Source organism: Staurois parvus, unplaced genomic scaffold, assembly GCF_062004578.1.
Source record: "Staurois parvus isolate SC_StPar_1 unplaced genomic scaffold, SC_StPar_1.0 ptg001495l, whole genome shotgun sequence".
NCBI classification, from domain to species: domain Eukaryota; kingdom Metazoa; phylum Chordata; class Amphibia; order Anura; family Ranidae; genus Staurois; species Staurois parvus.
This window is the reverse complement of record NW_028319291.1, coordinates 631,381-743,372: the sequence shown is the minus strand read 5'-3', so window position 1 is coordinate 743,372 and position 111,992 is coordinate 631,381. Positions and strand designations below refer to the sequence as shown.

At 45.3% G+C, this 111,992-nt stretch overlaps 2 protein-coding genes, 1 long non-coding RNA gene, 3 other non-coding genes and 1 pseudogene across 11 annotated transcripts; 2 read left to right on the top strand and 5 right to left on the bottom strand.

Moving 5' to 3' along the window:
- Positions 1-56: 56 nt before the first annotated feature.
- Positions 57-12,474, top strand: PNKD (PNKD metallo-beta-lactamase domain containing). Its single transcript, XM_089662600.1, has 3 exons — positions 57-212; positions 9,922-10,037; positions 10,954-12,474. Exons 1-3 carry the CDS (start codon positions 74-76, stop codon positions 11,125-11,127), a joined length of 429 nt encoding a protein of 142 aa, XP_089518726.1. The 5' UTR covers positions 57-73; the 3' UTR covers positions 11,128-12,474.
- A 12,518-nt stretch (positions 12,475-24,992) lies between these two features.
- Positions 24,993-68,633, top strand: CATIP (ciliogenesis associated TTC17 interacting protein). Of its 3 annotated transcripts, none has more exons than XM_089662597.1 (10): positions 24,993-25,149; positions 28,678-28,784; positions 30,688-30,888; positions 37,798-37,853; positions 40,743-40,829; positions 47,989-48,153; positions 54,436-54,557; positions 57,079-57,155; positions 63,000-63,088; positions 68,323-68,633. In XM_089662597.1, the coding sequence occupies exons 2-10, from the start codon at positions 28,691-28,693 to the stop codon at positions 68,551-68,553; spliced, it is 1,122 nt and encodes a 373-aa protein (XP_089518723.1). In that variant the 5' UTR covers positions 24,993-25,149; positions 28,678-28,690; the 3' UTR covers positions 68,554-68,633. The 3 variants fall into 3 exon arrangements, with proteins under 3 accessions (XP_089518723.1, XP_089518725.1, XP_089518724.1); XM_089662598.1 differs by lacking the exon at positions 24,993-25,149 and adding an exon at positions 26,022-26,323; XM_089662599.1 differs by lacking the exon at positions 47,989-48,153.
- A 7,539-nt stretch (positions 68,634-76,172) lies between these two features.
- Positions 76,173-94,066, bottom strand: LOC149435508 (uncharacterized). 3 transcript variants are annotated; one of them, XR_016308468.1, is made up of 8 exons: positions 93,946-94,066; positions 92,337-92,479; positions 91,413-91,506; positions 88,781-88,883; positions 87,620-87,773; positions 87,248-87,374; positions 77,765-77,832; positions 76,173-76,373 (listed from the first exon to the last, which is right to left on the bottom strand). It is a non-coding gene; the product is annotated as an uncharacterized LOC149435508 (long non-coding RNA). The 3 variants fall into 3 exon arrangements; XR_016308469.1 differs by lacking the exon at positions 91,413-91,506 and adding an exon at positions 87,978-88,097; XR_016308467.1 differs by lacking the exon at positions 91,413-91,506.
- On the bottom strand, positions 76,453-76,567 carry LOC149435511 (small nucleolar RNA SNORD89). The gene has a single exon (XR_016308472.1). It is a non-coding gene; the product is annotated as a small nucleolar RNA SNORD89 (small nucleolar RNA).
- Positions 87,452-87,566, bottom strand: LOC149435510 (small nucleolar RNA SNORD89). Its single transcript, XR_016308471.1, has one exon. It is a non-coding gene; the product is annotated as a small nucleolar RNA SNORD89 (small nucleolar RNA).
- On the bottom strand, positions 92,038-92,150 carry LOC149435509 (small nucleolar RNA SNORD89). The gene has a single exon (XR_016308470.1). It is a non-coding gene; the product is annotated as a small nucleolar RNA SNORD89 (small nucleolar RNA).
- Positions 94,067-109,532: 15,466 nt separating the features above from the next.
- Positions 109,533-111,487, bottom strand: LOC149435507 (histone H2B type 1-L-like; annotated as a pseudogene). The gene is made up of 2 exons (XR_016308464.1): positions 111,365-111,487; positions 109,533-109,716 (listed from the first exon to the last, which is right to left on the bottom strand). The product of XR_016308464.1 is annotated as a histone H2B type 1-L-like (transcript).
- Between the last annotated feature and the right edge of the window lie 505 nt (positions 111,488-111,992).

Genomic DNA, 111,992 nt, shown 5'->3' with positions numbered 1-111,992 from the left:
CTCCCTTGCTGTCATTTTTATCAATACATTTTTCATTCGCATAATGTAGCATTTGTTTTATTGTGTATTAAACATGCGGCCCTTTGCATATATTCATATTGTTAATGTATTTTCTGCCTGTACAGGGAGAATGTTCGAAGGCTCAGCACAGACGATGCTGAAATCACTGGACACCGTGACCTCTCTCAATGATAGCACGCTGCTCTGGCCTGGTAAGTGGTCACAGTTCTTACCTGCTGACAGTCAAATTTTTCACTGCGGATAGATATGGGAGATAACTCCACAGGAAGATTCCGACTATTATCAATCCATAAATTCTTTTTTTTTTCCTTTTAACTGTATTATAGTGACACCTAGTGGAAAGAACATTACATTAACAGGACTCATCCCCTGCCTGAATCTGGCTTACACAATGCACTAATAAATGGTTTACCAGATGTTCAATACGTTCTCTGCTCTGTACATGTCTGTGAAAGTTGGGGCTCCCCAGGCAAACGTTTAATTTTTTTTTTTTGGATAGATTGGGGGAAGAGTTAGACTCTGTCAGGCTTTGATTGCAGATCTTATTAAAAGTAGCAATGACATCATCACTGTGCTGTACATGGGCTGTGCAGAAAGCAGATCTGTGGGAAGGGCCCAGAAGCCCCACCCACTACAGGCTGCAGAAAACTACAGGAGGGGGCGGAGACCAGACCAGTCCTCCTGCACAAGGAGCAAGAGTAGCAGTGATCGGTCTTTATTACAGGAAGTCTCACGCTGGATTACTGCACAGATCTGGAAGAAATGCACTTAACACACTGAGATTCAAGGAAGAATACATATAACCAATATTGTGCGAAACCATTCATTAAGTTTTAATAGAGTGGTGGGGGGAGAGGGTTAGAAATCTTTTTACTGCGGTTTGTTCCTTGTTCCTAGAAATGAAAGGCAAACCATTTATTAATAGATTAAAAAAAAAAAAAAAATGGAAAAAAGTATGATTTTGTTTAAATGATCACATTCCCTCTGCTCTCAGCTGCATAAGAGGTGGGGGAGGGGAAACAGCATCACACTGATCTTTCTGCTGAATGGCTGGGGGGGCATTTTGTCACAAGTCTGATTATTGGATGAAAACAGGCTGAGTGTCCAGCACAGCTAGAGAACGGACTACGATGTGCTTTCATGCCTAGTGTGGTCAGTTTTTTGAATAGGAACGCATTGGGACTGACAGGAACACCAGGGATTTCACACAAAGAAAGCAATACAAAGAGAACAGGAGACTTTTTCATACAAGTACACGGTACAGCCGGCACATATCAGGAATAGGAAAAGTTGGGTTTACATATTCTTTAAAGCGGAGTTCCACCTGAAAAAAATAAAAAGAAAGTCAGCAGCTACAAAAACTATACCTGCTGACTTTTAAAATACAGACACTTACCTGTCCCTCGGTCCAGCGATGTCCTCACCATGGCTGGTTTCACCGGCAGTCTTCTCTCCCTGGCGCCGGCATCTTCAGTGTGGGCACCCGGCTTTGACAGCTTACGGCTTCACAGCCGGGTGCCCACTGCGCATGCGCAAGAAGCGCTGCACTTTGTGAATGTCCCACGTAGTCTTCTGGGACCTGTCACGTGTCCCAGAAGACTACGTGAAGGGAAGGGGGAGAGGACAACTTCTGCTTCCCATCGCCTAGGTTATCGCAGTGGGAGTGGGTACCTGTCAAATTTGGGTACCCACTCCCCAAAGGTGCCAATCCTTAATGGGGAGTGGGGGACAAAGGCTTAAAGAGGAACTTCCCCTTTTGTGTGGAGCTCCGCTTTAAATATAAATGGAACCCACGTACCATTTTAAAGCACGCCATGGACTCATATCTCAGTGTTCAGTCTTGCAGTGACTAGAGAGTGAAGAGGTATGCTCCAGCACATGAAGGGAGGGGGACACAGGCATCCAGCACTCTCAGATATTCTGAATGCTGAAGACCAGCCTTTCTCAACCAGAGTTCCTCCAGATGTTGCTAGGGGCTCATTGAGCAATGAGCGCTTCTCTCAGTTCACCACTGACACCAATGGTCTTTTTAGCTACTAAGGGGGGGATTCTGACCACCAATGTAAGGAGCATTCTTCCCTACTGACCATATAAAGCCAATTATCAGTGAGCTGTGGGTATAGTCATTATTATTTATTTCAGGTACTTATATAGCGTCGTCAATTTATGCAGCATTTACATATATATTGTACATTCACATCAGTCCCTAACCCTCAAGGGGTGTACAGTCTAAGGTCCCTAACTCACATTCATACATACACATACTAGGGACAATTTAGACAGGAGCCAATTCACCTACCAACATGTCTTTGGAGTGTAGGAGGAAACCCACACAGGCACAGGGAGAACATGCAAACTCCAGGCAGGTGGTGCCATGGTTAGGATTCGAACCGACGACCCGAGTACTGCCAGGTGGAAGTGCTAACCATTTAGCCACTGTGCTGCCCGTAATGGAAATGGAGGGGAGGAAGGACACATGGGCTGCATAGAGAGCGAAGTATGGTATTAATGGGTCTTATCTTGCATTGTCTCCTTAAAGCGGAACTTTAAGCGGTTTTCTCTAAGCACACCCTCCTGCCTGAGCTAAGGGCAGATGGATTCCAGGAAGTAAATGCTACACGAGTCATCTGCCCTTACTCAAGATGGCGTGTGGCTAGAAATGCTAGTGATTTCTCTGCAATAATAAAGCATGGAGACATAGATGGATGGGGGAGTTTGCTTTGAATATTAAAATGAATTGTTTTTAGTTTGTGGTTCTCAGATGCTGTGTAGTTCCACTTTAAGAACTCCAGGAAATATAACTGGAAAGGTTGATAGAGTAATGCAGGCCATAGATGGGTCGAAAATCGGCCGATTTTTCGGCCGAAAATAAAATCGGCCGATTTTCGGATCGTTAGTGCGCTAATTGTTCGGCCGTTTTTTCGGTATTTTGGCAGATTTTTTTTATCGGCAAAGTTGGAAATAAAGCGGCCGATTTTGCCGATCGGCCGATTTTCGTGGCAATAATGGGCAAATCGGCCGATCTTTTTACCGATAAAAAAATCTGCGCATGAGCAGTGACCTGCAAGAGGAAGACACAAAGAAGAGGATGAAGAAGAAGAAGAGGAGGATGAAGAAGAAGAAGAGGAGGATGAAGAAGAAGAAGAGGAGGATGAAGAAGAAGAAGAGGAGGATGAAGAAGAAGAAGAGGAGGATGAAGAAGATGAAGAAGAAGAGGATGAAGAGGAGGATGAAGAAGAGGAATTCCAGTCCGGCAAAAAGTGTCCCTGCAGAGAGCTCCGCTATTTCTTTGACAGTTCCTTGACATTTATAGCGGTTGCAACAATGTATCCATTTAGGATACAGATGTTTTTATTTGGAAACAAATAGATACATTGTTGCAACCGCTATAAATGTCAAGGAACTGTCAAAGAAATAGCGGAGCTCTCTGCAGGGACACTTTTTGCTGGCTGTAGACTGGATGAAAATCGGCCAATTTTTTTTTTTTTTCCGTTGCTGGTAACGTCGGCCGCTTGAACGACCGATTTTTTTCGTTTTTTTAAAGAAAAATCGTCCAGTTTTCTCCCCATCTATGGCCTGCATAACTGTACTTAGCTCCAGGTATTCAGTCTAATTGACCATGGGGGACAACTCCCTCCGTTGTTCCCAAAAGTCACATGTAGGTCTCTACAGAGCAGTACAATTGCATAGATTTGAGTACAATTGCACAATTGAGTAGAATTTTGGGGTGAGGGGGGGGGGGTTCTTTTCTGGTATTGTAACGAGACTTCCCACTCGTCTGCTCATCCTTTGCGCTCTAAAGTTGCTTTCTATTTTTCCTTTTGGTTCCATTGCAACCCATAGGTCTCTCTGCCTATTTTTTTTTTAGCATGTTACCATGAAGTACTTTGCGTATTTGCTTATCCTTTGCTGATGAGTAACATTTGTCTCTTAAGTCACTTCTAAGAGGCAGATGTCTTTCTTGGCATTACACTCGGTTAATAAGCTTTGACTAAGTTTATCTATGACATGGATTTAATTGGCACCATCCCTAACGAATTTAAAAGTCACATATTTTATGCTCGCCTAAGCATTGTGGCCGCATTGAGCAGGCTTTACACTGGGCTTCTGGGCAGGGGCTGAAGCCTATGGACCAGTGGTGGTCCGCTTTTTTGATATGGGAGGCTTGTGTGCAGTCCCTGACATCACCAAAGGGCCGTACATACAATTCAGTGAATATTCAGTCTCAGAGAAAGCAGGCACACATCAGGATATGCAAAAGGTTTCCTATCTGACGCTTTTGTGTAGAGAGATTATTATTATTATACAGGATTTATATAGCGCCAACAGTTTGCTCAGCACTTTACAAAATGAAGGCAGACATTACAGTTACAATACAATTTGGTACAAGAGGACACAGAGGGCCCTGCTCCTGGGAGCTTACAATCTAGGAGGAAGGGTTGAGTGATACAAAAGGTAATATATATGGGGGGGATGAGCTGATGGAGGAAATAAATGGCGGTTTACTAAGTAGAAGCAGGATAGGCTTCTTTAAAGAGAAAGAAAGAGGTTTTCAGGGATCGTCTAAAGGTGGATAGATTAGGAGACAGCCAGACAGATTGGGTAGGGAGTTTCATAGGATGGGAGAAGCTCAAGAGAAGTCCTGGAGGAGAGCATGGGAGGAGGTGACACGGGAACTAGAGAGCAGAAGGTCTTGGGAAGATTGAAGAGAGCGGTTTGGTTGATATTTTGAGAGATGGAGTAAAGGTGTCCTCCATGCAGTGTCTTTTGTAGAAGGTACACAGCAGGGGCAGACTGACCATTTGGAAACTCGGGCACTGCCCGGGGTCAGTAGGGGGCCCCATGAGATGCCCCTGGTACCTTTTTCATAGGCTTTTTTGAGTTTGGGCAAGGACACAGGGGCCTCATGATCCCCTATTGCCCAGGGGCCCCATGAGTTGTCAGTCTGCCCCTGGTACACAGTGTGGGCTCACCAATCCTGATGATACCCAGACTCAATGGGGCTCCTGAAAAATCTGTAACCAGTGAAGTGTTCCTGAACTATGCTCCTGGTGACGCTGGGATTTCGCTGTATCTGTAACGGTGACGATAAGATTGACCCCCAACTGTCACTCGACCGACAGGGAGCTGGCGATGGTGGAGCTGCCTGCAGGTGAAGACTCTCCACAGTGTCCCGGGCCGTGGCACCTACTCACGTTCTCCAGAGTGGCTGCGCCCCTCCTCTCAGCTGAAGGCCATAGTCCCTTCCCCGGGACAGGCTCTTTATCTCCTCTTCCAACATTCTTCCCTCCCTAGCCCACTGGAACTTGAAGTTTGTGGCAAAACTGGCTCCATGTAAAACCCAACTCTCTGGACTACATGTCCCACAATCCCCTGCTTTCAATAGTGGCTCCCTCTGCTTCCAGGAATTGATGTCACAATGGCTAGGCTGATCACTAGAGATCGCTTCCATAGCCCCTGATACCGGTGCCCCCGCATGCTTCCACCATGTATCCGGGCCCCGCTTGCCTTTCTGCTGGCCCGAGGAGTGCCATCGCGGGAGCCGGTGGGTGGAGGGGAGAGAAGAGAGAGGACGAAAGTACGCTCTCCTCCCCTTCTTTCTGTGACCCGGAAGGTGACTGTCACTGCCGGGTCACGGCTGTCACTTTCCTCGGCTAGAACAGCAGGGAAAACATGTATTGCAATTGCATTCCGATACATCTAGTGGAGACCAGATTAGACATTGGGGGTCTTTTAGACCATGCATGTCTCAAAGAGAACCTGTCACCTAAAAATCATCATCCTTGTGTCCCCTATGTGATGAAAAAAAAAGTTAAGTAAAAAAAAAATGTTTTATTGCAAAAAAATATAGTTACACCCAAGCACATAACATCCCCCCCCCCCATACACACACACATACATATCCGCACATACAAATGTAAACGCACAAGTCCGGGTGCCTGTGTGTGAAAACGTCGATTGCAATACACGTTACATATCACCATGCACCCCAGAGTGGAAGCAATAATTCTAGCACCGGACCTCCTCTGTACCACTAAGCTGATGACCTAGAGGGGGCTTTTGAAACATTGCCTACAGAAAATATAAGGTACTGAAGTTTGTCTCCATTTCATAGGTGCACACAGATTTAAGGTTTGGCATGTTGGGTATGTATTTACTCGGTGCAACCTCGTCTTTTATATTTTACTAAAAACATGGGTAATTTATTGCGTTTGTGTGCCCTAAAATTCACTTATTTATGTATCATTTATTTCAGGTACTTATACAGCGCCGTCAATTTTACGCAGCGCTTTACATATATATTGTACATTCACATCAGTCCCTAACCCTCAAGGGGGGTACAATCTAAGGTCCCTAACCCTCAAGGGGCGTACAATCTAAGGTCCCTAACCCTCAAGGGGCGTACAATCTAAGGTCCCTAACCCTCAAGGGGCGTACAATCTAAGGTCCCTAACCCTCAAGGGGCGTACAATCTAAGGTCCCTAACCCTCAAGGGGCGTACAATCTAAGGTCCCTAACTTACATTCATACATACACATACTAGGGACAATTTAGACAGGAGCCAGTTCACCTACCAGGAGTGTGGGAGGAAACCGGAGTACCTGGAGGAAACAGGCACAGGGAGAACATGCAAACTTCAAGCAGGTGGTGCCGTGGTTGGGATTCGAACCAACGACCCCTAGTACTGCCAGGCGGAAGCGCTAACCATTTTTACTGAAATTTTGCATTTCCTACACCTTTTCAGTAATATTGTGTGACATAAAAAAATTGGAACTACCACTATCTTGTTCTCTAGGGTGTCTGCTTTCAGAAAATCTATAACGCTTGGGGGGGTTTGTGTAATCTTCAAGCCTGAACGTGTGCAAAAAAAAATGCAAAACCGGCTCTGGCAGTGAAAGGGTTAAGGAATGTCCATAAACACCCATAATCTGAGTTTCCTGCACAGATGTATCGCTCTGCTTTACACAATAACGAACTTTCAGTAGAAGGATTCTCCAGCTGTTTTGAAAGATTCTCACGAAAAAAACAACTTCATCTGGAAAGCCCCTGCAGCCTGTTCTTCATGTAGACATGGATGCTGTAAAACTGCATTTATATTGACTGATGCAGAGAGAGCTTCAGAAACCAGAGACCATTGAAGAAGGAATGGTCCTTCCATAACCATCAATGAGATTCTCTGTCATTTTCTATGTAGAACTGGAAATCTGAAGGAGAGGATCTGATTGCTTACCATTGGCTTTGAGATCCACCATGGGCCATGGCCAAGAGACCCATTGGGGTTGATTTACTAAGGGCTCATGTACACGGGGCGTCTGGAAAACTTTTCTGAACGATGGAAACAAACTGCTGGAAAACGTAGGTTAAAAAACGTCTGTTTATGCGCGTTTGCGTTTAGAAGCGTTTTTTAAAGATACCCTCAGGAGACCTTCCAAATGCCCAGAATGCACTGAAAAACAGTAACTAATTAACTATTTCAGACATTTTGAGAGAAATAGAGAGAGCAGAAGCAGAGAGAGCAGTATGTGTGGAGATGACCGGTCTTTTCTGGTTGTATTCACTATGGATCCCATCATGAGCATAATGCGGCGCGTTCTACCATTTTTTTTTCCTTCACGTGAAACCTGCAACTGACTGCGTTGGTGTACCGGATCCATTTGAGTGCACGGAAAACACTTTGCATGCATTTCTGATGATGAAAAAAGGCTCTGCACAGCATTTGAACATGAAACAGTTAAAAAAGCGCTTCTAAATGCAAACGCTTCTAAACGCGGTTAACCACGTTTACAAGCATTTGAAATGCCGGTAAAATCTTCTCCTGAACGAAAGTTTGGTGCGTTAAAAAAAAAACGACTGTAAACTCAACTGCCTGTAAAGGACGATGTGTACATGGACACATAGGAAAACATTAGGAAGAGTTCAGGGGCTGCTGAAAAAAACGCCGAACAGCTTCTGAACGTCGGTGTACATGAGCCCTTAAACTGCATGGTGAACAATCCGGCGCAGCTCTGCATAAACCAATCAGCTTCCAGATTCTATTGTCAAAGCTTAATTGAACAAGCTGACGTTAGAGGATGATTTGCTACCATGCACAGCTGCACCAGATTTTGCACTCTCCTGTTTTAGTAAATCAACCCCATTGCGTCTTAGAGGACAGATGCACCCAAACGTAATATTTTCGTTCTAGGAGAAGCCTGGCATGCTGAGTCAGCCCTTGGCTTCTTATTTGTCTTTGATATGCCAACAACAAGATCTTCAATAATTCCCCAGTCTGTATCTATCCAACTGGGAATTTTTGGTCTTCTCTTTCTTTGGGTGTTCCAGCTCTTCCTGTTACATTCTCTGTAATGCAAAATGAAAAATAATTCTAGCAGAGATGATGGGAACCCTTCATAAAGGACACAATAGTGGTTCAGACTTAGGAATTTATTGTGAAGATACAGGTAACCCCTTATTTTGGGCACAGCTGATGTGCAGAGCTGGGAATTCAGCCCAGGGATCTTGGGAACTTCTCAAAAGGGGCACAGTGGGTCTACAGACCTGGGAGCTCAGCACCAGGTTGGTGGGAACCCAACACAATGGGCACAGCGGGTGTACAGACCCGGGAGCTCAGCACCAGGTTGGTGGGAACCCAACACAATGGGCACAGCGGGTGTACAGACCCGGGAGCTCAGCACCAGGTTGGTGGGAACCCAACACAATGGGCACAGCGGATGTGCAGACCTGGGAGCTCAGCACCAGGTTGGTGGGAACCCAACACAATGGGCACAGCGGGTGTACAGACCCGGGAGCTTAGCACCAGGTTGGTGGGAACCCAATACAATGGGCACAGCGGATGTGCAGACCCGGGAGCTCAGCACCAGGTTGGTGGGAACCCAACACAATGGGCACAGCGGGTGTACAGACCCGGGAGCTTAGTACCAGGTTGGTGGGAGCCCAACACAATGGGCACAGTGGGTGTACAGACCCAGGAGCTCAGTACCAGGTTGGTGGGAACCCAACACAATGGGCACAGCGGGTGTACAGACCCGGGAGCTTAGTACCAGGTTGGTGGGAGCCCAACACAATGGGCACAGTGGGTGTACAGACCCAGGAGCTCAGCACCAGGTTGGTGGGAACCCAACACAATGGGCACAGCGGGTGTACAGACCCGGGAGCTTAGTACCAGGTTGGTGGGAACCCAACACAATGGGCACAGCGGGTGTACAGACCCAGGAGCTCAGCACCAGGTTGGTGGGAACCCAACACAATGGGCACAGCGGGTGTACAGACCGGGAGCTTAGCACCAGGTTGGTGGGAACCCAACACAATGGGCACAGCGGGTGTACAGACCCGGGAGCTTAGTACCAGGTTGGTGGGAACCCAACACAATGGGCACAGCAGGTGTACAGACCCAGGAGCTCAGCACCAGGTTGGTGGGAACCCAACACAATGGGCACAGCGGGTGTACAGACCGGGAGCTTAGCACCAGGTTGGTGGGAACCCAACACAATGGGCACAGCAGGCGTGCAGACCCAGGAACTCAGTCCAGTCATGATGGTAACTCATAATGGGCACAGCGGGAGTACAGACCTGAGAACTCAGTGCGGGAATGGAAGGAACACCTCATAATGGGTAAAAAGATCTTACAAGCAGAGTCCCTGAGAGACTGAAAAAACTGCCAGGGGTCTTAACTGTGCAGCGTCTACTCAAAACTTAAAGGATGAGCTGATATTTAAGTACCCCTTATGCCTGAAATAATGGCGTTCCCTAAAGCAGCCACTCAGATCACAGCGATTGTGTTTCATGTGCTGCTTGGAAAATATAAGCATGGATATGATTGGTTGCTGTAGGCCATGTAGACATTTTTCTATGAACTCTTTGTAGGTGGTGATCATTTTTCTTATTTCTCTTCCCATGCAGGACATGAGTATGCCGTAGACAATCTGAAATTTGCAGAAGTGGTGGAGCCTGAAAATGCTGTGCGCGACCGGAAGTCCCAGTGGGTCAATCAGCAAAGGCTGGAGAAGAAGTGTACGGTTAGTACCGGTAGTTGGCTGGATCAGGGGGGTGTATCACGGTAACAATTCTGTAAATGACCCAAGGACAACTTTGAGAGGATGTTCGAGGCCATACACAGACTTTGGTCTGTCTTAACAATATTTACCAAAGCCTACGTAATCTGAAGATCTACCTTGTTGGATCTAATTTGATTGTTTGGACCAGTGATCTCCAAACTGCAGCCTGGGGGCCCATTGCTAGCCTGTAACCGGCGCTTGGTGCACTAATCCTCCCACTGACCTCAACGATGGAGCACTATTCCTCCCACTGACCCCAATAGTGAGGAACTATTCCTCCCACCGACCCCGAGGATGGGGGGAACTATTCCTCCCACCGACCCCGAGGATGGGGGGAACTATAGCTCCCACCGGCCCCGAGGACGGGGGGGGGGACTCTTCCTCCCACTGGCCCCGAGGACGGGGGGGGGGGACTCTTCCTCCCACCGGCCCCGAGGACGGGGGGGGGACTCTTCCTCCCACTGGCCCCGAGGATGGGGGGGGGACTCTTCCTCCCACCGGCCCCGAGGACGGGGGGAGGGGGACTCTTCCTCCCACCGGCCTCGAGGACGGGGGGAGGGGGACTCTTCCTCCCACCGGCCCCGAGGACGGGGGGGAACTCTTCCTCCCACCGACCCCCTAGGATGGGGCAGTATGAAATGAAACTGGCCCAACATAATGACAGTTTTGCATTAGAGGTAGCACGAAAAGAGACTGGCAGTAATCCATAGAATCCAGTCAGGTTCTGCCTTATATCAGTTTAGAGAAGCCAAGACAAAAAAAAATATGATGAATTCTGATTGGCTGCTATGGTTTACTACCCTTTGCAGCATGCCTTTTGACTCATGACATTGGCTTTAGTCTGGTTATTAAAGTACTTTATATTTTTTCTTTACAGTGCCCGTCCACCATAGGTGAAGAGAAGGAGTACAATCCATTCCTGCGGACGCATTGCAGGGACTTGCACATGGCGCTGGACCTCCAGCGAGGGGCGGATGAGGAATGGAGTCATTTTCGTGCTCGAGTGTTAGAGGAGGTCCGACGAAGGAAAGATCTTTTCAAGGAACGATAGTTTCCTCATCTCAGGATAATGGACGGCTGTGCAGAACGACTCCCCCCCCCCCCCCCCCCCCCCCCCGCCTCCAGGCACCCCAACCTCAATCTGTGATGTCACCTCCATCATTGGTGTGCTGTGAAATCTTCCCTGTTTGTTCTGCAACTGAGATTTATTCTGAGGACACTGAAACCTGCCCAGAAGAGCACTCTGATCACCTGTACAGAAATCAACCCCAATGGTTTCCCCAAGCAATGACACTTGTACTAATGTATTAGGAACTCAACATGACCCATTTTTGGAAACCTGCTGGAGAACTATATAGAGAAGTGGGGAGGGGGGGTCACTGCAATCTGTCCACCATTACATAACCAGGGGGACTGTTTCATTGGTGTGAACACTAGTAGTGGCCAAGTGCCACAGACTGGAGGGTTCTGCAAAATATCAAATTGATCCTTTTATGTGTCGTCCTCTCTTCCTATTTTCTCTACTGTATTTCTTTTGGCAATTTCCATGACACATCTTCATCGGCCCTCTGGTTCTTTTACCAGAATTCAGTCTGTCAGATTTTTTTTTTTCTCCCGTTTCTTCCTGCCCCTCTACACGTCTTTCTCCTTCCATTCATTTTCTCTGCCTCTTTTACTTCCCATTTTTGCATGCATTTGCAGTGCATCTTTCCTAAGCTTGCATTTCCTTTGAGGTCCCTTCCATCTTCTTTCGACTTTTATGTGTACTGCACTGTGTTGTGTATATTTTTGTGCATTTGAACACGTTTCTGTGTACGTGGAAAAATGCAGTTTGCTGTAACTTTTTTTTTCACTGCAGTGCACTGCAATGGTGTGAACTATGCCCATAGGATAAGCTGGATTTTCGACTGTCTATGCAGTTGGAGTGCAGTCAGAAGAGCACCCCCCTGCATCAGGTGTAAATGGGCCCTCTCTCTCTCTTCCCATTCTCTCTCTCTCTCTTCCCATTCTCTCTCTCTTCACCCCCTCTGTTTCACCATTCTCTCTCTCTCTCTTCCCCTTCTCGCGCGCGCTCTCTCTCTTCCCCTTCTCGCGCGCGCTCTCTCTCTTCCCCTTCTCGCGCGCGCTCTCTCTCTTCCCCTTCTCGCGCGCGCTCTCTCTCTTCCCCTTCTCGCGCGCGCTCTCTCTCTTCCCCTTCTCGCGCGCGCTCTCTCTCTTCCCCTTCTCGCGCGCGCTCTCTCTCTTCCCCTTCTCGCGCGCGCTCTCTCTCTTCCCCTTCTCGCGCGCGCTCTCTCTCTCCCTCCCGCTTCTCGAGCTCTCCCCCCCCTTCTCACGCTCTCTCTCTCTCTTCCCCTTCTTTCTCTCTTCCCCCCTCTCTCTCTTCCCCCTCTCTTCCCCCTCTCTCTCCCCCCCTCGCTCTCTCTCCCCCCTCGCTCTCTCTCCCCCCTCTCTCGCTCTCTCTCCCCCCCCTCGCTCTCTCTCTCTCCCCCTTCTCGCGCTATCTCTCTCTCCCCCCTCGCTCTCTCTCCCCCCCTCGCTCTCCCCCCCGCCCTCGCTCTCTTTTCTCTTTTCTATCATCCACTTTCCCTCTATTACTTTGACTGTACTGACACATGAATGATCTAGGTGAACTCTAATGGGTACTCTAACAGGGATAGCACCGTAGACCCTCCGCAGTGGTATTCCATTTTGATGTTCTACCAGCAGTGGGAAGGTTCTCAATCTTCTGTATATGTTAGAACACTCAGTTACATATATGTACATTCTATAGTTATGTAAATATCCTCAGGCTTTATGTTCCTCACATTTTGTGTTTAATTTAGTGAAGATGCAGAATAATTTATCAGATGCTGACACAAGGATTCCTTGAAATGTGAAACTCTAATAGATGATAATAAGGTCTTTGTGACTCGTCCTTCTCAGATATATACGTATTGCAGTAGACTGTGTGCACCAGTCTTGTAGCCATTGGTTCGGTTTGGCCTCCAAAATGGCACCCTCACTCAACATTGCATGGCTGATCCGGAATCTTTAAATCATTTTTAGAATCTGCACTTGTATTGGGTCATTCTACAAAGACTGTGATGTCCCTTCCAGTGCCAATATCACAATATCAAGTTGCTGGTACCTGTGAAGTTTGTGGAAAAAACAGTTTAGCAACTTTGTACAAGCCAGCTCCGTATTCGTTCTGAAGTGCCTCGGTTATTGTCGTTGGTGAACAGTCCGATACCCTGGACTCGTGATTATTACCTCAACCTACAAACTCTTTGCTTCCATTGTGTGGGACAGGTACTCTTTTAGCCTAGGATGTACATGTATGTGTTGGCCTCTGTTGGGCTTAAAGTGTTACTAAACCCACAACCGTAAAATCAGTCTGTAGATGCAGTAAAGCATGCTTGTTATACTCACTGTGGAACTTAAGGGGTTAATCCCCTGCAATATATAAAAAGGCTGTTTGATCCTGTCTTCACTGATCCTCCCCAACATTTGCTGTCCCCAGTCTATCTGCCATAGTTTTAGCAGCAGTGGCAAGTCTGCACATGCTCTGTTTGGTGTGTATTGCTAGAGTTCTTTTGTTTTTTTGTAATGGGAGGGTGCATGTGATCGGCACAGGACTAATCAGCACTGTCCACCCCGAGGGTCAGAAGTCATGCAATCTCATAGAACAGTCAAAGGGGAATGCAAACTAGCTTTAACCAGTGCTCATCTGGACACTGATAGAAGTCACAATACTGCTCTAACTGCTGAGAAAGGGTATTTATCAGTTTACATTTATTAAAATAATTGCATTTCCATGTTCTGTGTGCTGTGGAAGATCACATATAGTGAATGCCGGGTCCGGGGTTTAGTAACACTTTGTAGATTGCTGTTTACTTTCATATTTCCCTCTTTTCCAGGCATCACTGGAATGAGACCATAGACATAGAACAACTGGGTATTAGCATGGCAATAAAAATATTGATAATGTGAACATTCAGTAACCAATCAGTGTTCATCTTTAACTGCGCTGACTACTGTAAACTAAACGCGGATTGGTTACCTTCGTTGGTGCAGTATATTATTTCTTGGTGTTAAGAAGTAATAATTGGTGTCATTTTTTTTTTTTATCTTTGTGTAAGCGTGTATGTGATGTGCTGTGACATTCATTGGTAAACCTGACAACTTGGATCTTCCAAAAACAATATGGTAATTTATTCATAACATATATATTTTTGTTACTAAAGTATACAAAATTCAATTGATAAGGAACTCTTAGAAGCGGTAGTGCCAACTCAAGTATGTCGTGGCTTGTGATGTTGCAGAGGTGAACTTGCTTAAGGGCCCACATACACTTCTGTGTTTTGGTAACTCATGCATTATCACAAAGCTCAGTACAGTATATAACATACGTTGCTGCACTGAGATGCCATTCATTTTCAATGGCTCTCTAATGCTTTAAGGCAGGGGTCTCAAAACTTTCTAAACAAAGGGCCAGTTTACTGTCCTTCAGACTTTAGGGGGGACAGACTGTGGCCAGTGAGAGTAGAAAATGCCTCGGCACCATTTGGAGTACACAGTGTCTCAGGCGTGGTGGTCACTTGAAGTAATTTACACAACGCCTGTGGTCAGTAGGAGGAGAAATAGTGCCCTATCATTGGCCCATCATGGTGTCAGTGGAGGAATAGAACTCCATCATTGGTAACCAGTAGCAGGAATAGTGCTCCATTGTTGGTGTCAGTGGGAGGAATAGAACTCCATCATTGGTACCCATTGAAGCAATAGAGCCCTATTGATGTCAATGGGAGGAATAGTGCCCCATTGTTTGTGCCATTGGAAGCAATATGCCTCGTATCAGTAGGAAGAATAGTGCTCCATCATTGGTATCAGTAGGAAGAATATTGCTCCATCATTGGTATCAATAGGAAGAATAGTGCTCCATCATTGGTGTCATTGGGAGAAATGGTGCCCCATTGCTGGTGTCAGTGGAAGGAATAGTGCCCCATTGTTGGTGACATTGGAAGAATTGGTGCCTCGTATCAGTAGGAGGAATAGTGCCTCATCATTGGCCCAGTTTTCAATGGCAGCCTCCTATTGATACCAGCTGTCCTGACAGGTTTTTCTTAAGATGACCTTAATCTGTGTGCCACTAGACGCACTACTATGGAATGGGGCACATTTCCCACGTACTTTGTTCCTAGCAAACTGATGGGCCGAAAACTACTAAAGCTGAACTCAAGGCAAATGGCTAAATATGCAGTAAAAAAAAAAAAATATATATATATTCCAATCCTGTATTCCAGACACCCCAGCAGACAGCACAGCTTGACTGTGACCCGCGTTTCTGTGGAGAAGGGCCCCCTATATTGGTGGTCTGCAGAGGAGGGCTCCCTGATATATTGGTGGTTTGTGGAAAAAGACCCCTCCTGACATTGATGGTCAGTTGGGAAGCCAACTACTTTGGTGGTCATTGCGTAACCCCTTTGCACTGGCGGTTAGTGGGGAAGGGCCCACCTACATAGGTGATCAGTGTAGAAGTGCCCCTTCCCCGACACTGGAGGTCATTGAAGGGCCCCCAGACATTTGTGATTGCTAGAGAAGCGACTTCCCTTAATTCATGGTTGCTGAAGAAGTGCCCCTCTTACCTTGGTGGTTAGTGGATAAGTTCTTTTCAGTGATAATCATTGTAGTGCCCTCACACATTGGTGGGCAATGGAGAAGATACCCCTTACTTTGGTGATCAGAGGGAAATGACCTCCTTAAATCTATGGTTGGTGGAGAAGGGCCCCCTTACATTGGTCGTAAGTGAAATGTACCCTGACATTGGTGGTCAGTGGTAAAGGCTCCCTTTTTCATTGGTGGTCTGTGGAGGGGGGCTCCCTATATTGGTGGTCCGTAGAGGAGGCCCCCCCCCCTATATTGGTGGTTTGTGGAGACCTGACATTGGTGGTCAATGGAAAAGAGCTTCTTATATTGGTGGCCTTTGGAGAAGGGTCCCCTGACATTGGTGGTTCATGGAAAAGGGTCCCTCCTGACATTGGTGGTCAGTTGGGAAGCCAATTATTTTGGTGGTCTTCGCAGAAGACTCCCCTTTACACTGGTGTTCAGTGGGAAAGGGCCCACTTGCATAGATGATCAGTGGAGAAGTGCTCCCCTCCCCGAAACTGGAGGTCATTGAAGGGCCCCCAGACATTTGTGATTGCTAGAGAAGAGACTTCCCTTAATTCATGGTTGCTGAAGAAGTGCCCCTCTTACCTTGGTGGTTAGTGGATAAGTTCTTTTCAGTGATAATCATTGTAGTGCCCTCACACATTGGTGGGCAATGGAGAAGATCCCCCTTACTTTGGTGATCAGAGGGAAATGACCTCCTTAAATATATGGTTGGTGGAGAAGGGCCCCCTTACATTGGTCGTAAGTGAAATGTACGCTGACATTGGTGGTCAGTGGGAAAGGCTCCCTTTTTATTGGTGGACTGTGGAGGGGGGCCCTCTATATTGGTGGTCCATAGAGGAGGCCCCCCTATCTTGGTGGTTTGTGGAGACCTGACATTGGTGGTCAATGGAAAAGAGCTTCTTATATTGGTGGCCTTTGGAGAAGGATCCCCTGACATTGGTGGTTCATGAAAAAGGGTCCCTCCTGACATTGGTGGTCAGTTGGGAGGCCAATTATTTTGGTGGTCTTCGCAGAAGACTCCCCTTTACACTGGTGTTCAGTGGGAAAGGGCCCACTTGCATAGGTGATCAATGGAGAAGTGCTCCCCTCCCCAAAACTGGAGGTCATTGAAGGGCCCTCAGACATTTGTGATTGCTAGAGAAGAGGCTTCCCTTAATTCATGGTTGCTGAAGAAGTTCCCCTCTTACCTTGGAAGTTGGTGGATAAGTGTCCTCCCCACACCCCACCCTCCTTTTTTCTACATTGGTAGTCAGTGAAGTTTTTCAATTTCTTTCTGTGGTCAGTAGAAAAAATGCTGCATAGAGACCAGGATATTGCAATTGCAATGGTTACTGAGAGGCTCCACTGGTCCTTCACCGGTGGCTCTGCCAAAGGGCTCCCCTAACAACCTTAGAAGGAACCCCTAGAATTCAGACAGCGGTTAGAAAAGCTGAACGAGGAGGACAAGCATTCAGACATGTAGACCAGAAGTCTTGTCTTCTGTGGGCTTCAGCTCTTCCATAAGTGGAAAGACCTTGCTGTGTACCACCCACGTAAATGTCTGGTATAGAATCCAGTAGAGATTTATATTATTCCCCTACAGATAGAGATATATGGCTTTTATTCATCAGTAACTTGGAGAAACACTGTTCTGGCACCTCCAGCAATGAATGTTTGTCATGGTAAGGGGTGGTGTGGTGTGCCAGAGGGCCCATTGTTGCTGGGGGTTCTATTGTTGCTGAGGAGGCCTAATGCTGCTGATGGGGGGGGGGTCTGTTGTTGTTGTGGGGGAACTATTATTGCAGGAGGGGTCTATTGTTGCTGAAGGGATCTACAGTTGGTTTGGGGGGACCTATTTTACTGCTTTTCTTGTTATTAGCAAATTCCATACAAATTACTTAGCACCACAAAATGATCCTTGGTTCTGTATTCTCTAAAAGGGGTGGTACTGGGTGGTGGGTAGGGGGTGGAACCAAGAGACGGGACTCAGAGGTGGGTAGGGGGGCTGACAAGTGACTCCAAAACAGGGACGGACTATTTGGAAACTCGGGCAGTGCCCGAGGGCCCGGGGTCAGTAGGCGGCCCCATGAGATGCCTCTGGTACCTTTGTCATAGGCTTTTATGAGTCTGGGCAAGGACACAGGGGCCCCATGATCCCCTATTGCCTGGGGGCCCTATGAGTTGTCAGTTCACCCCTGCTCCGAAAAAGGATTAAAAAAACCCACAAATTTTATATATATATATATATATATATATATATATATATATATATATATAAAATTTTTAAATTCCATAAAATCTATCTGAAAAAGCTCTGGTTAGGTTGGAGCTCTGTGTGTGCTGTATATCTGTAATTTAATGTGAAAAGTTGGACAATCTCTACCTAGAATACAATGAAGGTAAAAAAAAAAAAAAAAAATCACTGTCCGTAGTAATAGGAATGTGAGAATTCGGTGGCTGTTTTACATCTTCTCGAGACCTCTGTTCTACAAACTAAAGTTGTAATTTTTGGCTATTGAATTTAATAATTAATGTCACACTGTAATGTGAGGTGCCAATATGCTGTGTTTAAATAAATGAAGCCGACCTGAATGATTGTCTCTTCCTCTTTATTTGCACTTTGTATCCAAGGTTAACCCGCTATGATTTATGCCGATTTATGATTTAAGCCATTGAACATCCTGCTTATGAAAATGATGACAAGTGAAGATTGATGTTTACGAAGGCCTCATTCACATCATGGTGCAGAGATGTTTTCTGCATGAAAACAATTGTTCTCTTTGTCCCCTGTTCACACCACAATGCTGGTATCACATGGGGATTTTTTTCTGTGCAGGAATCTGCTATGTGTATAAAACTCATTGCGATGTGCATGAAAACCGATATAAACTGATATCCTTGCAAGTGAAATCTGCGTGTTTATTCCCATCAGTTTTTCTGCACGTATGGTGTGAATGAAGCTTCAGTCTTGCACAGGTGTATCGGCTCCCCCCCCCCCCGTCTTGCAGGGTGTACTGGCTCCTCCCCCCCAGTCTTGCACAGGTGTACCGGCTCCTCCCCCCAGTCTTGCACAGGTGTACCGGCTCCTCCCCCCAGTCTTGCACAGGTGTACCGGCTCCTCCCCCCAGTCTTGCACAGGTGTACCGGCTCCTCCCCCCAGTCTTGCACAGGTGTACCGGCTCCTCCCCCCAGTCTTGCACAGGTGTACCGGCTCCTCCCCCCAGTCTTGCACAGGTGTACCGGCTCCTCCCCCCAGTCTTGCACAGGTGTACCGGCTCCTCCCCCCAGTCTTGCACAGGTGTACCGGCTCCTCCCCCCAGTCTTGCACAGGTGTACCGGCTCCTCCCCCCAGTCTTGCACAGCTGTACCAGCTCCTCCCCTCCAGTCTTCCACAGGTGTACCTGCTCCTCCCCTCCAGTTTTGCACAGGTGTACCGGTTCTTCCCCTCCAGTCTTGCACAGGTGTACCGGCTCCTCCCCTCCAGTCTTGCACAGGTGTACCGGCTCCTCCCCTCCAGTCTTGCACAGGTGTACCGGCTCCTCCCCTCCAGTCTTGCACAGGTGTACCGGCTCCTCCCCTTCAGTCTTGCACAGGTGTACCGGCTCCTCCCCTCCAGTCTTGCACAGGTGTACCGGCTCCTCCCCTCCAGTCTTCCACAGGTGTACCGGCTCCTCCCCCCAGTCTTGCACAGGTGTACCGGCTCCTCCCCCCAGTCTTGCACAGCTGTACCAGCTCCTCCCCTCCAGTCTTCCACAGGTGTACCTGCTCCTCCCCTCCAGTTTTGCACAGGTGTACCGGCTCCTCCCCTTCAGGCTTGTACAGGTGTACCGGTTCTTCCCCTTCAGTCTTGCACAGGTGTACCGGCTCCTCCCCTTCAGTCTTGCACAGGTGTACCGGCTCCTCCCCTTCAGTCTTGCACAGGTGTACCGGCTCCTCCCCTTCAGTCTTGCACAGGTGTACCGGCTCCTCCCCTTCAGTCTTGCACAGGTGTACCGGCTCCTCCCCTTCAGTCTTGCACAGGTGTACCGGCTCCTCCCCTTCAGTCTTGCACAGGTGTACCGGCTCCTCCCCTCCAGGCTTGCACAGGTGTACCGGCTCCTCCCCTTCAGGCTTGCACAGGTGTACCGGCTCCTCCCCTTCAGGCTTGCACAGGTGTACCGGCTCCTCCCCTTCAGGCTTGCACAGGTGTACCTGCTCCTCCCCTTCAGGCTTGCACAGGTATCGGCTCCTCCCCTTCAGGCTTGCACAGGTATCTGCTCCTCCCCTCCAGGCTTGCACAGGTATCGGCTCCTCCCCTCCAGTCTTGCACAGGTGTACCGGCTCCTCCCCTCCAGGCTTGCACAGGGGTACCGGCTCCTCCCCTTCAGTCTTGCACAGGTGTACCGGCTCCTCCCCTCCAGGCTTGCACAGGTGTACCGGCTCCTCCCCTCCAAGCTTGCACAGGTGTACCGGCTCCTCCCCTCCAGTCTTGTACAGGTGTACCGGCTCCTCCCCTCCAGTCTTGCACAGGTGTACCGGCTCCTCCCCTCCAGGCTTGCACAGGTGTACCGGCTCCTCTCCTGGATTGAAATGGCTTACTCTGTTTTCACTGCACACTGTGAACTTCAGCAAGTCCGACAGAGCTCCGACTCATTTCCTGGCTGGAGGACGTCCAGCATCATCCAGGTCTTTCCTCCCCAGCCTGACTTTCATTAGATTTTTAGTTCTTTAAAGCATGGATGTCTGTTCCACACAGACATCCACCCATCAAGGCATTCTCACATTGTGCATTAGAAGTCAGAGCTCCGCCTCATTTCCTGGCTGGAAGACGTCCAGCATCATCTAGCACTTTTCTTCCCAGCCTGCCTGTCCCCTGACCCTCCCCTTTCATTGGGTTTCAGTTTTTTCAGTCATGAAGGCTCGGCGTCACAAAGCAGTTCTCCCTAGGAACACCCGCTCTGCTAGTCTGACATCAATTCCTGTGATACTTGGGGCGTGAGTGGGATGGAGGAATATTATCAGTTCGGTTTTAGGGCCGGTTCACACCATCGAAAAGCAGTTTCTGTATGCATGTTTTGATGCCTTCCAGTGCGTTTTTATGCGTTCCAGTTTATTCCCCTCTTTTTCTTCAATATAAATAAGGATGTTCCGGTGTGTTTTACTGCGTTCCAGTACGGTGCAGTGCAGAAAAAATGCAGCATGTTCTAGTTTTTTTTCTAGAACTAGATTGCACTGGAACTGACTGCACTAGTGTGAACTATGCCATTGGAAACCATGTAACCTACTATCAATGCATTTTTCGTGCAGAAAATAAAAAACGCACTGGACTGCATGTGGTGTGAACTTGCTCTTAGAGAAATTTACACTATATTGCCCCAAGTATTGGGCCGCCGGCCTTTCCACGCACATGACCTTTAATGGCCCCCCAGTCTTAGTCCGTAGGGTTCAATACTGAGTTGGCCCTGCCCTTTGCAGCTATAACAGCTTCATCTCTTCTGGGAAGGCCGTCCACAAGGTTTAGGAGGGTGTCTATGGGAAGGTTGGACCATTCTTCCAGAAGCACATTTGTGAGGTCAGGCACTGATGTCGGGGGAGGAGGCCTGGCTCACAGTCTCCGCTCTAATTCATCCCAAAGGTGTTCTATGGGGTTGAGGTCAGGACTCTGTGCAGGACAGTCAAGTTCCTCCACCCCAAACTGGCTCCTCCATGTCTTTATGGACCTTGCTTTGTGTACTGGTGCGCAGTCATGTTGGAACAGGAAGGGGCCATACCCAAACTCTTCTCACAAAGTTGGGAGCATGAAATTGTCCAAAATGTCTTGGTATGCTGACGCCTTAAATGTTCCCTTCACTGGAACTAGGGGGCCAAGCCCAACCCCTGAAAAACAACCCCACACCATAATCCCCCCTCCACCAAACTTTACACTTGGCACAATGCAGTCAGGCAAGTACCGTTCTCCTGGGAACCGCCAAACCTAGACATGTTCGTCGGAGTGCCAGACAGAGAAGCATGATTGGTCACTCCGGAGAACACTGCTCCACGGCTCTAGAGTCCAGTGGCGGCATGCTTTACACCACGGCATCTGACGCTTTGCATTGCACTTGGTGATGTAAGGCTTGGATGCAGCTGCTCGGCCATGGAAACCCATTCCATGAAGCTCTCTACACACTGTTGTTGGGCTCATCTGAAGGCCACACCAAGTTTAGAGGTCTTTAGCTATTGACTCTGCAGAAAGTTGGCGACTTCTGCGCACTGTGCGCTTCAGCATGCACTGACCCCACCCTGTCATGTGACGTGGCCTACCACTTGGTGGCTGAGTTGCTGTTGTTCCCAGTTGCTTCCACTTTGTTATAATACCACTAACAGTTGAGCGTGGAATATTTAGTAGCCAGGAAATGTCACGGATGGACTTATTGCACAGGTGACCACCTATCACGGGACCACGCTTGGAGTCACTGAGCTCCTGAGAGCGACCCATTCTTTCACCAATGTTTGCAGAAGCAGTCTGCATGCCTAGGGGATGGATTGTATACACTTGTGGCCAAGGAGGTGATTGGAACACCTGAATCACATGATTTGGAGGGTGGGACAATACTTTTGGCAATATGGTGTAGTTTAAGGAAGTGGTGCAACATTCACACTGATACACTGCTCAAAAAAAATGAAAGGAAGACTTTTTAATCAGTCTAGCATCAAGTCATTAAACTCCTGAGCTATTGATCTGGTCAGGTAAGTAGCAGAGGGGATTGTTAATCAGTTTTAGCTGCTTTGGTGTTAATGAAATTACCAACCGGTGCACTAGATGGGCAACAATGAGACGACCCCCAAAACGGGAATGGTTTTACAGGTGGAGGCCACTGACATTTTTTCCCTACTCATCTTTTCTGGTTTTCTCTAGTTTTGCATTTGGCTAGGGTCGGTGTCACTACTGGCAGCATGAGGCCATACCTGGACCCTACAGAGGTTGCACAGGCAGTTCAACTCCTCCAGGATGGCACATCAATACGTGTCATTGCCAGAAGGTTTGCTGTGTCTCCCAGCACAGTCTCAAGAGCATGGAGGAGATTCCAGGAGACAGGCAGTTACTCTAACAGAGCTGGACAGGGCCATAGAAGGTCCTTAACCCATCAGCAGGACCGGTATCTGCTCCTTTGTGCAAGGAGGAACAGGATGAGCACTGCCAGAGCCCTACAAAATGACCTCCAGCAGGCCACTGGTGTGAATGTCTCTGACCAAACAATCAGAAACAGACTTCATGAGGGTGGCCTGAGGGCCCAACGTCCTCTAGTGGGCCCTGTGCTCACTGCCTGGCACCACAGAGCTGGATTGGCATTTTCCATTGAACACCAGAATTGGCAGGTCCACCACTGGTGCCCTGTGCTTTTCACAGATGAGAGCAGGTTCCCCCTGAGCACATGTGACAGATGTGAAAGGCTCTGGAGAAGCCGTGGAGAACGTTCTGCTGCCTGTAACATCATTCAGAATTACCTATTTGGTGGTGGGTCAGTGATGGTCTGGGGAGGCATATCCATGGAGGGATGCACAGACCTCTACAGGCTAGACAATGGCACCCTGACTACCATTAGGTATCGGGATGAAATCCTTGGACCCACTGTCAGACCCTATGCTGGTGCAGGGGGTCCTGGGTTCCTCCTGGTGCACGACAATGCCCGGCCTCATGTGGAGAGAGTATGCAGACAGTTCCTGGAAGATGAAGTAATTGATTATTATTATTATACAGGACTTATATAGCACCGGCAGTTTGCTCAGCGCTTTACATTATACCATTGAATGGCCCCCACGCTCGCCTAACCTAAATCCAATAGAACACCTCTGGGATGTCATGTTTCGGTCCATCCGCCGCCGCCAGGTTGCACCTCAGGCTGTCCAGGAGCTCAGTGATGCCCTGGTCCAGATCTGGGAGGAAATCCCCCAGGACACCATCTGTGGTCTCATTAGGAGCCTCCCCCGGTGTTGTCAGGCATGCATACAAGCACATGGGGGCCATACAGACTACTGAGGACCATTCTGAGTTGCTGCAATGAGATTTCACCAAAATGGACTCGCCTGCTGCATCATTTTTTCACTTTGATTTTCTGGGTGTCTTTGAATTCAGTCCTCTGTAGGTCGATCATTTTCATTTCCATCAAACGATGGGGCATCCTTATGTTCCTAGCACATCACCCGTCCATGTCAGTGTAGAGATTCAGCAGGAGATTCTTCCTCATTGAGATGATGGGTTTTCAAAGTGTTCCTTTCATGTTTTTGAGCAGTGTATGTTAGTAATGTGAAAGGAGACTGAGGGTCAGTTCACACCATAGAAACGCAGCATGGAGTTTTCAATGCATTCCAGTGCATATTTAATGCTTACAGATGCTTTTTTTTCTCAGTCCTTTTTTTTGGGTCATTTGGAGTGCAGTATGTTTTTGGTGCGTTTCACCACATTCCAGTACAGTTCTATGTAGGAAACAAATGCAGCCTGTTCTACTTTTTTTTTTTATTTCTGCAACCGGAACGCACTGGAACCTCCAGCACTGGTGTGAACCACGCCATTGACAACCATGTAACCTACTTTCTGTGCGTTTTGGATGCAGAAAAACAAACTCCCTGAAATGCATGTGCTGTGAACCAGCCCTAAAGGAGTGAGGGGAGGAGTAGAGAAATAGATTTGGGTGTCATCGGCATAGAGATGGTATTGGAAGCCATGGAAGGTTGTCAAGTGACCAGTTATAATAGGCTGCTGCATAATGCAAATGATGATAAAAAAATGCAATGCAGCCCATGCAAAAATGCACTGCAGCTCACCTCACCAGTGGATGCAACACTTAGTGCTGATGGGGGAGGAATCTGCCACTTCCGGGGCAAACAATCCGCATCAGGAGCGGCTTCTAAATAGCACCTTGCAGTACACATTTCTGGCCACAAGATGGCGCTGGTGTATAGGAAATGCGTCTAAATAGATCATTGCAGTACACATTTCTGGCCACAAGATGCCGCTGGGGTACAGGAGCTGCGTCTAAATAGCACCTTGCAGTACACATTTCTGGCCACAAGATGCCGCTGGTGTATAGGAGCTGCGTCTAAATAAAACCTTGCAGTACACATTTTTGGCCACATGATGCCGCTGGTGTATAGGAGCTGCGTCTAAACAGAACCTTGCAGTACACATTTCTGGCCACAATATGCCGCTGGTGTACAGGAGCTGCGTCTAAATAGCACCTTGCAGTACACATTTCTGGCCACAAGATGCCGCTGGTGTACAGGAGCTGCGTCTAAATAGAACTTTGCAGTACATATTTCTGGTCACAAGATGCCGCTGGTGTATAGGAGCTCTGCACGGAAGACACATCCGCGGGCTAAGGTTGCTATGGTTACCGTCTGTTGCCTCGGAAGAGACGCGGCCCGGATTGCGCTCCGTCCTCCGCTCCCGGGATCCGTGTGACTGCAGAGCGACTCGAGAACTCAGGTACGAAGAAGCGTACAGCTAGTTACAGGATTACACGTGACGCCGCCGTATTGTCAATGTAAAAGGCTTTTCGGTTGTATATTTTTGCTGACACCGATCTATCATACCTCTGTGGATTCCGTGTCAGCATTGTCTGCAACCTTTCCTTAGGATCCTATATGGCGTCCGCCATTTTCCTGGAGACCATAACCATAGATGTCCATAGGAATGGGCTCTGACAAAATGGCTCCTATATGGAGACATCCATGCTATAGCTTGTATGAGCTTATTCGTTGTTTTTTTGTTGTTGTGTTTTTGTTTTTTATTAGGAGGGGGCTGTTGAATCAATTTTAGGTGTTCTAGGAACTCCAAAAATGAAGATCTCTGAATATAAAACAGGCGCGTTGTACCCGGAGTGTCTGACAGTTATATTTATAACACCGTCTGTGGCGTTGGATACTATGATTTTTCAGTCATAATAATTAAAATTAAACAATTTGTAATACTTGCTAAAAAAAAAAAAAAAACAAAGTATAAATTGTAGGGGCTCCTTACATTGGTGGTCAGAGGAGACGGGCCCCCTGACATTAACTCCTTTACGCCCCAGTAACCCATATCTGTTGCGGCAAAAAGCTGGGTGTTAACGCTTACACACCACACATGTGTGTCACTGGGCGGGCAATGTGCAGGGAGCGCGCTCACTGCGAAAGCTGCCAGAAAGGGCTGGAAATCCTGAGCAAACATCAGTAGCCAACAGGATCGGCTCCCGATCATGTGACCACTGTGACGGCCAATCAGATGATTGCCAATCCTTCCCAATTATTCTTTATTAAATATTCTTGCAATCATCGCTGATCCTTCCCAGAGTGTTAAGAACCTTTAGGACGATGCCAGGAATGGGCAGGAACGGGTTAATGGTCTGTGGTGAAGGACCCACTTTTATTGATGGTCATTGGAAAAGGGACCTCCTTACAATGGTGGTCATTAGAGAAGGGCCCTCTTTTATTAGTGGTAAGTGGTGAAGGACCCCCTGGCATCGTTGGTCAGTGCAGCAAGTCCCCCTTACATTGGTGGAGGCTGAGTGGTGGAGTTCTCTGACCACTGTATGCTGTCTGTGACTCTGAATGCCTCGGGCACTCCACCCAGGGGAAGGGGTGTCTGGAAACTGAAATCTGCTCTCTTGGAAGATGTAGAGGTAAGACAATCCTTTGAGGATTTTTTTCAGGCACAGGTTTCTATTCTGGACATTTGCAGCAGTAAGTCAGAGTGGTGGGAGCTTGTGAAACAAAGGGCGATCGGACTTTTCAAGGCCATAAGTAAGAAGAAGCAGCTTGGTATGTATATTGCCTACCAGCATTTGCGGAGGAAACTTGATCGTCTTGTCTCGTATGGAGGAGATCTCTGAAGTGATGCTTCTTCTTAGGAAGTGTCAATACGACTAGCATGCCTCCTTGGTTCTGGAGAGCGATTATGGGAAATATTACTCGCCTGATCCTTACCAGAACTGTAAGCAAGGCATAGCAGTTAAGACGGCCATTGGCCTGAAAGACAGTATGGGTTCCCTGGTGTCCAGATCATGGATCTTGGAGATCTTTGGGTCATTTTATGCAGACCTCCTGGGATGAAAGGACCTTAGCCGGGACAGGATGGAAAGCTTTCTAGATTCTACTTCAGGATTGGGAAATGGTACATTGCTTTTTATGAATTTGACAGAACCAAATTCAGCGGATGAGACAGGGCCGGATCGAGCCTGTCTGATGTGGGGGTGCAGTAAAAAAATGGTGGGGGGCAGAGGATAAAGTCATAAGTTTATAGGGCAGTGTACAGAGACCATTAGCTTGTAAGGCAGTGTGCAGGGGTCTGCAGGGCAGATAGGGGTCAGTAGAGCTGAAGAAGGGTTCAGTATAGTTTAGTGGCAGGTTAGTGTGGGTGGTAAAGTGGCAGTATAATTGCAGGTTAGTGCAGTATAATGGAAGGTTAGGGCAGTACAGTGACAGGTTAGAGCAGTATAGTGACAGGTTAGGGCAGTAAAGAGGCCGGTTAGGGCAGTATAGTGGCAGGTTTGGGCAGTATAGTGGCCGGTTAGGGCAGTACAGTGGCAGGTTAGGGGTAGTATAGTGGCCAGTTAGTGCAGTATAGTGACAGGTTAGGGTCGTACAGTGGCAGGTTAGGGCAGTACAGTGACAGGTTAGGGCAGTACAGTAGTCGGTTAGGGCAGTACAGTGGCAGGTTAGGGTAGTATAGTGGCCAGTTAGTGCAGTATAGTGACAGGTTAGGGTAGTACAGTGGCCAGTTAGGGCAATACAGTGTCAGGTTAGGGCAGTACAGTGGCAGGTTAGGGCAGTATAGTGACAGGTTAGGGTAGTATGGTGGCAGGTTAGGGTAGTATAGTGACAGGTTAGGGCAGTATAGTGGCAGGTTAGGGCGGTATAGTGGCAGGTTAGGGCGGTATAGTGGAAGGTTAGGGCAGTACAGTGGCAGGTTAGGGCAGTATAGTGGAAGGTTAGGGCAGTACAGTGGCAGGTTAGGGCAGTATAGTGGAAGGTTGGGGTAGTATAATGATAGGTTAGGGCAGTATAGTGACAGGTTAGGGCAGTATAGTGACAGGTTAGTGTAGTATAGTGGCAGGTTTGGGTAGTATAGTGGCAGGTTTGGGCAGTATAGTGGCAGGTTAGGGTAGTATAGTGGCAGGTTAGGGCAGTATAGTGGTAGGTTAGTGTAGTATAGTGGCAGGTTAGGGTAGTATAGTGGCAGGTTTGGGCAGTATAGTGGCAGGTTAGTGTAGTATAGTGGCAGGTTAGGGTAGTATAGTGGCAGGTTAGGGCAGTATAGTGGCAGGTTAGGGCAGTATAGTGGCAGGTTAGTGTAGTAGAGTGGTAGTCAGTGGAGAAGGACCCCTTAGGGTGTAGGGCCTCCTTGTATTGGTAGTCAGTGGTAATGGTTGGCCCCACTACAGAAAGCTAATAAGATAATAGCAATCATTAGTTACTTACCTTAAAGATTAGAGGAGAGGCCCTACTGATCCCACACCACCAAGTGAAGCCAGCCCTGGAACTTTGTAGGATCCCTCATGTTGGAGCTCATTCTGCCACTGGTCAAGGAACCCCCTAATAACCTCTGGGGGAATCCTGGTTGAGAAAGTTTTATGGAGCCCTTTACAAGCACTTCTCATGTTTTTCAGGTGATCTAAGTTCACCACCTTTACTGACAATAATCACTAAGATGAACGGAGGGTGGATCTCCCGAAGGATAACGCAGACAATAAAAACCTGAGAAAAGTTCTAAGCCTTCCACACTCTACCCAAAACTTAAAAAATTTGTTTTGGGTTTAGCCACAAATAAAATGTTGCACCACTGCAACGTTAACTGGATGCCACTGATTGGTTTCAGTTGTCTGGAATTGCTCCTTAATCTGCGGATATTTGACTTTTCACCGGAGACATAGAGATATGGAGTCTAACAAATGTAGATTTACAGGCCCAGCACAAAAGTGATCCTGAATGTTCATTGTAATTGTTGGCAGGTAATGGGTGACTGTTTGGTTTTTAGGCTCACCGTGAACATGGAAACAACTTTTCCAAAAATAGTGGAGACTCGGGAACCTTTGAAGGACCTGAGAGCCAGTGCTGAGGCTCTGGAGTTTTTTTCCAGAATAGGTGAGTCTTCAGCCCATATTGTGGACAGTAGTGTTTTATGTCAGACCAATCACAACCTTATGTGCAGTTTGGGATAGAATAAGAAAGGGCTAGAAACTCTTGTCAGGCTTTTATGGAGGTTTGTGTTCCTTAATGGGGACACAGACAAGCTCACTTGACAGGTTTTCATAAAAGTCCTCTATCCTACTGATACTCACCTCTGCCATACACAGGGTTTTTTTTCTCAGGGAATAGGTGCAGGAACTCCCCCCTTCTGAGTTGCTCTTTGTCTCCGCCCTCTACCCACCTCTGAGTACTGTCCCTTGGTTCCACCCCCTACCCACCTCTAAACACTGTCCCTTTGTTCCTGCCCCTACCCACCACTGATCACCGTCGCTAGGCTCCACCCCTACCCACCTCCGAGCACCGTCCCTTGGTTCAATCCCCTATCCACCTCTAAGCACTGTCCCTCGGTTCCACCCCCTACCCACCGCTGAGCACCGTTCCATGGTCCCACCTCTGGGCACCGTCCCTTGGTTCCTCCCCCTACCCACCTCTGGGCACCGTCCCTTGGTTCCACCCCCTACCCACCTCTGGGCACCGTCCCTTGGTTCCACCCCCTACCCACCTCCGAGCACCATCCCTTAGTTCCACCCCCTACCCACCTCCGAGCACTGTCCCTTGGTGCCACCCGCTACCTACCTCCGAGCACCGTCCCTTGGTTCAATCCCCTACCCACCTCTAAGCACTGTCCCTTGGTTCCACCCCCTACCCACCGCTGAGCACCGTTCCTTGGTTCCACCTCCTACCCACCTCTGGGCACCGTCCCTTGGTTCCACCCCCTACCCACCTTGGGCACCGTCCCTTGGTTCCACCCCCTACCCACCTCTGAGCACCATCCCTTAGTTCCACCCCCTACCCACCTCTGAGCACCGTCCCTTGGTTCCACTCGCTACCCACCTCTGAGCACCATCCCTTGGTTCCACCTCCTACCCACCTCTGGGCACTGTCCCTTGGTTCCACTCGCTACCCACCTCTGAGCACCATCCCTTGGTTCCACCTCCTACCCACCTCTGGGCACTGTCCCTTGGTTCCACCCCCTACCCCCTCCCAGCACTACCCTTTTTAAAGAATACAGCATCAGGTATAATTTTGTGCCACTAAGTAGTTTGTATGGAATTTGCTAATGATAACAAGAAAGACAGTAAAATAGATCCCCTACAGTGAGCAAGAATAGACCCCCCCACAACAGTAGACACCCCCCAGTAACAATAGACCCTCCATAGACAATAGACTACACCCCCCCACAACAAAATATCACCCAGCAACAATAGACCCCCATCAGCAACAACAGATCTTCCAACAGCCAGCAACAATAGACCTGTCCCTCAACAGTAGATCCATCCCAGCAAGAAATGACACCCCCCATCAACAATAGACCTACCCACAACAATAGAAACCCATGCAAAAATAGATCCTCCAGCAGCCAGCATCAATGGACTCTCCAGCACACCCCAGCATCCCTTGTGATTGCACACATTCGGTGTTGCGTTCTCCCACGCTCTCGATAAAAAAAAATAGCCTTGGTCATACACCCCTGGCATTCTATTTATCAGGTAAGGGGGAGCATTTGACCTCACCCCCAACCCTCCCTTCCAGGATGTCGTGCAAGGACCTGAGCAGCCAACAGCCTCGGCCAACACTGTCACAGGGGAAGGAAAGCAGCCCTGTGTAGGCTCTGACACTTACATGGGGATTAGACCCAGACAGAGGAACAAAGCAGTGGAGGACTCCAATATAGTAATCAATGGCTGGAGGGAGGGGGGGGGGGGTTCAAGAGAACCTGTCATATTACCTTTATAATTATAGTATTTTCTTTGTCTTGTCTGTCACTTTGAGCACCCTGTCCATTCTCTCCTTCCAGAGCCCAGTGATCTGGATCTCTGTCTCTTTCCGGAGTCTTTACAGACAGTATCAGATTCAGGAACGGAGGTCGGAGATTTCACTGTCAGCGTCCAACCTGCCTATTATGAACAGGATGGAGAAGAGGAGCAAAAATGTTTCCTGGTTCATGCCAGCAGTCACGGCACCATTGACGGTGTACCGTGCGGAACCTCCATAGTCGGTCAGTATATCTATCTCTATCTCTGAATGCAGCGCTGGTCATGTGACTCTGGGCAAGTTATAAGTACGACTTAACCCCCCTGGCGGTATTCCCGAGTGTAGCTCGCGGTAAAGTTTCAGTACCACAAGCGGTAACCCCGAGCCACACTCGGGCTTACCATGCGGTGCTGCTCCGGGATCTCTTCTTTTCTTACCTTGTCCTGCGCTCCCGCGATGTCCCTCCTGCAGTGTCCCCTGTAATGTCCTCCGGCCGATGCTGGCATCTGTCTTCTGGGTTCAGTTCCCTGCGACGTCGGGATGTACGGGGGACGGAACGGCGGGAAATTTGAAAATGACAAAAAGTGACATTCAATAAATTCACTAAAATCTGATAGTATTCCATTACTGTATCAAACCATTTCACATACATTTTGTCCCGAGTGCTTTGTCCGGCGCCCTGCCTGCATTTTTACTGTTCTTTCTGCCTGGAAACTGAGAAACGTCCATGGCGTCCAAAAGCGTCCCTTTAGGTCAAAAGCGGTTTTAGACCGGCTAGAGAACAGCGATAGTAAATCAGAACCACTTGCAGAATTGAGTGATAATGATTCGTGGAGGAAATTCCTCATCAGACACTGAAAACGATTTTGCGACTTTGCTCAGCAATGTGCGAACTTGGCGCTATATTTCAAATTTCAGTGTTTTTGGTTTGATTATATTATTGAATTAAATTTATTATTATGATTATTTATTAAATTATAATTTATGATTTCGTGTTTAAAATTTTATCATACCCGGGATGTTTACTAGACTCTTGTTCGGACAGATTTCAGTGAGTTATTCCTAAAAATTACAGCCTACAATAAAAAAAATACCTATTTCCATGCAAAAAAATGTAGCGCTTTGAGCACAGAAATATGGACATAATCAGACTGCTAGGGAGGTTAATATTGAGTGTGCTGTTCAGAGGTGGGTTGCTGGTCAACAATGGATCTCTTCAAACCAAATATGCATGCAGAGATATTTAATTTTTCCAAACATCAATTGGATGTTTTCTAAGAGAATATAAGATAAACGGGTTACAGCTGAAAATAATACATAGTCCTCATACACACGGGATGTTTTTACAGCGGCTGTTTTTGGCTTTAGGCGTTTTTTTCTACAGCCAGTAAACTCCCCGGCATGTTCTCCTATGTGTCCATCCCCAGCATGTTATCCTATGTGTCCATCCCCAGCATGTTATCCTATGTGTCCATCCCCAGCGTGTTATCCTATGTGTCCATCCCCGGCGTGTTATCCTATGTGTCCATCCCTGGCATGTTATCCTATGTGTCCATCCCCGGCGTGTTATCCTATGTGTCCATCCCCGGCGTGTTATCCTATGTGTCCATCCCCGGCGTGTTATCCTATGTGTCCATCCCCAGCGTGTTATCCTATGTGTCCATCCCCGGCGTGTTATCCTATGTGTCCAGCCCCAGCATGTTCTCCTATGTGTCCATACACAGCGTGTTATCCTATGTGTCCATCCCCGGCATGTTCTCCTATGTGTCCATCCCCGGCGTGTTACCCTATGTGTCCATCCCCGGCGTGTTATCCTATGTGTCCATCCCCGGCGTGTTATCCTATGTGTCCATCCCCGGCGTGTTATCCTATGTGTCCATCCCCGGCGTGTTATCCTATGTGTCCAGCCCCAGCATGTTCTCCTATGTGTCCATACACAGCGTGTTATCCTATGTGTCCATCCCCGGCATGTTCTCCTATGTGTCCATCCCCGGCGTGTTATCCTATGTGTCCATCCCCGGCGTGTTATCCTATGTGTCCATCCCCAGCATGTTATCCTATGTGTCCATCCCCGGCATGTTATCCTATGTGTCCATCCCCAGCATGTTATCCTATGTGTCCATCCCCAGCATGTTATCCTATGTGTCCATCCCCAGCATGTTATCCTATGTGTCCATCCCCGGCGTGTTATCCTATGTGTCAATCCCCAGCATGTTCTCCTATGTGTCCATACACGGCGTGTTATCCTATGTGTCCATCCCCGGCGTGTTATCCTATGTGTCCATCCCCGGCGTGTTATCCTATGTGTCCATCCCCGGCGTGTTATTCTATGTGTCCATCCCCGGCGTGTTATCCTATGTGTCCATCCCCGGCGTGTTATCCTATGTGTCCATCCCCGGCGTGTTATCCTATGTGTCCATCCCCAGCATGTTATCCTATGTGTCCACCCCCGGCGTGTTATCCCATGTGTCCATCCCCGGCGTGTTATCCCATGTGTCCATCCCCGGCGTGTTATCCTATGTGTCCATCCCCGGCGTGTTATCCTATGTGTCCATCCCCGGCATGTTATCCTATGTGTCCATCCCCGGCGTGTTATTCTATGTGTCCATCCCCAGCATGTTATCTTATGTGTCCATCCCCAGCGTGTTATCCTATGTGTCCATCCCCGGCGTGTTATTCTATGTGTCCATCCCCAGCATGTTATCCTATGTGTCCATCCCCAGCATGTTATCCTATGTGTCCATCCCCAGCGTGTTATCCTATGTGTCCATCCCCAGCATGTTATCCTATGTGCAGGAGCAGGATGCCAGCACAATGACTGCTGCCCCCCGCCCCGGAGAAGTAAAGTGAGTATCCCCGAAGCAACTGCGCATGTGCCGGTTTCAGGACGAAGAAGCCGATCGCTGGCTCTGTGCTAAAGTCGGAGATCGGCTTCTTCGGCCTGAATCTGGAATATGCGCAGTTGCTTCAGGGGATACATATCTTCAAGGGATACTTATTTTACCGCTACACCGGCACCTCTCTGGAGGGGTGACACCACGTGTTACCGCATCGGGTGACACCAACCCTAGGGAAGCTTCTGAAATGCAGCATACCAGTGTTTTTGGAAGTTGTTTTTTTTTTTTCAGCAAAAAATAACTATTTTTTTTGTTAAAAAATGCAAATGCAGCTAAACGCTAATGCCAAACCGCTAAAAAAACACTGACGAACTCGTGTTTTTAACGTGATTTTAGACAGCTAACGCTACCAGAGTTATTAGAATGCCCTGTGTGCATAGAGCTATATTATAAAATTGATCCAGAGATTTTTCTCCAACTGCCACTAGGGGTCAGAATGGATTTGTTTTCTGGATAAATGAAAGTCAGGTAAGCTTCGCTGTACTTCTGCGGTAAAGCAAGGTGTACTCTACATTGTAAATGTATTTATTAAGGTGGACCTGCAGTGAATGTTAACTAAACATTACATAAAATACATATCTAAAAGCAGTATTAACCACTCGCCCTCCTGAGGATTGCCCCCCCCCCCCCCTGACCAGGCCATTTTTTGCGTTATGGCACTTCGTTACTTTAACTGACAATTGCACGGTCATGCAACGCTGCACCCAAATTAAATTTACGTCCTTTTTTTTCCCACAAATAGAGCTTTCTTTTGGTGGTATTTGATCTCCTGTACGTTTTTTATTTTTTTGTTCTATAAAAAAAAAAGTCCGACAGTTTTGAGAAAGAAACTATATTTTTGACTTTTTGCTAGTAAACATGTCCAGTAAGAGAATTTTAAAAGTCAAATTTCATCATACATTTAGGCCAAAATGTATTCTGCTCCATGTCTTTGCAAAAAAAATATCCCAATACATGGAAATTATTTGTTTTTTGTGAAAGTTATAGTGTTTACAAATGGCGGTATATATACTGGGATTTATTTATTTTTTTCATTTATACTAGTAATGGCGGTGACTTGGTGTCATTGACATCACTAGTGACACCAATATAGTGATCAGTGCTAAAAAAAAAAGCACTGACACTGTACTAATGGCACTGGGCAGGAAGGGGTTAACATGAGGGGCAATCAAAGGGTTAACTGTATGCTGGGAGTGTTTTACTAGGGGGCAGGGGTGTGTTCTTTACTGTAACCACACTGCTCTGGATGGCTGTGCTGTTCAATGTGCCCAAGCTGACAGGGAGGAGAACTGTTAGTAAAAAAAAAACAGTCCTCCTCCCCGTCGGTGATCATCGGATCATCGAGTAATTACCGGCCAGGGCCTGGTGATTGACAGCCGCGGCTGTGAATGGCGGTGTAGGTAGGGCGCATGTGCAGCTATATGTACGTGGTTTTGCGCACCTGTGCAGCCCTGTAGTAGTATTTCTGCTATAGGGCAGCCGGGAAGCGGTTAAACCCATAACCAAAAATGTAATATATTGCAGCTTACCAGTCATTAGATGTGGTTACTGCATTAGTTTTCTTCTATTTTCACCTGGTGATCTGGCCAGTAACACAATTCCTGTATTAAAGCGCCTCCACTCTGGATGACGAAGACAGCAGCATTGTCAGCCTGGAGGGAGGGGAGTGTTAGATGGACTAGCAGATGTAAATACACTAACAAATTGAAGCCAAACTCCAGCTCACACTTTATAGGCAGTTACAGCAAATATTTTTTTTTCCTCTTGGGATAAAGGTTTTACTTAAATAAATAAAACCTGATTATTGTAAGCACCCCTGTCAGCGGTAAATGTTTTTTCTTACCTTTCTAACTGCTTCATCTGCAGGAGAGCTTGAGCTGTTGAAAAACAACAAACTTACTGGCAGGATCACCAGGTGAAAAAAAAGGAAAGCAAGTCTAAAAAAGAATACTAATGCAGCCACCACATCTAAGAATTGGTAGGCTGCAATATAATAAATGTTTGCTTTTGGGTTTAAAGTGTTACTAAACCCCGGACCCTGCATTCACTATATCCGCTCTCCCCGGACCCTGCATTCACTATATCTGCTCTCCCCGGACCCTGCATTCACTATATCTGCTCTCCCCGGACCCTGCATTCACTATATCTGCTCTCCCCGGACCCTGCATTCACTATATCCGCTCTCCCCGGACCCTGCATTCACTATATCTGCTCTCCCCGGACCCTGCATTCACTATATCTGCTCTCCCCGGACCCTGCATTCACTATATCCGGTCTCCCCGGACCCTGCATTCATTATATCCACTCTCCCCGGACCCTGCATTCACTATATACGCTCTCCCCAGACCCTGCATTCACTATATCTGCTGCCCCCAGACCCTGCATTCACTATATCCGCTCTCCCCGAACCCTGCATTCACTATATACGCTCTCCCCAGACCCTGCATTCACTATATCCGGTCTCCTCGGACCGTGCATTCACTATATCCGGTCTCCTCGGACCCTGCATTCACTATATCCGCTCTACCTGGACCCTGCATTCACTTATCCACTCTCCCCGTACCCTGCATTCACTATATCTAGTCTCCCCGGACCCTGCATTCACTATATCCGCTCTCCCCAGACCCTCCATTCACTATATCTGGTCTCCTCGGACCCTGCATTCACTATATCCGGTCTCCCCAGACCCTGCATTCACTATATCCGCTCTCCCCGGACCCTGCATTCACTTATCCACTCTCCCCCGGACCCTGCATTCACTATATCTAGTCTCCCCGGACCCTGCATTCACTATATCCGCTCTCCCCAGACCCTGCATTCACTATATCCGCTCTCCCCAGACCCTGCATTCACTATATCTGCTCTCCCCGGACCCCGCATTCACTATATCTGGTCTCCCCGGAACCAGCATTCACTATATCCAGTCTCCCACAGTACACAGAACATGGAAATGCAATTATTTTAGTAAATATAAACTGCTAAATACCTTTTCTCATCAGCAGTATATAGCAGTTTTGTGACTTCTATCAGTGTTCAGCAGAACACTGGTTAAATCATGTAGGAGGCATTTTCTTTCTGCTCTAGGAGGATGCAGAACCCCTGACCTCTGTCTGGACAGTACTGATTGGCCCTGTGTTGATCACGTGCACTCTCTCAAGAAAACAAAAACATCTCTAGCAATACACACCAAACTGAGTATGTGCAGAGTGACTCCAAACGATATGTCTTATCAGGAGATAAGGGGGACACTGAAAGAAGGAGAGGATCAGAGGAGACAGGATCAAACAGACTTTTTACACAGTGCAGAGGATTAACCCTTTAGGTTCCACAGTGAGTATAACAAACATACTTTACTGCATATACAGACTGATTTCACTGTTGTGGGTATAGTAACGCTTTAATACTGCTCTAAGTGTATAAACAAGGCATAAAATATATATATTAATGGCAGAATACCCCAACGTCCTTTCCATGGCAGAGCTCATGTGCCAGGCCCAGCAGTAGAACATAATGGTGATCCCAGGTACATAAGCCAAACTAGAGACAATGGCAGTTGTCATTCTTCATGGCACATCCAGAATGGCTTCAGGGGACTTCACACACAGCACAGAGGTCCTTAGACTTCCACTATGGACTTAAAGTATAACTAAAGGCAAAACTTTATTATTAAGTTTTGAATAGAGTGGAGATGGATTAGAACCCCTGTGAGCCTTTATTTCTATCTGTGTCCCCATTAGGGAGATTCATCCTCTCTGTTTATCCTGTGTATTATTATCATTGAAAGTCCAAGTAAAAGAAAATCCTAAATTTTAGGTTGTCCCCAGGAAAGTAATAGAGGGGAAATCTTCTAATGGGGACACTAGTTTTGGTGACCTTTGGGGTCCCCAAGCAATTCCCTTAATTTTCAGGGATTTCCTCTCACTTCCTGTTTTGGCTATGGGACAGGAAGTGAAGGGAAATCTCCACAATGGGACACTGATGGCAAAAAAAAAAAAAAACTGACGGGTTATATCCCTCCCTTACTCTATTCAATATGAAAATAACAAAATTGCCTGTAGTTCTACCTTAATGTTTCTGCCTCCACTCACAAAGGACAGTTGGCTGGTTTGTTTTATGGAAAAGTCAACAGGGTAAGGTGACACCATCATTCGCTTGTGATGCTGATCTAATGTCCGTCTATAACATATCCAGCGTGCGTGCTGCTTGTTGGCTGCTGTGGTGCGAATTTTTGGTTGACTGGTTTTGGTTTGTTGCAGCTTATGTTACACCGAAGCTGGAAACCCTAGAACAGCATCTTCATGAGTATGTCAAGGTAAGGCCTGATTCTTTCACCCAGTGATTACAGGATCTTAGGCCCCTTTCACACATTTTTCAGGGGCATTGCAATGCATTGCCACATGTGTGTTCAGGTATATGCTTTGCCGTAAATCTGACCTCCAGTCTTGCACAGTTACATCAGCTTATCTCCTGTACTCAGGGCCTGTGGATAAAGGGGTATCCTTCTGTACGGGGCCCAGGCAGCTGGGTGATCGGCACAGCGGGCAATTGCTGGAACAGATCCCCTGTATGGCTCTCCCTGCAGCAGCTGAAAGCCGGCTTCTTATACTCTCCTGCTGGTCTTTGGCTGCTGCAGAGAGAGCCACCTGATCAACACCCTCTCCACCTGCCCTCGCTGACTCTTCTCCACCTTCAACTCCCTGCTCTCTCCCCCCCCTCCTCCACTCAGTACCTCACTTACCGCCCACGAGATTGCCACTCATCTCCACAACAAGATTGACGCAATCCGCAAGGACATAATCAACTTGCAATCTACCTCCCTATCTAGCCTCCCCCCTTCCATCACCCCCTCATCTCTCCCCTCCTCTGACCTCGCAACGGCACTGCCCCCCACCACACCCAAGGCCCTGCCTACCGTAACCCCCCCATCACTGCACTCCTTCAGCCCTACTACCACTGAGGAAATCACCAGAGTCTTCTCAGAAGCCCGCCTCACTACCTGCCCCCTGGACCCTATCCCCTCTCAACTCCTCCGGTCACCCCCCTCTTCCCTCATCCGCTCCCTTACCCACATCTTCAATCTCTCCCTCTCTACTGGCGTCTTCCCCTCCCCCCTAAAACATGCGCACATCACCCCCATACTCAAAAAGCCCTCCCTGGACCCCACTGACCTCAACAACCTCAGACCAATTTCCCTGCTGCCACTCACTTCCAAGCTCCTTGAGCGCTTGGTCTACGATCGCCTAAGCGCCCACCTAACTGACAGCAACCTCCTTGACCCACTACAGTCCGGCTTCCGTCCCCTACACTCCACCGAAACTGCCCTCCTCAAAATCACCAACGATCTACTAACCGCCAAAGCCAAAGGCGACTACTCTGTCCTCCTTCTCCTTGACCTCTCCGCGGCCTTTGACACAGTCGACCACCCCCTCCTCCTTAATAAACTACTCTCCCTTGGCATCAGAGACACCTCTCTCCTGGTTCTCGTCCTGTCTATCCCAACGCTCCTTCAGCGTTTCCTACAACGGTGCCACCTTCTCTTCCCTCCCCCTCTCTGTTGGGGTCCCCCAGGGCTCTGTCCTTGGACCCCTTCTCTTCTCCATCTACACCTCCTCCCTTGGCAAACTCATACACTCCCATGGCTTCAACTACCACCTCTACGCTGATGATACTCAAATCTACCTATCCACCCCTCACCTCACCCCCACATTCTCCGCCCGCATCACTCACCTCCTAAACGACATCTCTGACTGGATGTCGCTCCATTTCCTCAAGCTCAACCTCTCCAAAACCGAGCTTCTCGTCTTTCCCCCTTCCCGCGCCCCCCGCCCATCCTTTCCATCACTACCAACAACACCACCATCAATCCCGCCCAGCAAGCCAAGGTCCTTGGCGTCATTCTGGACTCAAACCTTTCCTTTCAACCTCATGTCAAATCACTTACAAACACATGCAGGCTCCACCTCCGGAACATCGCCAAGATACGCTCCTTCCTTACCCCAGACACCACTAAACTACTCGTACACTCCCTGATTATCTCACGCCTTGACTACTGCAACTCCCTCCTCACCGGCCTACCCCAATGCAAACTCTCCCCGCTTCAGACCATCCTGAACTCAGCTGCCTGACTCATCCACCTCACCAGCCGCGCCACCTCTGCCACCCCCCTCTGCCTCTCCCTCCACTGGCTCCCCATTGCCCAATGCATTAAATTCAAACTACTCACTCTGACCTATAAGGCCATTCACAACACTGCCCCTAACTACCTCACCAACCTGATTCCCAGGTACCACCCTACCCGTACCCTTCGCTCTTCACAGGACCTCCTTCTATCTTGTTCCCTGGTCTCCTCCTCCCCCGAACGACTGCAAGACTTCTCCAGGTCCTCCCCCATCCTCTGGAACTCACTACCCCAATCCATCAGACTGTCACCTTCCCTCCTCACCTTCAGGCGCTCCCTGAAAATCCACCTCTTCAGGGAAGCCTACCCCACCCTCACCTAACAGCCGCTGCCCTTCCCTCCTCCTACCACTCCATCCCCCACAGCCATTTCCTCCTGTACCTCTACCCCCTCCCTCCTAGATTGTAAGCTCGAAAGAGTAGGGCCTTCTTACCCCTTGTGTGCTGTTTGATGTTACTGTACTGTTTCATGTATTGTCCCCCCCTCTATTGTACAGCGCTGAGCAAACCCTTTGGCGCTATATAAACTCGATAAATAAATAAATACAGGGGATCATGGGGTAATTGCACCATTCCCGGTTCACCAATCACCCTCCCTGTGCCCCCCAGCAACAATATATCCCACCATTCAGTAGATCCCCCAGCAACAATAAACCCCCCCATCAGCAGATCCACTCTAGCAATAGACCACCTCCCTCATCAGTACACCCCCTCCGCTCAGCAACAATAGATTCCTTCATGAGTAGATCCTCCCAAGCAACAATAGACCTCCCCTCAGGGGCGGACTGACCATTTGGAAACTCTGGCACTGCCCGAGGGCCCGGGGTCAGTAGGGGACCCCATGAGATGCCCCTGGTACCTTTTTCATAGGCTTTTTTGAGTTTGGGTAAGGACACAGGGGTCCCATGATCCCCTATTGCCCGGGGGCCCCATGAGTTGTCAGTCCGCCCCTGACCCCATCCTTTCTATATAACAGAGCTATGTTGTAAGCCATTCTGAAACATTTTTTTGTTCTATCTTTCAGCTTAAATCACATTCTCTTGACAAGAAAATTCATATGAAGAGACAAGGAGACAAGCTAGTGATCAACAGAGTCATTACAGAGGGCCAGGTGAGGTATTAGAAATATTATAACTCTGATCATTGTGGCCACGGAGTCCCGGGTTCACATATCACATGGGTTCTCTCTAAAAGTTTAGTCAATATGTCTAGTTTAGTTTCTACCTAAAGCTGACTTCTCTCTGTATCAGTATATGTACCACTATGTGTACAGGAAACACGCTTGATTTACTAAAGGCAAATAGACGGTGCACTCTGCATGTGCAGTTGCTCCAGAGCTTAGAAAATGAGATGAAGCTTCACTTCATACCCAATCACATGCAAGGAAAAATTAAAAAAAAACAGCAATTGGATAATGGAAGTCAGCAGAACTTTCCCTCATTTATTAATAAGCTCTTGAGCAACTGTGTAAAAGTGCACAGTCTACACTTACCAGCCAGGTCCACCTTGCTAGTCCCGGGTTGGACCCCCTTTTTCCTTCAGAACTGCCTTCATTCTTCGTGGCATAAGGTGTTGGAAATGTTCCTCAGAGATTTTGGTCCATATTGACATGATGGCATCATGCAGTTGCTGCAGGTTTGTCGGCTGCACATTCATGATGCGAATCTCCCGTTACACCGGATCCCAAAGGTGCTCTATTGGATGGAGATCTGGTAACTGTGGAGGCCATTGGAGTACAAGGACCTCATTGTCATGTTCAAGAAACCAGTTGGAGATGATTTGATCTTTGTGACATGGTGCATTATGCTGCTGGAAGGAGCCACCAGAGGATGGATACACTGGACTCATATACAGTGAGGAACAGAAGTATTTGAACACCCTGCGATTTTGCAAGTTATCCCACTTAGAAATCATGGAGGGTCTGAAATTCACATTGTAGGTGCATTCCCACTCTGAGAGACAGAATTAAAAAAAAAATTCAGGAAATCACATTATATGATTTTTAAAGAATGTATTTGTCTTGCACTGCTGAACATAAGTATTTGAACACCTGAGAAGATCCGTGTTAATATTTGGTACAGAAGCCTTTGTTTGCAATTGCAGAGGTCAAACGTTTCCTGTAGTTCTTGACCAGGTTTGCACTGCAACAGGGATTTTGGCCCACTCCTCCACACAGATCTCCTCTAGATCTGTCAGGTTTCGGGGCTGTCACTGAGCAACACGGAGTTTCAGCTCCCTCCAAAGATGTTCTATTGGATTTAGGTCTGGACACTGGCTAGGCCACTCCAGAACCTTGATATGCTTCTTACAAAGCCACTCCTTGGTTATCCTGGCTGTGTGCTTCGGGTCGTTGTCATGTTGGAAGACCCAGCCACGACCCATCTTCAATGCTCTGACTGAGGGAAGGAGGTTGTTGCTCAAAATCTCACAATAAATGGCCCCATTCATCCTCTCCTTAATACAGTGCAGTCGTCCTGTCCCCTTCGCAGAAAAGCACCCCCAAAGCATGATGTTACCACCCCCATGCTTCACAGTAGGGATGGTGTTCTTGGGATGCAACTCATCCTCCTTTTTCCTCCAAACACGACGAGTGAAGTTTAGAGCAAACAGTTCTACTTTGGTCTCATCTGACCACATGACTTTCTCCCATGCCTCCTCTGGATCATCCAGATGGTCATTGGCAAACTTCAGACGGGCCTGGACATGTGATGACTTGAGCAGGGGAACCTTCCGTGCAATGCATGATTTGAAACCATGACGGCGTAGTGTTCTACTGACAGTGACCTTTGAAACTGTGGTCCCAGCTCTCTTCATATCATTGACCAGCTCCTCCCTTGTAGTTCTGGGCTGATTCCTCACCTTTCTTCTCATCAGTGATACCCCATGAGGTGAGATCTTGCATGGAGCCCCAGTCCGAGGGAGACTGACAGTCGTCTTTAGCCTCTTCCATTTTCTAACAATTGCTCCAACAGTTGATCTATTTTCGCCAAGCTGCTTGGCAATTGCCCCGTAGCCCTTTCCAGCCTTGTGGAGGTCCACAATTTTGTCTCAGGTATCTTTTGACAGCTCTTTGGTCTTGCCCATGGCAGTAGTTGGCGTCTGACTGACTGTGGGGTGGACAGGTGTCTTTAAAGAGCTCAGACAGGTGCTACTAAGTTAGATTAATGAAAAGAGTAGAGATGGACTTTTTAAAGGCACAGTAACAGGTCTTTTAGAGCCAGAATTCTTGCTGTTTCTTAGGTATTCAAATACTTATGTTCAGCAGTGCAAAAGAAATAAATTCTTTAAAAATCATACAATGTGATTTCCTGAATTTGTTTTTTTAATTCTGTCTCTCAGAGTGGGAATGCACCTACAAATTGGGAGAACTTGCAAAATCGCAGGGTGTTCAAATACTTCTGTTCCTCACTGTAGGGATGGACATGGTCAGCAACAATACTCAGGTAGGCCGTGGCGTTTAAACGATGCTCAGTTGGTACTAAGGGGCCCAAAGTATGCCAAGAAAATATCCCCCACACCATGACACCACCACCACCAGCCTGTACCAGGGATACAAGGTAGGATGGATCCATGCTTTCATGTTTTTTACACCAAATTCTGACCCTACCATCTGAATGTCGCAGGTGAAATTGAGACTCATCAGACCAGGCAATGTTATTCCAATTTTTGTGGGCCTGAGTGAATTGTAGCCTCCGTTTCCTGTTCTTAGCTGACAGGAGTGGCACCCGGTGTGGTCTTCTGCTGCTGTAGCCCATCTGCTTCAAGGTGCGACGTGTTGTGCGTTTAGAGATGGTGTTCTGCATACCTTGGTTGTAATAAGTGGCTATTTGAGTTACTGTTGCCTTTCTATCATCTGGAACCCAGATGATAGGTCTGTCTGCCCATTCTCCTCTGACCTTTGACATCAACAAGGCATTTTCATTCACACAACTGCCGCTCACTGGATATTTTCTGTCTTTCAGACCATTCTCTGTAAACACTAGAGATGGTTGTGCCTGAAAATCCCAGTAGATCAGCAGTTTTAGAAATACTCAGACCAGCCCGTCTGGCACCAACAACCATGCCACAATCAAAGTTACTTAAATCCCCTTTCTTCCCCATTCTGATGCTCGGTTTAAACGTCAGCAAGTCTTCTTCACCACGTCTAGATGCATTGAGTTGCTGCCATGTGATTGGCTGATAGAAATTCGTGTTACCAAGCAATTGAACAGGTGGACCTAATAAATTGGCCAGTGAGTGTATTTGCCTTCAGTAAATCAGCCCCACTGACTTATTATTATTCACGCCAATGACAAGCCAATTACAGCGGTCACATGATCTAAAACCCTGCCCTGCCTTCCGGCATCTGAAACTCCCTAAAGGGCCAGGAGGCAGGGTGTTAATGGGTTAAGGTATAATGTATAACATGGTACCAAGTCATAGACAATCTGTGCATGAGTAAACCACAAGTCCCATCCACTGCCGTGGCAGAAGTACTTGTAGTTATCAGTGGAACACAAGCACTCCATCCATCGATACATCTTTCAGTTGTCTAATGGAAAGTCCATATCTCTGTATGGACAAGTGTGACGGGATTCACTTTGGGTGAGGGGCGCATGGAACACAGCTCACTTTGGAGAGGTGGGGAGACCCCTGTCTCAGCTCCCCATATCCCTCTTATGTGTAAATCGCCCTGTGCCTGTTAGGGGTACAGGGTGATCTGTCCTAATATTGTGTGGGGGTTGTTGATTGTTTAATGCCATGTGGTTGCATCCCATTGTTCTATTGTTTGTCTGGTTTGGGAGCAAACTATTATTGGATGTATATGTGTATGTGTATTAGCTTAGTGGGAGAGTGTCTCCAGGAGCCCAACCCCCTGATGGGACTGTCTGTTGGTGTGTCTCTTGTTACTAAATGTAGATTGCCCCGCCCTGTGTCATTATGCAGGGAGGGGGGATTGTCCCCTGAGTGTATATATCTTGTATCTGTGTTCAAATAAACTAGTCTACCTCCTGGTTTACTTCAAGACTGGTGTCATCTAGTCTTGTATGGTCTGCTGTGGTGTCTGTTGTCAGTGTTCGGGCAGGGAAGCGGTATTCTAACGGAAGTACTCAAGCGCAGTCAGGTTCCGTTACAAGGAGCTGGAGGAAGAATTTGCAGGAGCCAGTGCGTTCCATCCACTGTTTGCAGTTGCAATGCTTTGCAGGCTTGTTTACTAAAAAATAATAATTGCAACATTGTTCTGCAATTGTGAGTGTAATGATTAATATTAGCATTATTATATATATTTTTTTTTTTTGCAAAAGGAGGAGTTAGCCTTTAAGCAGGGGCGCAGATGCCTGTGCTGCTGAGGTAGTACACAATTTTTTGGAGGGCACAGTTTGGCCATTTAGCCTTGAGTGATAAAGAACCTTGTTCTCATATGTATATACATACATATTATATAGAGCAGCCTTTCTCAATGCTTTAAAGCTGCCTTTTTCAACCAGGGTGCCCAGGCACCCTGGGGTGCCTTGAGGTTTCTTCAGGGGTGCCTTGGCAAAATGTCTAAAAATTGCCCAAAACTTATATACAAGCCAGCGGGTGGAACAAGCCGGCCTTTTAGTTACACAAAGCCACAGGTTTTCATTGCCCACCATTATGACCTTCTAGCCGCCGGCGTCCTGACAACTAGTGACATCATCAGTTGATAAGGAGGATGTCAGATGCCTGCACAGCATCCTAGTTTGACCCTCCCCCGCCCCTCTCCATCAGTGCTGGGGTCACATTAGCTCAGTGATGGAGAAAAACTGAGGGAGAAGAGAAACATGTGCAAAAGTGAATTTGCTTTGGAAGAATAAATCACCTCTAATGTTGAGCGTCCTACATGTGTGGATGCTGCTGTTAGAATAGTTTTTTACATTTTAGAATGGGGTGCCTCAAGACTGTCCATAATTTTAAAGGGTGCCTCGGGACTGTCCATAATTTTAAAGGGTGACTTGACTGATAGAATGTTGAGAAACTGTGATATCCACTTGCCCTCCTGAGGATTTACCCCCCTTCCTGTCCAGGCCATTTTTTGCGTTACGTCGCTGTGTTACTTTAACTAAAAAGTGCGTGGTCGTGCAACACTGCACCCAAATGAAATTTACCTTCTTTTATTTTCCTACGAATTGAGATTTCTTTTGCTGGTATTTGATCGCCTGTGCATTTATTTTTTTCTCTATAAAAACAAAAAAGACTGAAATTTTGAGCAAAAAAATATATATTTTTGTCTTTTTGCTATTAAACATGTCCAGTAAAATTTAAAAAATCTAATTTCATCATAAGTTTAAACCAAAGTGTATTCTGCACCATGTCTTTGCTAAAAAAAAATCCTGTGTACAGCCATCCAGAGCAGTGTGCCCGAGCTGACAGGAAGGAGGACTGTTATTAAACAAAACAGTCCTCCTCACCGTCGGTGATCATTGGAAATCACCAGGCGCCAGTGAATAATTGCCGGCCAGGGCTCGCTATACAGTATCTCTGCTGTAGGGCACCAGGGAAGCAGATATAGAGTACATAAAGTACTATAAAGAGATGACTGTGGAAGGTATTGTGCATTAGAGTGGAAGGCTAGCTCAACACACATATGTTTTTTGAACAGATTCCTCAAGCCATGCTATACAGCATGAATCTCTTGCTGCATGTTTTATATTATGACAGCCAGTGTCAGAGATTGTCAGAATACTCAAACAGTGGCTGCATCTGATTGGATACAACTACTCTATGGCAGCCCACCGCTTCAATTTCTCAGTCAAAGGATGTCGGGTGGGAGGTTTCATCAGAAAGTGTATGGCTATCTTAAAGCGGAGTTCCACTCACACTGTGAAAAAATAAAAGTCAGCAGCTACAAAAACTGTAGCTGACGATTTTTAAAATACAGCCACTAACCCGCGGTATCCTCCCCGCAGCATGTTTCACCGGCCATACAGTGTTCCTGGCATCAGCATCTTCAGTGTGGGCACCTGGCTGAGACAGCTTGCGGCTTCACAGCCTGGTGCACACTGTGCATGTGCTTTCTGAATGGTCCCGTAGTCTTCTGGGACCCATCACCTGTCCCAGAAGACTATGCGGAGGGAGGACAACGTCTGCTTCTGATCGCCCAGGCGGAAGTGGGAGCGAGTACCTGTCAATTTCCTCAAAGGTGTCAATCCTTAACGGGGAGCGGGGGACCAGTCTTTAACCACTTGCTGAGTGCAGATAGCCAAACGATAGCGCACCTGGTGATCTCCGTGATCGCTGTGTCCTATGGACACAGCTGATCACGTGATGTGGTAAAAGGCCAATCACAGCAGCCTTTTACCATGTGATCAGCTGTGTCCAATGACACAGCAGATCACCGGAAAATGCAGTTGCCAGTTATCGGCAACTCATCCTCATGCTGTCACAGCGTGAGGAAAGTACTGCCGATAACCGGCAACTGTCAGAGAACGGATCGGCACTGATCATCAGGGCACTAATGATCAGTGCCCAGCAGTGCCACCCACCAGTGCCACCCACAAGTGCCCAGCAGTGCCGCCCACCTGTGCCCATCAAGGCCACCCACCAGTGCTGCCCAGCAGTGCCGCCTATTAGTGCCCATCATTGTTGCATATCAGTGCCACCTATCAGTGCCCATCATTGTTGCATATCAGTGCCACCTATCAGTGCCCATCATTGTTGCATATCAGTGCCACCTATCAGTGCCCATCATTGTTGCATATCAGTGCCAGCTCATCAGTGCTGCCTCTCAGTGCCCGTCAGTGCAGCCTCATCAACGCACATCAGTGAAGGAGAAAAATTGCCTGTTTGCAAAATTTTATAATAGAAACAAAGAAAAACTTTTTTTATTTTTTCAAAATGTTTGCCATTTTTTCGATTATAGCGCACAAAATAAAACACCCAGCAGCGAGTACATGCCACCAAAAGAAAGCTCTATTTGTGAGAAAAAAATTATAAAAATTTCATATGGGTGCAATGTTGCATGACTGCGCAATTGTCATTCAAAGTGCGACAGCACTGAAAGCTGAAAATTGACCTGGGCAGGAAGGGGGGTATAAGTGCCCAGTAGGCAAGTGGTTAAAGCCGAACTTCCCCTTTTGGGTGGAGCTCCGCTTTAACATCCTTTGACGTCAGTAATTGCAATGTTAATGCCTTTAATATATAACAGTAACATAAATATATGATTGCGGTTGGGATATTTGAGTATAATATATAATAATTACAACCGCTTAATAAGAAGTGTTATTCATGGCTAGCACTGGTAATAAATTGCTGTTGTCTCATTATAGCAAATGCAGCAAGAAACATCATCACATGACCTGAGCTCGCTGAGCGGGTTTATTTCTGAAGCATCAAACTTGCTGATTATGCGGCTTATGGTGAGAATGAAGAATAAGGAACACTTGGACTTCCTAGCCTTCGACACAGAGATGAACTTGTGTATTTCTTCTTATGTGAGTAATAGGGTGACAGATGTATAACACAGACAAAGAGTCGTTAAAAACATGCTTCAGGCATAGCTGTGCATCAAAGATGAATGAGGAAGGGAAGCTCCTAGTGGCTCGGAGCTCACACAGGGATCAGAGTTCCCCCAGCTTCACATGTGTCAGTGTTATGCTGATCGCTAAGTACCAACTCACATAAGAGCAGTTTTCTCTTCTTCAGTCCTCCCAAGACCTCTAGTTCCCGTGTCACCTCCTCCTATGCTTGCCTCCAGGACTTCTCCCGAGCTTCTTCCATCCTATGGAACTCCCTACCCCAATCTATCTCCTAAGCTATCCACCTTTAGACCTTCCCTGAAAAACCTACTCTTTAAAGAAGCCTATCCTGCTTCTATCTAATACACTGCATTTTTCCATCTCCATCAGCTCATCCCCCACAGCTATTACTGTTTGTATTACTTGACCCTCCCTCTTAGATTGTAAGCTCCCAGGAGCCGGGCCCTTTGTTTCCTCTTGTACCAAATTGTATTGTAACTGTAGTGTCTGCCTTCATTTTATAAAGTGCTGTGCTATATACATCCTGTATTTTAATAATAATCTCCAAACTGTGACCTATGGGCTGCATGTGACCCTTTGCTTGCCTTCATCTGACCCCTGGAGCACAATTCTTCCCACTGACACATAGTACTATTATTCCTCTGGACTGCAATGACAAGGCACCATTCCTTCAACTGGCACCAAAAGTGGGGCATTATTCCTTCCACTAAAACCAACGATGGGGCACTATTCTTTTCACTGTTATAAACATTGGAACACTATTTCTCACAAAGAAACCAATGATGGGGCGCTATTTCTTCCACTGACACCAATGATGGGGCACTATTTTTTCCACTGACACCAACAATGGGGCATCATTCCTTCCACTGACACCAATGATAGGGCACTATTCCTTTCATTGACACCAATTCTGGGAAACTATTCCTTCCACTGACTCCAATGATGGGGGGGGGGGCACTATTTCACCCATTGACACCAGTGGTGGGCACTATTCCTTCCACAGACACCAATGATAGGGTACTATTCCGTCCACGGACACCAATGATGGGGCACTATTCCTCCCACTGATACCAATGATGGGGCACTATTCCTCCCACTGACACTAATGATGGGGCACTATTCCTCCCACTGACACCAATGATGGGGCACTATTCCTCCCACTGACGCCAATGATGGGGCACTATTCCTCCCACTGACGCCAATGATGGGGCACTATTCCTCCCACTGATACCAATGATGGGGCACTATTCCCCCCACTGACACCAATGATGGGGCACTATTTCCCCCACTGATACCAATGATGGGGCACTATTCCTCCCACTGACGCCAATGATGGGGCACTATTCTTCTCACTGACACCAATGATGGGGCACTATTCCTCCCACTGACACCAATGATAGGGCACTATTCCTCCCACTGACACCAATGATGGGGCACTATTCCACCCACTGACACCAATGATGGGGCACTATTCCTCCCACTGACACTAATGATGGGGCACTATTCCTCCCACTGACACCAATGATGGGGCACTATTCCTCCCACTGACGCCAATGATGGGACACTATTCCTCTCACTGACACCAATGATGGGGCACTATTCCTCCCACTGACGCCAATGATGGGGCACTATTCCTCCCACTGACGCCAATGATGGGACACTATTCCTCTCACTGACACCAATGATGGGGCACTATTCCTCCCACTGACACCAATGATAGGGCACTATTCCTCCCACTGACACTAATGATGGGGCACTATTCCACCCACTGACACCAATGATGGGGCACTATTCCACCCACTGACACCAGTGTAATTATTCACAGTATACACTAATAGTCACTTTTAAGTTATTCTTAACACTATTAATTGTTATTTTGGATTTACTTATTAGACGGCAATATCCAGGGTAGCGCTGCACCAGTTTATATATGTATTTTTCTAATTAAACAAGTGCGGCTGTGAAAGTCATAAAACAAAGAAAGTGTTCATATGATGGTGAGGGTCTGACAAACAATGGTCAGAAAATTGTGCCGCAGGATCTGCAGGAAGCCCCATTTAACCACTTCCAGTCCGGACACTTTTACCCCCTTCCTGCCCAGGACAATTTTCAGCTTTCAGTGCTATCATACGTTGAATGACAATTGCGCGGTCATGCAACACTGTACCCATATGAATTTTTTTAGCATTTTTTGAGACAGATAAAGCTTTATTTTGGTGGTATTTATTCACCACTGGGATTTTTATTTTTTTTGCTATGTAAATTAAAAAGTCCAAATATTTTGAAAAAAAGTGTTTTTCTTATAAAATTTTTCAAATGAATAGTATTTCATCATAAATCTTGGCCAAAATTTATTCCGTTATATTTTTAGTAAAAAAAATAACCCAAATTAGTTTATAACCATAAATTATAATTTTTAAACTTTTTTTATTTTATTTTATGTTTATTTTTTTACATACTGTCACCCTAGCAGTACAGTGTCACCATGGTGACACTGTACTACTTGTGGGGGGTGAAGATTTTTTTTTACACTGATTGCTTTTACACCCATAAAGGATGTAAAAGCAATCATTTCTCCTCTCTGGCTGCATTCTTGCAGCCATTGAGAATTACTGAGTGAGCTGTGATTGGTCACAGCTTGTCACATGGTACAAGGCTGTTGTGAATAGCCCTGTACTATGTGACCTCTGTGATCATTCACAGATTTCACACATAGTAAGCAATGATGTCACAAGTGACATCTTGCTTACTACTCTGCATGTGATCACTGATTGGCGAATCAATGATCATATGATCGGGACCTCGTACAGAGGTCCCGTCCGATGATCAGTGTTCCACTGTGTCCGGAGGACACATCGAGCACCGGATCACGGTGCTGCGCGCTCCCAGGGAGCGCGCACAAGCAGGGTGCAGGGAGGCCGTTTATAAATGGCCACCCGACCCTGCACTGCCACCATCCGGCTGTTTATATACAACAGCCGGACGGGAGGTGGTTAAGTGGACCAGACAGATAGCATGGGAAGAAACTCCCTCCTCTGGATCTGAGACTTTCACAGCCGCACTCGTTCTGTCTGTCTGGTGTTACTAAACCCACAATAAAATCAGTCTGTATATGCAGTAAAACATGCTTGCTATACTCACTGGAACCTAAGGGGTTAATCCCCCACATTGTGTAAAAAGGCTGTTTGATCCTGTCTTCTCTGATCCTCCCCTTCTTCTACTGTCCCCAATCCATCTGCTGATAGGACAGAGAGGGCAAGCTGCACATGCTCAGTTTGGTGTGTATTACTAGAGAGGGGTTTTTATTGGAGGAGAGTGAATGTGATCAGCACCGAGCCAATCGGTGCTATCCAGACAGAGGGTCAGGGGTTCTGCAGCCTCATAGGACAGTCAGGGGAGAATGAAAACTCCTCCTACAAGCTTTAAGCAGTTCTCTGCTGGACACTGATAGAAGTCACAAGACTGCTATATACTGCTGATGGGAAAAGGTATTTAGCAGTTTATATTTACTGAAATAATTGCATTTCCATGTTCTGTGTACTGTGGGGGACCAGATATAATGAACCAGGGTCCGGGGAGACAAGATATAGTGAATGCAGGGTCCGGGGAGACAAGATATAGTGAATGCAGGGTCCGGGGAGACAAGATATAGTGAATGCAGGGTCCGGGGAGACCAGATATGGTGAATAAGAAAAATTAATAATAGCGCCTATGGTCAAAATTGTATAACTTACTAATAGTGTACCAGCTGCAAAAAACCACCATATATAAAGTGTACCAATTAATAAATAATTTGCGCTAGTAAATATATATAAATATATGTAAAGAAATCATCAAATCATAAGTCCAGAAAAATATATATATACCAATACCACAGAAAAATATAAAAAACTTTTTAGGTGCAAAAAAAAAACTTTTGTGCAAAAGGAGTGTCTCAATATAAAAAAGTGTCTCAATATAAAAAAATTTCACCAAAAAACCTTGATAATATAATGGCAGATCATCCATAAAAATATCTTCAGAAACGGAAGCTCTCCAACACACCGATCCTCATCGATCGAAATAACAGGACGAAAAACTTTGTAGTTAATCGAAAATCCACTTCTCCAATAGAAAAAGGACCACCTTCAAACGTATCCATGGGGGGAAATGCCAAGCACTCGAGAGAAACAGAAAGACTTCATGGTGCAATATTATAAAAACCAATTCCTTTATTAGATACTCATTGCACTTACTCAAGAGGTGTCCCAGCCGACACCAGCATCAACAGCATCAACAGCAATCACATAAACGAGCCTGGCTACTCAGCACATGTGCAATAGCTGGCAGTCAAAAACGTAATGACATCACATCAATCAAGCTCCCCCATTGGGCGGAGCTTGATTGATGTGATGTCATTACGTTTTTGACTGCCAGCTATTGCACATGTGCTGAGTAGCCAGGCTCGTTTATGTGATTGCTGTTGATGCTGTTGATGCTGGTGATGCTGGTGATGCTGGTGATGCTGGTGTCGGCTGGGACACCTCTTGAGTAAGTGCAATGAGTATCTAATAAAGGAATTGGTTTTTATAATATTGCACCATGAAGTCTTTCTGTTTCTCTCGAGTGCTTGGCATTTCCCCCCATGGATACGTTTGAAGGTGGTCCTTTTTCTATTGGAGAAGTGGATTTTCGATTAACTACAAAGTTTTTCGTCCTGTTATTTCGATCGATGAGGATCGGTGTGTTGGAGAGCTTCCGTTTCTGAAGATATTTTTATGGATGATCTGCCATTATATTATCAAGGTTTTTTGGTGAAATTTTTTTATATTGAGACACTTTTTTATATTGAGACACTCCTTTTGCACAAAAGTTTTTTTTGCACCTAAAAAGTTTTTTTATATTTTTTTTTATATTTTTCTGTGGTATTGGTATATATATATTTTTCTGGACTTATGATTTGATGATTTCTTTACATATATTTATATATATTTACTAGCGCAGATATGGTGAATGCAGGATCCGAGGAGACCGGATATGGTGAATGCAGGGTCCGGGGATACCAGATATAGTGAATGCAGGGTCCGGGGATACCAGATATAGTGAATGTAGGGTCCAGGGAGACCTGATATAGTGAACGCAGGGTCCGGGGAGACCAGATATGGTGAATGCAGGATCCGAGGAGACCGGATATGGTGAATGCAGGGTCCGGGGAGACCGGATATAGTGAACGTAGGGTCCGGGGAGACCTGATATAGTGAACGTAGGGTCCGGGGAGACCTGATATAGTGAACGTAGGGTCCGGGGAGACCTGATATAGTGAACGTAGGGTCCGGGGAGACCTGATATAGTGAACGTAGGGTCCGGGGAGACCAGATATAGTAAACGCAGGGTCCGGGGAGACCAGATATAGTGAATGCAGGGTCCTGGGAGACCGGATTAAGTGAATGCAGGGTCCGGGGAAACCAGATATATTGAATGCAGGGTCCAGTGAGAGCGGATATAGTGAATCCAGGGTCTGGGGAGACCAAATATAGTGAATGCAGGGTCCTGGGAGACTGGATATAGTGAATGCAGGGTCCTGGGAGACCGGATATAGTGAATGCAGGGTCCAGGAAGACCGGATTTAGTGAATGCAGGGTCCGGGGAGACCAGATATAGTGAATGCAGGGTCCTGGGAGACCAGATATAGTGAATGCAGGGTCCTGGGAGACCAGATATAGTGAATGCAGGGTCCTGGGAGACCAGATATAGTGAATGCAGGGTCCTGGGAGACCAGATATAGTGAATGCAGGGTCCTGGGAGACCAGATATAGTGAATGCAGGGTCCTGGGAGACCAGATATAGTGAATACAGGGTCCGGGGAGACCGGATATAGTGAATGCAGGATCCGGGAAGACCAGATTTAGTGAATGCAGGGTCCGGGGAGACCAGATATATAGAATGCAGGGTCCGGGGAGAGCGGATATATAGAATGCAGGGACCGGGGAGAGCGGATATAGTGAATGCAGGGTCCGGGGAGCAGATATAGTGAATGCAGGGTCCGGGGAGAGCAGATATAGTGAATGCAGGGTCCGGGGAGAGCGGATATAGTGAACGCAGGGTCCGGGGAGAGCGGATATAGTGAACCCAGGGTCCGGGGAGAGCGGATATAGTGAACGCAGGGTCCGGGGTGTATATGGTTTCATCACTTGAACTTGACCTTAACTCCTGTATTCTGTGCCTTGCTCATCTTATGTTTTATTCTGTATGTTCCAGAGTGACCTCGGATCCCATCCCCAGGTTATCGGGAAAGACACAGTGGAGGTTTATGGCATAGAAAGAACGATTTACTCTGAGGATATCCCTAACACTTGGCAGTACTACTTCCTATCAGACGGGTAATTGTGAAGAGCTTGTACCTTTATCCATCTCACTGTAACCAGATTGGTTTATTCTGGCTTGTTTTTCCCCAAGCCTTACTTCATAGAAGTCATTCATTCCACATAATGCACTGATGATACCTAACAAGCCATGCTGATATAAGAATCAGTCACGGCATTCTTGCCATGGCAATATAGGGATACACCCTCTTGCATTGATGATGGCGGGAGTGGCATCATTGCCATGAATTTCTTTCCTTTGTGACAAAGGGGATCTGTCCTCATTTTAATAATGATGGCTATACATTGCTGCCATGACAATGGAGATATTGAACCTCCTTGGCAAAGTAAGAATCTGTCACAAAACCATTGCCATGATGAGAGGAATGTACCCTGGTGCCATGTCATTGGAGGAATCTTCCCCTGTACTTGGAAGTGTTTATACATCCTATTATTGGCCTGCACAGCAGAAATCAGACCAAGTGGACGGCTTTGCATTGCAAGCTGCTCAGATTTCTACTGCACTGCATAATAATGTCACTCTAACATGTTTCAGGTACTGGGAGCCAGAGAAGAAGTATTTTAGGCAGTTTGTAAAAATGAGAATAAGAGCACACAGTGAATAAGACGATTATTCTAATTCAGTGAGCAGGGAGGTGACAAGGCAAGACGCAGTGCCGCCATAGTGAATAGTGGCACTACCCTACTGAATTATAAATTCTTAATAGTAACCTCCGCCCCCCTCCGTTACCTTAACCTAACGTGTGAACATCATCCTTTTGATTTAAAATTCAAATAAAATGATTTAAAAAAAATAACAATCCTTTAAAATATAAAGGACAAGTTTACTAATTCTCAAAAATCTTCCAGCCCCTTCCCCTAAATTATGATAATGGGACCATTCCCAAATGCTTACTTCTGATGGCATCTGCGGCCTCCTGCATTTTTTACATCCCACTGCACAAAAATCTAGTGTTGGGCTGCCTATTCCTCAGCACTAATGTCCTATAGACTTGAATGCGATATACCTGTACAGCTGGAGCATCACCACCATTACTAGTATTAAAAAAAAAAAATCCAGTTTATATATCATTGCTCATAGACGCTATACCTTTTGCACAAACCAATTAATATACACTTATTGGGATTTTATTTACCAAAGTCATATAGCAAAATATACTTTAGCCTAATTTTATAAAGAAATTAGATTTTTTTTTATTTTTTTTATTGAATTTGTTGTAAAACAGAAAATATTGTTTGTTTTAAAAATGTTCAGTCTTTTGTCATTTATATAATAAAACATAAAAAAAAAACAGTGGTGATCAAATACCACAAAAGAAAGCTCTATTTGTGTAAAAAAAATTATAGAAATTTCATGACCACGCAATTGCCACATAAAGTAGCACAGTGCTGAATAGCAAAAAAATGCCCTTGTCATGAAGGGGGTAAAATCTTCCAGAGCTTAAGTGGTTAAACTTGACAGTTTTAGTCTTGAAAATTATAATCAGGGCTTTTGCTGTAAAACAAAGAATTATTAAATGGAGTGCCACACAGTACAGTTCAACCTCCCTGGTGGCATTCCTGAGTGTAGCTCGGGGTAAAGTTTCAGCACCACAAGCGGTAACCCCGAGCTACACTTGGGAATACCCTGCAGCGTTGCTCCGGGATCTCTTCTGTACTTACCTTGTCCTGCGCTCCCACAATGTCCCCCCTGCAGTGTTCCCGGCAATGTCCTCCGGCCGATGCCGGCATCCGTCTTCCGGGTTCCTTTCCCTGCGATGTCGGGATGTACGGGGGACAGAACTGGCGGGAAATTCAAAAATGTGAAAAAGTAAATACATTAAAATCTCATAGTATTCCATTACTGTATCCAACCATTTCACATACATTTTGTCCCAGACGTGTCCTGCCTGCATTTTTACTGTTCTTTCTGCCTGGAAACTGAGAAACGTCCATGGCGTCCAAAAAGCGTCCCTTTAGGTCAAAATCGGTTTTAGACCGGCTAGAGAACAGCGATAGTAAATCAGAACCACTTGCAGAATTGAGTGATAATGATTCGTGGGGGAAATTCCTCATCAGACACTGAAAACGATTTTGCAACTTTGCTCAGCGATGTGCGAACTTGGCGCTCTATTTCAAATTTCAGTGTTTTTGGTTTGATTATATTATTGAATTAAATTTATTATTATTATATTATTATTTTTTATGATCATTTATTAAATTATAATTTTGTGTTTCAAGTTTTAACATACCCGGGATGTTTACTGGACTCTTGTTTGGAGAGATTTCAATGAGTTATTCCTAAAAATTACAGCCTACAATAAAAAAAATACATATTTCCATGCAAAAAAATGTACCGCTTTGAGCACAGAAATACTGACATAATCAGACCACTAGGGAGGCTACAAGTAGATTTATCAAATGTTCAATAAATGTGTTGCCAAAAATGGAAACATTTACCTTTACTCAGCTATGAGTTAGACGACACTATGACAATGATCCGACCAACCAATCCTTTAATTTTCTTCCCTTTTTTCAGGCATTTGGCTAGTCGGGTCCAGGTCGGCTCTCCTGTTTTCGTCAAACTAATGGAAATGCCCATATTGTCCGAGCCAGGTAGGACAAATGTGTCATCTGGGGATTTGCTGAACTGTGAAAGGGTTGAAACAGTGAAAGTTTACAAAACATATTCAATTGGTACTAAAATTATTATTATTATTATACAGGATTTATATAGCGCCAACAGTTTGCTCAGCGCTTTACAATATAACGGGAGACAATACAGCAACAATACAGTTCAATACAAGAGGGTTAGGAGGGCCTGATCCTGGGAGCTTACAATCTAAGAGGGAGGGGCTAGTGGTACAAAAGGTAATAACCGTGGGGGGATGGACTGGTAGGAGGAGTAGAAGATTCTGTTATTATCTGAGGGCAGGATAGGCTTCCCTGAAGAGATCGGTTTTCAGAGATCGCCTAAAAGTGAGCAGAGTAGGCTCTGATAAATTGGGGTAGAGAGTTCCAGAGGATGGGGGAAGCTCTGGAGAAGTCCTGGAGACGAGCATGGGAGGAGGAGACGAGGGAGCTAGAGAGCAGGAAGTCGTGCTTATCATGTCCTTTGTGCAAAATTCACCTTTTGATGGAAGTGTTAGTTTTGCGTAGTGTCGTCTTTGATCCACCACAATGGAAGCAGTGGTCTTTCTGCAGTGGTCTGACACACCTCTTTGCTGAGACAGACGTATAGCTCTGCAATCAGCAATGATCACGCTCTCTAATAATTGGAGAGCCCCAGCTCAACAAGGGGAATGTCAATGCTCTGCAGGGAGACCACTGATTCCACACAAAGAACAAGGGACCAACTCTGCAGTATGCTGGCAAGGGACAAGGCTCCTCCAATCAGGCTGTCATCAGGCTGTCATCAGGCTACCTTCTAAAGAAAACAAACTGTAATGCAGGCCATACACCAGTTGAATTCCGAACAAACTTTCTTTAGAAAATCGGAACTTTTGTGCGTTTTGTAATCCGATGGCGCCACCATTGATTTTGAAATTTGACCAACTAAGCCTTTAATGTCACCTCATGTTGCTACAGAGAAGAATGTTCATGGCCAAGAATTTTCATTTCATTCCAGGTCACCCCTCACGCTCATTTCTTTTCCAATTACATTTCTCGCACGATTCTCCCATCATTGATTAGAAATTTGTTCCTTTTTCAAAAAATTTCCAACATGCCCGATCACTCAAATTCGATGATCACTTGAAAATTGGCCATTGATGTGGATCACTAATGGTGCAAAATTTGAACGAAAATTCTTAGAAAAACATTTTGAAAGTAAATTCTTTCAGTATTCAACCCATGTATGGCTGGCTTAAGACATTGCACAGCTTTTTGTTTTGATACACCTGATACAGCTGCTTTCATCTGACAGTTTAGTTAGGCTTTAAAGTGACCTTGTTGTATTAGAAGCTTTGGAAACACTATGGTCTAACAGGCTAGCTTCAGACCTATGCCTTGCAAAACACACATTTTGCCAGGTTTCTGCAATTCATGGTAACACGTGACATTTTGTGTGCTGCATTTATTTAGAATGACACCTCAACAAGCAACACACCTGCAGCACACATGCAAATGCTGCAGGTATAGTTTTTGGTTCAGAGGCTGCGTATTGATGTATGAGCTATCTTAGTGAACCTGTCACCTATTTAAAGGGAAACTGAACTCTGTAAGTTGTGTCAAAACAAAAAAGTCAGACAAAGGGCAAATACCTAGTCACCAGTATTGTTTGTGGGCTCCCTGCAGCTGATGTTTTCCCCATTATTGATTTACCGTGTCTTGTTCTGCACTGTGTGTCTGTGTGGAGGCAGCCATCTTGGTAAAGATGGGGCTTTGCTTCATCAAATCACAGCCTCCAGCAGTGCCAGATCTAGCCTCTCTGATCTGGGGTGCAGTGAAAAAGTCAGCGGCATAATGTCAGCTCTGTATGTGTGTGTCACTGATAGTCTGTCACAAAGACTCATGACCTGGGAAACACTATTATGTATTAGGTTTTCATTAGATTAGGAAAAACCTGGTCCCCCTTTACATCAAAAGTCCTCATCAATGTCCTGGTTTACATCATGGCTACTCATTAGAGTCCCCCTTATATCAGGTGTCCCCATCAGAGTGCCCCCTTATATCAGGTGTCCCCATCAGAGTGCCCCCTTATATCAGGTGTCCCCATCAGAGTGCCCCCTTATATCAGGTGTTCCCATCAGAGTGCCCCCTCGCTTCAGAGTTCCCATCAGAGAGCCCCCTTCCTTCAGGGTTCCCATCAGAGTGCCCCTTATATCAGGTGTCCCCATCAGAGTGCCCCCTTGCTTCAGGGTTCCCATCAGAGTGCTCCCTTACTTCAGGGTTCCCATCAGAGTGCCCCCTTATATCAGGTGTCCCCATCAGAGTGCCCCCTTATATCAGGTGTCCCCATCAGAGTGCCCCCTTGCTTCAGGGTTCCCATCAGAGTGCTCCCTTACTTCAGGGTTCCCATCAGAGTGCCCCCTTATATCAGGTGTCCCCATCAGAGTGCCCCCTTATATCAGGTGTTCCCATCAGAGTGTCCCCTCATTTCAGGGTTCCCATCAGAGAGCCCCCTTCCTTCAGGGTTCCCATCAGAATGCCCCCTTATATCAGGTGTCCCCATCAGCGTGCCCCCTTGCTTCAGGGTTCCCATTAGAGTGCCCCCTTACTTCAGGGTCCCCATCAGAGTGCCCCCTTATATCAGGTGTCCCCATCAGAGTGCCCCCTTATATCAGATGTCCCCATCAGAGTGCCCCCTTATATCAGGTGTCCCCATCAGAGTGCCCCCTCTCTTCAGGGTTCCCATCAGAGTGCCCCCTTGCTTCAGGGTTCCCATCAGAGTGCCCTCTTATATCAGTGTTCCTAATAAAGTCCCCCCCCCCCTTTACACCGATTGTCTTCATCAGAGTTCCCCGTCCATATGATCAGTTATCCCTATCAGAGTGCCCTCTTACATCAGGTGTCCCCATCAGAGTGTCCCCTTATTTCAGGGTTCCCATAAGAGAGCCCCCTTCCTTCAGGGTTCCCATCAGAATGCCCCCTTATATCAGGTGTCCCCATCAGCGTGCCCCCTTGCTTCAGGGTTCCCATTAGAGTGCCCCCTTACTTCAGGGTCCCCATCAGAGTGTCCCCTTATATCAGCTGTCCCCATCAGAGTGCCCCCTTATATCAGGTGTCCCCATCAGAGTGCCCCCTTATATCAGGTGTCCCCATCAGAGTGCCCCCTTATATCAGGTGTCCCCATCAGAGTGCCCCCTTATATCAGGTGTCCCCATCAGAGTGCCTCCTTATATCAGGTGTCCCCATCAGAGTGCCCCCTTATATCAGGTGTCCCCATCAGAGTGCCCCCTTCCTTCAGGGTTCCCATCAGAGTGCCCCCTTATATCAGGTGTCCCCATCAGAGTGCCCCCTTGCTTCAGGGTTCCCATCAGAGTGCCCCCTTGCTTCAGAGTTCCCATCAGAGTGCCCTCTTACATCAGGTGTCCCCATCAGAGTAGCTTGTTATATCAGAGTGCCCCCTTACATCAGGTGTTCCCATCAGAGTGCCCTCTTATATCAGTGTTCCTAATAAAGTCCCCCCGTCCCCCCCTTACACCAATTGTCTTCATCAGAGTGTCCCCATTCATATGATCAGTTATCCCTATCAGAGTGCCCCCTTACATCAGTGTCCCTAGTAGAGCCCCCTACATAAACTGTCCTCATCAGAATGTCCCCTTACATATGATCAGTTATCCTTAGAGTGCCCCCTTACATCCGGTGTCCTCCTCAGAGTGCCCTCTTACATCAACTGTCTGCAGCAGACTGGCTCATGGATCAGTGGATACACTCTGAGACCTGGGGAGGTACAGGTAAAATCGGGGGGGGGGGGGGGGTTGGGTTGCACCGCCCACCTTGGCACCCCCTACCCTAGATCAAGCCCTGGCAAAAGTCATGGTAAGCAGCACGGTAGTGACGTTACCAAATCTGACTCCAAACCTCCTGGGACTAGCAGCGGCAGCAGTGTCTGAGGTCTTACACTGCAGATATACTTCAATGAGGCTGTGAGTACAGGAGTGCCTAGGCACCTTCACATACAAAGAAGTGTTTTGCTATTTTCCAGAGGAATTTCAGATAAAAGGTACATTTTTCATAGTCATGAAGAAGCAGAATTATTATTTCTAAACATAGCAAATTTTCACTTTTGGAGTTTAGTTCCACTTGAAAATATTGGTGCAAACCATGATAGCAGATAAATGTTAAAGCAGAACTAACATCTGCCGTTACTCGCTGCGATCAAACAGGCGATTTATTGCAGAAGATACATACAGGGGTTAATATACTAAAACTGGAGAGTAAAAAATCTGATACAGCTGTGCATGGGAGCTAGTCAGCTTAAAAGTCCTCATGCATAAGGGACATTTTTGCAGCAGCTGTTTTTGACTTTTGATGTTTTTTTTCTATATCCAGTAAACTCCCCAGCATGTTCTCCTAGGTGTCCGTGCACATAGATTGTAATCAACGTTTTTTGGCTGGAAAAAAAACCCTGGACTAGCGGGCTTTTTTAGCTGGAAAAATGCTCTAATGCTGAAAAATGCAGCTAAACACGGTAAACTGCTGCAAACCGGCATTTTTGGACTTTTTTTCAGCCAAAAAAAAATAATTTTTGTAAAAAGAAAAAAGCTAAAACTGCAAACGCGGCAAAACGCCACTAAACGCTAATGCAAAAACGCTAAAAAACTCACATTTTTAACATGACTTTACACAGCTAACATTACCAGCGTTATCAAAACACCCCGTGTGCAGGGAGCCTCAAACTTCAGCTTGTTCAATTAACCTCCCTAGCGGTCTGATTTGTCAGTATTTCTGTGCTCAAAGCGGTACTTTTTTTGCATGGAAATATGTTGTTAATTTATTGTAGGCCTGTAATTTTTAGGAATAACTCACTGAAATCTGTCCGAACAAGAGTCTAGTAAACATCCCGGGTATGATAAAATTTGAAACACGAAATCATAAATTATAATATAATAAATAATCATAAAAATATAATAATAATAATACATTTAATTCAATAATATAATCAAACCAAAAACACTGAACTTTGAAATAGAGCGCCAAGTTCGCACATCGCTGAGCAAAGTCGCAGAATCGTTTTCAGTGTCTGATGAGGAATTTCCCCCACGAATCATTATCACTCAATTCTGCAAGTGGTTCTGATTTACTATCGCTGTTCTCTAGCCGGTCTAAAACCGATTTTGACCTAAAGGGACGCTTTTTGGACACCATGGACGTTTCTCAGTTTCCAGGCAGAAAGAACAGACGCTATTTGACGCTATAACTTTCACGTAAACCAATTAATTTACACGTATTGGGATTATTTTTTTTAGCAAAGACATGGAGCAGAATACATTTTGGCCTAAATTTAGTTGCATTTTTTTTACTGGACATGTTTAATAGTAAAAAGTCAAAATATTGGTGTTTTTTTTCAAAATTGTAGGTCTTTTTTTGTTTATAGCGCAAAAAATAAAAAATGCAGAGGAGATCAAATACCACCGAAAGAAAGCTCCATTTGTGGGAAAAAAGGACATAAATTTAATTTGGGTGCAGCATTGCATGACCGCGCAATTGTCAGTTAAAGTAACGCAGCGCCGTATCGCAAAAAAATGCTCTGGTCGGGGGGGGGGGGGCTGGGGGGTAAATCCTCTGGAGGTCAAGTGGTTAAAGTCACATGATTTCAAAGTTGCATGTTGGAGTCACACTGATCTCAACGGGTCCATTGCGAATTGTCATGAGATTTGAAACTCAAATCGCATCGGTGTGAACAGGGGCTTACAGGAGCTTTTTGTTTTTAAGTCAGCAGCAGACTCACTTTATTTGTAGTTATGATATGAATATGCTTCTGACGCCTTTATTATTTCACAAATCTGTTCACAGAGGAACAAGATCCTAAACCTGTGTTTGAGAAGCAACCATTGAAATGGCAGGATGATGTACAACTCCATTCAGAGTTCCTGGACAGAAAGGTACGCGTTAGGTGACGTATACGCCAACTTTCAGTCCAATTAAAAGCGCTGGCATTTTTTTTGTTTTATTTTTAATTAATTACAGCCGAGTTCAAGGTAAACAACTAAATACACAGAAATACATATAAGGGAGCACTTTACCTGCCAAAGGGTTTGAATTTATTCCTGTTCAGTTCCTAAGATTTACACAGCTCCGATACGGAGCACAGCTCTGTTTGGCCTGATTTTTTTTCTTTGTTGGGTGCAGCCAGAACGCCGCAAAAACATTGACCCTGGAGGCACACTGTCTGCTTCCATGATCATTCAGAGGCTAATCCCCGCTTTACATATATGCAGCCATGCGGGCCGCATTTTGCTCAGGCACGAGAGCCCATTAATTTGAATGGACTCCCGTGCCCCGGGACACGCAGGGAAGAAGTCCCTGCATTTCTCTGGAAACCGCAGCCCCCACAGGAACCTCGGTTCCCAGTACGGTTGCGATATCTAGTGTGGGCGGCGTGCCATTATAATTAATGGCACCCGCCCGCTGGTCCGCATTCCTCTGTGCGGCTGCATGGATTTTTGTGGGGATCCGCAGCAGCACCACCCGCACAGATGTTAACCTAGCCTACGTGCATGTAACGACTCAGATGAGCGGTTAAATGCAAAGAGCGGCGGCGCTGGTCATTGACTACTACAGAGTACACATCTGACACTTGCCGCTGACAGCTACTGACTCTCGCAAGTGGCCACCCCTGGCTGTCACCATGCGAATGTGGCCCTGACGCAGGAAAAGGTGATCTAGGAGGCATAAAATATTTTATGAGCATAAGGGAAAAAGTGAGCGCTACAGGCAAGCTGCTGTAACACCAAAAAACCTCCCAAGATCAGTAGTGTAAAAAGTAGGTGCAGTGGTAAAATCAAAATAATCAAGAAACGATAAAGTGCAATACATCCAATAGACTGCAGAGTTAATCATAAACTAGCAGACATCAATAATTATTTATCCTTCCTAGATTGTAAGCTTGAAAGAGCAGGGCCCTCGATCCCCTCATGTTTTGCATTGTATTGGTATTGTTCTGTCACATGTTCTGTCCCCCTCTGTAATGTACAGCGCTGAGCGAACTATTGGCGCTTTATAAATACTGTATAATAATAATAATAATATCACTGTTCAACTGTTATTTGTAAAGTTCACTGCTAGTTTATGATTAACTCTGCAGTCTATTGGATGTATTGCACTTTATTGTTTCTTGATTATTTTGATTTTATTGTAGTTTTTACACTAATAAAATATTTTATACCTTCTAGATAACTTCTCCTGTCTTTAGAAAAGCTAGTCTGGAGTGCCGGTGTTAATCAAACTGTACAGATATTGTCCCTCCCCAGCCTGTGACTGTGCAGTGAAAGGAAAAGCAGCTGACTTTTTAGTTCTTCTCTCTGCTCCCATCTCCTGTCAGTATGCCAGGTTAGTACAGGAGCGCTGCAGTCCATTCGGATTGTCTCCTGGAGCTGCTTCTCCCTATCCCAGTTGGAGTTCTTCTCTACAGCGGTTTCCAAGCAGCTAAAAACATGTCAAATTCAGGTACTTGTATGGCTTTCATTAAAAAAAATAAATACACTTATTGGTGTATTGATAAATCCAGAGCTGTATTTTTATATTTAACCCCTTGGCGCCGGCACCTCCTTAACAGTTTCAGAAGCCAGGAGGCAGGGCAGGGTTTAGGGTCATGTGACCGCCGTGACACACCATCATAGCAGTCACATGATCGGGAAAAGTCCTGATCGAAAGAGGAGATCGGGACCTTTCCGTGAGTACCGGACATGCTGGGACCAAGTCGGAACCGCACCGATATGACCGCTGTAATTGTGGACAATAGGGTGCAACTTGGCATGCGATTTGCAAGTCATAGGGCATGCTGCAATTTGCATGCCAAGTTGCACCCGATGTGACCGGGATGTCAAGGTGGAATTCCAGTAAAAATAATACCTAAACCTGCTCCCACCCCCCCATTCTAAGACTATTCAAACTACCCTGTAAAGGAAACATGTCTATACTTACCTATGCTGAGGGTGCTCCAGTCATATGATCCGCAGCTTCTCTATAGAGGTGAGACACCGACAATGGCTGCCCCATAGTAAGTCTATGGATGATGTCATTGCCAGACTCTGCAGCCGTTATTGGTAATCTCTCTACTTCACTGAAGCCGCCACTGGAGAGATCACATGACCGAACCGGAGAGCCCTCAGAATAGGTAAGTATAGACATCTTTCCTTTACAGGGGAGTTAGAATGGGGGTGAGAGTAGATTTAGGTGTAGTTAGCATTTGACAGGAATTCCACTTTAACCAGTTCCCACCCGGCCTATAGACAAATGATGGCCAGGCGGGGGCTCTCTTGTTCTGTGTGGATGTCCTCCCTAGAACAGGCCACACTGCAGCACAATCAGTCCACCAAACACAGCCAATGACTGATCACTGTAACAGCCTGCTGCCGTTACCACGTGATCGCTGTAACCAATCACGACAAGTGTACAGAATGGATGGCTTTCATTCTTACCATCCATTGTGTTGCTCACTGTGATTGGTTATAGTGATCACATGGTACAGGCAGGGCCAATTACAGCCCATGTGATTAGCTGTGGCCAATCACAGCCCATCTGTACCATGTGCCTAGCTGTGGCTATTCAAAGCTAATCACAAAACACACTGAATAAATAGATTTCATTTAGTAAAAAAAGATTATATACAGTGGAATTAAATGATAATGTGTGTAGAAAAAAAAATCCTGATCACCTCCTCAGAGTAGTACAATGTTTTTCTCTGGTCACAGTATGTTAAAAAAAAAAAAATTTGTACTGGAAAAAGAAAAAAAAAATGTTTTTTTTTAACATACTGTCACCAGTCAGTGTTCCTGATCACTGCCACACCAGTTAGATGATGACAGTATGTTAAGAAGAACAACAAAAAAAATGAAAAAATGTAATTATATAATTTTCCCAAAAAAGTGACCGAAAAAAAAAAGAAAAAACTTGCCATGCCTCTTACTAAATACCTTGGACTGTCTGCATTCCTAAAACAAAAACAAAAAAAAAAATCAGTACATCAGGACTGATCAATTTTCAGATATATATCCCAAAATTTGTGGGCTCTAACTTTCTTACAGACTAAATAATATACAGTACACAGATTTGGATTTTTTTTTTAACCAAAGAAATGTAGCAGTATATGTTTTAGCCTAGATTTATGAAGAATGATTTTTTTACAGTGCCTTGAAAAAGTATTCATACCCCCTTGAAATTTTCCCCATGTTGTCATGTTACATAAAATCCCAATAAAATACGTTTTTGGTTGTGATTGTGTTAGCCTAAGTGGCACATAATTGTGAAGTGGAAGGAAAATGAGAAATGGTTTTCAAATTTTTTTTACAAATATCTGAAAAGTGTGGCATGCATTTGTATTCAGCCCCCTGCCCCTAACTAAAATCTAGTGGAATCAACTGCCTTCAGAAGTCACCTAATTAGTAAATAAGAGTCCACCTGTGTGTCATGTGATCTCAGTATAAATACAGCTGTTCTGTGAAGCCCTCAGGTTTGTGAACAAACAGCATCATGAAGGCCAAGGAACACACCAGACAGGTCAGAGATAAAGTTGTGGAGATGTTTAAAGCAGGGTAAGGTAAAAAAAAAAAATATATCCCAAGCTTTGAACATCTCACAGAGCACTGTTCAATACATCATCCGAAAATGGAAAAAGAGTACGGCACAACTCAAAACCTACCAAGACATGGCCGTCTACCTAAACTGACAGGCTGGGCAAGGAGAGCATTCATCAGAGAAGTAGCCAAGAGGCCCATGGGAACTCTGGAGGAGCTGCAGAGATCCACAGCTCAGGTGGGAGAATCTGTCCACAGGACAACTATTAGTCGTGCACTCCACAAATCTGGCCTTTATGGAAGAGTGGCAAGAAGAAAGCCATTGTTGGAAAAAGCCATAAGAAATCCCATTTGCAGTCTGCATGAAGCCATGTGGGGGGCACAGCAAACATGTGGAAGAAGGGGCTCTGGTCAGATGAGACCAAATTTAACTTTTTGGCCTAAAAGCAAAACACTATGTGTGGCGGGAAACTAACACTGCACATCACCCTGAACACACCATCCCTACTGTGAAACATGTTGGTGCCAGTATCATGTGGTGGGGATGCTTTTCTTCAGCAGGGACAGGGAAGCTGGTCAGAGTTGATGGTAAGATGGATTGAGCCAAATACAGGGCAATCTTAGAAGAAAACCTGCTGGAGTCTGCAAAAGATTTCAGAATGGGGCAGAGGTTCACCTACCAGCAGGACAACGGCCCGCAACGTCCAGCCAGAGCTGCCATGGAATGGTTTAGATCAAAGCGTCTTCATGTGTTAGAATGGCCCAGTCACAGTCCAGACCTAAATCCAATGGAGAATCTGTGGCAAGACTTGAAAATTGCTGTTCACAGACGCTCTCCATCCAATCTGACAGCTTGAGCGCTTCTGCAAAGAATGGGAAGAAATGTCCCTCTCTAGATGTGCAAAGAGACATCCCCAAAAAGACTTGCAGCTGGAATTGCAGAGAAAGGGGGCCCTACAAAGTATTGACTCCGGGGGGCTGAATACAAATGCTGCCATCCCATACATCCCACACACCCCGTACATCCCGCACACCCCGTACATCCCGCACACCCCGTACATCCCACACACCCCGTACATCCCATACATCCTGTACTCCTCTTACATCTCTTCACAGATTTATTTGTAAAACACTTTTCACAGATTTATTTGTAAAACATGTTGAAAACCATTTCTCATTTTCCTTCCACTTCACAATGATGTGCCACTTTGTGTTGGTCTATCACATCAAATCCCAATAAAATACATTTATATTTTTGGTTGTGACATGACAAAATGTGGGAAATTTCAAGGGGTATGAATACTTTTTCAAGGTACTGTATCTGCTAAATTTTATAGCAGAAAAAGAAAATTAGTTTAACTTTCTCTCCTAGACCATCTGCTCCCTTAGTTCAGGTTTCATTATGTACCAGGCCTTGTACAGGATCAAATGAAGAATCAAGCAAGCCACCTAAAGAATGCAAAAGGAAGAATGATTTCAGAGATTGTGTGACTTTTATTTTCAAATGCACCAAAAGCTGTCCTCACATACTCTGCACCTCAGAAGATGACTCTTTTCAACCAGCCCTCAGATTGTGATTTTCTCCTTCTGTCTCCATTCAGGCGGAGCTGATATCAGATCATGAAACGTATCTGCGCCAGCACCCTGAGATGAAAATTCTCCTGAGCGACTTCATGCAGTTCCTTCTCCTTCAAAAACCTGATGACGTCTTCACTTTCGCTGCAGAGTTTTTTGCTCCTTTTTCTTCAACAGCAGAAAGAGGCAACTCGTTCCGATCGTCCAAGGTGTCTAACCCTTTCCGTGATGTCACCAATAAGACACAAGAATCTTAAATCTAATCTACATGCTCACTCTTCACTCTGTATACACTTTAAAAAGTTATTAAATACAATTAAAAAAATCTTGAAGCCACGCTTACTTTTATTCATTCTTAGCATTTATCCAGCTAAAGATGCCATTGAAAGGATACGTTCACCTTTGGGAACATGGAACATGTTCCCCAATGCTGCAGCCGCCGCCTCTGCTCCCTGTGGCCAAAGTACAGGGAGAAGTTCCCCAGATTAGCTGTCACTTTTTAATAATATCATGGCCATGCGAAGCGCTGCCCACTTCATTCATTCATTCAATGAATGATCTACAAGGCCGCACACCCATGGCATAGCAACAAACTTCAGTACATTAAATTGTCTATAGGCAACACTTTAAAAGCCTTTACAGGTTAAAAAGTTAGAATTACATATGAAGTCTGGCAGGAGACTTATTGCTCACTCTGACATTTGCAGCAATACCTCATATGTGTGGTGTGATCGGTTTACAGGTGTGTGGGGGACCTATGGGCACGTTTGCATGTGAGCACAGGGGTGCCTTTTTTTTTTATTAAAATTTTTCTTTTAAAACATTGTACCTTTTTTTTTATTTTTTTTTTTATCAACTTTAGTACCATCACAAGTAATGAACAACAATCCTTATAATAGCATAGGTCCTGACAAGTCCTCTTTATTAGACCCCATATCTCTCCTCTAGCCTCCAAAGCATCTAATGAAACAGTAGAAGTGGTAGATTGGCTGTATAGACACTTGAAGCACTAGCTGAAAATGTTGATCCTAGGATGACGCCTGCAGCTGAAGGCAGCATCCCAATATAACCACTTCAACCTGAAAACAGCCTATAGCAGGAAATGGTACAAGTAAGCTTTACTTTTCCTATGGCTGGTTTAGCAAAGTATAACTAGAAAAAAATTTTTTTTTTGCTTTTTGCTTTTTTTTTTTACCCCTTTAGTTTTAGTTAGCGTGAAGAGGAATTATAACACCTGTCAGATTTTTTTCACTGTCTGTGCCCCTGTTAAAGCAGCACAAAACAAAAGCCAACAAAGCAATACAAAAGCCAAAATTTTTTTTAAAAAGCTCCACACAAAAAAAAAAAAAAAAAGCAGTTTCCCCTGGAAAATAACGTCATAATGTGCTAGTATGCATTGCATACTAGCCCCTTATGAAAGACTTACCTTAGAACAAAGCCCTCCAGCAGCACGCTGTCACAGCTTCCATCTTTATCCGGTATTCCTTCCAGGTTCAGACTCTGGCCCTTTGACTGGCTGAGCCACGATGACGTCACTCCTGTGCAAAGTCTCGGCCGCAACACAGAGCTTTGAAGGAACAACTATGTGGTTCCATCATCGACTGTAGGGACAGTAAATATCTCCTAAACGGTGCATGGTTAGGAGATATTCCTTGTACCAACAGGTAAGCTTTCCTGTAGATACACGTGTCCAGTGGGAGTTTACCTCCACTTTAAAAAGGAGATTCAACCTCTCTACTTGTCCTGTTTACAGTTATTTAAAAAAAAAAAAAAAATTTATATATATATTTCTCACAGTGGCTAAATGGTTAGCACTTCTGCTTGGCAGTATTAGGGTCATTCGTTTGAATCCCAACCATGGCATCACCTGCCTGGAGTTTGCATGTTCTCCCTGTGTCTGTGTGGGTTTCCTCCCACCCTCCAAAGACATGCTGGTAGGTGAATTGTCTCCTGTCTAAATTGCCCCTAGTATGTGTATGTATGAATGTGAGTTAGGGACCTTAGATTGTACACCCCTTGAGGGTTAGGGACTGATGTGAATGTATAAAGCACTGCAGAAATTGACGGCGCTATAAGTACCTATAATATATACATATTACTCTTGCAGGTGTTATAACCCGGCCATGTTCTATCCAAAATGAAAAATGTTTCACCTATAGTTCTACTTTAATTTCTTCACACACAGCAACTTTGCAGGCTGGGCATCTAACCCTCTAAAAAGGTCTCCACTTATGGCACCAACTGTTATTGTCAAAATGTGGATACAAGCCCTGGAAATGAATATCCTGCACATGGTGTACTGGAGCACTCACATTCACATGCTGTGCAATCATCACGTTATATTAGCTTCTCTATGGTGTGTTGACCTCTACTATTCCACCCAAACTTCTCCTTTTTCTCACACAAACCATGGACAGTAAGGAGTGACACCATGACAGGAATTAATCTCCATTGATATATTGCTAAATAGATTACAGCAAATGTCCCGAGTTATGAAATATTTCCAGCATCAAAACCTATTTATACATCTGTTGTGTGGCTGCACTTAAAGGGGTAGTGAAATTGTTTCATTTTTACCTCCAGGTAAGCCTTATCTCCTAAACACACACCATTTAGGAGATATTCTAGCAAGCAAAAGCCGGTGAGGTCACTGTGCATGCGCTCTGAAGAAACGCCATACCCCTGCCATTCCTTCAGAGCTCTGGGCCGTACTCAGAGCTCCTGTGCGCATGCGCAGGAGTGACGTCATTGCAGCTTGGCCAAAAGGCCGGAGCCCACGAACATGGAAGAAGATTGAAAACGTGCCCTGTCTCCGTTGACAGGGATTCAGAGTCTAGCAAGTCAATGAAACTCCGGGGATATTGATCTGGTCAGGTAAGTAGCAGAGGGCTTTGTTAATCAGTTTCAGCTGCTTTGGTGTTAATCAAATAACAGGGGCACTAGATGGGTAACAATGAAACAATCCCCAAAACAGGAATGGTTTTGCAGGTGGAGGCCACTGACATTTTTTTCCCGTACTCATCTTTTCTGACTGTTTTTCACTAGTTTTGCATTTGGCTAGGGTCAGTGTCACTACTGGTAGCATGAGGCGATACCTGGACCCTACAGAGGTTGCACAGGCAATCCAACTCCTCCAGGATTGCACATCAATATGTGCCATTGCCAGAAGGGTTGCTGTGTCTCCCAGCACAGTCTCAAGAGCATGGAGGAGATTCCAGGAGACAGGCAGGTACTCTAGGAGAGCAGGACAGGGCCGTAGAAGTTCCTTAACCCATCAGCAGGACCGGTATCTGCTCCTTTGTTCAAGGAGGAACAGGATGAGCACTGCCAGGGCCCTACAAAATGACCTACAGCAGGCCACTGGTGTGAATGTCTCTGACCAATCAGAAACAGACTTCATAAGGGTGGCCTGAGGGCCCGACTTCCTCTAGTGGGCTCTGTGCTCACTGCCCGGCACTATAGATTCTATTGGCATTTGCCATTGACCACCAGAATTGGCAGGTCCACCACTGGCGCCCTATGCTTTTCACAGATGAGAGCAGGTTCACCCTGAGCACATGTGACAGACGTCAAACGGTCTGGAGATGCCGTGGAGAACGTTCTGCTGCCTGGAACATGGTTCAGCATGTCTGCTTTGGTGGTGGGTCAGTGATGGTCTGGGGAGGCATATCCATGGAGAGACGCACAGACCTCTACAGCCTAGACAATGGCATGCTGACTGCCATTAGGTATGTGGATGAAATAGTTGGACCCATTGTCAGACCCTACGCTGGTGCATGGGGTCCTGGGTTCCTCCTGGTGCACAACAATGCCTGGGCTCATGGGGAGAGTATGCAGGCAGTTTCTGGAGGAATTGATACCATTAAATGGCCCAGAGGCTCGCCTGACCTACATCCAATAGAACACCTCTGAGATATCATGTTTCAGGTCCATCTACCGACACCAGGTTGCACCTCAGACTGTCCAGGAGCTCAGTGATGCCCTGGTCCAGATCTGGGAGGAAATCCCCCAGGACACCATCCGTCATCTCATTAGGGGCCTCCCCCGCTGTTGTCAGGCATGCATACTAGCACATGGGGGCCATTCTCAGTTGCTGCAATGAAATTTCAGCAAAATGGACTAGCCTGCTGCATAATTTTTTTCACTTTGAATTCAGCCCACTGTAGGTTGATCATTTCCATCAAAGACACCCCGAAAATCAAACAATGGGGCATCCTTACATATTACCCCGTCCATATCAGTATAGATATCCAGCAGGAGGATTTTTCCCCATTGAGATCTGATTCAAAGCATTCCGTTCATTTTTTGGAGCAATGTACAAGATGCTAGGATGCAGTGTATACTAGCAAATTATAGCTTAAACCTGCAGAGGGGAATTTTTTTTTGTTGCCTTGTAACTTTATTACCACTTTACTGGCAGACATTGGAGGAAAAGAAGTTACAATGGGGTTTACTGTCCCCTCTAGATCATTAAAGAATTTTAAATGATAATATTGTAGCGGGGAAGTACATGGTTACCGCACTGGTACATTAAATGCATATAATATCTTACCCTTTCCCTGTCAACATGCAATGTGTCAAACTATTTGGTTTAAGACATACCTAAAGAAACCCAGTAACATCACTGGCTGTGTCTGCATTCCTCTGTGGTGGTAGGGAGGGACCAGCAGACTTCAGCACCCTGCCTTGCCTCTTCCAAAGCAATACTGTACATGAAGGAATAGATCATTGGCATCCCTTTAGACATGCATTGTTTTTCCCTGCAGGCCACTAGGCGTTCATTGCTGTGCAGTCTGGCAATCAGTGTCTTCAGCATGCACATCCAAGGCAACATGCATGCAGGAGGGTGTGTAAAGCAGCCAGCAAGAATGAGTAGATTCTTGCCAGTGGATGTAAATGCTGCTTGCACAAACCGTGTGTGAACAGCTGCAGGTGTCAGAAGCTGTTGGTTCTGTACAAATCAATGGCAGGCACTGCTGCTGTTCACATGTAACCACTCACCCGAGCCAGGATACGTTCAGGGTCAGAATTTGTGGTGTATGGGCCACACAAACATGCTGCAGCTAATCAGCCATAGCAGAGACTGTTACTGCACCTACAGGCAGCAATTAGCTGCCTCTGAACATCAAAGTATCAGCACACAAACCAGCCTAAAAATATCAAGGATGCATGCTTTCAAACGAAACACTGTTGGCAGAGAAAGTCAATAGGTACTTGGGAGGCAATGGCAGTATAGATCAGGAGATGGCAAGGCTGGAGTTCAGCTTTAAAATGATTGTATAAATAAAAAGACACAAAAAATTAACTTTACAAAAACGTATCAGATTTACTCAAACTTCCGCGGTTCCTCGCTGGTGTTCCTGTTCTCTGCCAAACTCACCCCCCCCACACCCAAAAAGCTGCTCGCTATGGGGGCAGTCACGTCAGCTCAATCCCAATCACCTGCTGTTCTCACGGAGTCCAGGGAGGATGGAAAGAGAACATCACCGCTGAGCTCAGGCTCTGCGCTGGATCATCAGGTTCAAAATGAGCAATTAGGAGCAGATGGCAATGGCAGAGAATGCATAAAAATAAATAAATCTTTAGTTTTCACAACAACTTTAACCACCACCCCATAGTAAAAATACTGCTATAGGGTGGCAGGGGTGTGCAAAATCACATATACATACACGTGATTTTGCATCACCAGGTAGGGAGCACATGCGCCCTACCTGTGCTGCTATTTCCGGCCTCGGCGATACAGCACACTGCTTTGTATGGCTCTGCATAGCCATACAAAGGAGTGTGCTTACAGCTAAAAGCACAGACCGCTTACTGTGAAAGTGAACAGTTAACTCTGATCACCACATGGTAACCCACCCTTCCTGCCCAGTGCCATTAGTACAGTGTCAGTGCTTTTTTATTAGCAATGATCACTGTATTGGTGTCACCAAGTCAGTTCCCCCCAGTGTCAGAATGCCCACCACAGTCCCGCTATAAGTCACTGATTGCCACCATTACTAGTTAAAAAAAAAAAATAATTGAAAATCCCACTATATATAAATCAACATTTGTAAACACTAACTCTCACAAAACCAATTTACACGTATTTGAATTTTTTAAGAATACATTTTGGCCTAAATTGATGAAATTTGATTTAATTTTTTTACTGGACATGTTTAATTGCAAAAAGTCAAAAATATTGTTTCCCCCCCTCAAAATTGTCGGTTTAATTTATAGTGCGAAAAAAAAAATTTAAAATTTGGGTGGTGTTGCATAACCACCAAATTGTCAGTTAAAGTAATGCAAAAAATGGCCTGGTCAGGAAGGGGGTAAATTCTCTGGAGGGCAAGTGGTTAAATATTATTTGCATAGATCACAGGTTTATGGATCCATATTAGGAAAGTCATAGGTTCCTGCAGGTATTATGATGCCCACTAAAATACTAAGGAGGGAGGTAATTAGGTGCCGAACTAAACTGGAGAACAAGCCAAATATTCTTGGGTTATGTTTTAATCCTGCACCCACCCTCACTATGTTTTGGGGAATTTTAGAGTACAGTGCAGAAGTATCAGATGTCATGATATTCTAATAGTACAATCTTATCGGTTTTGAGGAACCATTGCTGGGACATGAGTGCTATTGCCGCATTTACTGGATGTATTGTGACTGCCTATGTCTTTTCCTCAGGATGTGGTTTGGTAGACAAAATAAATGTAATTGTGGGAAGTTAAGCTATTTTGATAGAAAGCCTCTACAGAACAAACAGACTGCTGACGCTCTGAACATGCTTATTGCCTGGCTGTCATGCCAGGCAATATTTATATATTGGAAACAGAAGTATGGAGATCAAGCAGGAAGTCAGAAACCAAGGAGGTGAGAGGATGGAAAGTCTCCCCCTTTTGAGCACCTCAAACTCTGCCCAGTTCCGGGGAGGCCTTTATTGGCTAGACACGCAGCGGAATCCTTCGATGCTTGCGATGCATAAATATGGTCTACATGAAGGATGCAGACTTTTTCCTGTACCACTGCTTGAAGAAAGTTTAACAACCGGCAGTAGGTTTGGGAGTTGATTTGGAGTCCATCTTCAACCCGAAAAGGTCCAGCTAGCTTCATCTTTAACACAAGTCCAGTCCATACCAGTACCCTACCTCCACCTTGCTGGAATCTGAGTTGAAATTGAGCTCTGTGCCTAGTACTGATCCAGCCATTGGCCCATCAAGAGTTACTCATCTCATCGGTCCATATAACCTTTGAAAAAACAAAAACAACCCTATCTTCATTTCTTGGCCCAGTCTTGACGTTTCAATAGGTGTCTTGCTCAGTGGTGGTTGGGTTTCAGCCTTCCATACCTTGGCCATGTCTCTGAGCACTGAACACCTTGTACTTCTGGGCACTCCAGGTAGGTTGCAGTTCTGGAATATGCCAGCACTGGAGGATAATGGTTCCCTGGTAGCTTCACATCTGATTCTTCTCAAATCTTTGGAAGTAAATTTGCGTCTTTTTTTTTCTCAACACGTTTCTTTCGACCCAGTTGACTGTCAACAAAACCCTTGATGGTTCTGTGATCACGCCCCAATGTCTTGGCAATTTCAAGAGCGCCGCATCCCTCTGGAAGACTTTTACAATTTGACTTTTCAGAGTCAGTTAAATCTTTTTAGCCCATTTTGCCTGAGGAAAAGAAGCTGCCTAATAATTATGCACACCTTGAGATAGGGTGTTGAACTCCTTAGGCCACACCTCCCTCATTACACATCACCTGATATGCCAAAATCCAATAAGCATTCAAGTTTATACAGAATAGAGTTGGACATTATGCATAAAAATGAGGATTTGGTTAAAATAATCACTTGCCTAATAATTGTACACACAATGTATAAAATACACTCAAAGAAAATCAGGAAGCAAAATCTTTATTGTCCAGTGAAGGAGTCAATATTGTCCAGTGAAGGAGTCAATATACCTACTTCTACTCCAAACAACTATTGAAGACATTCAATGGTTAACTTTCAGCCACTTTACATGTGTAGGGGGAACAGATTAATATCTTCGATAGGTCCAGTATTGAGGAAAGTCAGGAGGTCTGGTACTCTTCTACCTGGAAAATTAGAAAAACACCGGCTTTATAGCACCTGTTTGTTGGAAAACATTGTCAGTTAACTGTATTTAGTTACTATGCAGAGGTCAGTTAATGTTTCGCTTCAGGGGTTTTTGTCATTATGCCACCCACTGAGAGAGTTAACTGCTTGGGGCAGCACTGTAATTCGGCCTTTTATGTCATCATTCCTCTGCAGACAATGTAAAGCGATATTAAAACCAAAAATGTAATAGATTTGGCAGCTTACCAATCAGATGTGGTGGCTGCATTAGTTTTTTTAAGGCTCAATTCCCCTCCTTTTCATCTGATGATCTGACCAATAACACTGTATTAGAACCCCCCCCCCCCCACTCTGGATGAAAGAGCACAGGACAGGGGGCATCTTTAGACAGCAGTACTGGCACCTGACAGACAGAATTTGAATGAATGAAAGAAAAAAAATAAACATACATACATACACATACTTTAGATTTTTATTAGGTACGCCTTGCTAGTGGCAATAAATTATCCCCCACATCATTACACCACCAATACCCTGAATTGTTGACAAGGCAGGATAGATCCATGCTTTCATGTTTACACCAAATTCTGACCCTACCATCTGAGTGTCGCAGCAACCAGTCTGCCCATTCCCCTCCTCTGACTTCAACAAGGCATTTTCATCCACACAACTGCCGCTCACTGGATATTTTCTTTTTCGGACCACTCTGTAAACCCTAAAAGATGTGTGTGAAAATCCCAGGTCAGCAGTTTTTGAAATACTCAGACCAGCCCCTCTGGCACCAACAACCATGCTACGTTCAAAGTCACTTAAATCCCCTCTTTCCCATTCTGATGCTCAGTTTGAACTTCACGTCTACATGCCTAAATGCATTAAGATGCTGGCATGTGATTGGCTGATTATGAATACCAAGCAATTGAACATGTGTACCTAATAAAGAGGCCAGTGAGCATATATGCCTTTAGTAAATCAATCCCACCGACTTGATAGCTATGTCAGCTTGCAGTGCTGAGATTCTGAGTTTATTCATGCCATTGACAAACCAATTACAGTAGTCACATGATCAAAAACCCTGCCCCGCCTCCCAGCGTCTGAAACTCCCTTAAGGGCCAGGAGGCAGGGTGTTAAAGGGTTAAGGTGTAACGTGTAACATGGTCCAAGTCATAGACATCTGTGCATGAACTACAAGTCCCATCCCATTGTTATCTATCCACACACACCCCCCACACTTGTGTAGCAAAAAGGTAGAAGGGGTGGAGCATAGAGAGGAGAGAAGAATCACTTTCAATCAGAACTAATCCAAGAACTATACAGTACTGACTGATGCCGATACAACAATCAAATCCATAAGCGATTTGAAAAGTACTGAAGCAATTTTCTGTGCACCCACCTTGTCATCAGGACCACATGGCTCGTTTCTGGTTACATCAGAAGTGATATGACCGCATCCTATGGAGCCTGTAGACAAGCAGAATGTGTCATCGGTTAGACATTGGCCATTGTATTACATTATCCCAAACAGAGGAGCACCCAGGAACTCTAATCTGTAAAGTTATAAAAAATGAATACCAGTAAGGGAGGGAGAAACACACACACACACACTTTCCTGAAAACTTTACCTAAAGAAATTCCTGCACCACCAAAATTGTAATGTACTGAAATTAAAAGCTGCATGGATTCCAAAACACACACACACAAGCGATATAAACCATGTACAATCCAAAAAAGGCAACATCAGTCCACAAATGCTATACAGTCAGTTATTGAGAAAGTCTGAGCTGGCCTGGGTCAGATTGTAACAAAATGATTCATAACACCAGACAGCAGAGGTATAGGTTTTGCATGATATCTGCTATCCGTTAGGTCCGATTGACTTCTGTACAACCAGCCTGCCCATTCGAGGATCGTATGTCCCTGCTGAACCAGACAGATTTCAAACCATGTATGGCCGCCTTACCACCACACTTATCTTAAAAATGTCCAAAATAGGGGCGCATGCGCGGCCGGCACCCGAATGGACGCATAGAGCGGAGCTCTCCGTCCAGCCGCCAGTGACAGAAGCGGCTCACACAGACCCCAGGGAATTCCAGGCATACCAACCCGTACATAAGAGGTGCCCGCACCTCCACAGCGATGCCACGGAGGAGAAAAACCCCGGGACAGCCCGGGAAAGTGTCCCAATTCTTTCCTGTCATCTCGACAGGAATCCAAGATGGCGCCGGCGGCGGACATTCAGGGAACTGCAGACAGGAGGATGACACTCACACACAGAGGAGAGATCCCAGGCTGCAGCATCCATTATACCCAGGGGATCCTGGTGAGTTGTCTCCCCCCTACAAGCAGCCCAGCCAAATCAAGGCCCAGACTAGATCTAGATCACCAGAGATCCGATTACCAGGCCCCTATTAATCCGCTTCTTCAAATTAACACAGACCTCCCAGCAATAGAGGCATTCCCGACAGCAGATCAGCCATTGACGGAGCTATCTATGAAAAATATGCTCCTATCGCTCAGACAGACCCTGCATAATGACATCTCATCCTCATTAGTGCAACTTAATACCGCAGTCCAACGCCAGGAACTCAGAGTACAACATATTGAATCCAAAATGGGCGATGTCATTACAGCGCACAATGACCTAATTGACGCTCATACAGAACATACGTCTGACATTGACCAAATAAATTTGAAACTTGCTGATTTAGAAGATCGATCGAGACGTAATAATATTAAGTTCAGAGGCATTCCTGAAAGTGTCAATGAGGCATTACTCCCCTACATCCAGCAATACATGAAAATCCTCATTCCATCTCTTTCCGATCTCGAATTAACTATTGATCGAGCTCATCGGTTACCCAAACCCGCGTTCCTGCCAGCATCTATCTCTAGAGATGTCCTAGCTCGGATCCACTTCTATCACATCAAAGACAAAATTATGCTAGCGGCCAGGAATACATCTGCACTCCCACCATCACACGCCAATATTCGACTGTTCGCTGACCTTTCTAAAGCCACACTACTCAATCGCAAAAAATGATAACCATTACCAAGGCCTTACGAAACCATGGCATTGCCTACCAGTGGGGATTTCCCACAAAATTAACCATCAGACAACAGGGCCGAATTTTTACTGTCAAAAATCTCGAAGCAGGCTTAGACCTCCTCAAAGCCTGGAATATTATCCCTGGAGAAACGCAACAATCCACACCTACTTTACTCCAGAATATGGAAGATGAATAACACAACCACATCCAACTTCTGGTATCTTAATACTCTTACACTACAAGTTGCTAAACCACCTCATTCTCTGGCGCACGGCCATGTTTAGAAAGTTTTATGTTCCCAAGATTTAGTTGGCTTGACCTAGGTTACGGTCAAAGCCTAATCAAACCCCCCGAATCTGTAGTAGCAAGACCAGCTACTCAGACCACTTGCATTATTTGCGAGTATTTTTTTTACCCCCTGCTACCCTCACCATTTCCTCCCTCCTCAGCACCACCAGTCGCTCACTACTACTCTATTGATTATTTAACCTTGATGAACTTTTGTAAATCTCTCATCATAAATACGAGACCTAATTCGAACAACTTCAATCACACCGATGAAACACTTCCTTCCACAGAAACAACCACTAAACTTTTCACTCATTCAAGACTCCAATGCAATATTCAATTCAGCACTCAAAAACTACAATATGATTAACCTTACTTCTCTTAATGTCCGTGGTTTGAATTCGCCGTTTAAAAGATCGATGCTCCAAAGAGAATCGAAAAAATCTCAGGCCGACATCCTCTTTGTTCAAGAATCTCACTTTGCCACAAACAGGACTCCCAAATTCCACCTTAATCGATTTACGCATATCTTTTTGGCTACAAACCCCAAGAAAAGAAATGGCGTCATAACCGCCATAAAGGACTCTATCCAATTCAGCCTCATTTCTGAAATCGCTGACTCTCAAGATTGCTATCACATCCTAATTTGCCGTCTGAATGACATTCTCTATACTTTAGTAAACGTCTATGGCCCCAACAAACGCCAGATCAAATTTTATAACAAGCTCTACAAAACCATCACTTCCCTGAAACAAGGCAGACTTATTATTGGAGGAGATTTCAATATCATTGGCAACGCACAAATGGACTCGTCCTTCCACAGAAGAGTACCTAAACAAACCTTCAATCAATTTCTTCATAATCACGACCTATACGATATTTGGAGATGCCATCACGGCACTGAAAGAGACTTTACCTATTATTCTCCTACACACCTCGCATATTCCAGAATTGACTTCTTCCTTACGGATAAATGGACACTGCAACACATAACTTCGTCCAAAATAGGCACGATCACCTGGTCAGACCATGCTCCAATCAACATTACTTTAGACGACAATCAACGCGCAGCACTCCCACCTATTTGGAGATTAAACTCCATAATACTAAAAAACGTAGCTCATCAGAATCACTTGTTAGATGCTCACAACCTGTTTTTTGACACCAACTCTACCCGATATCCCTATTACAACACTATGGCTTACATATAAAGCCTTTATGAGAGGCATACTCATACAACTAAATTCCCGAATCAAGAAACAACGATCCCACCAAATTGATCAATTACTTACCGCCATCAAAATTAATGAAGAGTCCAATAAAAACAACCCAAATTCCTCCATAACTGCAACCTTGACCTCAGATAGAAATAAATTACGACTCCTTCTACTGCACAACTACGATCTCAACCTTCAGAGAACTAAATCTAGATTCTATGCATTAGGCAACAAGGCAAGCTCCCTCTTATCGAAAACTATTAAACAAAAACGACTTAAGTCAAAAATTGCCACTATCCAACACCCAACCACACAAACACTACTCACTAACCCACAAGATATATCGAATGCATTTGCAACTTACTACCAGGAACTTTACAACATCAAAAATGACCCTGATACAAACCAACCTACAATTGAGACCATTCAAAACTTTTTAGACACTACCAACCTACCGCGTCTCACATCATCTCAGCTTACGTCTCTATCGCTTCCAATTTCTCCTATAGAGATACAACATAGCATAACTACACTACCCCTTAACAAATCTCCAGGCAACGACGGATTTACAAACGAATACTATAAAACGTTTGCGCCTAACCTCACACCTCATTTATCTACATTATTCAACCATACTGCCTCCACAGGTACTTTCCCCCCTGAAATGCTACAATCCATCATTACCACAATACCCAAACCAAATAAAGACCCCCAACTGGTTCAAAATTATAGACAGATTTCTCTTTTAAATACAGACATAAAATTATATGCCAAACTTCTCGCACAACGGTTGCTTCCATACCTCCCCACACTAATCCATCCGGACCAAGTAGGTTTTATCCCAGGCCGACAAGCACCCGACGCAACTAGAAGAATTATATCCCTAATACACAACCTAGAGTCCACTAAACAACCCTCATTACTCTTGTCCCTAGATGCTGAAAAAGCATTTGATCGAATCAATTGGCTCTTCATGAAACTAACCCTGCAGAAATTTGGGATTCTAGATTGGATGCTATCGGCAATACTCTCCCTATACTCCAAACCTTCCGCCAAAGTCTTAAATAACGGTACTCTCTCCCAAACCTTCCAGATCTCCAACGGCACCAGACAGGGATGCCCACTCTCACCCATAATTTTTACCTTACTAATTGAACCCTTAGCATCCAAACTCAGAGATGACCCTTCTTTTTCAGGTATCAACCATCTTGAAACAGAACACAAAATTAGTCTCTTTGCAGACGATATTATTCTCATGATCACTAACCCTTATAAAATCACTCCAAACAATACGCTCTCATCTTCACAACTACTCAGACATCTCCTATTATAAACTTAACGAGCCAAAATCCTCCATTCTAAACCTATACACTCCGCATAAAATCCAAAATTTGATTGGAACACACTTCCCTTTCACATGGGAACAATACAGCATTCCTTATTTGGGAATTAAACTTACTAATACAACAAACCAATTATATACCGCTAATCACAAGCCATTACTTGACTCTATTCCACGAGAACTCAAACAAATGCGTACATCTACCCTCTCAACATTGGGTAGAATTGCTACCTTAAAAATGTCCATTTTACCTAAAATACTCTACATTTTCCGAACTCTCCCGAACCCAGTTCCTTTTTTTCCAAACTCCAGACGATCCTCAATAAATTCACATGGGACTCTAAAAAACCTAGATACTCGACTAGCCTATTAATACAACCCCCTTCAAAAGGAGGGGCGGGACTCCCACATTTACAATCCTATTATAACGCCACGCTTCTGGACCAACTATGTCCCACTAAAGATAAGACATGGACCAACATGGAAAACCTCCCACCTCTTAGATACACACTCTACAAATTATTATTCCTACCGCAAAATTCTCAAACTCACCTACTTTTCAAACACCCCTGTATGAAAGCCACCCTACAGGCCTGGTTTACATTCCCATCAGCGAAACACCCAGATTCCGAAAAGAAGAGTATTTATACACCTATTTCCACTTTACACCTCCTAATCCCTTTTTTAAACCTATCACAATGGGAAATTAGAGGTATATCACACATAAAAAGATTTATATACCAATCATAGATTAGACTCTTTCACTACTCTCCAAACAAAATTCCATTTACCCGATAAGGAAAATTTCAACTATTTAAGAATATCTCATTCTCTACGCACATTGGCATTACCCCTAGAGCTAAAAATCCCCGCCACGGCTTACCTATTTTTTCACAAATTACAATATCCTAAAAAAGGAATCTCAACATTTTATAAGCTACTAACCAATGCCCAATTTTCCATACACACCGCCTCTCTCACTAACTGGGAAAACGATTTTCTCCAACCAATCTCTCCACATATCTGGGCGAAAACTTTTAACATCACATATAAGGCCTCCAAATGTAGTTCCCATTGGGACTTCTACTTAAAAATTTTACACAAATGGTACCTCACACCAGTTAAACTCGCTCTTTTTTACCCCCAACACTCTCCTAAATGTTGGAGACACTCTGGAGAAACAGGCACAATCACTCATATACTATGGAATTGTAAATCTCTTAGGTCATATTGGAATAAAGTGTTTCAAATAATTTCTTCAATTTCAAAATCCTACACACCCCCAAATCCAGCTTTAGCCCTTTTGCATATAGGAATAGACAAATTTCCTCCAAACTCGCAAACTGTTATCATCCATACACTAGCAGCTGCTAAAATTAACATTACTAGATTATGGAAATCAACAAAACTCCTTCCATCTCGACTCTTATTTCTGATTTAAATTTCCAATGTGAAATGGAAAAGAGAACAGCAATCCAAAACCTCACATATCATAAATTCCAATTTCAATGGTCTCGTTGGCTCCCGGACCCTAACTGTTCCATTAAATGATATATATCTAAAAATATTACCACCATACAACTAACGTTTTGACTGGTACTCCCCCCCCCCCCCCCCTCACCTTCCTTTCCTTTTTCCCACTTTGTTCCCATTCTTAATATACTTCAAAACAATTATGGTTCACATTAATATATATATGCTTATAACTAGACGAAATCACACTCACATATTCCCCGGCCAAATGGTGGGGAAACATATCCTCAATTTTTGCATACTTCTACTTGCTACTTCAATCTAATGTGAACTGTATTGTTTTATGATGCATATTAATATGTATGTTTAAAAGTTAATAAAAACTATTTGAAAAAAAAAAAAAAAAAAAAAGTCCAAAATACCCCCTCCGGCTACCCTAGGTAAATCAGATCAGAGTAATTTTTAGTGGCAACATCACTCAGTGGCCCCCATAGCCCAGCTGTTGTCATCGCTCCCTCCGTTTCCCTAATTAGCAATTAGGAGCAGATGGGAATGGCAGAGAATGCATAAAAATAAATCTTTAGTTTTCACAACCACTTTAACCACCACCACATAGTAAAAATACTGCTATAGGGTGGCAGGGGTGCACAAAATCACATATACAGACACGATTTTGCATCACCAGGTAGGGAGCACATGCGCCCTACCTGTGCTGCCATTTCTGGCCTAGGCAATACAGTTCTCTTCTATCAGCTCCAGCACACTGCTTTGTATGGCTCTGCATAGCCATACAAAGGAGTGTGCTTACAGCTGAAAGCACAGACCGCTTATTGTGAAAGTGAACAGTTAACTCTTTGATCACCACACGGTAACCCACCTTCCTGCCCAGTGCCATTAGTACAATGTCAGTGCTTTTTATTAGCAATGATCACTGTATTGGTGTCACCAAGTCAGTTCCCCCCCGTGTCAGAATGCCCACCACAGTCCCGCTATAAGTCACTGATTGCCATTACTAGTTTAAAAAAAAAAAAAAAAACAAATTAAAAATCCGAGTATATATAATCAACATTTGTAAAAACTAACTCACAAAAAACAATTTACACGTATTGGGATTTTTTAAGCAGATATGGAGCAGAATACATTTTGACCTAAATTGATGAAATTTGATTTAATTTTTTTACTGGACATGTTTAATTGCAAAAAGTCAAAAATATTGTTTTACCCCCCCTCAAAATTGTCGGTTTAATTTATAGTGCAAAAAGTAAAAAAAAAAAAAATTTAAATTTGGGTGGTGTTGCATAACCACCAAATTGTCAGTTAAAGTAATGCAAAAAATGGCCTGGTCAGGAAGGGGGTAAATTCTCTGGAGGGCAAGTGGTTAAATATTATTTGCATAGATCACAGGTTTATGGATCCATATTAGGAAAGTCATAGGTTCCTGCAGGTATCATGATGCCCACTGAAATACTAAGGAGGGAGGTAATTAGGTGCCAAACTAAACTAGAGAACAAAGGTACAAGCCAAACATTCTTGGGTTGTGTTTTAATCCTGCACCCACCCCCACTATGTTCTGGGGAATTTTAGAGTACAGTGTAGAAGTATCAGATGTCATGATATTCTAATCGTACAATCTCATCGGTTTTGAGGAACCATTGCTGGGACATGAGTGCTATTGCCGCATTTACTGGATGTATTGTGACCGCCTATGTCTTTTCCTCAGGATGTGGTTTGGTGGACAAAATAAATGTAATGGTGGGAAGTTAAGCTATTTTGATAGAAAGCCTCTACAGAACAAACAGACTGCCACTGCGGACGCTCTGAACATGCTTATTGCCTGGCTGTCATGCCAGGCAATATTTATATACTGGAAACAGAACAAGTATAGAGATCAAGCAGAAAGTCAGAAACCAAGGAGGTGAGAGGATGGAAAGACTCCCCCTTTTGAGCACCTCAAACTCTGCCCAGTTCCAGGGAGGCCTTGATTGGCTAGCCACGCAGCGGAATCCTTTGATGCTTGCGATGCATAAATATTGTCTTCATGAAGGATGCAGGCTTCTTCCTGTACCACTGCTTGAAGAATGTTTCTAACAACTGGCAGTAGGTTTGGGAGTTGATTTGGAGTCCATCTTCAAGCCGAAAAGGTCCAGCTAGCGTCATCTTTAATAATACCAGTCCATACCAGTACCCTACCTCCACCTTGCTGGAATCTGAGTTGAAGCTCTGTGCCTATTACTGATCCAAACTGTGAAGTAAAACAACAAGAAGCGCACCAACCTTGCGCATTACCTCAGTAACCAAAATTTATTTAGTAAAAGAATGGTACTCACAAACAGCGAATAAAAACAGGCATGTAAGTCCTCCAAGGGACTTTAAAGGCAAGAGGCCAGTGCGAATCCCATCATGGGGGTAGCCACTCAGTACAGCTGACGCGTTTCGAATGTCATGTGTTCTTCCTCAGTAGAAGGCATGACCTTCCTTGGAGGACTTACATGCCTGTTTTTATTCGCTGTTTGTGAGTACCATTCTTTTACTAAATAAATTTTGGTTACTGAAGTAATGCGCAAGGTTGGTGCGCTTCTTGTTTTACTTCAGTTCTGTTCGGGCTTCCCCAGCCTTGGTGTGGAGCTGCACGACCTTGTTTATTCTGGTGGTTGCTTTTTCGGAGTTTGATTTCATCTACTCACCGCAGGCCTGGGTCCTGGAGCGCAGGAGAAAAATCGCATTTGGCCTATTACTGATCCAGCCATGGGCCCATCAAGAGTTACTCATCTCATCGGTCCATATAACCTTTGAAAAAAAAAAAAAAAAAAAAAAAAAACACAAAACAAAACAAAAAAAATCTTCATTTCGTGGCCCAGTCTTGACGTTTCAATAGGTGTCTTGCTCAGTTGTGGTCGGGTTTCAGCCTTCCTTACCTTGGCCATGTCTCTGAGCACTGAACACCTCGTACTTCTGGGAACTCCAGGTAGGTTGCAGTTCTGGAATATGACAGCACTGGAGGATAATGGTTCCCTGGTAGCTTCACATCCGATTCTTCTCAAATCTTTGGAAGTAAATTTGCGTCTTTTTTTCTCAACACGTTTCTTTCGACCCAGTTGACTGTCAACAAAACCCTTGATGGTTCTGTGATCACGCCCCAATGTCTTGGCAATTTCAAGAGCGCCGCATCCCTCTGGAAGACTTTTACAATTTTTGACTTTTCAGAGTCAGTTAAATCTTTTTAGCCCATTTTGCCTGAGGAAAAGAAGCTGCCTAATAATTATGCACACCTTGAGATAGGGTGTTGAACTCCTTAGGCCACACCTCCCTCATTACACATCACCTGATATGCCAAAATCCAATAAGCATTCAAGTTTATACAGACTGGAGTTGGACATTACGCATAAAAATGAGGATTTGGTCAAAATACTCACTTGCCTAATAATTGTACACACAATGGATAAAATACACTCAAAAATAAATCAGGAAGCAAAATCTTTATTGTCCAGTGAAGGAGTCAATATACCTACTTCTACACCAAACTATTGAAGACATTCAATGGTTAACTTTCAGCCACTTTACATGTGTAGGGGGAACATAAATGAATATCTTCGATAGGTCCAGTATCGAGGGAAGTCAGGAGGTCTGGTACTCTACCTAGAAAATTAGAAAAACACCGGCTTATAGCACCCGTTTGTTGGAAAACATTGTCAGTTAACTGTATTAGTTACTATGCAGAGGTCAGTTAATGTTTCGCTTCAGGGGTTTTTGTCATTATGCCACCCACTGAGAGAGTTAACTGCTTGGGGCAGCACTGTAATTCGGCCTTTTATGTCATCATTCCTCTGCAGACAACTTAAAGCGATATTAAAACCAAAAATGTAATAGATTTGGCAGCTTACCAATCAGATGTGGTGGCTGCATTCGTTTTTTAGGCTCAATTCCCCTCCTTTTCATCTGATGATCTGACCAATAACACCTCCTGTATTAGAACCCCTCACACTCTGGATGAAAAAGCACAGGACAGGGGGCATCTTTAGACAGCAGTACTGGCACCTGAGAGATACAGAATTTGAATGAAAAAAAAAAATAAAATATACATACTAATATATTATACACATACTTTATATTTTTATTAGGTATGCCTTGCTAGTGCCAATAAATTATCCCCCACATCATTACACCACCACCAATACCCTGAATTGTTGACAAGGCAGGATGGATCCATGCTTTCATGTTTCCACCAAATTCTGACCCTACCATCTGAGTGTCGCAGCAACCAGTCTGCCCATTCCCCTCCTCCGACATCAACAAGGCATTTTCATCCACACAACTGCCACTCGCTGGATATTTTCTTTTTCGGACCATTCTTTGTAAACCCTAAAAGATGAGTGCGTGAAAATCCCAGGTCAGCAGTTTTTGAAATACTCAGACCAGCCCCTCTGGCACCAACAACCATGCAACGTTCAAAGTCACTTAAATCCACCCTTCCCCATTCTGATGCTCAGTTTGAACTTCACCACGTCTACATGCCTAAATGCATTGCGATGCTGCCATGTGATTGGCTGATTAGTAATACCAAGCAATTGAACAGGTGTACCTAATAAAGAGGCCAGTGAGCTTATATGCCTTTAGTAAATCAATCCCACCGACTTGTTAGCTATTGTCAGCTTGCAGTGCTGAGATTCTGAGTTTATTCACACCAATGACAAACCAATTACAGTAGTCACATGATGAAAAACCCTGCCCCGCCTCCCAGTATCTGAAACTCCCTTAAGGGCCATGAGGCAGGGTGTTAAGGGGTTAAGGTGTAACATGGTACCAAGTCAGACATCTGTGCATGAACTACAAGTCCCATCCCATTGTTATCTATCCACACACACACACACACACACTTGTGTAGCATAAAGTTAGGAGGGGTGGAGCACAGAGGAGAGAAGAATCACTTTCAATCAGAACTAATCCAAGAACTATACAGTACTGACTGATGCCGATACAACAATCAAATCCATAAGCGATTTGAAAAGCAGAGTAAGTACTGAAGCAATTTTCTGTGCACCCACCTTGTCATCAGGACCACATGGCTCGTTTCTGGTTACATCAGAAGTGGTATGACCGCGTTTCTGGTTACATCAGAAGAAGTGGTATGACCGCATCCTATGGAGCCTGTAGACAAGCAGAATGTGTCATCGGTTAGACATTGGCCATTGTATTACATTATCCCAAACAGAGGAGCACCCAGGAACTCTAATCTGTAAAGTTATAAAAAATGAATACCAGTAAGGGAGGGAGAAACACAAAAAACCGCACACACTTTCCTGAAAACTTTACCTAAAGAAATTCCTGCACCACCAAAATTGTAATGATATACTAAAATTACAAGCTGCATGCATTCCAAAAACGCATATACACAAGCCATATAAACCATGTACAATCCAAAAAAGGCAACATCAGTCCACAAATGCTATACAGTCAGTTATTGAGAAAGTTTGAGCTGGCCTGGGTCAGATAAAATGATTCATAATACCAGACAGCAGAGGTATAGGTCTTGCATGATATCTGCTATCCATTAGGTACCTTTAAAAGCCTTGAGTACATATATAACCTAGAACATACATGGCAAGTGATCCATAAAGTAGAATTCCAACCTAAAGCTGGCTACATATTTATCTTCTCTTCGTTCAACCAATGGGTGGAAGGGGGGGGGGGGGGGTGGAAATGACTACTGCTAAGCTATTGTGTTGTGACAGTAAGGAGACTTCCCTAATGTCAGGACACATTGATCAGTGTTTCTGGTTATAGCTGATGTCACTGATCATGTGGGACAAACCCAATAGGCTGTTTGAACAGAAGTTGATCTACCGATTGACTTCTGTACAACCAGCCTGACCATACGAGGATCGAATGTCCCTGCTGAACCAGACAGATTTCAAACCATGTATGGCCGCCTTACCAAACTTATCTTAACGTCCAAAATATCCCCTCCCCCCTCCGGCTACCCTACGTAAACCAGATCACAGTAGTTTTTAGTGGCAACGTCACTCATTGGCCCCCATAGCCCAGCTGTTGTCATCGCTCCCTGTTTCCCTGCAGCCGCCACTCACTACACAGGGGAGGTGTAGCTGCGGGATCACTTGACTGGAATGAAAGCAGTTAGCATACAGAATTTTTGTTACTTCTTTAACATTGGTTAAACAGGGCAGGTAGAAGAGGGTAAGGAATGTTTTTTTTTTTTGTTTTGTTTTTTTATTTGTAAAATATATTTATTTACAAATAAAAAAAAATAATTATATTATAATATATATATATATATATCTATCTCTCTATCTATATTTTATTCTAATACATAAAACACATTTACACAACATATGCATCCACTTTCACCCCATAGCCCCCTAGAGCCTCTCCTCCCAATACAATTTCCCCTGTCCAATTGATTCTTAACATCCTTTCCCCTCCTGTATCTGCTTCTCTATTTGCTATAAATCTAATTAACCGGTTTGATTCTCCAACTCTACTACCAGGTCACCCCTCATTTTGAGATATTTTTTCAGATGTTTTAAAATTTATACCACCTACTCCATTGTTTTCTACATTTTTCCCATTTTAGCCATATAGCGTAGCTCCTCCATCCTATTGATACGATCAACTGTCTATCCAGTCCCTCATTGTTGGAGGGTCCTAGGCCTGCCAATATTTAAGGATTAAACTTTTTTGCCGCACTAATCAGATGGTAAGGAATGTTTTTAAGCAGACTTCGTGTTGGCTGGAATTCTACTCCCAATCAAAACATGGCCGGAAATTATGCTATATTCTGGAGCGGACCAGAACCAGGAGGAAAAAAAACAAACAAACAAAAAAAACCCCAAAACAAAAACAAAAAAAAAAAAAAAAAAAAACACACAACACAAGACACCATTGTATAGGCATAAAAGTGATCCTTACTATATCCTACCGTGTTTCCCTGAAAATAAGACAGTCATATTTATTTTTCCTCAAGAAGACACTGGCTTATTTTCAGGGGATGTCTTATTTTTATTAAGTATAGTACGTATGGCGAGCAGCAGCTTTACTGGTGTTTGGGGGGTGAGAGACCCACAGACTGTTGCTGGTTGGTACTGGGGGAGAGACATCCACAGTGCTGAGTAAGACAGCAGGCACAGCTTTACTTGTTCCCCCTTAGGACACACAATACTGTACCTAAAGCAAAGCGTCCTGCTCCTCAGTTCACTGAGCAGACTTACTTTCTACCCCTTCACTGTCTTCCTCTATGAATCAACTTGCAGCACGCACAGAATGACAGTGAGCCGACCTTGTTGATGGGGCTGCCCGTAACCTCTACATTCACCTCAGAGATAGCAGCTGTCACAATGGGGGAGAGCAGCTGTCACAATGGGGGAGATGAAAAGGGCTGCCCGTCCATCACTAGGTCTTATATTGGGGTATGGCTTATATTGGCCAAATGCTTAGAATTCCTGCTACTGCTTATTTTATGGGTATGTCTTATTTTCGGAGAAACACGGTACATCACATTAATATATCTTAATGAAATAACAGTAAATAAAAGTGTTCAAATAAGTTTATATATCTTAGAGTAAGGTCCATTGCATTAGAAATGGCCATTACTAGGTGTATATAGATATATACAGAAGTCAGATATTTTTAGCTACATTTGAAGTGTATTGGTATACTTACATTGATACTGAAAATGTTGCAAACTGGTCCACTATACATCATAAGTGTTGTAAGCTGATAAGCAATGAAGGGTGTAGCATGTGCTAAAGAAACCCTATAAAAATGAGAAGTGTAATCAATGTAACCAGAGCATCGGATGGGCAGGCAATGGGTGCTCTCATACAGCTGTATTCTCACTAATATATGATTTGGCGCTCTCGTTTGCAAGGTTGTTTATTTCAGGTTTAAAGACGTGAAATTCCCTAAACACCATACACAGTATATAAATTGTAATATATTAAATTAGAACACTAAGTGTAGGAAAGGGGAAATGAAAACAATGTGCATGTCTACTGCGGAAACAGACATGGCACAAATGATAAATGAACTGCTTATCCGTTCCCAGCAGCAGGAGAAACCTTCAAGGGGGAAAAAACAAAAAAAAAAAAACACAAAAAAAAAAAAAAAAAAAAAAAAGTGCATATGCCACAGGGCAGGAGAAAGACAGCTCAATGGACATGGTGTGAACAAGCTGTGTCTACTATTGGATCTGCAGTGCTAGTTCAGGGTGGAGCACCACCATGCAGTACAGAGAGTGTACTTCCGGATACTCTGGTCACATCGCAGTGGGCGGAGTCACCTGACTGCTGAGGTCAGTTGGGATTTCGCTTCAAGGGGATTTGTCATGGTGTCTCACTGTAGAGAGAAAACTGCTCAGTGGACACTGCAATTCGGCCTTTTATGTCATCATTCCTCAGCAGACCAGGCCCCCCCCCCCAATCCACCCCAGATATAGCCAGCCATGTCTTTACATCAACTTAACGGTGAACTGTTGGGGATGGGGGGGGCCTTTCTAGAAAAAAAAACAAAACAAAACAAAAGAAAAAAAAAAAAAAAAAAAAAGTTACCTCCCTGTATGCAAGGGTTAGAAGTAATAAATCTTACCCCCTTACTCCTGGCAGCCGGCCGTTTCCTCTTCCATCTGACCTGATGTGGGTGAGCCCTCAGCGTCAATGCACGCCATGATGTCAGAGGGTGACCAATCATTGAGGATGCTAAGAGGAGCTGGTCACATGGAGAGGCGGAGTCTACAAGAGAAATGGATAAATAAGGTACAGCTGTATTTTAAAAAGATTAAAATGTCAAATCCCTCAAAAACACGTTTAAAAATTATTTTAGGCCCCAAGATAAACACAGGACCCCCAAATATTATATATTTTATGAACGGAGACACCCTAGAGAAAAATAGCGGTAATTCCAATTTTTTATGTCACATGATATTACCACAAAAGTTCAGTAAAAAAACAAAAACACTAATCCTTCTGCAACTGCTCTCGCCCACATCGATTCTGCTGCTGTCCGGGCCACCTACAGGAGTCTCGGTGGTAACTCTTCAGATGGCAGCCCTGCATGGGTCAGCCCGCTGCTGCTCACCAGGTCCCTTCTTCCGGGGATTCCCGCTAAAAATTGCTTCCCTAGGCAAATGCCTTGGGTGCCTTGCGGTAGACACGCCCCTGCCTGACTGCACTGTGCCAAGTGTACAGTTTGGTGGAGGGGGAATATGGTGGGGGGTTGTTTTGCAAGACCTCCTGCTCTCTAGCTCCCTTGTCTCCTCCTCCCATGCTCGTCGCCAGAGATTCCCCCATCCTCTGGAACTCTCTATCCCAATTTATCAGACTATCGCCTACTCCGCTCACTTTCAGACAATATCTGAAAACCTATCTTCAGGGAAGCCTATCCTGCACTCAGCTAATAATGGAATCTTCTACTCTTCCAACCAGTCCATCCCCCACAGTTACTACCTTTTGTTTCACTAGCCCCTCCCTTCTAGATTGTAAGCTCCCAGGATCAGGGCCCTCCTATCCCTCTTGTATTGAAGCTGTATTGTCTCCCTTTATATTGTAAAGCGCTGAGCAAACTGTTGGCGCTATATAAATCCTGTATAATAATAATAATATATAAATCCTGTATAATAATATTCAGGGGTTGGGCTTGGCCCTCTAGTTCAAGTGAAGGGAACTCTTAAGGCATCAGCATACCAAGACATTTCGGACAATTTCATGCTCCCAACTTTGTGGGAAGAGTTTGGGGATGGCCCCTTCCTGTTCCAACATGACTGCCCACCAGTGCACAAAGCAAGGTCCATAAAGACATGGAGGAGCCAGTTTGTGGTGGAGGAACTTGACTGTCCTGCACAGAGTCCTTACCTCAACCCCATAGAACACCTTTGGGATGAATTAGAGGGCAGACTGTGATCCAGGCCTCCTCCCCCGACATCAGTGCCTGACCTGACAAATGTGCTTCTGGAAGAATGGTCCAACCTTCCCATAGACACCCTCCTAAACCTTGTGGACGGCCTTCCCAGAAGAGTTGAAGCTGTTATAGCTGCAAAGGGCGGGGCCAACTCAATATTGAACCCTACGGACTAGGACTGGGGGGCCATTAAAGTTCAAAAACACCGCCGACCTCTACCATGTACAGCATTCCATACACACTCATTACAGCGGAACTTCGTGGATATTTACTCCTCTCCCCCCAGGCTCGTAAGGGTTACCTGCTCACTGTTGTCTAGGGCAAGCAGACGCACCGCCACCGGACCGGTCACTCACAGCCCTCGCCGACCCGGCACCGCTCTCCCGCGCGCCGCCATCTCTTCCTAAACCAGAGTCGTCACGTGGCCAGTCAGAGGCGTGGCTCGGCTTTTCTCGGGCCGGCAGATTTAAGAGCAGCGAGTGTCACGTGACGTGTCCGCAGATGTGCACTTCGGCTGCCATTTTGCCGGAGCCTACTGGATACTCCTAGGATGGATGGGAGTAGTTTTGAGCTCTGAAGTGTTGCTGGGACTCTGTTATCCAACTTGAATTGTAGCTAAGGACACAAAAATGTAAAAACATGCTACATGCACACCAGCTTCCTCACCTGTCTCCTTTTCATGATTTTTCTTTAAAAAAAAAAAAGTTAAAGGACAAGTTCACCTTTTAACAAAAAATAATAAATGTACATTTTTTTATGCAGATAAAAAAATGTGCATTTATTATTTTTTTGTGTGTACATCCCATACATATGTCTATCCATACACCCCGTACATCCCGTACACCCCGTACATCCCGCACACCCCGTACATCCCATACACCCTGTACATCCATATATGTCTATCCGTACACCACATACACCCATACATCCCTTATATTCCATATATCTGTATATCCCGTACATCCACACATCCCGTACATCCATACATCCCGTACATCCACACATCCCGTACATCCATACATCCCGTACATCCATACATCCTGTACATCCACACATCCCGTACATCCATACATCCCGTACATCCATGCATCCTGTACATCCATACATCCTGTACATCCCGTACATCCATACATCCCGTACATCCACACATCTCGTACATCCATACATCCCGTACATCCATACATCCGTACATCCCGCACACCCTGTACATCCTGTAAATCCCGTACATCCACACATCCCGTACATCCCGCACATCTATACATCCTGCACACCCTGTACATCTATACACCCTGCACACCACATACATCCTGTACATCCCGTACATCCATACATCCCGCACAGCCCGTACATCTCATACATCCCATACATCCCACACACCTCGTACATCCCACACACCCCGTACATCCCATACATCCTGTACTCCTCTTACATCTCTTCACAGATTTATTTGTAAAACATGTTGAAAACCATTTATTATTTTCCTTCTACTTCACAATTATGTGCCACTTTGTGTTGGTCTATCACATACAATCCCAATAAAATACATTTATGTTTTTGGTTGTAACGTGACAAAATGTGGAAAATTTCAAGGGGGTATGAATACTTTTTCAAGGCACTGTATATTTCACTCTACTTCTTGTTTGTAGATCCCCCGCCAGTGACAACAGACCCCCCGATCAGTAGACCCCCCTCATCAGTAAATCCCTTTCCAGTGACAACAGACCCACCTCATCAGTAGATCCCTTGTGACAGTAGACACCCCTCATCAGTGGATTCCCCTACAGTGACAACAGCCCCCCCATCAGTAGAATCCCCCAATCAGTAGATCCCATTCCAGAACACTAGACCCCTTCCTCATCAGTAGATCTCCCCCAACCACAATAGGCCCTTTCTAATTAGTAGATCCCCCAATCAATAGATGCCCCTCAGCAACAATAAATCCCACCATTCAGTAGATCCCCAAGCAACAATAGCCCCTCCCCCTCATCAGCAGATCCACTCTAGCAACAAAAGACTATCTCCCTCATCAGTACACTCCTTCTCCTCAGCAACAATAGACCTCCCCTCATCAGTAGATCCTCCCAGCAACATTAGTCCCCCTTCTTCATCAGTAGAACCCCCCAGCAACACTAGACCCCTTCCTCATCAGTTGACCCCCCCAGCTACAATAGACCCTTTCTCGTTAGTAAATCCCCCTATCAATAGATGCCCCCCAGCAACAATAAATTCCACCATTCAGTAGATCCCCCAGCAACAATAACCCCCCCCATCAACAGATCCACTATAGCAACAATAAACCACCTCCCCTCAGCAACAATAGATTCCCTTATCAGTAGATCCTCCCCAGCAACAATAGACCTCCCTTCACAGTAGATCCCCCAGCAACAATAGACCTCCCTCATCAGTAGATCCCCCCAGCAACACTAGACCCCCTTCTTCATCAGTAGATCCCCCCAGCAACACTAGACCTCTTCCTTATCAGTATATCCCCCCAGTCACAATAGACTTTCTCATTATTATTTCACTTATTTATTTAAGGTACTTATAGAGCGCCGTTGATTTACACAGCACTTTACATATGTATTATACATTCACATCAGTCCCTAACCCTCAAGGGGTGTACAATCTAAGGTCCCTAACTCACATTCATACATACACATACTAGGGACAATTTAGACAGGAGCCAATTAACTTACCAGCATGTCTTTGGAGCGTGGGAGGAAACCAGAATACCTGGAGGAAACCCACACAGGCACAGGGAGAACATGCAAACTCCAGGCAGGTGGTGCAGTGGTTGGGATTCGAACCAACGACCCTAGTACTGCCAAGTGGAAGTGCTAACCATTTAGACACTATGCTGCCCCATCAACAGATGCCCCCCAGCAACAATAAATCCCACTTGTAACGGAACCGGACCCTGAGTGCACTTGGGTACTTCCATTATAATACCGCTTCCCCGTCTGAACACCGACCACAGACACCACAAGAGACCATACAAGACTAGACACCAGTCTTGAAGTAAAAACAGGAAATAGACTACTTTATTTTAACACAGATACAAAATATATACATTCAAGGGAACAACCCCCCTCCCCCCTGCATAATGACAATCTACATTTAGTAACAAGAGACACACCAATAGACAGTTCCATCAGGAGGGAGGCTGCTGCAGACACCCCCCTCCACCAAGCCAATACACATAGACACATACATCCCATAATAGTTTGCTCCCAAGTAAGACACACAATAGAACAATGGGATGCAACCACATGGCATTAAACAATCCACAACCCCCACCCTAATATTAGGCCAAATCACCCTGTACCCCTAACAGTCACAGGGTGGCTTACACATAAGAGGGATATGGGGAGCTGAGACAGGGGTCTCCCCACCTCTCCAAAGTGAGCTGTGTTCCATGGGCCCCCCACCCAAAGTGACTCCCATCACACCACTCTTCAGTGGATCCCCCAGCAACAATAATCCCCCTTCAGCAGATCCACTCTAGCAACAAGAAAGACAAAGAAAGATGTTTTTGTAGACAGACCAAACCCGAACATCTCACCCAAAGCAGGAAAAGGGATAGAACCATACACAATAAAGATGACACAGAGAGGGGACTGAATATCATCAATCTGTCATCACATACTTTCAAGAGAAGAGGAAGGAGTACTATTATTGGGACTATCGCTTTGTCCCAATAAAAGAATGGATACATTTGCAATAATTAAAAATATTAATCTTTTTGAATGTAAGCTTTTTTTCAAGAGCCTCTATATTAAACACACTCATCAAACTGAAAATATTGAGACAAACTTTACAACGGCGGACTTTAAAGCATTGCGAGATCTAACATTATTATTAGAGGAAAATGAATCCAACAATCAAACTGATGGCTGGGACATTGGAGATTTCTTGGAGCAAATCAATGAGGACATACAAGCACAGGACATGACATTTCACAAGAGATCTCATGTCTTTCTGTCGCTTAGCCAAAATCCAGCTATTTCTCTATCTCTATTTGTTCGACAGGTCACTGAGGACATTGAATCTTTAAAACTTGATCACATCCACAATAATCTAAGTGCAGCTGAAAAAATCGCAGTGAGGTCATTGTCAGCAAACACTAAAATAACTATTAAACCTTCTGATACGGGAGGGAATGTTGTCCTTACGGACAATCTTATGTATGAAAATATGTGTTTGATCTTCTTAGCTTCGAGGCCGTCAAGAACCAGATGAATTTTATAATGGTTAACCAGTTGCTGACCGCAGGTAGCCGAATGATGTCTGCACTTCGGCCGGTCAGTTCTGGGGGGCGCGCAGGAGACTGTGCACCCCTGGGGCCGCGCACCCGGCGATCTCCGTGATCACTGTGTCCTACGGACACAGCTAATCACGTGATGTGGTAAAAGGCCAATCACAGCGGCCTTTTACCACGTGATCAGCCGTGTCCAATGACACGCTGATCACCGGGAAATGCAATTACTGGTTCTCGGCTGCACTTTCCTCACACTGTCAGAGCGTGAGGAAAGTACTGCTGATAACCGGCAGTTGTCTGAGCAGGGATCGGCACCGATCATCAGGGCACTGATGATCGGTGCCCAGCAGTGCCACCCAACAGTTCCGCCCACAAGTGCCCAGCAGTGCAACCCACCTGTGCCCAGCAGTGCCCACCAGTGTCCTCCACCAGTACCCATCAGTGCAGCCTAGCAGTGCCGCCAGTCAGTGCCCAGCAATGCCGCCAGTCAGTGCTGCCTATCAGTGCCCACTATCAGTACCCATCATTAGTGCCAGCTCATCAGTGCCGCCTATCAGTGCCAACTATCAGTACCCATCATCAGTGCCAGCTCATCAGTGCCGCCTATCAGCGTTGCCTATCAGTGCCACCTCATTAGTGCTGCCTATCAGTGCCGCCTATCAGTGCCCATCAGTGCTGCCTATCAGTGCAGCCTCATCAACGCATATCAGTGAAGGAGAAAAATTACCTGTTTGCAAAATTTTACAATAGAAACAAAGAAACTTTTTTTTTTTAATTTTTTGCTTTTTTTTCACTCACATCACAAGAAATAAAACACCCAGTGGTGAGTAAATACCAAAAGAAAGCTCTATTTGTGAGAAAAAAATGATAAAAATTTCATGTGAGTACAATGTTGCATGACCGCGCAATTGTCATTCAAAGTGTGACAGCACTGAAAGCTGAAAATTGGCCTGGTAAGGAAGGGGGTATAAGTGCCCGGTTGGCACGTGGAGAAGCTAACGGCCATCCTGTTAGACACCCACCCAAAGTTCTTGCAGATCTGGCACCCCTGATGTGGCCCAACCGTCTAGATTTGACCAGACCCTGGACTCTCCTGGCGTGATCCCCTGGAGCCCTTTCTTTGTCTTTACTATCCTTGTTTCTCTTTTCTTTTTTTTTCTCTTTCTTTCCTCTGTTTTTGTCAGTCTTCATGCTATTTGCGCTGATTGTAATACTCCTAGAGAATGGTACCTGCAATGTTTTGTATACCTGTCGGACTTTCTCGAGAGTCCTTGGTGTAGAGTACTGCAGTGCGTCCACTGAGGCTCCGTGTTCAGCTTTTCCTACCCTCTGTACCTCTGTATGCAATTTTTGTGATTATCTTTGGCCTTCGCCTACTAGCTGATTGGTCATTACTTGTTTGCTAATAAAGCAACTTATAAGGTTTCATTCCATCTCTTTAAGTATTGTGTTTATGTACTCAGTTTCTCTCTTTGTCAATACTTCAGTGCATTTATGTCCTTCATCAGAAGAATTGTACACCTTATTCTTTTGCGTCTGTGATCTTACTTTTGACTGTGTCTTTGTTGTTGTGTTGTCTATAATAAAATCCATTGTAAAAGAAAATATGTGTTTGCAAATTCTTACAAATAAAACATGCTACAGGAAAATCTCTGTTGCACTTGTAAATAAATTTAATCTGCAGTTTTATAAACTAGTGGATCTAGCACATAGGAGTGGAGTCATTCAAAAAGACCTATGGGAATATATTAGAACTAGGCACCCTAGAATGCCAACATTCTATGCACTTCCCAAAATTCACAAAGATATTAAACAATCCTTCTGGTAGACCTATTATTTATTTCAGGTACTTATATAGTGCCGTCAATTTACGCAGCGCTTTACATATATATTGCTCATTCACATCAGTCCCTGACCCTCAAGGGGCATACAATCTAAGGTCCCTAACTCACATTCATACATACACATACTAGGGACAATTTAGACAGGATCCAATTAACCTACCAGCATGTCTTTGGAGTGTGGGAGGAAACTGGAGTACCTGGAGGAAACCCATGCAGGCACAGGGAGAACATGCAAACTCCAGGCAGGTGGTGCCGTGGTTGGGATTCAAACCAACAACCCTAGTACTGCCAGGTGGAAGTGCTAACCATTTAGCCACTGGTTGTATTTCAGAAGGTATTAGTCAGGTAATAGATCACTATCTCAGATCTCATGTTGTATGTAGTGGTGCACCAAAATGAAGATTCGGGTGCTGAAACCGGAAATTCAAAATCCACATGGCCGAAAACCGAAACCGAAGTGTGCAGTTTTTAAAAATGAATATATGTTTTTTGGAAAAAAATACACCTTGATTAAAAAAAAAATATACCCCAATTGTTTTGTAAAATATGAGAGAAGATGTTAAAATAAATAGATACCCAACATGTCACGCCTTAAAATTGCGCACGCTCATGGAATGGTGTGAAACTGCGGTACTTAAAAATCTCCATGGGTGATGCTTTAAAATTTATACATGTTAGCAGTGTAAAGTTACAGAGTAGGTCTAGTGTGAGAATTATTGCTTTTGCTCTGACGTTCGTGACAATACCTCACATGCGTGGTTTGAACACCATTTACATATGTGGGCAAGGCCTATGTATGCGTTCACCACTATGTGCGAGCACGGGGGGGACGGGGGCACGTTAAACATTTTTTACAAACTTTTCTTTAATGTTTTGGTTTTCTGTGCACTGTTCCTTTTTAAAAAATTGTAATCACTTTTATTCTTATCACAAGAAATGCTTGCATACCTTGTGATAGAAATAATAAGTGACATGTCCTCTTTATGGAGAGATATGGAGTCAATAAGACCCCCACATCTCTCCTCTGCAATGTAAAGCATTAGATAAAAAAAAGCATTAATCTAGTGCTTTAAAAAAAAATGGCTGGAACCGGAAGTGACATCTCTCCGGACCTCCAAGAACATAGAGATGTGTGGCGGCCATCTTTCCTGCTCTCATCTCTATGCCCAACGCCGGGATCGATGGTTTCTCAGGTAAGATTGAACTACAGAGCGGCGGTCTGGCGGGCAGGCGACGGCGATGGGTGGAGGCGAGGGGCGGGGCTTTTTCGGCACCTGTATCGGTGCCTTTTTTCATTTCGGCCGACAGCTGAAAGGGGTGTTTTCGGCCGAAACGTTTCAGCCATTGGAATTTGGTGCATCCCTAGTTGTAAGCTTAGCATCTTATGTAAAAGATTCTATTCATTTTCTAAAAACTAAAAAATCTTGAAGTACCTCAATCTGCCTATTTAGTAACGGTTGATGTAGAATCTCTCTATAACTGCATTCCACACAATAAAGGAATGATTGCGGTTAAACATGTTTTGCAACAAAGGGGAGTATATGAATGGAGACCAGGGGCGGACTGACCACTCGAGCACTCGGGCACTGCCCGAGGGCCCGGGGTAAGTAGGGGGCCCCATGAGATGCCCCTGGAACCTTTTCATTGGATTTTTCATAGGCTTTTTTGGGTTTGGGTGAGGACACAGGGGCCCCATGATCCCCTATTGCCCAGGGGCCCCATGAGTTGTCAGTCCGCCCCTGATGGAGATTCAATGAATTTATTTTGACTATGCTTGACTACACTTTGAATCACAATTTTTTTTTTGTTCAAAGGCTCCCACTACCTCCAGGTCCAGGGTGTGGCTATGGGGACTTATTGCGCTCCCTTATATGCCAACCTGTACCTGGGGGTGTGGGAGCAGGGTTTTGTGTCCAGTGAATCTCTCTCTAAGTACACAACATATCATTATTTGGCAAAGATATATAGATGATATTTTTTTCGTCTGGGTTGGTCCTGACGTATTGTTGAAAAAATGTCTGGAAATAATGAATCAGAATGCCTCAAATCTTTTTTTCACTATGATTTACCATCAAGAAAAAATTAACTGTTTAGACATCAATATTTCTAAGACATTGTAGCAAAGTGTCATTTCTTCAGTGTTGTCACATGAAAAGATAGAATCAAATATTGACAAAAATGTGAGGGGTGGACTCACTTCTGGGACTTCTGCGAGATACTGTGTAAAAAATGTTCTCCCTTTTTGTGATTGTTATAATTTGCTGTCCAGATTATTTATTAACATTTTCAATTTGTGTTAAATGTAATGTACATGATTTCACTGTACAAATGGGTCTTTTCTTTTTCCTCCTGGCAGGATCATATTGATGTGTCCGGCATGGTAAGGGTCTCCCTTGTTCTCTGGGGGGACCTTTTATTGTGGCTGTGTGGAGCGGTGGGGCGGGTTGTCCTTCCCCTGTCTCTCGTGCACTTTGGTGCAGTCCGCAGTGCTCCCGTGTCGGTGGTGTTCTCCAACATGGCGCTGTTCCTGGTCTCCCGAAATATGTAGTTCCGGAGTCGGATATGACGTCAATGCGCATGGTGCTTTCGTGCCTACTCAGTTGAGATGAACACAGGGGACCACATGATGGGCGCCATCTTCCTCTCCAGCAGATTCACTCTGAATATGGGAGGAAATCTTATGCATCACACCCACCTGGGACTCTATAAGACTAGGTTCACATATGTGCGAGTGGTGCGGCTGTGGATCCGCATGAAAATCCGTGGGCACCACCCACACAGAGGAATGTGGACCCACGGGCGGGTGCCATTAGTTCTAATGGCATGCCGCCCACACCGGAAAACACAACCGTACTGGGAATCGAGGTTCTCGTGCGGGCTGCGTTTTCAGAAGAAGTGCAGGGACTTCTTCCCTGCGTGTCCCGGGGCACGGGAGTCCATTCAAATGAATGGGCTCTTGTGCCCGCGCAAAACGCAGCCCACACAGCTGCATATATGTGAACCAGGGGTGATAGCCAGTAGGGCGGAATATTGCTGCCAGGACATAGATGCACGGAACACCTTGGATTGTGTGTGGTCTTCAGTTACTTCAGCTGTTCAGTATAAGGCTGCTGGTATGAAACTTTTACAAGGGTATGCAGAGCCACATCTGAGAACCATTCTATAATCTATGCACTGATATACATTGCTCACATTACTACTCAACAGAACAATTAAAGTGTTACTATACCCACAACAGTACAATCAGTCTGTATATGCAGTAAAGCATGCTTGTTATACTCACTGTGCAACCTAAGGGGTTAATCCTCCGCATTGTGTAAAAAATTTGATCCTGTCTTCTCTGATCCTCCCCTTCTTCCATTGTTCCCTAATTACCTCCTGATTGAACAGAGCTTTGGAGTCACTCTGCTCATGCTTAGTTTAGTGTGTATTGCTAGAGAGTTGTTTTTTCTTGGGAGAGTGCATGTAATCATCAGAGGGCCAATCAGCACTGTCCAGACAGAGGGGTCAGGGGTTATACAGCCTAATAGGACAATCAGGAGAGAATGAAAATTCCTCCTACAAGCTTTAACCTGTGCTCTGCTGGACACTGATAGAAGTCACAAGACTGCTATATACTGCTGATGAGAAAAGGTATTTAGCAGTTTATATTTACTAAAATAATTGCATTTCCATGTTGTGTGTACTGTGGGAGATATAGTGAATGCAGGGTCCTGGGTTTAGTAACATTAACATTCACTATATCCAGTCTCCCAGGACCCTGCATTCACTATATCTGGTCTCTCTAGACCTGGCATTCACTATATCTGGTCACCTCGGACCCTGCATTCACTATATCCACTCTCCCCGGGCCCTGCATTCACTATATCTGGTCTCCCTGGACCCTGCATTCACTATATCTGGTTTCCCCGGACCCTGCATTCACTATATCCGCTCTCCCCGGGCCCTGCATTCATTATATCCGGTCTCCCCGGACCCTGCATTCACTATATCCGGTCTACCCCGGACCCTGCATTCACTATATCTGGTCTCCCCGGACCCTGCAATCACTATATCTGGTCTCCCCGAACCCTGCATTCACTATATCCGGTCTCCCCGGACCCTGCATTCACTATATCCGCTCTCCCCGGACCCTGCATTCACTATATCCGGTCTCCCCGGACCCTGCATTCACTATATCTGGTCTCCCCGGACCCTGCATTCACTATATCCGCTTTCCCCGGACCCTGCATTCACTATATCCAGTCTCCCCAGACCCTGCATTCACTATATCCAGTCTCCACAGACCCTGCATTCACTATATCCGCTCTCCCCAGACCCTGCATTCACTATATCCACTCTCCCCGGACCCTGCATTCACTATATCTGGTCACTCCGGGCCCTGCATTCACTATATTTGGTCTCCCCGGACCCCGCATTCACTATATCCGCTCTCCCCGGACCCCGCATTCACTATATCCGCTCTCCCCAAACCTTGCATTCACTATATCCGCTCTCCCCGGACCCTGTATTCACTATATCCGGTCTCCCCGGACCCTGCATTCACTATATCTGGTCTCCCCGGACCCTGCATTCATTATATCCGCTCTCCCCGGACCCCGCATTCACTATATCCGCTCTCCCCGGACCCCGCATTCACTATATCCGCTCTCCCCAAACCTTGCATTCACTATATCCGCTCTCCCCGGACCCCGCATTCACTATATCCGCTCTCCCCAAACCTTGCATTCACTATATCCGCTCTCCCCGGACCCTGTATTCACTATATCCGGTCTCCCCGGACCCTGCATTCACTATATCTGGTCTCCCCGGACCCTGCATTCATTATATCTGGTATCCCCGGACCCTGCATTCACTATATCTGCTCTCCCCAAACCCTGCATTCACTATATCTGGTCTCCCCAGACCCTGCTTTCACTATATCCGGTCTCCCTGGACCCTGCATTCACTATATCCGGTCTCCCCGGACCCTGCATTCACTATATGTGATCTCCCACAGTACCCTGAACATGGTAATGCAATTATTTTAGTAAATATAATCTGCTAAATACCTTTTCTCATCAGCAGTTAGAGCAGTCTTGTTCAGCAGAGCACTGGTTAAAGCTTGTAGGAGGAGTTTTCATTCTGCTCTAGGAGGATGTGAAACCTCTGACCCTCTGTCTGGACAGCGCTGATTGGCCCTGTGCTGATCACATGCACCCTCCCAAGAAAAAAAAAACCCTCTCTAGCAATACACACCAAACTGAGCATGTGCATGTGACCACGGGTTCAGTCTGTATCAGGTGGTCATTGCAACAAGAGGAGGATCAGAGAAGACAGGATCAAACAGCCTTTTTACACAATGCAGATGATTACCCCTTAGGTTCCACAGAGAGTATAACAAGCACGCTTTACTGCAAATACAGACTGATGTTACTGTTGTGGGTTTAGTAACACTTTAAGTCACATTGTTTACTTTGCCTACCCGATGGGAAGGCTACATAGTCAGTGTTCTAGGACTGGACAAAATTCTAATACAAACACAGCACATTCCACACACCCGACAGTCTACATGACTAATCCAGGACTGGAAAGGCCGCTATTGCAAAACTTTATCACTCATCAGATGGCAAGCCCAGAGCCCTCACCAGCACATCAGCTGCTTCCTACAACAGACGCCTACAGCCTGGTCCTCCACTGCAATGAAGTGCAAAGGAGAACGCTCATTGAATCTATGGACTCAGCTGGGAGGCATGAGGCATGTGTCCCCCTCAATCAGAGGCAAATTTACTTATGTTTTTCTAGTTAACCCACCTACTTTTCTGGTTGAATGTTTAAAGTGTAACTCCATTCTCACGAGAAAAATATAACAAATAGAAAAAATAATATAGTATATCCACTTCCTGACTGGTTGCCTGATTTGTACTGCAGACGGGTGGCTTGTACAGCGGAGTACTAGGATGTCACTGCCTGCTTCCTGGTTAAGGGGGCGCGCATGTGTGCCCCCTTGCCAATACTCTCCGTGATTGTAAACGTTGGGAGTCTGTCAACAAGTCCCGGGCAAAGATACACGGCCAGGACCTGCTGATTGGCCGTGTCCAATCACAGCCCAGAGCCCTGTGTTAACAATCAACATATATTTTTACATATATTTGTAAACGCATTAAAAAAAAATTTAGATTTCAACATGCAGTATATATATTTATTGAAATATGTTAAATATGGCCAAAATTGTAGTATTTCAAATATATTTTTCTTCCATATGGGTTGAGGGTTAGGGACTGATGTGAATGTACAATATATATGTAAAGAACTGCATAAATTGACAGCGCTATATAAGTACCTGAAATAAATTTTAACCGCATCCCGCCCGCCATATAGTACAATGACGGGCGCAAGGTGGTTCTCTCATTCTAGGAGGATGTCATATGACGTCCTCCCATTCTCACCATGCATGCGCGGCTACGGGAGTGCACAGGGGGGCGATCGGCGGTGCGCTGTGTCCCTCGGACACAGCGGATCACCGATCCACGGAAAGAGCCAAAGATGTCGGCTCGGTCATGTGATCAGCTGTGTCCAATCACAGCTGATCGCATGTAAACAGGGAAATGCCGGTTATCGGCATTTCTCTCCTCACGAGCCGTCACGCTGACAGCTTGTAGGGAGAGGAGAGCCGGTAATCGGCATTCCTTGGAGGGGACATGTGCACTGATCATCAGTGTAGCCCCAGCAGTGCCACCTGTCAGTGTCCATCAGTGCCAGCTCTCAGTGCTCATACATGCCACCTGTCAGTGTCCATCAGTGCCAGCTCTGTGCTCATCCATGCCACCTGCCAGTGCCCATCAGTGCCACCCAGTACACATCAATGCCACATATCAGTGCCCATCTGAGCTGCCTTTCAGTGTCACCCGTCAATGTTAATCAGTGCTGCCTACCAGTGCCTCCTCAGCACAGCAGCCTCATTAGCGCACACCAGTGAAGGAGAAAACTCTTATTTACAAAAACGAAGAAAAAAAATTTTCTTTTCAAAATTTTCAGTGGTTTTTGGTTTAAGAAAAAATAAAAACCCAGAGGTGATTAAATACCATCAAAATAAAGCTCTGTCACAAAAAAAATCCTAAAAATTTCATATGGGTACAGTGTTGCATGACTGCGCAATTGTCAAAGTGTGACAGCGCTGAAAGCTGAAAATTGGCCTGGGCAGGAAGGGGGTATAAGTGCCGTGTAGGCTTGTGGTTAAAATGTGTGTAAGAAAAAAATTAAAACTTGCCTTGGTAGGCAAGTTGCTGAGACAAGGAAAGGGCAATGAGAACACCTGGTTTTGTTGGGAACCGTATTCCAAGCAACGTACAGTCTGTGCCCCGCAATATTTGTGTTCTATCACACTGGTAGCACTTCTACATCCGTTATCTGAAAGTGTCCTAAATAACTTGGCAGGTGAAATATTTTAGTGTTTATCCTCTTGTGATTTCTCCCTTGAAGAGCTGCTCCATGATCCAGGATTAATAGTTGAAGTGTTTATTCTGTAGCGTGGGACACAACAAGCTGTTTCAGGCAGCTTCTATCTGCAAATATACTGAACATCTCCTGCAGACAGGGTGAACAAACTCCTTATAAGGGCACATTGCAGTGCAGTCGCTGTCTGTGGATTTCCAAAGTGATTATACAGCATCAGGGGCGGACTGACCATTTGGAAACTCAGGCACTGCCCGAGGGCCTGGGGTCAGTAGGGGGCCCCATGAGATGCCCCTGGTCCCTTTTTCATAGGCTTTTTTGTTTGGGCAAGGACACAGGGGCCCCATGATCCCCTATTGCCCGGGGGCCCCATGAGTTGTCAGTCCGCCCCTGTACAGCATGTATAACTAAACTTGTCCCAAAACTTGGGAAGAGCTAGAACTGAAGAGATGGGGGTTTTAAAGCAGAACTTCACGCCACCATGGTGTATGCACGTTTGCAACATCTCACAAACTGCTTTTTATTGTGCGACAGCCATTTTCAAGATGTTGCACATACTTGGTGAGGGGTCTCTGCCAGAGACCCATGGTTTATCTGTATGCACAGGGGGTCTGGAAAATGCAAACACAACAGGGGCATTTCTGCCAGGTCTACAGCATTCATGGCTTGTCTATGCACAAGCCGCAACTCCAGTAAAGATGGTGGCACTGGAGAGGATGGGTGAAGGGAGAGCAGTTTTTTTTCTCCTTCAAGAATAGAAGGTTGATGCTATTGTCTAGAGCAGTGGTCCCCAAACTGCAGCCCAGAAGCTGGATGTGGCCCTTTGCTTGCTTTTATCTAGCCCTTGGGCCTTTATTCCTGACACAAGGAAAATGATTCCGCCAGCTGACACCAGTGACGGGGGGGCACGATTCCGCCAGCTGACACCAGCGACGGGGGGGGGGGCCACGATTCCGCCAGCTGACACCAGCGACGGGGGGGGGGGGGGGCCACGATTCCGCCAGCTGACACCAGCGACGGGGGGGGGGCACGATTCCGCCAGCTGACACCAGTGACGGGGGGGGGGGGGGCACGATTCCGCCAGCTGACACCAGTGACGGGGGGGGGCACGATTCCGCCAGCTGACACCAGTGACGGGGGGGGGGGCACGATTCCGCCAGCTGACACCAGTGACGGGGGGGGGGGGGGGGGGGCACGATTCCGCCAGCTGACACCAGTGACGGTGGGGGGGGGGGGCACGATTCCGCCAGCTGACACCAGTGACGGGGGGGGGGGGGGGGGCACGATTCCGCCAGCTGACACCAGTGATGGGGGGGGGGGGGCACGATTCCACCAGCTGACACCAGTGACAGGGGCACTATTTTTAATTTTATTGTTCCAAAGCAAATATACCTTTGCACCTTGTTACTGACTAGTGTTCCTCTCTCCTTTGCTCAGCTGGTGTGACTCAGTGCTGACAGAGGGGAAACATTACATTTCTATAGTCTGGGCACAGCTGCAATTTAATTATATAGCAGTACACCAAGTGATACCGGAACCCTCTACAGTAGCTGAGCTGCAAGTAATGTGAAGAAATTCCATCTTCAAAAGAAGAATTTTACACCTGGTATCCAGTTTATTTTTAGAAGACTGGCAGGCTGGAAAAGACCTGGTGAAGAGCTGTGACTTCATTTAATTTTCATTGCGCTGGAATACCAATAGCTACAGAGGTGATTAAGGATTTTACTTTTATGTTCAAACCATGCAACTAGATAAGGGGGTGTCAAACTGGCAGCCCTCCAGCTGTTGAGAAAGTCCCACCATGCCTATGCGAGTCATGCTGGTAACAGTCAATCTTGCCAAATGGAAAGTCCCACGAGGCATTGCAAGATTGACAGTTCCAAGCATGACTCAAAGGCATAGTGAGACTTGTAGTTTTGCAACAGCTGGAGGGCTGACACTATTAGGGAGGCAAGGACATGAAGGCCATCCATTTTAGACACCAACCCATTAAGAAACTGCAATATTTCTCTATAAGATTGAATTTAGTTGGAGGGGGACAAGACATGATCACCCCATTCATACCAATTTGCCTTCATTTAGAAAACATTAAAGATCTTTCCGTATTAGCATTTTAAATAGGTCAAGATATTTTAGTAGTTTATCCCTACTGAAAATACAGGATACAAATTTTAAAATTCATATCATATCTATTTTTAGCAAAAAGTAACCCAAACTCCCAACATGTGCAAATAGCTGCCACAGCAACACACCAAAAGTCCACTTGGGGCCTTTACTTTAAAAAGGTTTATTACACAAAATTTAAAAATCAATTTAAATAAGACATACAGACAGAAATATACAAGACAGTCTTCATTTTCTTGCAGGAACATTAACTGTAGAATTAGGATGCCCTCCAGACAAGATTCTTCATGGCACTCTCAACCTCTCGCTTTGTGATGGTCCGTCTCTTGTTGTACAGGCTAAGTCTGGCGGCTTCAGAAGCTATGGAATCCATTATGTCCTTTGAAATATAGACGCTCTTCTCCACACCGCTCTGCAAAGATGAAAGGCAAGACAAAGCCAACTGTTAGCCTAAACAAGACCACCCAACCAGGTTGATACCCTGCTCCTGAGCATTTTGTAGAAAGCAGACCAAAACCAGAACCTCCAAGTCATGGATCACAGGCAACTGTCAAGGTTCTGAATCACACATTTTATATTCAAGTCATCACTAATGCAACTACGGCTCTCCATAAACTTGGATATGGGAGGACAGAACATCCATCACTTGGTCCAAGATGTGCTACATGGGGGGGTGCTAAATGCAATGCAGAGTTTAAAAAAAAAAAAAAAAAAAAAAACAACCCATTCTGGATGATTGCCAACAGACTATTGCTCACCCAATTTGATCTACAGATGCTGAAGGCAAGATCTCTGCTCTAGTTAGAGCCACTGGAGTCCCTCCAAAGATGGAAATTCTTATAATGGGTATGTCTGGGCATAAGTCAGAGGCATACTAGGGTTGGTGTCACTTGGTATGGCAACATGTGGTGTCACCCTGGTTCTGGGCTCTGTGTTGGGAGACGGAAAGATGTCCAGTGATGTGTGATGGAGGGGTGGGCTCATTATTACCATTCATGGACTGACATGAATAGTAGGAGCTGTCCAGAGGCTGGGCTCCGCTCCAGTGTACAGGCTGGGTGCGAGTTGGCCTGCAGCAGCTTCTGTGATCCCAGGGATGGGACCCCCCTGCCCATAGCACAGATGTTCCTGGGGCTGCAGGAGGGATGAGGAGCCCCAGTACCCAGGGAGAGGACAGGGGACACTCCACTCGGATGGATGAAAGCCACTGACAGTTCACAAGTAAGAACTTCTTCGGGGCCCTGGACTGCAGACCTCTGTGCGGGGACACCCCCCCCCCCCTGTGATGGGGTCACCCAGTGTGATCTATACCCCCCCAGTGATACCACTGTCATAAGTGTATGAAAGCGCGTTCAGTGTCAGTTGACTAATCCCTTAATGAGACATGGGAACCAATACGCTTATTACAAGATTGCAGTCAAAACTCAAGGTGGCTTGCAACAAGCTACAATGCAAGTACATCTCAGAACTGATCAGAAATGTCAACCATAAGCAAAGAAATCTGGGCTTTGCTTTGGATTGCAGCCCTCAGATTTTGACTAAAAGACAAGTAAACCACTGTTGGGAGGGCATGCTGGCATTTGTGGTTGTGCAAGAGCCACTGGATAGAACTGCCTACTGAAGAACCTTCACACACTCAACTATGGCAGCCATCTTACACCAAGAGGAACTTGAGGTCAAGTCTCGTCACCTCACTGAGATACAAGCCAAGCTGTCACAGCCTGCCAGGGACTTCAGAGTCAACACATTTGTGAACCGTGAGAATGGCTCCTAAGAATGAGATCTGTGGATTACAATCATTAATGCTGTTAACTAGTCACAGCAGATCAAGGCAAAGCCAGCACACAAGTCATTTATCCCTTCTGCATGAAAAGTTCACAGAAATGTAGGAAACTATTGAGTTGGGGGGGGGGGGGGAATATAACAGGACATCAAGCACTTTAATATATTGAGTTATGTTGGGAGCTATTGAGGTCACCGTGTTTTATCCAACCACCCCCAACAGAACACGAAATGGTCCACCAGGATCTTCAGTTTTAAGTTCACTGCTCAGCTCCTACCTGTTTTAATACCCTGTAGATATAACTTGAGTATTTGGCCCTCATCTTTCTTTCCACAGTCCTTTGAGGTGTGTTCTTGCTCATAGCCTTCTTCATAGAAACTGGAGAGGACTTCATTCTGGAATTAGGAATTAATCTGTTGAGAGAAGAGGAGATTATAGGAATCATGGCCGAGACACTGTAGTTGAATATTGCCAACAGGTATATAAACACTTTGTTCAACTCATATCAAAAAAGCAGACCATTTACACCACCTAATTGCATTTGCCATCTGATCCAATCACAGTAGTGGGTGAAGAGCATTTAACGGCCTTAGGATTTTTCTTCCTGTAGTGCCAACTACAGTTCAGTGATAAAGATGAAGCTCTTGGTGACAGCTATGATGGATGTCCAGAGGACACTCATCCAAATAGAAAGTGTCAGTTAAGCTGCTCATACATTAAACAATTCTTGTTCAATTTCCTGTAAATTGACCTACAACTCTAGTGCAAGGGCCTGCCTGATTGCATACAAATTGAAAGTGTTTAGGTAGGACCTCATGGTTGATAGATCTGGAAAAATTGTATAATCTATGGTCAACTGTAGATAAGAGCCCAACTGAACTTTAATTTTCCTGATCTAAAACACA

Coding starts and splice junctions, on each gene's coding strand:
- CATIP (XM_089662597.1), top strand. CDS start 28,691: ATGGAAACAACTTTTCCAAAAATAGTGGAGACTCGGGAACCTTTGAAG. Junction 37,854..40,742: donor ATCTTCATGAGTATGTCAAG/GTAAGGCCTGAT, acceptor TCTATCTTTCAG/CTTAAATCACATTCTCTTGA. Junction 57,156..62,999: donor GCCCATATTGTCCGAGCCAG/GTAGGACAAATG, acceptor ATCTGTTCACAG/AGGAACAAGATCCTAAACCT.
- PNKD (XM_089662600.1), top strand. CDS start 74: ATGCGGCCCTTTGCATATATTCATATTGTTAATGTATTTTCTGCCTGT. Junction 213..9,921: donor TAGCACGCTGCTCTGGCCTG/GTAAGTGGTCAC, acceptor CTTCCCATGCAG/GACATGAGTATGCCGTAGAC. Junction 10,038..10,953: donor GGCTGGAGAAGAAGTGTACG/GTTAGTACCGGT, acceptor TTTTCTTTACAG/TGCCCGTCCACCATAGGTGA.